Genomic DNA, 133,855 nt, shown 5'->3' on the forward strand with positions numbered 1-133,855 from the left:
GTAGGGTGGAAGAGGGGGGGACTCACCTGGGCTCGTCGTTGCCCATGTCTGTTCACTTTTGTGGACAGTTGTCTCTGTTTGTCAACGGGGGTGGTCGTCGTCCATGAGCACTCGTCGTCCTTTGGTCATTGTTGTAACTGGGCGGCCGGCTTTGTTGTTCGTGGGCGCGTTGTTTTGGGGGCACTCGTCTTCCTGGGCGGTTGTTCATGTCTGTAGGCAGTCGTTTTCATGGGCGCTGGTCCCCGTTCAGTGGCTATCGTCGTCGGCGGTCGTTTTCATGGGCACTGGTCTTCATGCGTGGGCGGTCGTTTTCGTTGTTTGTGTGTGGTGTGCTCGTTTTGGCGTCTGTGGGGGCTGGTTCACCATTTGTGGGGGCCGGGTGGTGGCTGGTGGGGTTTCTTCTTGTCTTCGTGGGCCATGGGTCTTGTCGCTGGTTGCTGGGCGTCGTTTGTGGGCACTGGGTTGTTGTTCATGGATGCCGGGTCATTGGCGTGTCATGTGGTGTGTAACAGAAAAGACGACGACAAACGTCGAACGCTCAACGTTCGTTGTGTGGTTGCCACGTCGCAATCAGCGACGTAGCACCTGGTTGGTCAAAACTTAGAAGGGGAGCTGGGAGGGGTTGCTGTACTCACCTGGGCACAGCAACGTGCATCGTCAGCGTCTTTGTTGTCAATGTCGTGGGTGGTCATGGTTTGAGACGGCGGTGGATGGTGATCATCATGGTGTAAGAAACGACGTGGCAACGTTCGACATCCACTTCCTCCCAACATCACGTGCAGTTACTTTGTTGTGACATCCTCATCTAAATCAGGAACTATGTACACCTCGAGAAAATAAGAGAAATGAGAATTAGATATTGCTCACCCACAAATCACAAAATCGAAGACCCTAGAATCATTTAAAATTGGATTAAGCATTTATATACAAAAGTAAAAGTTTTAAGAGTAAGAACTAGGTCTAATCCCCCAGAAATATGAAATTATGTACAGTAACATGCCAGGAATTGATGAAATGGAAAGGCAAACAGTCCAGTAGATGCTCTGGATAGAGCAAATTTAATAGATATTTGCTTTCTCCATGTCATCCATAAGTGTTTGTGGGAGAACACAGTGTCCTCGATATTTGTGCGCTGCCCCAGCAGCTTGATGGCTGTTGAGGCCCTTTTCATAGGCATCCATAAAGCGGTCAGCTTGCATGGCAAACCTCCAACAATATCACATTAATGCAAACAAATTTAGGTAGAACTTACTGATGCATTGAAAGGAGAGGGACAGGATTCCACAAGATGCGCTGCAGAATACCGCTGCATTGGCAGTATTTCTGGGCGATCACACTAAATATTCAATTTTCTCCTGATTTCTTTATTTCTACAACATCACAACTACTTTTGGAGCAATTCTATGGAAACCGATTGTCCTGAAAAGCTTTTGTTATTATTTGAGGAATTTATTGTAGAAATATAGACACTTTTGGAATTGTCACACTCATCATGTGACGTTGGAAGGAAGTGGATGTCCTCTACCTTATAGATACACCTTCTACCGTCATGTGACCCCTAATGGGTCTTCAGCACTAACGGGTCAACAAGCTATAGCACCACAACAATCCATGCTATGCATTTGAAAATTTGAACAGAGTTTGACAATATACATGTGGCTGTGTGTGGAGATTTATTGGATAGAACATTGAGCATGAGCTGATATATAAGGGAGATAAGATGGTCACATTGTTGTTTTGCCAAGGTTGCCCATCAAAGCAAGTCAATCTAATTGACAACCATTTCTCTCCACAGTGCTAGCCTCAATTGACAAAAATATTTTTGAGAGTTTACAGTGGAGGTATTGGTAACTCACTCAACATTCCACCGTCTTGCTTAGGCTCACGAATCTCTAGGGCCAGGGCCGCCAGGCCGTCTGGTCAGAGTTCTTCAATGCTCAAATCTTGTGTGTTTTATTAGCTTAGATCTTAAAAATCGTGTTAACTTCTTATCTGCGCCTGAAGGTTTCGAGATTGACACAACACCAACATCGCCTTTCACCCCAATTTCATCCTTGTTTACATCGTTGTATGTTGCGTTTAGAACCCTTCTCTTTGCGCGTACTTCGTTATTATGATGAGAGGTCAAACTCCAAGACCTTTTCACCTGCGAGTAGTAAAGGGCGCCAATTTTTACGGTCCAGACAACCTGAGCGCCCCCACTTCAGATTCAACTCCCCTCGCAATGCTCACCTAAGCCATCTTTCAAAAAAATTGCAATTAAGTCCAAGTCTGATCGTCACCCATCTGCGCCTCAATGAATCTGCGGCATGATAGATTCTGTAGATCATCCTGGCTGGACGTGATACAAGAAGATTGCTTTATTGAGTATCGGGTACATCATCCTAATCAACCAAAATATGTATAATCTAGCACTAGCGGCTTAGATTAAAACGCGGGTAGTTTGGGAGGACTCACCCTGATGAATAACTGCGAGAAACACAAAGAAGCTTATTAGGAATTTATTCTTTGACATAAAAAAAAAACCTGCAGGCTTTCTTCCCAGAAGAATTTACTGCTACGTAGCATGCACATTCTGCATCACATAGTGGTCAGCGGGAGGGCTTCGCGACAAACTGGAAGGAAAGTACCGGTAATGCTGCCATTATCGTATGGCTTCGTTAATGAAATCCCATCTGTGTGAAATATTTCACCAGTTGTCGTCGTGTGCCATCTACTATCATAGTCCGCCCAAGCTAGAAAGGGATCAATCATGGAAAAAAGGGTATGTCTGAGACTGACTGCCGTATGATTTCGCTATAAGTTTTTTCGTAAAGTTCGGTTGTTCTGATGAGTCGGTAGCGTCCTTCTGCAGTCCGTAAACAACAGCTAAAGGTTCTTCCTTTGAAACGCCTGGATAACTATCAGAGAGAAGAGCAACAGTATCACCATCTTTCATTGTACTCTCGCCGCCCTCATCCTCGAATAGATTACAAGCCCGGTCTGGGGATACCCCTTCTGCTCCCATGATGCAACACTTCAAGGAAAGAGCCGTGTGTGGGGGTGAAATACAGACGGTATCAAGCCGGCCGAGAGACGAATCAGTGTCATCGAAGGAGGTCTTGGAGGAAATTTCACCGCCCTCGTCGTATACACGGTAGTAGACTGAAAAGAACGTGTTAACAACGTGTTAAAATGAAAGAGTAATCCTCGGTGGCCAAAGACGCACCATACAGACGCGTCGTCGACCATTCAACGAGATCTTTCACTCCCACCGAAGACACTTTTGATCGCTTCTCGGCGTCCAAAACGTCGACGACCAAAATGACCGGGTCTATCTCAGATACGCCTGGCCCAGACGTCCCTCTGAGCGCGAGACGGGCGGAGTCCTCTACAGGTGCTTGGTCCGAGAGTGATGAATACAAGGTACACTTGGTAGATAACTCAAATCCTTCAATCCTGCAGATATGCTTTTTCAAGGATGCAGCGGTATGCGGAGGTGCTACGGATCTTGATACGATGCGGCTGATGAAGCGATCGTTGGAATAGATGGGGTTGTTTGATTCGAGTGCGCCTTGCTTGGTGTAAATCCGGTAGTATACTGGGAAATGGGCCGTGGCCGGCATTGAGGGAATTATCATTGCCGAGAGAAGGAGACGTACTGTGGCGAGGCCCAGCTCTGGGTTCGGATACCTGCGTGATTGAAGTTGGAACGAGAGGGATGAAAAGGCGTTCGCAAACTTACCGGTTCGATGCCCCCTGAGCCATCCAACGAAGATGATCCAGCTTTAGTGCTGCTCATTTGGCCGTGGTGATAGTAAGATTAGTGTGAGAAGAGGGTCGGGCGTCTCTGGGGTGCGCCTGCCATGACAAGCGCTGGTTCCACTTCCAGCCAATTGGAACACACGCTCTGTTGACCACCTCGCACACTCCCGTGATTCAACAGTCTTGGGATTTTCGGTTTTTCTACCCGTCCGGAATACGAGCAATTTTTTTCAGCTGGCGACGTACGTGGTTGGATAGTATTAGTCGTGAAGGTGGGCAATGTCAGCTCAAAATTGCGAGCGCAGCGAGCAATGAAAGGCCTGGACAAACAAGTACAAGTTGGTGCACGAAAATGTGTTGTATCTCAGCAAGCATTTAATCCCTAACCTCAAAATCTTTGATTTAGGTGGGGACTGATAGCCTTTACAATAATATGAGGAACGTTGCGTCGACGAATATGGGCGTAAATGCTTCTTTTATTGTGCAGTACGTGGGTCGATCTCTGTAAAACTCATCCCATTTCTTGGAAAATCTCGGTCATAAGCCATTGAATTCAGTGAAAATTGAGAGAGTTGTCTCATTGGCACTGCCGTGCAGGATGCTCTGGGTGATTACATCAAAAGAAAGCTTACTTGCAATTAAGTCCGAGCCTGATCTTCAGCCATCTACGCCTCATTGAGTCTGTGGCATGATTGGAAGTTTGGGCTTGATGTATAGATTCTGTAACGTGATACCTTTGCTGAGTATCGGGTATATCATCCCAATAGTAAGGTCTAGCACTAGCGGCTTAGATTACAACGTGGGAAGTTTGGGAACAACTGCAAGAAACATGTTGAAGAGGCCTATTAGGAGTTTATTCTTTGACATGAACAAAAGACTTGCAGGGTTTCTTCAAAAAAGCATTCAACCCTATCTGGTACGCATCGATATTTTCCCAAGCTAAAAAGAGATCAGTCACGGAATGAAAGGGTATGTCTGAAACTGACTGCCGTATTCCGCAAATTCCAGTTGTTCTGATGGGTTGGTAGCATCCTTCTGCACTCCGTAAACAATAGCTAGAGGTTCTTCCTTTGAAACGCCTGGATAACTATCAGAGAGAAGAGCAACAGTATCACCATCTTTCAATGTACTGTCGCCGCCCTCATCCTCGAATAGATCACAAACCCGGTCTGGAGATACCCCTTCTGCTTTCGTGATGCAATACTTCAAGGAAAGAGCTGTGTATGGGGGTGAAATACATAGGGTATCAAGCCGGCCGAGAGACGAATCGGTGTCATCGAAGGAGGTCTTGGAGGAAATTTCACCGCCCTCGTCGTATACACGGTAATACACTAATAAGAAGGTGGGAGAGTGAAACCCTTGGGGACTAAAGACGCACCATAGAGACGCGTCGACGGCCATGCAACGAGATCTTTCACCTCCACCGAAGACACTTTTGATCGCTTCTCGGCGTCCGAAACGTCAACGACCAAACCGACCGGGTCTATCTCGGATACACCTGGCCCAGATGTCCCTCTGAGCGCGAGACGGGCGGAGTCCTCTACAGGTGCTTGGTCACCCGAGAGTGACGAATACAAGGTACACTTTATAAATAAATCGAATCCTTCAATCCTGCAGATATGCTTTTTCAAGGATGCAGCGGTATGCGGAGGCGCTACGGATCTCGATACGATGCGGCTGATGAAGCGATCGTTGGAATAGATGGGGTTGTTCGATTCGAGTGCGCCTTGTCTGGTGTAAATCCGGTAGTATACTGGGAAATGGGCCGTGGCCGACGTTGAGGGAATTGTCATTGCCAAGAGAAGGACAGACGTACTATGGCGAGGCCCAGCTTTGGGTTCAGGTGTCTTCGCGATCGTTAGAACGAGAGAGCTGGAAAGCCGTTCGCAAACTTACCGGTTCGATGCCTCCTGAGCCATTCAACGAAGATGATCCAGGTTTACTCCTGCTCATTTGGCCGTGGTGAGAAGAGTTAATGTGAGAAGAGGGTTGGGCGTCTCGACTCTCTGGGCAGTCTGCGGTGGCCACACCTACTAGCAAAGACAATCATCCCATTTCTCAGTTATGAGCCATCGAATTTAGTGAACATTAGAGTTGTCTCATTGAGAGTGCTGTCCAGGATGCTCTAGCAGTAATTGAGTTGGTTATAATCAGCAGGGTCATCCACACGATCATTGGTCCCTGTTGACGGCGCAAATTTCGCGTCCAGCACAACAAAAAGCTTTCACCTTGCAATTCATGCTTGCAGGGCGACATGCTGCCAGACAGCTACTGCGCGCCCACGGGATTGGGTTGGTGGGACGGGATCTGATATCGATAAGAGTCAGGAGACCAAATTTCGTCGAGTCACACACAAACGCCTCTTTCCGCCTCTTCTCATCCTCCATGGCTTTCCAGGACAGGATTGCGAGTGCATTCTCGGCCCTCAACATAACTCTAGATTCTACAGTATCGCATGCCGAAACCACATCCCCAGCAGCGTGGCGCGAGGCCCTTGTTGCCCATGAATCTTCTCCGAAATCATTTGAGCTCATCAAAACCCTTGTCTACAAACCCAAGACTGCGAAATCAGCTACCCCGGTTCCGGTCGTCGTAATTGCTCGCGATGAGACGGAGACCAACTCGAATGCCATTGCCAAGCAGCTGAATTTGAAGGAGCTGCGGTTGGCGTCGGAGGATCTGCTCAAAGAGTTTTTTTCGGTTGATAAGAACGCCCGTACGTCTCCTGTTTGTTCATTTCAAAATCATTATCTAACATTTTTATTTCAGTATCCCCTCTTGCAATCGACAGCGAGATATTTTCAAAGGTCGTCACGGTCTTGGATCCCTCGATCGCTGAATCCTCCTCACTCTTCGCCGTCCACGGCCTTTCCTCCAGCAACACCGTTTTTCTTTCAGGACAAGACATCGTCGCTCATCTTAAGAGTTTAGAAACGACTGAAATCAAGGTGGTGGACTTGGACACCACTGCGCCCTCCCCAGCTGCCGTAGCTCAGACATCAAAACCTCCAGTGAAGGAGAAAGAAGATGCAAAGATCGAGGGTGCGGTTCAGATTGCCATTGGAGTAAAGAAGGAAGTTGATTTCCCCGGATGGTATACCAACGTACGTTTGCCTTGGACATATTCGATACAGGCTGATCGTGTGTGGTAGGTTCTGCTCAAAGCGGACATGCTAGACTATTACAGCGTCAGTGGGTGTTATATCCTTAAACCGTGGTCATATAGCATCTGGGAGGAGATCCAAAGTGAGTCATTGTCATGTGGCACTTTGCCTATCTGATTCGTTTTCTGGTGCAGCTTGGTTTAACACCCAGATAAAGGAACTCGGCGTTCAAAACTCGTACTTCCCTATGTTCGTATCTCAGTCTGTATTAGAGCGAGAAAAGGACCATATAGAGGGATTCTCTCCAGAGGTGGCCTGGGTGACGAGGGCGTGAGCTCCCTTACATCTACGCAAAGAAACACTATTCACATATTTGCAGTGGAAACTCCGACCTTGAAGAACCTATTGCAATCCGTCCAACATCCGAGACTGCCATGTACCCTTGTACGTGTTGTCGACATCTCCTTCCGACATGTCTAACGTCTGTCCAGACTACGCCAAATGGATCAGAAGTCATCGCGACCTCCCACTCAAACTCAACCAATGGAACAGCGTCGTTCGTTGGGAATTCAAAAACCCACAACCATTCCTCCGCACGCGCGAGTTCCTCTGGCAAGAAGGCCACACCGCCTTCCTCACCAAAGCCGAAGCCGACGCCGAGGTGCGACAGATCCTCGACCTCTATCGTCAAGTCTACGAAGATCTCCTCGCCGTCCCCGTTATCCCAGGTATCAAGTCTGAGAAGGAGAAATTCGCTGGAGGACTGTACACCACTACCCTCGAAGGATTCATCCCAACCTCTGGCCGCGGAATACAAGCGGCCACATCGCATTGTCTAGGTCAAAACTTCTCCAGGCCGGAGATGTTCAATATCTTCGTGGAGGACCCGGTTGATAAGTCCAAGTCGTACGTATGGCAGAACTCGTGGGGGTTGTCGACGCGCACGATTGGTGTGATGGTCATGGTGCATGGTGATAATCAAGGGCTGGTGCTTCCGCCGAGGGTGGCGAGTATTCAGGTTATTGTCGTTCCTTGCGGTATCACGGCGAAGTCGACGGACGAGCAGAGGGCTGAGATCAATGATGCTTGCGAGGAGCTGGCCAAGACGTTGAAGAAGGCTGGTGTCCGGGCTAAGGCTGACCTTCGTGAGGGGTACACTCCTGGCTACAAGTTCAATGATTGGGAACAGAAGGTATAGCTGTTTCTCCGTTGTGACTTATGCAATGGCTGATCACGTATATGTCAGGGTGTCCCCCTTCGTCTAGAGATAGGACCCAACGACCTCAAGAAACAACAAACCCTCTCTGTCCGACGCGATAACGGCGACAAGAAGCCGCTTCCCCTCGCTAACATTGGCAAGAACGTCGCCGATTTCCTTGAGGTCATCCAAGACAACATGTTCAATCGCGCCAAGGAACAATACTGGTCTCGCGTCAAGGAGGTGACGGACTGGAAGGACGTCATCCCCACGCTCGACAACAAGTGCATCGTCGTGATGCCGTGGTGTGAAGTCGAGGCTTGTGAGGATGATATCAAGGAACGGAGTGGCAAATCGTGAGTTATCTTTTCCTCGTTGTTTTGGTACCCTGACGCTGACCTGCTGTCTATTTTTCAGTGCTGAACCCCAGGACGAGCGTGCGCCATCAGCTGGTGCCAAGTCACTTGCCATTCCGTTTGACCAATCCCCTTGGACCCCGATTGAACATGGTAAGACGAAATGCCCGGCGTGCGGTAGTGATGCGAAGCGCTGGACCATGTTTGGGCGATCTTATTAGTTTGGCTCGCTGGATGTGTGGGGAGACTATTATCTGTAAATCATTTGAAGCAAATCGAAGCCGTTTCCTTTTCTCTGCAGAGAACTTGAGATAGAGGGGTAAATCCTGAGGAATCTCTCATTGTGACTGTGATGTATTCCGACTTTCATGTGGGTGCGCCGGTGCGGATGGCTACCCATCAATTATGTGCTACAAAGACTACCGTGATCTTCCCTTTTACGTGGGAGCGCTTTGCAGTGATTTATCACTCGAGTCTTGAACTCAGAGTTATTTTTAGCGGACCACGTCTCGATCAAAAGTTGCCATCTCTCGAGCTCTCAAAATATTTGTTGATCAAGTACTTTTCATCTCTTAAGCCTCCGTGTGCATCTGCCAGTGCACGAAGGCCTTTTATCTCCACCTCGGACTTGGGCATGAATACAGGCAATATGTTTACCCACGACAAGGAGCAAGACATTCCTCTCGCGTCAAGGAGCTGACAGAACGGAAACGGAAAGATACTTACCCGAGTGGTTTCTCGACAGCAAGCAGTGCGTTGCTGTGACGGTGTAGCGCACATTGTGATTCGTGAGCTATCCTTTCTCTACGAAAATACTCCGCGCGCCCGGCGCCGCCCTCTTATCCCCCTGCCTTCTTAGATTTAATCTGCGGCAATCACCTCCCCAGCGCCCCGCAACTCTGACTGCGTAGTAGCATGTGCTGGATCATGTTTGAGCGACCACTGCTTGATGTCGACGAAAGGGCTAACGGGAATTGATTGACGGTTTCTGTTGGGTTTCTGGTAAATCGAGACAGTTTCCTACCTCCCGCTTGGCCCAGGCCCCGAGCCTTAGCTCATTAATATTTGGCAACAGGTTTCAGCGAATATCTCCCCATACTTAAACGGTCGACTAAGCAACAGCGTCGTCGCCATAGTAATAACAGGTTATCGCCCTGAGACCCTGAGTCTCTGTCAACCAGTGCACAGCATCATTGGCTGCATATGTGCTCAAGTAACGAGTCCAACCATCTTTCCGACAACTCCTCACCAGACCCTCTCGACTCCCGGCAATTTGGAAGATTCTCGGGAGATTATTCACAAAATACCCCGCTACGGACCTGGGAGCAATTAGAGGGGTCATTTATCCAACAAAGTCACAAGTTGACAGCCCGCAAGGCCGCTCCTACGCAGTTCCGAGTCCCCAGCATTTCTATCATGGCCGTATCCTCCAAACTACATTCTCCATCCCAATCCCTCGTCGTGACTACGCCAAGATCCATTCTTAAAACCCACAAACAAAGCCCTCCCAGACATTCGATTACCCTCCCCTTGTCCGAGACGATATCAGATCACTTCCCATGTGAACTTGTCCAAATCATCATCGATTACCTCCACGACGATAGAGCGGCGCTCGCAGCATGCAGTAGAGTCTGTCGAACTTGGCTCTCCCTATGCAGAGTTCACTTCTATGCGAAGATGACCATTGAACCAGGCAATACAGCAGGGTTCCTGGACCTTGTGACGTCCCCGCATACCACGATCGGAACTTACATCCGGCATCTCACCATCCAGAAGCAAACTGGGCACATAGACCACTTCTTCATACTGAACAATGCATCGTGTCGACGAGTCCCTGACTTCCATTTCGACAACGTCCTCCGCCATGTCAAGACATTCACGTCGATCACGAAGCTCTCGTTGTTCAAAGGATATGGCGAGAACCCAAAGCTCATCTCGCACCTCCAGGACTTTCTCAGCCTGGAAGGTTTAGAGCTGCGAAGCTGGTCTTTCCCCGGATTTTCAGATTTTGTCGGGGTCGTTTGTGCACCTCGAAACTTGGTTCGGCTTTCTTTGACCGACATTGCATGGGGAACTAGACGATCCCTGGCACCCAACCTACGCTTGCCTCCCCGCCTTCGGCACATGGCAATATTCATGGAGAAACAGGGGCAATTCTTTGATTGGATGTTAAGATGCGCGACCCAACCAATAGAGTCACTAGAGGTGGGGGGAGTTTTTGGCCCAGACGACGCGCTCGCTTGTGCAAACTTCTTGCGCGTACTTGGACCTACGCTCAAACATCTCAGTTTGTACACACCCAGCCGCATCAGGAAAGGTATGTCGCCTTGAATGCTCTGCCCTCATGATGCCACTATATTGACGTTGACTATCTAGTCAATCTGGTGTACAACACAGGTCTTCAGACGCTTTATATCAGCCATCTGCAGGTCAGCCAATGGGAAGGAAGCGGACCCCCACCACGGGACAAAATTTCCGAAATCCTCGCACAGTTGTGTTCACCAAATATTGCCACAATTAGTCTTCAGCTCCTCATGCACGAACCCGAAGCACTTAAGACGATCGCCTGGAGGCAAATCGAGCACACCCTCGCCTTGCCTCGTTTTGCAAGTCTCGAAACAGTTGAATTTCGCGTGCCAAAGTGTAGGAAATGGGCGCTATCTTTGCTAGAAAAAAACCTGCCCAACGTGGCTGCTCGGGGCATCTTGTCTGTGGCGAATGGTTGACGGAATCACCATAATTTGCGTTGATTTTCAATGAGTAGATACATGGGTCTGAGTGTCCATGTCCGCTTTGTCCGCGTCTACGGAGCGTGGTTTGTCAATGCCCTTTTCTTTCACGTGCTTTGACCCTTTTCGTTTTCTTGTTGAAAGAGTCGACTGCGTCTTGAACGTCCGAATCCTCGCCAGAGTTACTCCTCAAGATCGCTTCCCTTCTCCCTTCGTCTGAATCCGAAGCTCTGCGCCGCTTAGGCACTCTCGACACTGATCTCGCGAGACTCTTTACCAAACGACTTCGCATGAAGAAGGTGGTCACTTGGAAGACGCATGACCTTTGGAGATTGTTACATTGACATATGATTGTAGCCGCCCCGTTCTCTCATGTAACAAAGCGCACCAAACGTATCAGTAGATGAATTGGGGTTTCCGAGTGGAGAGTTTTCATTGACGAAGTACTTTCTTACACCGCTTACAGAGGTTCTGTTCCTCTTGTCGGGTATATGTCCAGCAACGAGGGCATTTCTGAAGGATAGGTGACCGCACATGGAGATGCAGGCGCGCATCCTCATCAAGACCTAGAGCAAGGGCTTTCGGATCGCTAATCGAAAGGAAGGGGCGTGGAGAGGCTTACCTGGTATCGCTATGCTGGTTATGTATAGCCAAGAGGGAGCATATTTGGGATCGTCATATGAGCCGATGTATTCCTCCTCAACAATCAATGCATCGGAAACAATGAATAGGGTTTTGAGGAATTTTTCTGGAGTGTGAACTTAGCTGGACAGTCACATGAAAAATGCCGTTTGGACCAAACCTTCTCTTCGAATTACATCTAAAAGTGCATTTTCACCCTGGGAGACGTTTTCAGGAAAGATGATGTCGATTTCAGCTTCAAGAGAACTCTTCATATTCCTAGCCTTTTCGTTAGATATCAAGAGGGCTGATGAACAAACGGACAGACTTTTTTCCGCGAGCGTGCTCGAGCAGGGCGAGTACAGCGTCGCGGACAACAAAGAGGGAAGTCATGTCCTGCGAAGCATGTAGATCTTTCCATTGGGGATCCTACGATGGGGTGAGAGCCAAAAATCGGAGTTTATTGCCTCACGCGTACCAATGGGATCCATGGCGTCGTGAAAACTGACTTGCCGTCAGCTTTCCAATGGGCGTGGATTTCCTCAGCGAGGTGAGGTAGGATGGGCGCCATAACTTTGGTCATCGTTGTTAGAATCTGCAGAAGGTTTATTACCAATAGATATGATGAATGATGATGACACAAACATGTTCAAGGACTGTCATAACAGCTCTACGTTGTTGGCCTCCGGGGGTATCAGCATACAGGCAATCTTTGGTGATGTCGAAATAGAGAGAAGATAGTGTGATGTTGGCAAAGTGCGAGAGGGCGTTGACCACTATACAAGATGGCGTCAGCCAACGTCGCAAGAATGAGGGAGACACAAGACCTTTCAGGAAATTATAGGATGCATACGCTTCCAATGCAGTCTGCTCTAACTGGTACAGTTCATGCATAACGTATCTCTCAGCCTGCGTGAAAGTGAGCATCGCTGCGAAATGAGAGGAAAGAAGAAAGAAAACCCACTAAACCCATCTTTTCACGTGGCACTCTCTTGAACGTCTGCTTGTCTCCGATGTTCCCTAGACAGAATCTTGCAGAATTACGGATCTTCCGCATGGATTCAGCCACTTGTGCGAGAACCGTTGGGCCGATGGACACGTCACGCCAGTAATCGATAGTGGCAACCCAGAGTCTCAAGACGTCTGCACCATACACTGGCTCCAACTTCTTATCCTAGAATGAAGAGCAGTAAGCGGAAGGCACCACGATACAGGTGGAGCAGCTCCAACCTTTCCACCGTTGATGACTGTGAGGGGACTGATAATGTTACCAAGCGATTTGCTCATCTTCTTCCCCTTTTCGTCTAATACCATACCGTGAGTGATCAATGCACCATAAGGGCTGGCTGGGTCGCTATCCGCGGGTGCTGCGCCAATGGAGGTCAACATTTGGCTCTGGAACCATCCTCGGTGCTGGTCAGATCCCTCCAAACACACATCAGCGTCGAACTTGCGGCCGGTAGTGTCATCTTTTCCAACACCCATCTCAGGCAGCATTGACCAGGATGTGCCGCTGTCAAACCAGACGTCCATGGTGTCAGTTCCCTTGCGCCATGACGATGCGGGCGCCTGCTGTAAAAGGGAGGGGGTGAGGAAATCCTCAACGGGTCCATCCCACCAGTGGGCCACGCCTTTCTCTTCTAAGACGCTGAGGATATGTTCCAGTGTCGTGGAATCGAGAATTGCTGTGTCCTTTTCAATATGATGCAGAGAAGGAATGGGAACCCCCCATACTCGTTGACGAGAGATGCACCATTCAGAGCGCGAGCGGACGAAGGACTCGAGTCGATTCTGAGCTGTTAAGCGTGGCCATCAAGGGGGGCCAAAAAAGGTAAACAAAATGAGACACACAAACAGGCGGGAAGAAGGACACATTTTCGAGCGCAGCCAACGCCTTATCCTTGATATCATCGAGATTTGCGAACCACTGGGAAGTTGCACTGTTGAAGGGTAGGTTCAGACTGTGCAGTGGTCAATGTTGTAGGAAAACAACCGACGTAACAATGATAGGCTCGTTGGTCTTCCAATCGTAAGGATACCGGTGCTTGACCCGCTGGATCTTGACAAGACTTCCCATCTCTCGGAGCAGCTCTACCACAGCCCTTGAACCATCTGTGAGAACTGCACGGCCAACAAGTTTACCAGCTGCATCGTCACCAACGACATCAGCCACATTCCGGTTGAATTGGCCTTCCTTGTCAACATGACATATGATGTTATGTGAGGTAGAGATAAGGCCAAGTGACAAGAAGGCGTGATAATCCTCTGCACCGTGCGCTGGGGCGCAGTGTACGAGACCCGTACCAGATTCCGCAGTTACGTGTGAGGCAGAGATGATCTTGAGGGGTTCAGAGGCCGGCACCAACTTTGAGAAGATTGCAGTATACCGAAGGTCAATCAGCTCCGAACCTATCCGACGATTGAGTACTGCCCAACGTTGTGGAGGTGAATCTGACCTTTGAAGGTTACGAGAAGGTCGGTCTGGCCAATCGCAGGTGTCAAATGTTCTAGCCTGTCATAGGACACAATGATGACATCGCCTTGGGGTTCCTTCTCTATAGTTTTTACAGCAGCGTAGGTGAGCTCAGGATTGATGGCGATGCCCTATAACCGTAGAGTTAGTTCGACGTCAATAATGCTGGGCATGGCCAGACCAGCCTACCATATTCGCTGTAAGCGTCCACGGTGTTGTTGTCCAGACAAGCAAGTTGACCGAAGTTTCCGTCGCTAAGAGTTGCTTCAACGTATCATTTTGAATTGGAGAATCCCTGTCAACCTGAAACTTCACGAACACAGAGTGCGAAACATGATCGTCCTTGTATACCAGTTCCGCTTCTGCCAGAGCTGAACGTGAGGAAGGGGAATAGTGTACGGGCCGGTAATGTCGATAAATCATGCCTAGGGGAAAGTATGACGTGAGGAAACAAGGTCTTTTTTACGGGAACAAATCGAACCTTTCTCCACCATCTTTTGAAAGATTCGTAGTTGACGCATCTCATAACTATGGTCTGAACCACGAAATCAGTCCTAATGTTGACCCCCTACTAAGGAAAGCCATACCCAGTGTCCGGTACGTTCCCTCCTCCGAATCCCAATCTGCCATGATACCGAGGGCTTGGAACTGGGACTGTTGAGATGAAATCTCGCGAAGAGCAGTGTCCCTCGCCGCGCTTCTAATATCTCCAGACGACAATGCGGAAAATGAGCGCTGAGAAAGTACGCAGTTGGTTATTCAAGAGATACGGGCCAAGAGGGATTTGAAGCGTACGTTTAGGTCCTGTAAAGCCTTATTTTCGATGGGAAGACCATGACAGTCCCACCCTGGGACATAACTGATAGCATATATTTTATACGCAGAATATCGGCAACGCATTTTGCAACGTACTGGACTCTGTGTCCGAGAGAAACGTGATAGCGGTTGATGATGTCTTTGAGGATCTTGTTCAACGCGTGGCCTAGATAGAAGCGTCACAAAAATCTCTTAAAAGACTTAAAAGGGGAGAAACGCACCCATATGCAAATCTCCATTCGCGTAAGGAGGTCCGTCATGCAAAACGAAGAGAGGGCCCTTCGCGTAGTTCCACTTCAACGAAGGCCGATCAACATGACAACAGAACAGACGACCAAAAACCCTCTCGCACCTGCCACCGGTACAACGTATCGCAAGTAATCGACCTATATTGACCTTCCACTTCCGCCGGGTTGCTCCATAGCGGAAAAGATGTCTTTGGAAGGAAAAGTGTCTTCGAGTACGCCTTGCTGTCTAATGGCGCTTCACTTGTTGATGGTGCTTCGTCTGAAAGTCGAACAGCGCTTGAAGATAGGTTGCGCCTTGAAATGTATGTCCTAGGTGTGCATTTTGAGAGTAAGATACGAGGACAGATTGTCACCCGACTGGTCATGGACAGAGCGCAGGAAAACCCGGTGTGACGTAACGCGAGCGTGACATAGAATATTCGAATTCTCATTGGCCTTGCGGGCGATGATACTAAGTATTGAGGCTCAGACCTACAAATGTATAGACTACGGCAGGGGCCCCTAGTACTTCTCTGCTGTCAGCACATCCAAACGAAGGGATGTCACATTATTTGCCTCGCGTAAAAAGTAAAGTTTCAATATTTACGTCTAGGACCACCAGACTGGTGAGCAGCGACATGGAGGCCAAAATATCGAGTGAGTTGCACGCTCGACGAGTGACGAGATGGCAGCGCCACGCATGAGGTAAATTCTGGAAGGTTTTGAAACGTTAGAACTTTGCGTCCCGTCTGAACCTCGGTGATGATCAAACCCCATCCCATTGGGCCATGCCGGCTAACATCATATAGATTTGCAAAGTAAACTTCCTTCATGGGGCCTGCAATGCTGATTCTGTACCGAATGAAATCTACGAGGGATTGAGTGGTACGGTCGGTGCCCGCATCCGATGGTATCCTTAGATCGATGAAATCGATTGTGCGTAGACAGGGAAATATAAGGTCCCCCTTAGTTTGAGTGCTGATTGGGCGCTTGACTCCTTCCAGCCGTAAAAATACATTTGCTGTCTGTTTATTCAAACGGACAAGCGAGGTCATATTCTTTGCTTGTCGTAGAACATTGGCGATGGCTGAATGTGTTGTGGATGTGAGTTGGGGACTGAGGAATAACTCGAGAGAAGTAACTTGTGAAAGTAGGCCAGCAAAAGCCGAAGACACGTGCGGCAAGGTGGACAGCAGGCCGCTCTCGACGGAGGACCAAAATACATGGAAGGAGACATACGGACGGGTCTCTGGTGCCGATGGAGCCCCAGTGGGGGAGGTAACACGGTTGCTGACAAAAAAGTAGCCCCTGCTGAAATGCAGGTAGAGAGGGGGATCGGATTCAGTGGCCTTGGAGAAGTAATGTTGAAACTTTTGCACAATAATCCCTGCAGTGACGTCGAAGTCTGTTCCTGGGCGAGATTTCTGGATGCCCACCCTCATACTACAGGTCGGTTTTAGGATGAGGGATGAGAGGAACGCGCTGGCTTCGCTTAGCGACGCCGCTAGTGTGATATCTTCGAGGTTTGGTAGACAAACGCCTGCACGAGATTCGGTTCCTATGTTTGAGTCTATGACCTGCAGATGGGTGAGAAGATAAAGTGTCACTTTTTGGGCGGAGGGTTTCGCAATGACACCTGCGATACGGATAGGAGGGTAAGCTGTGCAAGATATGGTAGGTCGCCATGTAAGCTGCAGAGTTGAAGCCAGAGCTGACGCAAACGGGGTGCATTCCCACTGAAAATCGTGGCAGGAAGTTTGCATTGGTCACTGCCACTCCCCTGAAGCCAAAGGCCTTCGAGGTAGGGAGCGGGCTGCTGAAATTCATCGACAACCAGTGACCAGGTTTTCGCCGTGAATTTGCCTTGGTATCGACCAAACCGTGGAACATGTTCCAACTCTCTCGCCAAAATATCTGACGATAGCGAGCGGTAGCGAGAAGTCAAAGTAAGAGGGTAGTCCGAAGCCCTTCTTAAAAGTTCCTCTGTCCATTGGTGAGATCCACGAGTGAAATCGATAGCTCGGCTCCAGATGATTGGATTCTCCAGCACCAAAGAGCGCCATTGGCGGCAGACCTGGGAGGTGTGTCTGCTTATGTCTTGAAGATTTTTAACACGGTCGTCGATTTGATAGAATGAATCCGCAGGTGTGTTAAGAAGGAAGATTGAGGATAAGATTTCGGGAGGGAGATCTGATATAATAGTGGGTGGTGCGAGTTGGCTCATGCTACTACTTGACGGCGCCGTCGGTACAGGACAGAGCTAGATCGTTCTGTGTGAATTCGAGGTGAGCGATGGGAGGGTGCGCAATGTAACGCACCTTGCCGAACACGCGACGTTACGCGTTAACTTTGGTCAGGAACTGTGAACTATGAAGGCAAGATCATGGATTGGATTTAAATTCGATTTTATCCACTGACACGTGACAAGCAAGTGAGGAGGAAAGGAGAAAATGAAATTGCAAATACAAGCTACACTTCTATCTATGTATATAATGTATAGTTCTATGCCTCCTCGATGCGAGGCTCTCCTGAAATTATCTGATATAGTAAATATCCCGCCAGCTCGGACCTACGCAAACCAAGCATTCAGTCCATCATACACGAGAAATATGATACCACTGCTCGGGACAGCTCTCGCAACCGTCATCCCACAGCCAGCATACAACCCCCGCAGCCCATACACGCTATACATCCGCCTCAAAGTTCCCATGAACGTGCTGGGCAGTCTTCTCGAGGAATGACTAGCAGCAGAACCAGGTTTCACAACAACACGAGGCCGAAGCTCTTCCTCCGTCTGAATCGCGCTCTTCACCGTATCCGCAGGATATAAAATGAGGGCCCCAACCGCACCCGCTACTGCTCCCGAAAAAGCGGATTCCCAAGGGAGGAGTGTGGGGCTGTGATGAGCGCGGGTGTCCTTTGGTATTCTGTTGGCGACCAAGAGTCTCGCGATCCACTCTTTAACGATGAACCAAGCTGCGCAGCCTCCAGTCTCGCGGAGAAGTGTGCCGGTATGGCCTAACCACAGGCCACGTACGCCGTGGGTGTCAACGATTGAGCGGATGAGGGAAAGGGGTCCAGGTGGGTTTATTGTTTGAGTAGGGAGGGTAGCAGATTTATAGGCGACGTCGTGTATGAGGCGGTGGGAGGGATTGGACCGGGAAGTGGTTGGGGTGGAGTGTATCCGTCCGTCTGATGTTATTATTGGCACAGGCCGATGTGGGATGCGGCCAGGTGCGGATGGTGTGCTAGGGTGCGCATGTACGGGATTCATCATTTGGACTTGCATCTTGCATTTGACCAGCTCAATCGGAGTTCTGTAATCGCAGGGGTAAGAAGAGTGGATAACAATGGCATTTTACAATAGACGCACAGAATAAAGCTTGTCACGAAACCAGCACCTGCAGCCGCAAGTCCTAGCTGGGCGATCGACAGTGGTGCGGAACGATCTAGGTGGGTATTAGAGGATAAGGAAACGTTCCGTATGAGGTTCTGGAACGCAGAATATGAGAGGAAAAGAGCAGCCGTCTCCGCCATAGACCCCACTATTGGCGCAGGTAGTCCCTAATCGGAAGTCACTACTTGAATCATGGAAAAAGCACAGAAACACACCCTGTAAAGCCCACGTACTCCTTCATCCCTCCAAGTTTGCATCAAGCAGTCTAACGGTCCGTCGAATCGCAGCGCATTGTTCGTTGGCCCAGGGGCAATGAGTTGCGCTTGTAGCCGTACTTTCGCAAGGTCAAATGGGTATTCCAGTATCTCTGACACCATCCCGGCAAGCTGAAGAGAAATGAGATGATTTTAAAGCAGCAGAAGGACAGCACTCACACTGCCAAAGGCAATCTCCTTTGCAGCTACGCGTGCGGGCATAATAGCGTCGTCCTCAGCCTGTTCCAGCATAGTGGCCTGCACGACTTGCACACACTCATCGGTGTGCATAATCCGTAAATAAGTTTCTGATATAACTCTGGAGAGCAGTAGCTGACAAAGGGTACACCTGCTTGCGCCGCTTAGCTTTTGTGCATGTTCGTGATCAGGAGTGTCGGCAAGCTTCGTGGATGATCGAAATTTTGGCAGGTCAAGTCACACGACCATTCACGTGATCAAGTCGCGTCCAACGCGTCTGGCGAAATCTACCTCTGCATGATAGCTAGATGCATAAAAAGTATATTGAGATATATATATGCAGTTCTATGGTTTTATAACAATTTTCAACGCCTTCCTACTGTTCATTTTGTCCAGGGCTGCTTGATAATCGTCAAGTTTGAACACATCAGTCACCATACCCTTGACGTTGATCTTTCCGCCGTCAAGGTATGCAACAGCGCGAGGGAAACAGTACGTTTGAGAGAATGAACCAATAATCTATAAATCAAACATAGAAAACCAAATTTTGTCGGAGAACCACATAACGTACCTTGATTTCGTCTCCAAAAATCTGCGAGCGGGAAAGGAAAAATATCAGAAGGTGAATATAAAGCAATAACAGCTGCATGTACCTTGGAGGGCGGCCAATGAACAAGCGCCTTATTCTCATAAACCCCATAAATCATCAACGTCCCACCCCTCCGCACATAATTAATACTCTCATCCGCCAATTTCTCAACCCCAGTCGCCTCCACAACAACATCGAACCCATGCGGATTGTCATCCTTCAACTTCTTCCACTGCGCCTCCGGATGCTGACGATCCAACTCGACATACTCATCCGCAGCGTTAATCCGCTTCGCAATATCCATCTTGACGCCCTTGTTCGCAGCAATCACCACGCGGGAAGCACCGTTCAATTTGAGCAGTTGCGCGAGGACGAGCCCGGTTGGCCCGGCACCGAGGAGGAGAACCTCGATCCCGACGGGGGGGTTGAGCTTGTCCAGCCCGTGGATTGCGCATGCGGCGGGTTCGAGGAGCGTAGATTCTTCATCTGTTAAATTATGGATCTTGTAGAGCTTCTTCTGCTGGCTGAAGAAACCGTCAACTCTGCTATCTCTACAAAGACGGAAGTAAACACAGCGTACTAGACGATATACTCAGCAAACCCGCCATCCTGAGTGACACCCCGCGCGTTAAAGTCCTCGCATAGCAGTGATTGCCCACGGCGACAGTAGAAACAATTATCGCACTACCATGACGATCAAGATCGAAAGTGAGGCACAAGATTCGCTTTTAGCAACTTCCGACCGTGTGGCTGTACGCGACTTACTGTGATCCCGACGTCCGCGACGCATCGATCTCCAATGGAAAATCCCTTCACGTTCTTCCCCATCTCCACGATAGAACCAATGGCTTCATGGCCTGGGATCAGCTGTGAGAGAAGATGATTCACTTCATGCACGCGATTTAGTCGACAAGGATGATTACCGGGAACTTGGAAATAAATTCCCCCTACGATGACGCATAGAAGATAAACAAACTAGAATAAACGGGCAAACCAAGCACCCTCACCTGGTCTATATGACCATCCGTTCCGCATATTCCTAGAGGGGATGTGAGTCGCCTTTGTCTTCAGATGATGACAGCGTCAAAGTTTACCACAGGCCGAGACTAAGAAAGAATTCAGGTTTCCAACGCGAGCAATGAGAAGGGCGACCCACCTTTAAGTAAAACGTCGTCGTCGCCAACTTTCGGAATGGGAACCTGTTTTATTTCGAAATCTCGAGGCTGTAGACTCAACGCGCGGTCAATGTGCTGATCTTCCATTATGTGGTGAGGCTACGCACCGCGTTATACCAGAGCGCTTTCATAGTTCCTTCAGGCATATTTGAGGTGGCAGTTATTAACGAGAGATCAGCGTTCAACGTTGAGGCGGTAGATTTGAATTGAGTGTGGTTTTACATTTTACCTCCCACTGCCTCGGGACACGGTTTGTCAGATAAATCATATGACGTCGACGTTGCTTTAGGTTAATCATATCTCCGGCCAGCTTGAAGTTGGAGTTGCGTCGCTTCAAGTGTTCCTATTGATTTGTTCTCGTCTTCATGAAAAAGATACGCCGTCTGAATGTTATATCGAAGCTGTCTAGGAGCAAGAACCCCACGTTCCCGTATAAAAAGATATTCAACTCATGAATTCAGAATTAGTGAGGTCATAGTAGAAGTTTGACAAAGGACGATCCGTTTGCAAGAGGAACAAAACAGTTACAGTAAAATATATGCATTGACCGGGAGTCGAACCCGGAGCTAGGCCATATCCAATGTCTGAGGGGAACGGGAAGTTGATGGGAAGACCCAATGTTACCGCTACACCATCAATGCACTTCAGTTTTCTAAAAGGCTGTCTCTGTTTATCGTTGTGGCTTGTTTATGCTTAGTAATCCATCCAATCTTACCCACCTCCTTCACGCCCATTCTACCATCTTATCATTTGCCATATGCCAGCGATTGCTGCTTAGAAGACCCACTTCTAGGCCAACCCCTAAACTCATTCTGTCACTGATATCAAGCCCCTCGTGCTTGCCTTAGAAAAAATGATTAAAGTTAGAAAACCCAGTCATGAAGTGCTTTACATTTCAAGCTGCACGAAAGGCCAAGGCTTGCACAAAAAAAGCTGAGTCTTTGAAGGGTGCCGCTCTTCGTGCAAAATTTCAAGAACTTGAAAATGAGCTGGAAGAGTTGTCACTGTTGCCTCGCAAGTCACAACCTAAATTTATTCTTTTCACGGCGGTAGGGGCATCCTGCGGAAAGTATTGAATTAGGCTATTATTATCCGAATAGAAAGAAGAAATATATTTCTCCTGGCAACAGTTCACTTGTGATATTCGACGAGGCGTTCTTGACTATATCTACACCATCAAAGCAAATATTGGAATCAACAAGCCAAAGAATGTCATCAAAGAATTCTCCCTCGGCGTGATGGCAGCACTACAGGCCGTTGGGCTCGAATCAGTAGCAGCAAATTGGGAGTTACATGGGATTATTTGCTGCCCGTAGGACAAGACCTCCTGAGGTTGGTTCGATATGATAGGAAACACTGGTTGACTGTGGCAATATCAGCTTTTCAAAGTTGTCGATTCTCCGGTGGACACGCACTTGGACCCGATTTCCATGTTCCCGCTTGTCCGATTATATAGCACGTTTGCAATCAGTGCGCCCTAAAAGGACCACCAATTCAGATATCGCAATGAGAAAATGCAAGAATGTAGTAAACCATTTGCCCAGGTAAGATTTGTATCGTGATGGTCTGCGAGTACGTTATCGTCTTTGAATATGAGTACGAGCCTTCGACATGCAAACTCAGAACCCCGAAGCCCACCCCCAATGACGAGTTGACGCTCCAGGTGTTTGTGATCTGGACTGATCCTCCTATAGCACTCGAGATGGTCGCATTGCTATTTGGGTCGCAGTTCTCAACCGGAGTCCCTACAATGATGGGGTAAGTTAAGGGGTCAACATGCGACTGGGAAAGGTCAGGTCGTCAAGTTCCCTTTTCTAAGACAAAAATGCGCTTACGAGGTTACTGAAAACGCACTGACTCTTGCCACACCCGGGGGCGCACTCCTGCAACATCTCGGCGTTAAGGCTCTGACCTGAGGTTGCCACGGGCGGGGCTGCTGTAACGGTTTTTGCTGGCGCTGTCGCGGCACTGACAGTGTCAGAGGCTGCCATGGCAGTGTAGCAACCATCGGAAATGTAAGACTGAGGTACTCACTTCGTAGACTTGTAGTAGTACCACTACCACCATTGCTGCTAGTGGATGGGGGTTCCACGCCGGTACTTGGTCCACCATTAAAATTTGTCGCAGTCACAGTCGCAAAGTCGTTGTAGCAACCGTAGGCAGGATCGGTTGGCATCCAGTAGAGGTACTGCCCGGGTAAGGTATCCGCATCCTCCACCCATTGGCTCTGCGCATCCCAGTCCGCTAGGACGCTATCGAGGTGCGTCTGTAGGTAATAACAGTTGGGAATCGTGTTCACCAAAAAGCTGCCACCATTCTGAGCATAGAAATTCCTGGTTCCTTTATTGGCGACTACCACGCAACAGCAACACTGATCACACGATGACCCAGGGTTGGGAGCCCATCCTGGAACTCGGGGAATGTTGCACAGGAGTAAAAGTATAGCAATGATGTGAAGCATTACGAATGACGTTCTGGTGAGTCTGGTGAGTCAGATTTTGTCGTCGGACGCTGCTTTGAAATTCGTCGGCGGGCGGGGGTACAGTGTGCAAGTCAAATTTATCATGTCGAGACAATTAGCCTTTCGATCGCTCAGGTCATGGAGGAATAGACGCCTTGCCCTGGTCTAACGCTACCGCAATAGCGAAGAAAAGGCAAGACTTGATAGGCGTGTGAGGGGATTCGATAGCGCCTACCCCCTGGGCCCTTTCTAGCGCTGTTGTCGACGGTGCCAGGGCATTTCTTCTGGACACAACTGGACACGCTGACATGAATTACTCCGGATCCATTGAATGACTATCCGCATGCCCCGCGACAAGACAGCTGAAGCCAAGGTCGTTGAGCTGTTGCGAGAAGCCTCTGCAGAATTATGACACTGTCCAAGACGATAGATTAGGATAAGCAGGTGGCGGACTATGTAGTACCTGAAAAGAGATATATATAAGGCGCTTCAAGCATAACCAATGGCATTAAGGGAGCATCACACCTATTTTGATATCGATAGACCTGTTTGGAAACTCTAACGCTCAACGCTCTTGTTTAGTTGTGGATTGTGGACAAGGTGTGGTAAAGTTGTGGAATCTGGTTGGACTCTGGAGGTTGGACAAACGCGTCAAGACAACCCGCAAACAGCACAAGCCTCTTCACCGGCACCCTCAATGGCAAAGGCAAAGCCACCAACCGCATCAGAACTCTACATACAGAGAAGACAAAGCGAGGAAGAGGAAAAGTACCCCCTATCATGGGAATACGAGCTTGGTGAACTCTGTGCTCCAAGGTGTGCGTTTCGTGCCAGTGCTTTCAGGTGTCTTATTTATCACTCTGGTACTATTCTAGTTGATCGCTACACACCTCCTGAACGACCCCGCCTTTGGTCCAACGATTCTCCTCGATCCCTTTAGCCTCCCGACGATCCCCGTAGCTCACAAATGGGCATCATTTGAGCGAAGAGTGGGATAGTCACAGCCCTATGTCCGATCAGAGAGATGTTTTTGAGTTCGATGTACAAGTCATGGGAAGCACAGGCGCGCAGACAGAGGAAGGTTCTCAGCCCAAAGTATGTCTTCCCCGCGTTTATTCTCTTACCCGGGCGTTCTGATTTCGCTTTGTGCGTTTCATTCGGTAGGTCGATGCTCGGGATTCTTGGCGAAATAGATGCACACGAGTTTTAGAGGATATTACTCGACGCGATGCGGATGGAACAACTTCATCATCAAAACCGTCAACCACCTCCCAAGGAACGACGCTAACTCCCGCCGACCCACGTGCGCCCCCGCCGTCGCCCATAAATAAACGAAGAAGACACCCTCATCTCATTCGTCCACATAGTTTTCGGGGGGTCAACTGATGCTGCCAGAAATGTAAACACATTTCACAGATCTCCGAAGACTTCAACGACTTCAGTCTAAGCATCAAACCGGAGGACTACGCGCATCGGAAGTACGAGAGAGGCTAAAGAACTTTGCCAAGAACCTTACGAGCTTTCCTTCGTCAAGTAGTTCCACCAGGAAGCCCTTCTCCACGATCCAGCGCGAGCCGTCTGTTGCCTCAACTTCGGAAGAGTTGATCGATGGAGCGGATGGGGAGGTTGAAGGATGATGTGGTCACTAGCAAGACGAGGAGCGGCTGTCCTCTCTTCCTTGATCTCTAAGACTGGGCCTTCACCACCTGAAATACAGATCTCATAGCCCTCTGCGAAACCCCCAGCGTCGGTCGATGGGGGGGCAGCATCAACATCACCCCAGACTTTCTCACCCGCTCCTCATTGCCTTTCTCTGCCTATTCTGCCGGGACGTTAGCCACTAGCAACGGCTGGCTGAGCAGCCTCCCCATGTTCAATGCTGTAGTCCTCGCCCTATTGCAGAGGCATCGTAATATGGGCGAGGTCACGTTCAACAATGCGTGGAGTGGAGATGAGGGTGAGGGCTTTGTGTCGGGCGACTCGTTCACCTCATCTAGCCTGTCAACAGCTCACTGCCTCGACTAGTTCGAATATGTCGCCTTCCCCGCCTACCACAACCCAGCCCCCACTTACTGACCCGCCCCCAACAACGAAGAAAGTCCCTCATGCGCCGATGATAATGCGACCAGCGTACAAACGTTACCTCATCGCTTTGCCTCCACCCGCGCTCGTCGTCCACTTGGAGCGGTTTCAGCACATTGCAAAGACGCATTTGATTCTCCGAGTCGTTCCTTCAACAAGTTGGACGATTACGTGACCTCGATTTGACGCCTTTCTTGGCGCACAGGAAGGACGATTATGGGTTGGGGAAGAGGAGGAAGGATATGGTTGATGGGGAGTACGAGGGGGAAGGGGGAGGCGAGGTGTATGTATCGAATCGGTTGTATGCATAGCATATGCACACAGCTTCAAACCCGTCCCACCATCCTTCTCCTCATTAAGCGGTTCGTTCGACCTTCAATTCATCATAGTTCTTCGTCGTTTCATATCCTATAGCGTTGTACGCTTTTTTATGATCGAAGGTATGCTATCTCACAACCCGCGTTATTGCCTCTTCCCTGAGAAAAAGAAATAAGGGAACTAACGAGAAAATTGTGGGTTAGCTTCAAGTTCTGTTTGGTTGACGATGGTACTGACTATTGAATATTGAACGTTGATTGAACGTGAACGTCCTAGTCTAGGACTATTAGCGTGGTCATTGCTGCACCTGCCTGCATCAAGTTCTTAGTGTATCACTCAGCGTAGATCTGTTGGAAAAAATGTTATCTATGGAATGCTTTGCCCACATGCATTGACCAGGAGTCCGAGTCGAACCTGGAGCTAAGTCATACCTCACTGTAACCTCAGAGCGATTATCGCTACACCATCAACGCACTTCATTGAACCGTTCTCAATTAGTGTCGTCAGTCATCGGCTTACTATTTCTGTCCAAGCACTTCAGCTACACAAAATACTCACTTCTCATCCCTGGGTATATCAATCTTCTCACATTATAACCACCCTCCTCCACTGTTTCGATGCCTGTAAGTTGAGATATCCCACTCGTCCACCCCAAATCTAACCCACAATCAAGGCGACTCTACATAAACATTTTCCCCACCCACATCACCAACCTCCATCCCTTCCAAAACCTCCCAATCACTCCTCTCAACAACGCCCCTCAACATCTCCTCAACCCGCTCCCCACTACCACTCTTAACCTTCTCCGCCAAATATGTCTTGACATACAGCATCAGCTCTTCTCCCCTCCTGCCTCTATACGCCCCAAACTGTATCGTCAACCCGTTCCGTGTGAGCCAATGGACCATATAATCAATGTCCCCCTCGTCGGACCGGTGTTTGAGCACGGTTTTGGGGCGCGTAGATGAGAGGGTTGTGTACCATCTCTTGAACTTCGTGAGGATTAGGACGGAGGGATGGAGGAGGGGTATGTCTGTCGGCAGGATGAAGCAAGGAAGGGAGGAAGGAAAGACGGACCGACTCCGGAAGGTGAACGGGCCATATATAGTGGTTCCGCTGCCTCAGGGAGCCCTAGTGCTCCGGTGGGTAACGTCTCAATGCAGACGTTATGACTGCTTGCATTGCTGTTTTTCACGTCGGACGATCCTTCTGCTTTCTGAGGTAATCCGTCACGTCGCGCGTAATTCGACAGGGGGAATTCGTACGTGTATGAAATACAACTTCAACCCAACTAACACGATCTGCTCGTTCACCTCTGTAAGCCTCTGCCTCACAGCTTGCATATCCATTTCTTGGCCGGGGTCAATTAATACGTCTATATCGTGCAGACGCGAAACCCATCCATGCGTTATGCAGTCTACACAAGTTGGAGGGAAAATTCATCTCGGTGGATCGATTACTCCCCAACACCGACCATGCGAACCCGCCTATGAAGGCGTGTGCGCAGTTGAGTGCATATAGGCTTTGGGATAGGGAAGCAGCTGCGATGAGGTGTGTTGATAGGGATGTGGTGACTCTAATTTGCGGGGGGCATTGGGGATGGAGATATTGGTGTTAGAGTGAATGTCTTGGAGAACCTGCTTCGCGGCGTGGCTGCAACTTGGTCACGATGACTCACGCGTCGAGAGCGTGTCTTTGGGCGCGACAGATCCACGCAATCACGTGCAACTGCCAGACTCATTCCATCCATCTAACGCACCGTCGGACGTCAGCCATCCCACAGCGATAGGCCCGTGGACGACATCGACGATAGGCTGGACGGGTTCGAGCGGCTGGCGGTAAAGTACTTTGGGAACGCTAAGCGCTATGCCGTGGGTCATGGAGAAGGCGGACGAGGTCTGTTTCCCTTCTTTTTCCTCCCTTCGTTTTGTTGCGTCATTACTGTCATGTAGGAAGGGCGTCGCATCGGACTCGCACTCGAAAGCGAGAGCGACAGATATCTAGCTCATCACAACACCTCTCTGTCTACTGCTCCCCTTCGTCTCACGCGACTTTAGAAACCTTCGTTCCGTCTGCATCTTTAGCTTTAGATTAGAGCCCGGGAAGATGATAAAAGGCAAGGAGAAGACTCACGACCTACCGCGATCCCGCCTGTTTTGGCGGATAGGAATAAACCGTCGTCGCCCCCAGGCCGTCCCATCTCGGTTGTTTGTTCTGTTCGTTGCCATGTGTCCGTGGAGGATGCGGAGGTTACAGTGATTAGCCAGGGTGTCAATACACTTTGTTGCGCTTTCGGAGGAGGATTTGTACGGAGGGGGAGTCACTTTGTCCGCTTGCTGAGAGATGGACCTCCCACTCATCAACATGTCGACAAGCAGGCCAAGAAAGACACTCTACCGGTTATGTGCGCGTCTTCGAACTATTGTAGGTCGATGACGCTCCCTTCACAAGCTATTATACACCTCACGCGGGGACTTTCTCTCGGGTTTGTCTTCGCCTTCTCTTGGTTCTTCTAAGGCTGGAGAAGTTTCTCCAGCCTTAGACCCAGATCCATCAAGACAGTCGATATAAATTCAATTCGGATTACTTGCCTGCCGCGCTTGAATCTTTCTCTAAGAGTCTAAGACCACTCATTTCGCATTTACACCACCAGTTCTTACAGCAAGTACCCTAGAAAAGTTGGGTCAAGGGTAACTGAAGTGAGGAGGGCGCAGCCCGTGTCAAAAAGAAGCTATATTATATATATACACTTCGCGACTACGATCTGGAGGATCGTAAACACGCGATATTTAGCCTAAAAACAATCAGATTAGATGACTAGTATTTATCAACCTTGTCCTGAATCGAACAGGAACCTCTGTATAGGCACTTGATGCTTTCCGAGCTCTCCAAATGTGAGCACCATTACACCAGTAGGTCATATAGTACATACCCTGGGCAGGGGTTAGGTAAACCAATCGGCATATAGTGACCTTTTAATGAGCGTACGATTGATATCCATTGAAGAGGTTCCACAACAAACTGCGAGAGCCTAATTCCCGCCACGAACGCCCTGTGCGAGCCTTTACACCACTGGTATAACACCATCAGGAATTTGAGCAAGTAGCTCGAGATGGAGTGTGTAGAAGTCGATGAGAATTTTTTTGGACTTGTCTGAGCAACAACCTGCGACGACGTTTGGCCTGAAGAGATTTAAGTTTTCGGCCAGTCCTGACGCGGAGAGGCACCCTCAACAGCATAAAGACTGCTAGCTTTGGGCTGGAAAATGTTGGACAAAATTCTATCCGCTGCGATGACCCGATCCTGGATTGAACAGGAAGCTTCTGGCTGATGTTTCGCATCGGCACCCAGTTCGAGCTGCTCTCGAGACGTGCGAGCCGTTCTACCATCAGGTCGTATACTACCCTAGCAAGGGTTTCATAAAGGAGAGGTCAGGCTTTAGCTTGTCATCTGAAAAGTCTTGATTTCTAATGCATTGATATCAATGAAGGAGGAAGTAGTCATTGGCTCGGAGTCGGAAACTGTGGTGCATTGAAGATGCTTGATTTTCCTCGAGAATGGCCCCGGTGACTCCCAATCGTGAAGTACTACTCATCCGATCTCTCGCAAAATCGGTGGGAACCTCTGGTGCATAGACCAACATCAGGGAAGCAACGAACCCAAACGCAACCTGGCAGACACGCACTGACAGATGTGCGAACCGTCCACCACTAGGTCCTTTTCGGTACCTGGCAAGGGTGGGGCAAAAGTCGAGACAAGATAAAGTACAAGCGTCGAAAGAATCGATGACCTAGTCCCGAATCGAACGGGAACTCTCTAGCTGAAACTGTCCGGTGTGCCCTAGATTCTGTAGACGTGCAAGTCATTACACCACTAGGTCCTTATCGGTAGGCAGCGAAGGCTGGTTGAAGTAGAAACCGGGTGAATTAGAGCCAAACAGTCGAATGAAAAATGACAAGCATGTGAATAGGCTATGACCTAGTCCTGAATCGAACAGGCTGTCTGGACCACAGTCCACAGTTCTGGAAATTGTCCAGGTGTGCAAGCCATTACACCACTAGGCCGTTATCCATAGCTGGCGAAGGTCGGGTAATGTCGTGGTCGGGTATAGCCTTCACCCGACTCAAAGGATTTTGCGCCGTCTCATGACCTAGTCCTGAATCGAACAGGCTCTCTCTAGCTGAATATAACACCCTCGATTCGCAGATTCTCCAGATGTGAGAGCTGTTACACCGCTAGGCCGTTGTCTATATCTGAGGAAGGTAAGGTAAAGTCGAGATCAGGTATAGGAACTGGCTTCAAAAGGTTTTGAAAAAGCAATGCTCCATTTTATGACCTAGTCCTGAATCGAACAGGATCTCTCTGGCTGAAGGGATGGCCCTTTAATATTCTCCAGATGTGCGCGCCATTACACCAGTAGGTCGTATGATACCCCTTAATGGAGGCTGGGTAACTCATGTGTCGTGGAGAATTATTGAAGGCGTCCGAGCGACGTTAGGCGAAGAAGATACGCCGTCTTCAAGAAGATCGGAGTCGGCGAGTAATCCATGGGTAGCAAAGGCAGTATCACGACAAGTCAATGCGGTAGCCGTCCCAGAGCACAGCGGTTGCAGGGAATACTTGGCAGACACAGCTAGGATATCGGTGTGAATTACTTATGGTGGGTGCGAGAACAGACGCGAGCGTCAACAGAACCGGCACTATAACACATGTCTTCTTCGTCCTCAATGGCAAAGCTAAAGACACCAACCGCAGACAGAGAAGACAACGGGAGGAAGAGGAAAAGTACACATATCTACGCTTCATGACTCTGTGCTCAGAGGCGTGCGTTCCTTCACCTTACCCTTGCTTTTGGGTGTCTTACTTAACGCTCTGGCATACTAGTGATCGCCACACACCTCCTGAACGACATGGCACACTTTACGCCATCCCACCGTCGGTCTCCTCGATCCCCTTAGCCTCACGGCAGCTCACAAATGGGCACCATCTGAGCGAAGAGTGGGTGAAGCCCTGGGTCGAGATTATGCCGATCAGAGATATGTTTCGAGTTTGGGGTACGAGTTGGGAGGCGCGGGCATGCAGACAGAGGGATCAAAGTATGTCCTCCTCATGTTTCCCCTCTTACCCAAGAGATTTGACCTCACATTTTTTCTGTTTCGTTTGATAGGCCAGCGCTTGGGACCCTTGGGCAGAAATACGATCAATACATAGACTTCGCACAGCTTCCACAGGACGCACACGAGTTTTTCAGGATCGCGATGGGGATGGAAGAACAAGACATCTTCAAAATCCCAAGAAACAACGATACTGACTCCCGCCGACTCTCGGGTGCCACTCTCCCCTGTACCCCCGGCTTCAGGTGTGTACCTTACAGAACATGGGTCATGGAGAAGGCGGAGGACGCGGACGAGGTGTGTTTCTCTCCCTTTTCCTCTCTTCATTTCGTTGGGTTATAACTAATACCGGATGGTATTTAGGAAGGGCGACACGTCGGACTCCTTCCCCTCTCCCCCACCACCCCAATACTACCAATTCCACTTCCTCACACCAGGCTCAAAAGACCAACCAACACAGACGCACAAACTCAAGAAAGTCCACAGGATAACAGTCATCAGCATTATCGAAGTACTCATCAAAGTCGGCTGGATGACCGCCTTCCTGTCTACACCAACCCATACACACAGATGGACTTCCCCTTCGTCTCACGCGATTCAAATGCCTTCGTTTCGTCCCCACCTTTGGCTTCAGCTTTGGAACCCGGGAAGACGTTCAAAGGCCGGGAGAAGACTCACGACGATTGCATCGCCCCGGCCTATTTCGGTTGTTGGATCTGTTCATAGCCGTGTGTCTGTGGAAGATGTGGTGGGCCAGGGTGTCAGTCCTCCTCCTTTGGCACTTGTTGCGATCCCGAAGGAGGATTTGTAGGGAGGGGGAGTTGGTTTGTCCGCTTGCGAAGCTCCCACTCATCAACATGCCAACAAGCAGGCTCAGAAATACATTCTACCCGTTACGCGCGCGTCTCCGAATCATCATAGGTCGATGACGCTCCCTTTACAAGCTATGCCACACCTCACGCCGGGTCTTTATCTCAGGTTTTTATCTTCCCCTTCTCTTGGTTCCACAAAGGCCGAAGAAGTTTCTGCCAGCTTCAGATACATCAAGACCGAAGAAGGCACCTCCTCTCTCCCAGTTTTATTTCGTTTCTAAATGCCTCGATCCCGCACATCTGAATTCGCCCAACACCCACCGGACGACATCGGCAGCGTCACGCCCCACTTTACCGAGACTATTCATGTTCGTAGGTGTGGGTGGGGATGCTGGGTTTAGGCTGAATGCGGGGTGTGTGGTTAGGCGGCTGGTGGGGCTGGGGGAAATGGGGCAGATGCTGGACAGAGGGAAATCCGGTACTTGCACCAGACATGCTAATGTCACTTACACCACCGGGGAAGGGTTATATAGAGAGTTGTCGGCGGGGGTTACCGATTTTTGGCCTGAAAAAACTATTGCACAACCTTGGCTATGGTATGACCTAGTCGTGAACGATACAACGCACTGGCAAAGGTTGAGTGAAAAGTCGAAGTAAAGATTTTGGCCTGCCTGGTACAACGCGACACAACCCACCCAGGCCCTAGGTTGAATGTTAACAGAGGTATATACAAGGTGTATATGCTTCGCAACCACGATTCTCTAGATCGTAGACGTGCGATATCGGGCCGTTACACCACTGTTGTCTTTACCAGTAATAAAATATGAAGACTTGCTGCATTATGGATCGATAACCTCATCCCGAATCGAACAGGAACCCTCTGTAATGTCTTCTGGGCTTTCCAGATGTGCGAGCCATTACACCACTAGGTCATATAATACATACCCTGGGCGGGGTTAGGTAACGCAATTGGGATGGAATAATGATGTCACCTTTTTACATGTAAAAGACGATGAGAGATTTTTTGAACTTGTTCGAGCACCCGCCAACAACCTATGACAATGTTCTGCCCAAAAAGATCCAAGTCTCGAGAACAGGAGTTTTCTGTGCCGGGAGTCACGATACCGGCAAAAAGAGAAAACTTGCGTCTCACAAAATTCTCAATTCAATAGGAGCATCCAATGCATAGGGATGTCAATGTTTACACCACCTGGGTTTAAAATTGAAGTTGACGGGGTATTTATATGATCAACTTGCGAGTAGGAAGTACCTTCCTTCAAGGCTCTGGTCTGAAAAGTATTTCTCGAAAAATCACATGATACGATCCTGAGTCGAACAGGAATTTTCTGGATGTAATATCCTGATGCATACAAAATTCCACCGAATGTGCGAGCCATTACACCATCAGGTCATACAATTGCCTAGCGAAAGCTGGATCAATTCAAGGTAAAGCTTGAGGCTAAGAAGACTGAAACAGAATCCAGATAAGTCGATGACAATTTTCAATTTTCCGAAGAGAGAAAGACACACTGCTCCGTTTTAGAGTATCCAACTAGGACTCCTCTTCAAACACTCCAAAAAAAGGTGAAGAACAATATATATTTAGTGCCCTGCTCCCGATTTGAACAGGAACCTCCAGGGCATTGACAGAGACATGACAACGTCAACTGCAGCTTTAGCCTACACCACCACGGCACGTTGAAATTCAAGTGAGCAGGGTAACCAATGAAGCCGAGGCCACGTAGCTTTGGTTTGAAAAATGACACATACCCCGACCCAAACAATGACCCAGTCCTGAATCGAACAGGAACTCTCCGATGGCAGAAGCTGATCGTCGAGGCACAATCCCCCAGAACATTCAGATGTGCACACCATTACACCACTAGGTCGATATCAATAGGGTGACGAAGGTCAGCTAAAGTCAAAGTACAGATAAGTTGGGCCTGGAATTTGAGATATCAGAGAAATCTTATCAATATGACGTGACTCGGTCTCGAGTCGAGTTGAACAGGAACCCTCAGGCTGGAGATATTCGCTCGTCTAAAATTGAGACCTGCGCAAGCTTTGAAACCACTAGGTTGTTATCAGGAGCAACAAGATATACTTCGCAGTGGATGCAATAAAAAGTAACAGATATGTGGGACAGTGTCACGGATTTATGACCTAGTCCCGAGTCGAACAGGAACTCCCTGGTCATAGGATGAGAATATCCACTCCAGGTTCTCTACCATCACACCACTAGGTCGTTATCGGTATCTGGCGAGGGTTGGGTAAAGTAGAGGCAAGATAAAGTAGAGGATTGACCAACGGCTCCGTACTAGTCCAAGTCGAACAGGAATCCAGAGGCAAACATCGGCCTCAGACGTCTCCAGATGTGCGAACCGTCACATCACTAGGTCCTTATGAATACCTGGCAAATGGCAGGTAAAGTAGAGGTAAGATAACGTAGAGGCAATAAAAATGAATGCAGGGCGCTGACCACTGCTGAGGGACTCCTGACCTAGTCCCGAATCGAACGGGAACTCTCTAGTTGAAACTGTTTGGCGTGCCCTATTCTGAAGATGTGCGAGCTTATACACCATTAGGTCGTTACGAGTAGCTGGCGAAAGCCGCATAAAGTAGAGACAAGATAAAAAGCGGTTGAATGAAAAGGCGACGACACACCACTGGCCTAGTCCTGAATCGAACAGGCTTGCTGTCTGAACCACGGTCCACAGTTCTGGGTGTGCGAACTGTTATGCCGCTAGGCCGTTGTCTATAGCTGAGGAAGGTCAGGTGAAGTCAAGATCAGGCAGAGGAAAATTGTCTGTACAGTAAGTAAAAGGTTTTCCGTCGCGGCATTCTTTGAATAATGACCTGGTCCTGAATCGAACAGGATCTCTCTGGCTGAGGTATTACCCTTGCATATGCTCCAGATGTGCGCGCCATTACACTACTAGGTCGTATAATACCCCTCAATGGGGCCGGCTAAGTCTTGTAGCGTGGAGCGCTAGTGAATGTGTCTGAGCGACGTTTGGGTCAATGCAATCGAAAGACAATAAGCCGTCTTGAAGAAGGTTGATTCAGAGAGTAATCTTCGGGCAGTAGAGGCAAAAGTTACGTGCGGCAGTTGTCCTCTTGAAGCACAGCGGCTGCAGAGAATATTTGGCAGACCCAGATGCGAGTCGTGGTGGTCTTTGCAAACGGGCGTCAACAGACACTTTCTTCAGTCTCACCCTCAATGACAAAGTCAAAGTCACCAACTGTACAGACATAGAAGACAACGCGAGGAAGAGGGGGAGCATGCATATCTACCTGGGCTGATCAATCATGGGAATACGTGCTTCATGACTCATACTTATGTGATATAAAGTGTGCGTTGCTATAAGGTGTCCGTTTCTCGTCTGAACGTTGCTTTTGGGCATCTTACTTGTCGCTCTTATATACTAGTAGGTTGGTGCTCAGAACCCTTTACATAGCAAGACGCACGGGAGTTCCTGAGGATAATACTGGATGTGATGTGGATGGAAGAACAAGACGTCATCAAAGACCTCAACCGCCCCACAAGAAACGCCGCCGAACGACACTAACTCCCGCTGACCCACGCGTGCATCTCTCCCTCCACCCCCGCCTTCACCCATAATAAACGAAGAAGACACGCTGATCTCGTTCGTCGACATGATTTGGGGGTTATCCTCGTCTGCCGACAATTCACGACCTACGAAGCCTTCAACGACGTCAGTTTAAGCATCAAACGGGAGGACTACGTGCATCGATAAAGTTCTGCAATCCATCACGAAGCCCCTTTCCACCGTTCAGCGCCCGTCCTCTGTCCCCCCCGCCTTCGACTTCTCGCGAACGGAGGGACGTGTGTCGAGCGTAGAGATGCACAATCATGCTACGCGGAGACGCAGTCTGGGTCTACCGACGGAGCGAGGAGAAGATGCAGATACAGTGACGTCGAAAGAGGAGGAGGGGGATACCGATAACTCGCATGTCCTGGTGAACACTACGGTTCCGTTTGTAGATGTGCAGCGAGGGAAGAAGGACGGGGAGAAGAAGGAGGAGAGGTGGAAAGGGAGAAGGAGAAGAAGGGCGAAGATGGGTGGGCGAAGTAGGGGAGGAGGACCAACCTTACGATTGGATTGGGGAAACCCCGGGATAGGAAGAGTCGATCGATGGAGCGTATGGGGACGTTGGAGGATGAGGTGGTCGCTAGCACGACGAAGAGCTCGACAGGACAGCGGCCCTGTCTTCCTTGACGTCCGAGACTGAGCCTTTACCCCCTGAAACTCAGGTCTCATTGCCCTCCGCTACACCCCGCTGCAAAACCCTCGCGGCTCGACTGGACCGTGGACTCACCTCCAGACGTTCTCACCCACTCCTCATCCGCATTCTCTGCGTAATCTACCGGGACATCAGCCACCAGCAACGGCCCGCTGAGCAACCACCCCGTTTCCATGGCGTAGCCGTCGCTCCTAGCCTACGCATTGGCTCGATATATGAGACTCCGGCTTTTGTCAGCTCGGGGTCGTTACATGTCCCACCAATGCACAGGCATCATAATAGCCGCCGGGACACGGTTAATAACGCAACAGAGTGAGGGTTTGTCGGGCGTTCTTCTCACCTAGCTCGACGCCACCCGATGAGATGGGGTCACGTCAACAGCTGACCGCGAATATATCGCCTTCCTCGCCTGCCACAATATCCATGCTGACCCACCAACCAACAACGAAGAAACTTCCTCGTCCTCCTGAACTGGTGATTACGCGACCAGTGGACAAACGTCATCGCCCCGCCTCCACCCTTGCTTGGCGTCCTCTTGAAGCGCTTACAGCAGATCACAAAGACGCACTTGATCGTGGGTTCAAGAAGTTGAACGATCATGTGGCATTTCACGAGTACCTCGTTTTGACGCCTTTTTTGGTGCCCAGGAAGGAAGACTGTGAGTTGAAGGAAGGATAGGGTTGATGGGGAGAAAGAGGAAGAGGGGAAGTAGCGTTGACGCTCCGTCATTGCTCCTGGTCGTGCAATTCTTAATTTCTTCTTCAAATAATGTTCGCCTTTTGTCGGCTGGACGACCTGGTGCACAGCGATTGCTCAGTCAATGTTTTTGAACGAGTATGCTCAAGCCATCATGTGGCGACATTCGCGCCGTCCAGCCCTTCCCATGTGCTACACAACCCTCCCTATAGCCATCTTCATCCCCCTCAACATCCCCCTCCTTTCCCCTTGTACACTATAATCCAAAAATAAGATACGCTCATAATAATCACCCCGGTCCTAAATTTACCCCAAATATGAAATGTGCTAGCCCCAGTTCGACAGGTATCTTCCTTGCGAGATGACCAAGCTTTAAACCGAAAAATATAGCGATACCCTGAATCGAACAGGAGTCTTCTGGCTGATGTTTTTTTCATCTGCACCTGGCACGAGATGCTCTCGAATACCGTCAGGCCGCACAATACCCTAGCAAGGGGTGGGTCAAGTCCCCGATCTTCGCGAAGGAGGAAGACGAGTAAGGCAACGACCTCCAATTGTGAAGTGCCCAACATCTCAAACAGGTCATATTCTTGATTCAAAAGGAGTATCCAGTGCGTAGACGGAAATATGGGATGCAATTGGCCAGGCGTGCCAATGTCCACACCACCTAGGTTTAAAATTGTAAGTTGGAGGGGTACTTAGTTTACGATCAGGGCTCGGGCTTGCAAGTTGAGGTACCTTTCTTCAAAGCTCTGGTCTGGAAAATATTGGTCAAAAGGTTGAAACCAACTAGTATGACCCGGTCCTGAATCGAATAGGAATTCTCTGGATCCAATCTGGATCACACAAATCATCTTTCCAAATGTGCAAGTCGTTACACCATCAGGTCATACAATTCCCTGCGAAAGATGGATCACTAAGAGCTTGGTAAAGCTTAAGACTGAAAGGAATGAAAGAAACAACTCCATGAGAATTTTCCGAATCAGGAAGATTGACGCAAGGTGGAGTAGAGGTGAAGAAAAAAATATCATGTTGAGGTGTAATGGAGATGACCTACCCTCGATTCGAACAGGAACCCACTAAGTCAGGATAAATTCAGAACCTCCAGAAGCCCAGACCATTACACACCGCTCTATCAGTACCCGGTACCAACACGTTGGCTAAGTTGGCTAACGTCGACTCCGAGGTATGGCTCCAACTAATAGACATTGAGCTCAGCAACCAAATCTACATGACCCAGTCCTGAGTCGAACAGGAACCCTCTAGATTGAGATCTTACTTTTGGCCGATACTGTTTCCAGATGTGCATGCCATTACACCACTAGGTCGTTATTGGTAGTAGCTGGCAAGGTTGGGTATAATAGGGCAAGGTAAAGTGGAGGGAATGAAAATAAAAGCACATTCATAAATTGTCGGTGACTTTGATGACCTAGTCCTGAATTGAACAGGAGCTGTCTGATCGAAAGCATTAGGTGTTGCCCTAGATTCTAAGATGTACGAGCCATTACACCACTAGGTCGATACCGATATGGTGATGAAGGTCGGCTAGAGTGAGATATAAGGGAAAATCAATATGACGTGACCTAGTGACTCGTCCTGAGTTATGTGGGAGCCTTCTCGCTGCAATATATCCAGAACTGAGATCCTCAAGAGATGCGAGCCGTTACACCACACTAGGTCATTATCAGGAGCTGGCAAAGGTCGGGTAAACCAGACACAAGATGAAGCAGTGGCGAGAAAAAGGGATGAGTTCATTATCACGGGTCATGACCTAGTCCCGAGTCGAACAGGAACTCTCTGGCCCAAGGATAAGAATATCGCTTCGGGCTCTCCACCATCACACCACTAGGTCGTTGTTAGTACCTGGAGAGAGTTGGGTAAAGTGGAGGCAAGATAAAGTAGAGGCATTGAAACACTCCTTCAGCGCGAGTGACCTAGTCCCGAGTCGAACAGGAATCCTCTGGCTAAAGATCATATTGAAAAGGTCAAAGTTCTCCAGATGTGTGAACCGTCACACCACTAGGTCGTTATCAGTACCTGCCAAAGGTTGGGTAAGGTAGAGGCAAGATGAGATAGAAGCATTGAAAATTAATGGTGCCCATATCGTGACCCGATGATCTAGTCCTCAAAACTCTCTGGTGGAAACTGTCCGGTTTGCCCTAGTGCGCGAGCCGTTACACCACTAGGTTTCCAGTAGCTGGCGAATGTAGGATAGAGTAGAGACCGAGTGAGGTAGAGGCAAGCGGTTGAATGAGAAATGAGGAAAAAATTTCGGAATATGATTGGGTATGACCCAGTCCTGCGTCGAACAGGCTCTCTGTCTGAACCACAGTCCACAGTTCTGGAAAGTGTCCAGATGTGCGAGCCGTGACACCACTAGGCCGTTATGCATAGCTGACAGAGGTCGGGTAAAGTCATAGTCGGGGTATAGCCTTCGCCCGGAAAAGAATCACTGCAAGATCATGACCTAGTCCTGGATCGGACAGGATGTCTCTGGCTGAAGAAATGACATCTCTTCCAGATATTCTCCAGATGTGCGCGCAATTACACCACTGGATCGTATAATACCCCTCAACGGAAGCTGGTAAGTCAAGTGGCGTGGAGAGTCATCGATCAGGCCAAGCCGGAGATCGATATCAAAGGCGACTAAGTATGATGCCGTCTTCAAGATGTTCGGATTCGGAGAGAAATGCTCTAGTACATGGTCAAGGTAGCATCGCGACAAGTTGGATGGTTGTCCTGAAGCACAGCGGCCGTAGAGAATACTGGCGGACAAGGGCGGACATGTGGTCGCGAGAACACGTGAACGCGGTCAGAGCACGACGTTCTTCCACAACACAACTGTCTTTTTCTTTTTCACCCTCATTGGCAAAGTCAAAGCCACCAACCTCACAAGAACTTTGCAGACGGAGAAGCCAGCGCAAGGGAGAGGAAAATACGCACATCTACCCTCTGGGCTGATCAATCATGGGAATACGACGCTGTGCTCCAAGGCCTGCGTTTCTCGTCTTAACGTCTCTTTCGGGTATTTTATTGGTATACTAGTCGATTGCCACACACCTTCTGAACGACCTGGTACACTTTTACCCCCATCCCACCTTCGGTACAACGATTCTCCGCGACCCCCTCAACCTCACGACGATCCCCTCGGCTCAAATAGGCATCATCTGAACGGGGAGTGGGATAAGCCCTGGGTGAACAGCATGCCGACCGGAGATATGTTCTTGAACTGGATGTTCAAGCACTGGCGCGCAGACAGACAGCCCAAAGTATGTCTTCCTCACATCTGTTACCCAGGCCATTTGACCTTACTTTTTGTGTTTCATTCGGTAGGTCGATGCTCGTGACCCTTGTGCAGAAACTACCTAACTTTGCACAGCAAGACGCCCACGAGGTTCTGGCAATATTCCTAGACGGGCTGCGGACGGAGAACAAGAAATTATCAACAAGCCTCTTAAACCGCCTCCCAGAAAACGACGTCGGACGACACTTACTCCCGCCGACCCTCGTGTGCCACTGTTCCCTGCACCCCCGCCTTCAGCCATAATTAACGAACAACCTCTCTTCCTTGACTTCCAAACCGAACCTTCACCACCTGCAATCCAGGCCTCACTCCCTACTGCTAAACCCCCGTCTCAACAACACTCGATACTCACACCTGGCCCCCTCTTCCCTAACGTCCAGCGAAGCAATTCGCCCAAACCACCTAAATCAACCGCAGGTACCTCCACAAAATCCTCGCGGACGTTGGGTCAGCACCCATACAATGCCCTGTTTAAACCTATTCCGCACCCTCATCTCCACCACCACCACCACCACGCAGAGCCAAGTAATGGTACAGGTGTCAATGGCGGCCGATCTTCATCCATCTGAGAAGGAAGATCGATATCGACAGGTGAACCGGGCGCTTTGCAAAGGTGTATGGTTGGGGATGAGCCCGTTGAATGGGATAGAGGATTGTTTGAGAATGTACACGGACGTGGAGGTGTTGGATGGTGAGAGTATCGGAGGTGTTGGAAGATCGAGAATTGTTTGAGGATGTTTGCGGCGGTGGAGGTGTTGGATGGGCAGAATATGGCTGGGTGTTGGAGGTGTTGGAAGATTGCGAATGGGATGGATGTGAAAGAATGGGTTGAGGGATGGAGAGAAGGAAGAGTCAGGTGATGACGCGGCAGGTTGGGAAGGAAGTGGTAGGCGGAGAAGGTGGGCGAAACGAAGGTGGAGGTGCTATGGAGTGCCTGTTCCTTCGACTCTTTCAACGACAATCCGCCTCACAAGGTGTGTCCTGTCCTATTTGCTTTTGTCCCCTTTCATATACATCGTAACTTAGATTTTTACAACCCAACTTAGACGTGTGAGAGTTCCATAGCGAATCATTCGTGAGTCCCATTGGTGGAACGGGTTTAATCGAAATCACTTATCCAACCTCTTAGGTTTCATGTTGCTCTGACGAGTCGTGAGCCGTTTTACGTGTTCACAGTTTTGCGTTTCACCGTCCTGATAAGCCTTACAGCCGTTTTCATAACGATAGGCCTAATCTCGACCAAATACACGTACAGGCGGAGTCTAAAATTGTACGTGTAAGTTGTTGGATGATGACTCTATTTAGTATAACTGTAGATCTATCGTGCTCGTCATCCCTGAAATATATGCTGATTTTCGTGGACATAGTTAGAATTTGAAGTCCGACTGTATCTGTAATTTTGAACTTTTGGCCTATCGTTATGAAAACGGCTGTAAGCGTGTCTTGAACTTACTCTAGGAACTGAATGTTCTCGGAGCCTCAAACTCCTGAAGATCTCGATGTCGGCTGACCCTGACTGTGACTTACGGGCTTTGACGTAGCCTAAACCCCGTAATGGGGCGATGATAGAGTCTATACTTATTCAAGATCGAAGTTCGTCTTCAGCCCCGACGAGGGAATGCAAACAGACGTGAGCATCGCGTTTCACAGGCGAATGGCGGTTCTTGGCTGGTGAGATGGAGGGGCACAGATAGAATTTTACCGCTATTCGTACAAATGGGATACATCAAGGTAGGTACCAGTACAGATTCAAAAATTTTAACGAGTTGAGACAAGTCACGAAGGGTCATCTGAAAGGAGCAGACGTTTGTACATGAGCCGCGGTAATGATATGTAATCGGTGCGCAGAAAAAGGACACTCACAGCCTACATTCAATATAACAGCTAGCAGTGGAAAAATGATAGCAGGGCAGAAAGGATAGGAAGATTGCCCGCCACGTCGTGAAGACCCTGGCAAAATTCCGTTCTGCCGTCCGCCGCAAGGTTATTGAGACCCTCCAAAATGACGCTAAGAACCCATTCAAGCCCGCAGCCCACAATGTCGACACAATTGAAGAAAACGATGGCCAAGGCCACGACTCCTGATATTTTTGGTATACTGCTGGCTATATCTAGAGCGGCGTTGAAACAGCCTTGATTGAAGACATTGATCCCGCCGCTGCAGGCACTCATACACTTGTGAGCTTGAGCGTCCATGCAGGATTGGTAGACTTCGCCAACGCAATCGGCTGTGAGCCACCCGATAGTGCATTCTATATGGCATTGAGTCGTGGTCCCATCGAGAACACATGTAACCACATCTGCCACATCTGACGCAGCCGCAGCCAAAGGGTTGGATGTTAAAATGCTCAAAGCGCACTGCGCGGCGTCATTGCTCTGTGCGGATGAGCTGCATAAACCCTGAACCAAGGGAAAGAATAGCAGAAGGATGACAATCAATATTTTAGACATCGCAACTGCCTTTCGGTGCATATTGATTAGTATCTACTTATAGATGGGATCAACGAACTAACTGGAGTGATGCAGACGATGTTAGGGACTATTGATCGACCAATAGGGCGGACCCGCACGCAGAGCAGTAGAGGGAGGTGAGTGAGCGAGTTAGGGGCCTCGAGCAGCGAAGGTCAAATCAAATACTTGCTGGCTCAGAATGCCTCATGCACATGGTACAACTGAATTCAAACATATATATTCTCCGTAGCACACTGAATTTGTATTTAGACGCTACAGTTGTGTGTTGGGAACTGGTTGTTTCTCATTTGGACTGCTTCATGACCTCTCTGGAATCGTCTATCTGTCTATCCATCTATCTATCCATCTATCTATCTATATAGTAGCAGGCACTGGTTTCAACAAATAGTGCTCTTATCATTAACGCTCTGCTGCGAGGATTCCCATGTCATAACAATCAATAAACATAGGATGGGAAAATTGACTCCGCAAGGTGGCTGAGTAGAGGTGAAGAGAAAAAATCATGTACATCACGGTGTATGACCCGACATTCTGGCAGTATATGCCTGTTAAAGTCGAGGTATAGTAGACATCGAGGTTCGCAACTTTCCATGACCCAGTTCTGAGTCGAACAGGAACCGTTGTGTTGTGTTTCTTTTTGTCGCCCATTTTCCGCATGTGCAGGCCATTAGGTCGTTATCGGTCGGCACCTGGCAAGGTTGGGTAAATAAGAGGCCTTGTGACCTAGTCCTGAATTGTCTGATCGAAAGAGGTGTTGCCGTAGATCCTACAGATGTGCAAGCCATTACACCACTAGGTCGATACCGATAGGGTGACGAAGGTCGGCTAAAGCAAGGCATGGTTAACTTCAGCCTTGAATTCGAAATATGGAGAAAATCAATATGACGTGACCTAGTCCTGAGTCGAGCAGGAACCTTCTCACTACAGTATACACAGAATTGAGATCCTCGAGAGATGCGAGCCGTTACAGCACTAGGTCATTATCAGGGTTCGGCAAAGGTTGGATAAAGTAGAGGGAAGATGAAGCAGTGGCGATAAAAAGAGATGAGTAGAAGCTTTTGAGAAGTTATGACCTAGTCCCGAGTCGAACAGGAACCCTCTGGCCCGAGGATGAGAACATTGCTTCAGGTTCTCCACCATCACGCCACTAGGTCGTTATCAGTACTTGGAGAGAGTTGGGTAAAGTAGAGGCAAGATCAAGTAGAGGCATTGAAGAAGCCCTTCACGCATGACCTCGTCCCGAGTCGAACAGGAATCCTCTGGCCAAAGACCACGTTCTCTAGATGTGCGAACTGTCACACCAACTAGGTCGTTATCAGTACCTGCCAAAGGTTGGGTAAAGTAGAGACAAGGCAGGGTAGAAACATTGAAAATTAATGGTGCCCACATCGCGACCCGATAACCTAGTCCTGGAAACTCTTTGGCGGAAACTGTCTGGTGTGCCCTAGATTCTGTAGATGCGCGAGCCGTTACACTACTAGGTCGTTTCCAGTAGCTGGCGAAGGTAGGATAGAGTAGAGACCGAGTGAGGTAGTGGCAAGCGGCTGAATGAGAAATGAGGAAAAATGTCCAGAGTTTGCATTGGTATGACCCAGTCCTGCATCGAACAGGCTCTCTGTCTGAACCACGGTCAAACCACGGTCCACAGTTCTGGAACTTGTCCAGGTGTGCGAGCCGTTACACCGCTGGGCCGTTATGCATAGCTGGCAAAGGTCGGGTAAAGTCGTGGTCAGAGCCCTTGCCTGAAAAGATTTCCTACTATTCTCCCCACATGACCTAGTCCTGAATCGAACAGGATGTCTCTGGCTGAAGAAACGACATATCTTTGAGATATTCTCCAGATGTGTGCGCCATCACACCACTAGGTCCAAAGGTCGGATAATATCCCCCTAACGGAGGCCGGTAAATCAAGCGGCATGGAGATATGGAAAGCGTCTGAGCGACCTTCAGGCCAAGTAGATCAAAGTAAGTATGCTGTAAGTTTCAAGATGTTAGGATTCGGAGAGTAATTCTCAGTAAAGGCAGGATCATGATAAGTTACCGGGGAAGTTGTCCTGAAGCACAGCGGCCGAGAGAATACTTGGCAGACACAGCTAGGATGTGAGTTCAGAGTTGTGAGAGGACACGTGAGCGCGGTCAGAGCAACGACTTTCTTCCATAACACAAGTCTCTTTTCTTTTCTTCACCCTCAATTAGGCTCGTGACCAGCCTGTATATGATAACTTCGATATACAGGTACTTCTCATATACAGAACGGTCACCGGTCCAACCCTCAATGGCAAAGTCAAAGCCACCAACCGCACAAGAACTCTGCAGACAGAAGGAATCGCAAGGAAGAGGAACAGCACGCATAAAGATCTACCACCTAGGCTGAACAAGCATGGCAATACGTGCTTCATTAAACTCTGTACTCCAAGGCCTTGCTTTCGGGTATCTCATTGGCATACTAGTCGATTGCCACACACCTCGTGAACAATCTGGTACACTTTACCCCCATACCACCTTCGGTCCAACGGTTCTCCTCGACCCCCTTGGCCTCCCAATGACCCCCGCAGCTCAAATAGGCACCATATGAGGGGAGTGGGATACGGCCTAAGTGAACAGTATACCGAACGGAGATATGTTTTTGAGCCTGATGTTCAAGTTATGGGAGGCGCCGGCATGCAGACAGACAGCCCAAAGTATGCCTTCTTCACATCTGTTACCCAGACGATCTGACCTTACTTTTGGTGTTTCATTCTGTAGGTCGATGTTCGGGACCCTTGCGCAGAAATATGATCAACACCTAGACTTGGGACATCGAAACGCACACGAGCCTCTGACGACAATACTGACGGGATGCAGATGGAAGAACAAAAAATCGTTATCTGCCTCCCAAGAAACGACGTCGAACGAGACTAACTCCCACTGACCCACGTGTTCCACTCTTCCCCGCACCGCCGCCTTCACCCCCAATAAATGAAGAAGTTAAGCTCATCTCATTCGTCGACATGCTTTTTGAGGGTCAACTGGCCAGCATCCTCTTCTTCCAGAAATGTAACCACATGCCACAGATCCGACGAAGACCACCATCAGCTATCAGCAGCTGCCCTCTATTCCCTGACTTTCAAGACCGAGGCTTCACCACCTGAGTCCGGTCTCCCTGCGCTTTGCTACACCCTCGTCCTTAATGACGACACCCAATTCCAACCCCACGAACCACGACGACTGTTCCCCGCTTCCGCAACGTCCAAGCAGTTCACCCACGCTGCCTTGATCAACCACAGCAGAGACAGAATATCTCTGCTAAGACGTTGGGTCAGGACCACCAAAACCATTCCATTCCCTCGTCAACCCTATTCCGCACCCTCATCTGCACCGCCATCATCACGCAGTGCCATGCATGGTACATGGTGGACGATCATCGTCTATCGGAGTAGGAAGATCGGTATCGACAGTTGGACCTGGCAGTTTTGCATAGGTGTATGGTTGGGGATGAGCCTGTTTAGTGGGATAGCGGATTGTTTGGAAATGTTCACGGCTCTGGAGGTGCTGGGTGAGAGCATTGGAGGTGTTGGAAGATCGAGAATGGGTTGGATGTGAAAGGGAATGGGTCGAGGGATGGGGAGGAGGAGTTACGTGATGGAAGCGGGGGAGAAGATCATGAAACAAAGGCGAGGGTGCCAGAAGATCAGACAACGGCGACGCTCGACCACCAGAAATGTGCTCTCACACACGCTCTTCCCCCGCTGTCCCCTCCAGGGCCTCCACCTGTACACATACCAACGTCCATGTCCACGCCCACGGTGATTTTCTACAAGCGTCTACACGAATGCGCTGGATAGTCAACGTTCCCCCTTCCTAACACGACGGATGACGTGGCGTCTTCGACGACCTCAACGGACGATACCCCAGACGTCACCTCTTCCGCTGCTACGAGCGTTGAGTATTTTGAGATGAAAAGCGAGGCGTCACTTGGACCGGGTGGGATGCCTATTTCTGCAATTCAGACGACTGCGCCGCTCGATGGGACGACAACATCACCTTCAGACGCACTCACCCGCTCCTCATCGGCGTCTGCTGCCTATCCTACCAGGCCATTGGCTACCAGCAATGGCCCGCTGAGCAACCACCCTTGTCCAATGGTGTCGGATCAGCTCGACAGACCAAAACCTGGCTACTGCCAGCTCGGGGTCGTTATCTATCCCACTGCTGCAAAGGCATCACAATAGGTGCAAGGACACGTTCAACAATGCGATTGACGAGGATGAGAGTTATGGGAGTGGGGATGGGAGCAAGGGTTCTGTGTCGGGTGACTCTCTGATCTCACCTAGCTCGACGCCACCTGAGGAGACGGTATCACGCCAACAGCTGACTGCGTCGACCACTTCGAATATGTCACCTTGCCCGTGTACCACAACATGAAAAGCGAGGCGTCACTTGGACTGGGTGGGATGCCTATTTCTGCAATTCAGACGACCGCTCCGCTCGATGGGACGACAGTGTCGATATCACTTCCAGACGCACTCACCCACTCTTCATCAGCGTCTGCTGCCTATTTTACCGGGAAATTGGCCACCAGCAACGGCCCGCTGAGCAACTTTGTAGTTGTCGCTCCTAGCCCACGGATCGGCTCAATATACCTGAATCAGGCTACTGCCAGCTCGAAGTTGCATAATAGGCGCAAGGACACGTTCAACAATGCGACTGATGACGATGAGAGTTCTGGGAGCGAAAATGAGAGGGATCTGTGTCGGGCGACTCGTTCATCTAACGCCACCTACGGAGACCGGGTGACGTCAACAGCTGACTGCGTCGACCATTTCGAATATGTAGCCTTCCCCGTCTACCACAACCCGCACCCGCAACAAAGAAGAAACTCTTTGGTGCGCCTAAAGGGGTGATAATGCGACCAGCGTACAAACATTACCTCATCGCTACGCCTCTGCCCGTGCTCATCGTCCACCTGAAGGGGTTCCAGCAAATCGCAAAGACGGACTCAATGGTTCTCTCATGAGCTCAAAAAATTGGAAGATTACCTGAGTACCTCGACTTGACGCCGTTTTTGGCACCCAGGAAGGAGAATAATGGGCAGTTCGTCGCAATTCCATATTCGCTTCGCACCTTTTATCGGGAGTCCGAATTCGAGCCTATGCTACACGGAAGAACTAAAATTATCAATAAATATGTGCACTGCTGAGGCCACTCGAACCCGAATCACAAAATGCACCACAATGAAAGAGTCCATCCGTCCATAAGTAAGTATCGCCCACTGGCACATATATGAGAAGAGGAGCCAAAACTATTCCAAAGAACCCCTCATAGCGGCCCGTCAATCAGGTGAGATCGATGAACGCAAAAGATTTTTGTCTCTTTGAATGCAATTTTCCTTTGGTAGGACTTTCGTTGAGGCCCTTGATAGGACCTTCACAAGAGCCCGAGCCCTCGCTGGAACTTTTGTGTGAGCCCTTGCTTGGACTTGCTTTGGAGCCCAACATCGTCGCTTTCGCGCCTTTGGCTTGCGAGGTGGACGATTTCGTCTTTTGGGGGGTAAATGGAGATGCCTAAGATACAAGGGTTTATTGAGTTACGATCGCGATCCTGAAATGAAGGGGGGTATTTACCAGAAGTTTAACACCATTCTTCTTGTCCGCCTTGCTAAAATTCATTGCTAAATCATGACAGCTTAGGATGAAAAAAATGAATATGCACGCAGCCTTCAAACCCGTTGGCCCACCATACTTCTCCCAAGCGGTTCGTTCAACCTTCAATTTATCATAGTTCTTCGTGGTTTTATACCCCATGGAGTTGTATGCTTTTTTATAATAAAGCGGAAGAAGTTCTTTGTCAGTAAGCTACTTCACAACCCGCGTTACCTCTTTCCCGAGAAAAAAAAAGAAATAAGGGAACTAACGAGGAATTGTGATTTAGCCCCTGTTTTGTTCACGATGCTCTTGGGAACCAACATTCAGATCGAAGGCTTGGTATAAATATTGAGACAGCTACTCACCCCCACCTTAAACTTTGACTTCCCCCACTTCGCCGTATCCCATTCAGATTCAGGGCTTTCTACCCTTTTGATAGGAGGAGCGCCTTCGGGGGGTTGGGGATCTCTCTGCCAGTTAGCATCATCGGGATTAACGAAATCGACGTCGTCGCCGTAGTTGTCCTCCCAATATCCCATTTTGTGAAGATGGTTGTAGGAGATGAAGGTATGGAGGTGAGACCGTTACGACATGGTTTTAGAAGCAGATTTGGTAAACAATCCAAAACATTGCGCTTGAAGGTTTTCTTCGAACGGCGGGAGTTCTGATTTTTGTTCAAGCTGATCAGACATAGTTTCACTGTTATTATGTAAATGTTGATAAAGGGTGAGGGAATTTGTAGTGTGGATCCGTTTGTAAAAGAGTCTTAATAATAGCATTGCATTGACTCTTTCCCTACCTGGTCCTGAATCGAACAGGGGCTCTCTGGATGATCAAATGCAATGCCCAGTGTCACTAGAGATCCTCCAGATCTGCGTTTGATCTGCGTACCATTATGCAACCAGGTCATACAATACTTATACTGAGTTGTAAATCATTTGAGGAGGGGCGGTATCATGGGATTTGGTTGGTCAACAGGACAGATGCCTTAGGCTTTAAACCAACGGGGCATAGAGTGACAAATTAGCAGGGTATTGATATCAAGAATTTCGAGTTGGGCCGGATGAAAATTTTTTCGATGAATAGCAATTGCCCATTGACCTGGTCCTGAATCGAACAGGAACCGTCTGGCTGAGATCCTATTGCCATCGAACGCTATATTCTCCAGATGTGCTTGTAGTCATTACACCACCAGGTCATTACCAATACTCATCCAAAGGAAGGTTTTGTGAAGTCGGGGTAAAGCTTTGACCGAAAGCAATAACACAAATCATGGACAATGACAATATAAGGCATGAGTCTGCTTGAAAAGGGCGACGGATTGAAATTCGGCAATGATAATATTCGGACGTGGGGACTCGGAGGGCGCACCATACCAATACCCAGAACTGAAGTATCTGACTTTTTGAACATGCCAGAAAGAGTGTGTGTAAGACTGATTTCACGTCGGTCCTAATTCGACGGGAACCTTTCACGAGGCATCAAGTTAACGGCGTACCAGACCTGGAGAGTCGTCGGCCGAGGTCAGGTTCAAGGTTGAAAAAAGCTATCACCGAGTTTGACGATGACCCAGTTCTGAATGGACAGGACCCCTCTGTTGTTTGCGCCACTGTGGCAAAGGTTGAATAAACTCGTGAGGCAGGACGTGTAGTCTGGAAAGGATTTGTGACTGTAGTTAACCTAGTTCCGGATTGAGCGGGAACCTCTCGCTGGTGCCTCCGACAGCGGCCAAAATTTACCAGATGTACGAGCCGTAGTATGCCGTTATTTATCACTATATATGTCGAACCGATAGTAGTCGACGAATATTCAAGTTATCGACGCAGTCCCGAAAAAACCTTCTGTTTGGGGGGCATCCAGGCCATTATGGTCAAGATGTGCCGTTACGTCGTCACCAAAAACCCTGGCGAAGGATGGGTAAGGTTAATGTAGAGCTTCAGACTACTAAAAATAGGGCATGCTGAATGGGGAATGACCCAGTCCTGAGTCGAACAGGAATCCTCTGGCTACAGGGTACTGTTGCAGTGGGATATCCACCAGATGTGCGAGCCGTTACACCACTAGGTCGGTGCCAAGAGCTGACGAAGTGTGGCCAAGGTCGAGCTATGGCTCTAGCCCAAAAATTAGTAATCTTATATGACTCCAGCAGGACCCACTGGTCCTGAATTAGACAGGAACCCTCTGGCTAATAGAGATGTCGCTGTACAAAGCCTCAGCCGCGTAGGCCAGTCAACATCAAGGTAAGGAATCTTCAAGTCCAAAAACGTAATCAACTCAGTGAGGCGGGGTGAAGACCTAGTCCTGGATTGAACAGAAACCCTTTGGCGAAATGTAACGCCTGGCGTCACTAGATATTCTCCAGATGAGCGTACCATTATGCCACTAGGTCATACAACATGCTGAGTACAGGTTGTGTAAAGCATATGAGGAAGGGCGGTATTATGATGATGGGAAATTTTGGTGGAGTCGTCCGTTGGTCAGCCAAGTCCTAAGGTCGGTGAAGGGGATCTTGCAAGGAGAGTACTGCGCCGTTCCCCAGGACCTTCAGCTATGATTTGGAGTGTAAGCCTTTGCTCGCAGTAAGGTGCCAGACTACAGAAGTCCAGATTCAACGGCGCTACATGGCCAATACATGGCAGCATACCGCAGCAATCAACGGCCGTACTTGTCACGGGCCAGAGCGGCCGCAGAGAATACTATAGCTGACAGAGCCTGAGAGCCTCTGAGAGAGCAAGCGAAGGACTCGGAAGGAGGGGAGATGGGAAGAAAGCAAATGACTGGAGGAGTCGGAAACAAGCCGCACCGTCGGCACCAAGATGGCATGTGATCGCCACTTCTCTTTCCTCATTCGCCCCAATGCTAAGATAGAATTCCACACGATGAAGAGTAGAAATACGCTCTTGAAATCTGTGCTATGGTGCGTACTATGTCTCTTTGTAACTTTCCTCTTCGTCGGCTATTGCCAATTGGTCGGGCTCCTCAGCCTGAAAGCAGGACAACATTTAAGTACTTCTAACGCTGAGAGTAACCTTCGTACAATCTACCTACTAGCAAAGCGTTCAAGTGTTCTCTAATAATAATATTAACACATCGTCCAGATTCCAGAGACCTCAAGTCTCCTCACGTCAACACCGTGCCCGTACACTCACTCAAACCCGCTCATACATGCAGATATACGCCTTGGCATGCAACACCTCCTCCAACGTCGTCAACCTCACCGTCGTATCACTAATATACGCCCACTGCCTTTCCCGTTCGTGGCCCGGCTTGCTTTGTGCAGATTTCGAAGTCGCACTGTTCTCCATAGTATTAGACTCGGTCCGTCTTGGTGAATCCGCTCCCGGCGATTGAGAAGGGAGCGCAGTGTACGAAACGTAATGGCCTCCAAGCTATAACAAACCACTCCATTAGCCCATGTTGATACCAAGAAAACAAAGAAAAGACAGACCATATTCCCAATGTGCACCACGACAGCATACAACCGATACATACATCTCTCCTCCCCCTTCCCCCTCTTCCCATCAATTCTATCCTTCCTCCTCTTCCCCAACCCATAATCCTCCTTCCTCGGCGCCAAAAAAGGCGCCAAGTCAAGGTACTCAGGGAACGTCACGTAATCGTCCAACTTCTTAAACCCATGTGAAAACGAGATCAAATGCGTCTTTGCGATTTGCTGGAACCGCTTCAGGTGGACGACGAGCACGGGTGGAGGCGTTGCGATGAGGTAGCGTTTGTATGCTGGTCGCATTATCACTGGTTTAGGCGGCCGAGGGAGTTTCTTGGTTGTCGTTGTTGTGGGTGCGGGTTGGGTTGTGGTAGGCGGGGAAGGCGATATATTCGAACTGGTGGACGAAGTCAGCTGTTGGCGTGATCCCATTGCTTCAGGTGGCGTCGAGCCAGGTGAGATGAACGAGTCGCCGGACACGGAACCCTCACTCTCATCTCCACTCCCTGAACTATCATCTTCGTCAGTGGCATTGTTGAACGTGTCCTTGCGCCTATTGTTATGCCTCTGCATTGGTGGGATAGGTAACGACCCTGAGCTGGCAATAGTCTGATTCTGATATATTGAACCGATCCGTGGGCTAGGAGCGACGACGATACCATTGACGTTGCTCAGCGGGCCGTTGCTGGTGGGCAATGTTCCGGTAGAATAGGCAGAGGACGCCGATGAGGAGCGGGTGAGTGCGTCTGGAGGCGATATTAATCCTGTCGTCCCATCGAGCGGCGCAGTCGTCTGAATTAAAGGAATCGGCATCCCACCCGGTCCAAGTGACTCCTCGCTCTTCAACTCGAGATACTCTACGCTCGTAGCAGCCGAAGAACCGACGTCTGTGGTATCAGGCGTCGAAGTCATGGCATCATCTGTCGAAGACGCAACGTCATCCGTCGTGATAGGAAGGGATGATATAGAACGCTGGCTTTCTACCGCACTCGTGTTCAGATGTTTGTAGAACATCATCGTGGGCGTGGACATGGATGTTGGTATGTGTACAGGTGGAGGGGACAGCGGGGGAAGAGCGTGTTTGAAAGTACGTTTCTGCTGCACCGTCGTCGGATCTTCCGGCACCTCCACCTTCTTTTCCTCCACCTGCTGCTGCTGCACCACCTCCTTCTCAACCTGCCCACTCCCACCCCCCTCATCACCCGACTCCTCCTCCTCCTCCCCATCCCTCAACCCATTCCCCTTCACATCCACCCCATTCGCAATTTTCCAACACCTCCGACACCCAACCATATTCTCCCCATCCATCACCTCCACAGCCGTGAACATCCTCAAACAATCCTCGATCCCACTAAACTGGCTCATCCCCAGCCATACACCCTGTGCAGAACCACCTGGTGCGCCTGTCGATATTGATCTTCCTCCTCCTCCTCCGATGGATGCTGATCGGCCACCACCAGCGCCCGTACCAATACTTGGCCCTGCGTGATGGTGGTGGTGGTGATGGTGCAGATGAGGGTGCGGGATAGGTTTGAATAGGGCGTTGAATGGGTTTGGTGGGTTTGCCCCAACGTCCGCGAGAATTTTGCGGAGATACTCTGTCTCTGCTGCGGTTGGTTTAGGTGGTTTGGGCGACTTGCTTCGTTGGACGTTGGGAAAGCGGGGGGCAGTTGTTGTGGGGTTTGTATTGGATGTTGTTGTCGAGGACGAGGGTTTAGCAGAGGGCGGTGAGACCTGAATTTCAGGTGGCGAAGGCTCAGTCTTGGAAGTGGAAGTCAAGGAAGTGAGGGCAGACGTTGATGGCCAGCTGGGGGTGCTCTTCGTCGGGTTAGTAACCGCCTCATCCTCCAATGTCCCCATCCGTTCCATCGATCGACTCTTCCTATCCCGAGGTTTCCCCAGACCAACCGTGAGGCTGATCCTCCTCCCCAACTTCGCCCACCCATCGTCCCCCTTCTTCTCCTTCTCCTTCTTTTCCTCCTTTTTCTCCTCCTTCTTTTCCTCCTTTTTCTCCTCCTTCTTTTCCTTCTCCTTGTCCTTCTTCCCCCGCCCCACATCCACAAACTCAACATGTTTATCCTCCGGACCAGTAGCGTTCACCAGGACGTGCGAGTTATCACTATCAACCTCCTCCTCTTTCGACGTCACAGGAGACGGCGTCTCCGCATCTTCTCCTTTCTCCGTTGGTAAATCCAGACTGCGTCTCCGCGTAGCATCATCGTGCGTCTCTACGCTCAGCACCTCCGTCTGTACGCGGAAAGTTGAAGTTGGGGGGACAGAAGAGGGGCGCTGGACCGTGGAAAGGGGTTTCGCGGTGGAACCACTTGACGAAGGAAATGTCGTAAGGCGCTTTGCAAAGTTCTTTAACCTATCTCGTTTTCGATGGGCGTAATCCTCCGGTTTGATGCTCAAACTGATGTCGTTGAAATCTTCGTAGGTCTGTGAAATATGTTTACATTTCTGGCAGACGAGTATACTCGTCAGTTGACCCCCGAAAATCATGTCGACGAATGAGATGAGTTTGTCTTCTTCGTTTAGTATGGGTGAAGGCGGGGGTGGCGGAGAGAGTGGCGCATTTGAGTCGGCGGGGGTTAGCGTTGTTCGACGTCGTTTTTTGGGAGGCGGTTGACGCTTTTTGATGATGTCTTGTTCTTCCATTCGCATCGCGTCTAGTATTATCCTGAGAAACTCGTGCGCGTCTTGTTGTGCAAAGTCTAGGTATTGATCGTATTTCTGCCCAAGAGTTCCGAGCACCGATCTATCGAACAGAAGCTGATGTCAGATCTTGCGGGTGAGAAACGTGAGGAAGACATACCTTGGGCTGAGAACCTCCCTCTGTCTGCGCGCCTGTGCTTCCCATGACTTGTACATCAGACTCAAAAACATATCTCCGATCGGCATGCTGTTCACCCAGGGCTTATCCCATTCCTCGCTCAGATGATGCCCATTCGTGAGCTGCGGGGATCGTCGTGAGGCTAGAGGGGTCGAAGAGAATCGTTGAACCGATGGTGGGATGGGCGTAAAGTGAACCAGATCGTTCAGGAGGTGTGTAGCAATCAACTAGTATATGAAACTGATAAGCAGGCCATCCGAAAGCAAGATTAAGGCGAGAAACGCACGCCTTGAAGCACAGAGTTCATAAAGCACGTATTCCCATGATTGATCAACCCAGGGGGTAGATATGCGAGCTTTTCTTCTTCTTCGCGTTGTCTTCTCTGTCTGTATAGTTCTTGTGCGGTTAGTGGCTTTGACTTTGCCATTGAGGGTGAGGAAGAGAATGAGAAATGAGTTGTGGAAGAAAGTGGTTGCCGGTTGTGTTGACGCCCGTTTGCGGGGACTGCGTTTATTAGACACGTGTTCTCGCAGCCTGAGCCACCACAGCACACATCCTGCCAAGTATTCTCTGCGGCCGCTGTGCTTCGGGACAACTACCGCAGTAACTTGTCGGGATGATGCCTCTTACCACCCGAGGATTACTCTCCGAGTCAGAACTTCTTGAAGCCGGCGGATTCTTTTTCGATCTCTTTAACCTGACTCGGAACACGTCGCGGCAATAACTCTCCACGCTACATGACTTACCCAGCCTCGATTAAGGGGTATCATCCGACCTAGTAGTGTAACGGTGCGCACATCTGGAGAATATTAGAAGTACATATGCTGACTTCAGCCAGAGAGATCCTGTTCGATTCCGGACTAGGTCGTAAATGTGTCACCAGTGTGTCAATCCTTTTACGGACAAATCCTACACCTAATCTCGACTTTACCCGATCTTCGTCAGCCATAGACAACGGCCTAGCGGTGTAACGGCTCACACATCTGGAGAATATGCAATTTGGGAGTGTAATCCTCAGCCAGAGACACTCTGTTCGATTCAGGACTAGGTCATGTATAATGTGATTTCTTGAGCCACATCTTTTTGGGCGAAGGCTATACCCAACCACGCGGGCCGCCTTCACCCTACCTTCGCCAGCTATGGCTAACGGCCTAGCGGTGTAACGGCTCGCACACCCAGAAAGTCTGGGGTTTGGAAAGTACGGCGGTTTGTACATCGGGTAATTCCGCCGCACAGCGGAGTGTAAATTCTTACGCTCTTTTCCGCACACCCAACGCGATCACGGGTCTGTCGCCAGTGTGCATTGATCGTCGATTCGTCCTCCAGCACCGTCACCACGTCGTCTGTCCCGGCTCACCGCTCATCGCCATGTTGGGGACATACCACCACCCTGAAGAGCGCACACCGCCACGCTCGTAGATCAGAAGATTGCACGATGAATGTCGGAGGTTGGACCAGGGGGTAATGGAGTGGTGGGGCCGACGGGGGAAAAGGCGATGTGCTGGGAGGAGGTGGAGATGTCTGGGTGGAAACCCAGTGCGCAGGGTGTTCTGCGACGCTCTTTTATCCCTCTCGTCGCCATTGCCTGCAGGAACAGAACAATTTAGAGGAGCTGCATTCCTCTCTTCTTCGCATCATCCCCGCTCAATCCCTGCTTGCTCCTTTCCCCTTCCCGCCGCCGCTCTCCTCGCCTCTATTTTTATACTCTCAACAGTTTCCTTAGTACAGGTGGCTACCCAAGCACCCCGCTTAGCCTCTTTCCATGTAGTTCATGTAATTCATCTTGTACCTACTGACTCATGCAAATAATTTGGTTCCCTGCAAATACTTCTAACCAGAAATTTTATTTGCAAAGGCCTTGGAGCTTGGCGCACGCGGTGAGCACCGAGCGCGATGTTGGCGCAACGTGCACAGAACTGAATTGAATCACATGTTTACAATTGCCCTCTAACTCCGCTATAGTGTGCCAGGGTCAGCCGCCGTACACCCCGTACAAATCCCCGTACTTTTTCCCCCCGTACTTTCCAATTCACGGACGGCCTCCGCACACCTGGACAATTTCCGAAATTGTGGACCGTGGTTCAGACAGAGAGCCTGTTCGATTCAGGACTAGGTCATTTTGAGGTCTTTGGTGACTCCATTGTTTTTTCCTCATTCAACGGCTTGCCTCTACCTCACCTGATCTCTACTTTAACCGGCCCTCTCCAGCAACTGATAACAACCTAGTGGTGTAACGGCTCGCACATCTACGCAATCTAAAACGCCCCAACCGGCTTCAGGTAGAGGGTTCCGTTCGACTCGGGCCTAGGTCAATGAAGGTGTCAGGCTTGGACACAATTGCTTTTTAATGCTTGACTTTTTTATCTTGTCTCTACTTTATCCGACGTTTGGCACGTTCATCTCACCTAGCTCGACTGCACCTGAGAAGACGGGGTCGCGTCAACAACTGACTGCGTCCACCAGATCCAGACTCACCCACCTCGTCCGCGCAAATCGGTGAAAATGCGACCAGCGTACAAACGTCACCTCATCGCTACGCCTCCACGTCCACCTGAAGCGGCTCCAGCAAATCACAAAGAAGCATCTTATCTCGTTCTCATGGGTTCAAAAAGTTGGATGCTTACGGGACGTTCCCCAAGTACCTCGATTTGGCGCCCGGGAAGGAGGATTATGAATTGGAGATGTGGAGGAAAGACAGGGTCGATGGAGAGAAAGATGGGGAGGAGGAGAAGGAGGTGTGTGCATCAGTTGTATGCCGAGTTGGTGTGTTCCTTTGCGTCTGAATTTCTTCCTTTTCTTGGGGCTAATGGTGCATTATAGCTTGGATGCCATTACGTTGCGTTCCCTACGCTCCCTTCTCAACCGCCTGGTAGGGCTTCAACGGATTCATAAAGATGGACTGAGACTATGACTGCAGTGAATCGCTGCGACAGTCGATGTGTCTGCCAAGTATTCCCTCTGGCCGCTGTGCTCCAGATTAACTACCGCAGTAACTTGTCGTGATCCTGCCTCTACCACCTGATGATTGCTCTCCCAGTTGGATCTTCTTGCAAACGCGTGTTCCTCATTGATCTCCTTGGTCTGAACATGTCGCTCGAATGCCTTCGATAACTCTCCACGCCATATGCCAACTTATCCAGCCTCGATTAAGGGGTCTTATACAGCCTAGTGGTGTAATGGCACGCACATCTGGAGAACATGAAGAATATCATTGACTCACACAGAGAGATCCTGTTCGATTCGGGACTAGGTCACTGCGCGAGACGCACATGTAAGCAGAACCTTTTTATGGACAAATCCTGCACCTGATCTCGACTTGATCTGACCTTCATCAGCCATGGACAACGGCCTAGCGGTGTAACGGCTCACACATACACATCTGGAGAGTGGGCAATCTGTGGGTGCAATCTTCAGCCAGAGACATCCTGTTCGATTCAGGACTAGGTCATAATAAAATACCACCAATCAAATGCTTTTTTTCGGGTGACTCAAGGCTATACCCAACCATGCCTTGACCCTACCTTCGCCAGCCATAGATAACGGCCTAACGGTGCAACGGCTCGCACACCTGGACAAGTTCCAGAACTGTGGACCGTGGTTCAGACAGAGAGCCTGTTCGATTCAGGACTAGGTCATCGCGTGACGTGAATTGTGTTTTCCTCGTTCAACAGCTTGCCTCTACTTCACCTGGTCTCTACTTTAACCTGCCTTCTTCAGCTACTGATAACGACCTAGTGGTGTAACGGCTCGCACATCTACGCAATCTCAAATGATCCTACCAGCTTCAGATAGAGAGTTCCCGTTCGACTCGGGACTAGGTCATCAACTCGGTTGTCAAGACCATCAATTTTCAATGCCTCGACTTTTTTATTATCTTGTCTCTACTTTATGCCTTTGGCACATTCATCTCGCCTAGCTCGACACCACCCGAGGAGATGGGGTCGCGTCAAATGTTGACTGCGTCGACCAGTTCGAATGTATCGCCGGACTGCCGGACCGCTGGACCAGGAGGGTGATATTTATATCTATGCGCGATGAAGGTGTGCCATCTGAATCTTTTTTGATCTCTGACTCATGATGCACCTGGCGGCAGGACTTCTGACTTGGCGGATGGCTCGGACTTTTATTCCATGAAAGATCTAGATAGCACTGCCTGTAAAGGACCTAGTGGCATAATAGCGTGCGCGAATGGCCTTGAATGATGGCCAGGACTTGAGCTACTGTTCGATTCAGGGCTAGGTCACTAACAATATCAATGCAGATCGTTTTCCAGGCCGAAGCTTTCTCAACCTCGACTTTACGCAATCTTGACTAGGGAATTGGTATCGACCTAGTGGTGTAACAGCTTGCCACACATCTGGAGACTTTGAATACTATGGGGTATGTTAATGACGCCTCGCAGGTCAGCCAGAGCATTCCTGTTCTATTCAGGGCTGGGGTATCGAAAAGGAGGATTGTTGTTTCAAAGCCGAATTTGAGTAACGGACTGAAACTATTGATATTAATATGCCGAAAAATTGTACGCCCAGGTGGTGTAAATGTTAGCACGGCTCTCCGGTTGAAAAGTATTGTCAACAAATTCTAATGTTCTGTTCCTGACAAAGTCATTGACTTTTAACCCTTCATCGATTCATTGCGCATGATCAAAAACATTAATTGCCAGGCCAAAGCTCAGCGCTCAGACAAAGCTTTACTGGCACTTTGTTCAAACTTTGTCAGGTATACTATGGTAGCGACCCCAGGGTGTAATTTCGGCCAGAAGGTATCTAACCCAGGATCATGACCTGGTTCGATATACATCTTTCATGCCGAAGGTTGGCTATTAACTCGCAGGTGGTCATGTTATGTAAATATAGTAAAGAGGATCAAGGGTGGGCCGAAAACCATCGTCAGTCCCTGGTCACAGTGCGACACTGATGCCCTAGTACAAAAGAACAAGGACCAGGACAAGGGGGTATCACCAGCCTGACTGTAACACTTCCCACTCTGCACGGGAGACTACAACAACAAGGTATCCTGGATACATGGGGACTTTATCTGCAACCATTGACGATAGTATACAAGGTATCTAGGCCCGAGGACGACGAACTCGAATTCATCCTGCCTAACTGTATAAAATAACCCGCGCTTCGCTACTGCATAATTACAACCACCCAGTGCGCCAACCTAACGCGCATCAAGTCGAGACCTCACACCCGACCCCCACCCACTGCACTATATAATTCCCAACGAGTTCCACCATGCCCTTCGGATTCCTCATGAACGAGTCCTGGATGCTGAAGAAAGCCCTCGAACTCGGCTACTGCAACTACAAATACAATCCCAAAACCTATACATACCGCGAGCACGGCGACAAAGCTTTCAACGAAATGATCGAGATCATCGACGCGTCAGGCATCATTCCCGGGCTTACGCACACCTGCGTATGGGTCGGGGAGAACATGACGATGGGATTCTGGGTTATTCCAGATGAAATCGTAATGAACCCATACAAGCACGAGAACATTCACAATTTGCAGGCGTTTCGGTGTCTTGCTAATATTCCGTCTTGGGAGGTTTTGAGGTTTTGGCCGTCTTCGGAGACTGATCCACTCCCACTGATGCTGGAGGGTGTGCATAAATTGCCAGCGCCGTATGCTGCTATGGCGTTGGAAAGCTCGCCTTTCTATTCAGAGGATTAACGGCGAGGGACTATGTTCACATACCATTTATGTGCGGTTATATTCCTTATGATTTTTCGTCCACTAATCAAGCATCTTTCTCTTCCTAGCTGTCTAGATCACCACCTTATTTATATGCTTCTAGTGTCTTCTATAATTGCTACTACTCAGAAAATACAAAATTGTCCGAGAGTCCATCACAAAAAAAAAATCAGAGCCGCTACAACGCACACAAAACGGTTCCAGCCGGGAAGAGTGCACTAAAAGAAGCGTTCAGGGAATGGCGGTTGGAAATGAGAACAAGAAAAGGGGACAGAACTTGATATCCGAATTTGTGAGAATTGTCAGACGGCCGGGGACAGTTCGACAGATATAAAGTGTCGTGTTGCAGAAGACACGTTCAAGAAATGGCGGTTGAAAAGAAGAGAGAGAAACAAGAAAGGGGACAGCATTTGATATGCGTATTTATGACAATGGTCAAACGGGCCGGGAATAGTACATCGATATACGATTCGGCAAATATAAAGCGCTGTGTTGGAACCTGAAGAAGTTAACAGTCAGAATAGAACCATATGATGGCAAAAAATAATCTCAAACCCTTCAACGAGTGCATGTTGAGGCAATGGGCGAGGAAGGCCATCCGGGTTGACCTCTTACAAGAATAACGAGCTGTAATTGACTGAAAATGGTTGTGAATAGGGGAGCACGCTTACAGAGTTAAAGCGTCTGCAAGCAGAGTACCCAGGCCACAAGCAGAACAACCAACCACCGCTTCATCTGCTCGACAATGTCGCGATACCACGCCCGATGAGATGACGTCAGAGACCTTCAAGAAGGCCCCCAACGATCATCCAGTGCAATTACGCATCTGCCTGCCCACGCCCCGATGAAGGGGCAACTTTCCACACCCGGATACACCAGTACCCAGGATGCTTCAGGGTGTATGTGACGCGGCGATTGGTTGTTCTGCAACTGGGAGGTTACTCGCCGATGGGGAGCTAACTGAGCAAATGCTCGGAGGTGTTGAATGCGAAATCGAAACAACGTGATGAAGAGGAGGCTGACAGCGGTACAAAATGAGGATTATCGAGTCTAAAAATGACTGTAAGAACGCACTGGCCCGATTTGTTGATCAAAAGACAATGCTTGCCAGTGGTAGAGGAGACCGTCGATATTTCCGCCAAAGGTATCGATGCCACTGAAGATAAATGATGAGACAGCGCGATGTAAGATACGCTAACGACTAACAACCCAGGCAAGAGATGCGGCGGCTTATAGCGCTTAGCCCCATGGGCTCCACGGCGCATTAGGAGATGTGACCGCGGCAGTGGCTGACTCAGAGACGGGAGTGGGTTGCTCGCGGAGGCTGACAGGTGTGAGGATGCGAGCGATGATGGTGCTTGACGTTAGTGTGCTGCTAGGCGATGTTGGTAAAACGGTGAGGATGCGTCTCTCAGTTGGGCGATGGTGGCTTACATGAGTGAAATAAGTCGTCAGTGTACCTGGCGGTGTCGTCCAGATTGCTTAGAGAGTTAGATGGCGTCTTTTGTAGATTCAATTTGTATACAGAAAGAGAAAGGTATGACAGACTGGAAGGGTCGGGATATGTGCATGAGGTTTATTGCGTCAAGAGATAGGGTCAGCCACCAACCAGCTATGGGACAGTTTGCTGAAGCTGACCGCGCCTAGGCTGGCGGCTTTCAGTAGCGTTGAATGTGAAGGGCGTAGGCTTGATGGCGACGACAGTAAGTCGAGTTGAAGGATGTCCTTGTGGACGTCAAAGACAATCTTGTAAGCAGGAAGCAGTAGAATTGATCAAGCCAAATGTTGGTGTGGGCGGTTGTGGACAATGAGTACGTCTGAATACGCCCACGTGATCGCATTATGGATTTCAATTTGAATTTCGCTTCCTTGAGGCTTGGTCGACGTGCAGCGACGTCGTCGAACGTTGGACTCAATCTGATGCTAAAGCGACCCCGCGGTGCCGACTCCTCTCCAGTCGAGCAACGCTCAAAGCGCCGTCATCTCTCTTTCCCCCAGACACCGGCTTCAGCGTCATATTCAACACCCCCATTCAAAGGCACATGCGTGGCAGGAGGTTGCGGACACTGACTCGGAGAGGGGTATCATTTACGTTTGTTATCCCCAACCCTGCTTCTTTCCCTGTCTCTGACATTGGTGTGCTGTGTCTAGCATCACTCTTGGACCACGCAAGTCCACAAATATTCTCCAAAAAAAAAGATTTTAGAGTTTCATACATGCCACTCGTTTTTACCACTCGAGGAAGAGTCCACCTTTCGCCAACCCCTCTCAATGCAGCAGGCTAGAACGAAGCCCCAGAAAGGTCCGGTCAAATCCATCTCCCGACACGTCTCATCCTCAAAATCGTCGAGAGACCACGAATAACCACACTTCGTCATGTCAAATGACGATACGAGATATCCAGCGAGAATGAAGAGAAGATAACAGAAGACAATGATGCTGCGCTTAACCCTGACAACTGGAAGACGCCTTCGAACAATAATTGACGTGGTTCATGGGCTCTCGATAAAGAGAACTCATGCACGAGCATGACATCCATTCCCGGACTAACCCTCTCTTCCTCCCCAAGCACCCCATCCTCCTTGAACCCCATCCGCTCTTCGTCCCGCTTTCGCGGCCCTCTTCCGCCTTCGACCTATACTCCCCTCCTCCTTGCCGCTATCCGACCACTACCCCAACACGATGTACAGATCCCCCTGCACCGCCTAAAGCCAAGGTGACCAGGATGCGGATTGAGCGCATGCAGAAAAGGAGGAAGAAGCCGAAGAAAAGGATGTTTTACAAAAGTTTGAACGCGGATGGATAGTCAGCGTTCTATATCATCCCTTCCTCATGCGATGGATGACGTGGCGTCTTCAACAGATGATGCCATACTTCGACGAACGATACCACAGACATCATTTCCTCGGCTGCTACGAGTGTAGAGTATGAGCGATGAGCTTGGACCAGATGGGATGCCTACTTCTTCAATTCAGACAACTGCGCTGATCGATAGGACGACTCAATTAATATCACTCCAGACACACTCAGCTGTAATATCACTCCAGACACACTCAGCTGCTCTTCATCGGCGTCCTCTGCCCATTCTACCGGGACATTGGCGACCAGCTACGGCTCAATGAGCAACTGAAGATGAGAGTTCTGGGAGTGGAGACGAGAATGAGGGTTCTGTGCCGGGCGACTTGTTATATGATAGTAAACAACAGAAGAATGTCATGTCATTGGGTATGTTTAATGAGGGTAGAGGATAGAGGATAAAGTTGATCTAAGTTATGAGTTCTGGCATGCGAATTCAAAATAAAGCGGAATAAAGCTTGGAGCTTGAAGTGCAGAAGCGAACTTCAGAAATGTTCGGGAGCTCTGCAGGTCTTGAGATGCCTTCGCAAAATGCCCTGAGTAGAAAAATCTCGGCGGCAGCGCATGCAAGGGTGGTCCTTTATGCCAAGATGAATTTTGACATGGTCTGGAATAGAACTGGTGAGCAGATGGGCAACGAAGTGAGTGAGAAGGAATTACCCTTTAGGTTGTGATTAGTAGTAAACGTTTGGTAGCACATAACGCAATTGAACCTCGCTTCTTTCGTTCTCCTCCTTGCTTGTATGCCTGCCTGCGGTGAAAATTCTATCATAGGTCCCTCATCAAACGTCGTCGCCGATGCTTACTGGATTGCTAGGATATTGAACAAGCTGGCCACAAATTGTGCAAATCTCGCTTTGATTGGGGTGTTGGTAAGCAACAACAACGCTTCTTGACGCGTCTGCTGTGAGTGTTATCTCCTCGCGAAGATACTCGGGACAACGATGGGAAACCCATCTGTGAGGCGACGCCGTGATACGACGTAGGGGAGAGTCTGCTGAGGATGCCCAAACACAGTCCAGGTAGTCCTCGAAACGACGCACTATAGACTCGAGGCTTCGATTGTTTGCATTCTTGTCAAGTTTCCACCGCACCTCGCGCCGAGAAGTTTTATGAGACGCGTGCGCTTCCGTCGAGCCTGAAACGTCCCCGGCGACATTTGAATGGCGCCTAGAGTAATTTTCGAATAAGTCGTCGGTGTCGAGTTCCCTTTCTGGACAATCATCTGTTATTGAATTTCAGCGACTGTAGAAAATTTGGAAATAAATGTGGTACCATAGAGGATGGAATTGACCTCCGAAAACAGCTGGAATGAAAAAAGATGGTTTGTCTCAGCGATGGATAGGTCTGTCTACATTAGGAGAGAGTACGGACTTTCTGACAGAGCTCGCTCAATATTTCAATCCCATCGCGGCGGTCTTCTGGACGGTAAGATGGATCCGGATGTGCTCCATGAGCAGTGGTGTCCGGTATGTGAATTGAAAGAACTGGCTCATCGCTGCCGCCAGCAAATATGTCGAAGTCCTGAACCTCGAAAGTAAGAGTCTCAGTGCGAAAGGCCAACCTTATAAACTCACCTCCCATTTCAGGTTGCTGACTACGCCTATCGATAGAGGGTTTTGAGATTCTATGTAACTCAGTCCCGCCTGGTATACAGGAAAACGTATTTTAGACAAGCCATGGTCGAAACAGAACTATACATACCGCGAGACCTTTGACCTGGTGTCATTTGCGTGTATAAGCAGCATCACTATCGCCGACAAGGTAACTGACCGTTTTCATCGATAGCTGAACACTCTTATTTAGATCGTTACGCAATGCTTTAGCTAACAATGAATTCATTTTTCTGCCAGATACTGATATCTCCATGAGTATACATAGGGTGTTGAAGAGAATACTGGAGACTCACTTCCACAAAAAACGATAAATGGACTTCCTGATATGTTTTTGCCAGAAACCCCGACAATTTTTGGAACATTGGAATGGCTGGGTTTTGTGTGAGTCATTAGAAAATTTGAAAAATCATTCAAGTGATGATAGTCACAAAAAGTTTTGAGCCGAAGTAAGATTGAGCTCCCAACTCTGCAAGAGTTACGATTAATGAATCCCCTGGGTGGAATGATAATTTTATTTACCTGCTTAGCGCGAGGGCCATCGAAAACCTTGACCGCAACAACGCGCCCTCCGTAGAACGCCGAGTGTATGCGATAATTGGAACCACTTGTTAGTTGTCTATGCAAGTCTATGTCCTTTGAGGGTATAATCTATGAAACGGAAAAGGAATTTGTGAAGGGAATGATTCATGAAAAGAAACGAACCATCAGGCCGTCCGAAGTTTCCTCGCAAACTTCTCTAAATCTCTTTCTGGGTCCATCTGCTTCCGCATCGCCGTTGTCGAGATCGCGCTCTTTCCCTTTTCCCAGTAATTGTTTTGCGATGCGCTCTGGACACTTCGTTCAATGAGATCATTGAACATTGAAATTCCGAACCAACCTGTAGATTCCGCGGGCATCGCGAAATGGATGTTGAAATAGTCCCCACCAATTTCGGACATATGACTGTCTTTGACGGTAAAACCTGAGGCATGGGCGAAGAAGGGCATGCGGTTTATCGCTGTAGGTGCAAGATGTGATGGGCTGGTAAGGAAGATACAACTGCTAATTCATGTCTAGAGGCTGTGTTGAGGCTGTGCTCGAAGTCGCCGTCATGCCAAAGGTTTGACCGTGCATGCGTTTTCAACGTCGCTCAGGCCAAGCTCAAGCAGCCATTGTACTGCCCAACTACTTACCATATCATTTCAAGTCTTTTTCCGTCTCACTTACCATATTTCAAGTCTTTTGCTGTCTCCCCAATGTGGCGACGTTTTTCAAACGGATATTCTATCACTGCTCCTCGTCTCTCCCGGAAAAAACAAGCATCGCCATTGTCTGGCCCTTTTCCGGGGCATGGTTGATCAGGCTGTTAAAGAATTTGTAGAATTCTATTCGCTGGTCGTCGCTCAAGGCTCTTACTCGAAATTGAGAATCTCAAATGTTTGAAGGTGCAAGGTTGAGGCTTGCCAAAATCAACAATGAAGAACAACTGTAACACTCACGGACGAAGGAAGGTGTGGAAACTGAGAGAGGAATCATACACGTTCGTTATCTCTGACGCTTCTTTCCTTGTCTGACATTGGTGTCTAGCCTTACTCCTGGACTACGCAAGTCCACATAGCCATCAATACGACCACTATTCCTCGGAGGGAAGGAGTCTCAAACATGCCATTCGTTTTCACCGCTCGAGGAAGAGTTCACCTTTCGTCAATCCCCTCTCCCTCCACCTAACTTTCCTCCACTGCTAAAGTCAAAACAAGCAAAACAACGAAGGCGAAGAAAGCTTCGATCAAATCTGTCTCCCGACGCGTCATCATCCTTGAAATTGTCGAAAGAGTCACGAAGAACACTCGCCGATACAGAAGCAGATGGGGATTCATTCAGACTCAGAGTTTGAGTTTATTAGCCACCCATTCGATGCGAACTACCCCTTCTTCACGTCAAATTACGATGACGAAGTGACTAGCGAGAGCGAGGAAGATGACAGTGATGGCGAAGAAGACGTTGATGCTGCGCTTAACGCTGACAAGTGGATCTCGAGTTGCAGAGCGATGAGTCACTTGGACCGAATGGGATGCTTGTTATTTTAAACGACTGCGCTGCTCGATGGGACGACGGCATCAATATCACCTCCAGACCCATTCACCCGTTCCTCATCGGCATGCTGAGCCTAGCCTACATCAGCAATTGGTAGTTTTGGTTTCCAGAGGTTTTATAACCCAGAAAACCTCTGAAAAACACAAAAAAAACTGGAAACCATGGTATCTGGAAACCCAAGTCCTTTTCCTTGGAAATCGCGCTCAATAATGATGTACGGAAACCTAGAAAATTTGTAAAAACCATTGAAACCTCAAAACATGTTTTCGACGGCTACATTTACTTAGTTTGGGATACAATATTATTACATATGACCAGCAAACGCTGGTGGGGGGAATTGAAAACATTTGGTGGACTTTATATAAGTAATGACTTCAGGGTCAGCGAGAATCAAGCGAGAATATTCGGGACAATCGGAACAACTCGGAACCATTGATAGAATGTTCTGGAGGAGTCTGGAGGCTTCTAGCGAGCTAACCCTGAGGCCACGACTAAGTATAAAGGTCACCGCCGTGCACACTTAATGCCCCACTTAAGGTTGCCATAATTAGTACTTAGTATGTAGATAAAATATTTTAGCTGTATGTATTGGCCTATGCCGGTTTCGAGGTTTTGAGGTTTCCGGGTTTTCTGAAAGCCAGAAAACCCAGAAAACCATGAAAAACCTGAAAACTTTTTTGACAAATTACTGATGTACTGGGATGTTGACCACCAGCAACAGCCCACGGAGCAACTAGCCCACGTTCAAAGGTGTAGTCGTTGCTCCTAGCCCACGGATCGCCTCAATATACTGGGAATCAGGTTACTGTCAGCTCGGGGCCGTTACTTATTCCACCGGTGCTGAGGCATCACAATAAGCGCAAGGATGTGTTCAACGCGACTGACGAAGACGAGAGATCTGGGAGTGTAGATGAGAATCGTTGATCTAGCCTAGTTCGACGCCGCCTCAGGAGATGGGGTCGCATCAACAGCTGACTGCATCGACCACTTCGCCTTCCAAGCCCGCCACGATTCAACAACCCGCACCTCCAACAACGAAGAAACTCCCTTGTGTGCCTAAACCGGTGATCATGCGACCAGCGTACAATCGTTGCCTCATCGCTACGCCTTCGCCCGTGCCCGGGCCGTCGTCCACTTGGAGCAGTTCCAGCAAATCCCAAAGACGCATGGATTCAAGAAGTTGGATGATTATGTGACGTTCCCCGAGTACCTCGCTTTGACGCCTTGTTGGCGCCCGGGAAGAGGGATTATGGCTTGAGGGAGAGGAGGATGGATGGGGTTGATGGGGAGAAAGCGGGGAAGGGGTAGGAGAGGTGTATGTGTCGGTCGTATGCTGTTGTGGTGTACATTGGGAACATGGTGTGTCTCTTTCCGTCTTTTCTTCCTTTTCTTGGGGCTAATGATGTATTATAGCTTGAAAGCCATTATGTTGCGTATACTGCGCTCCCTTCTCAGTCGCCCGGAGCGGATTCACAAAGACATACAGAGTCTACCACTATGGAGAATGGTGCGACTTTCAAACCGGCACAAAGCAAGCCGGACCACAAATGGGAAAGGCAGTGGGCGAATATTAGCGATATGACCGTGCGGCTGGGACATTAAAGAAGGTGTTGCATGCCAAGGCGTATATACGCATGTATGAGCGGGTTTGAGTGGGTGTCAGGGTGTCGATGTGTACTTGAGCTTGAGGTCTCTGGACGATGGCTATGCGATGTTGATGCGATGTTTAGAGAACACCTGAACGTTAACTTTGCTAGGTAGTCATCGCTTGCGAGTTGCAACTATGTACCTATTCCAGTAGGGCGTGTAGATCCGCTATCTGGGAAAGAGTGGTAAGAGAAATGTTACAGAGAAAAGCTACATCAGTATTTCTACACTCCGCTTGTCACGACTTGTTTGGGCTTTTTTCGACTCGTACGAGCCCAAACGAGTCGAAACGAGCCACAAGTCACAAGTTGACAAGTAGATCCAAAAATCTCGCAAGTTGAGTTGCGAGATTGCTTGACGAGCTCTAACAAGCTGACAAGCCCAGAAAAGTGGTCATCTTATTTTTGGTATTTCGTAGCAAAAAATTAGGTATAACTGATCATTGTATGGTACTAGCACAATACAGTGAGAATACGACAGTACACTATTAAAGAATCCTTTGCCATCCACACCAGCGACGCCAGGAGGGACGCATCCCTCCCCCATTGGGTCCCTTCCACAAGCTCTGTATACCCCCTTCTCAAAGTTCCTTCCTGCCCCTGCAAGTGCATACTGGTACATATGGCGTCGAAACGGCGTGCACGGCGGAGTGACGTGGCGATGGTTGGTGTGTGGTGTGGGCAACGGCGACTGGCTGGGGACTTGTCAATCGAAGGGGGGGGATATCGGGGGTTGCTGACCTTTTGGCAGCACTCGCTCCTCCACGATCATTTGTCGTCGTCGTCGTTGCTGCTGTGGACTTCGTGGCACGTCAGGAAGGTTCGGCTTGGAAAGTTCTTGGGCACATAGCAGCGGGCTAAAAAGAACGAAATGGTGAATGCGATGGCTTCTGTATGACTTTGTTATCTAATTTAACAAAACCAGGCTCCAGCCTAAAAAGAGTGAATTGGAGAGATGGGTGGACGAGAAATCTAGGAGAGACCGAAGAGCCAAAGATGTAACGTACCGTTGACAAGCCACGTCGTCACCGCGACGTGGCATTGAGTCGGCTGGTGCTTGCCTGGTTGCTGTCGCTGCTGGCGTGGCGTGGCGGCATTGGGCTGACTGGTGCTCGTGGTTGAGGCTGGTGACGTGGCGTCACCACGTCGTTTTGTCGGGGCTGGTGTCGTCGGTGTGAGCTATCGTGGTTGTGGGAGGTCAAACGATGGTTCCGGGAGGTAATGGTTGGTGGTGGCGGTGGTGACGCAGCAGAGGTGGGTGGTCACTGTGGATGATGGTGTGGTTAAGATGAGAGGGAAATTACAGAACGGACGTGGTTACCAACTGTTACATAAGCAAGTTCGCGAACCACTTTTTTCGCTAAGTCCCCTCATGGTCAGGCACCTCGTCAGCTTGTGAGCTTGTGTCGACTTGTTGACTTGGCGACAAGCTGTCAGTCACAAAAAGTCGTGAAAAGCTGACAAGTAAAGTGTAGGTTTGCTGATGTAGTAGTGCCTACCGAAGCACAGCAATCAAACATTTTATACTCTTCATCGTGTGGAATTTTATTCTGGCATTGGGGCTGGTGCGAGTCTTAGAAAATCTTGTGGTGAAGAACGCGTTCAACGAGGAAAGAGGAGGATCACAGTAGGATCACGTCTGCCACATGTGACGCATGTGACGTGCCAAGTTGATGCCTGCCATGTGGCATATCTCGCCGTTTCAAGTTTTCCAGAGTCCTGTCAGCTATTGTTCTCTCTTCGGCCGCTCTTGCCTGCGGCAAGGACGGACGACAACTGCTGCAGCTACTGCGTGGTGGGCTTCAACCTGATTTTCAATCTGGCACCTTACTCTCCAAATCATAGCTGGGGGCGACTCGGTACTTACTCTCCTCGCAAGATCCTCTTCACCGACCTTCGGACTCAAAGGGCTAAAATACTGCCCCTACTCGTACAATTTACACAACCTCTACTCGGCATATCCTATGACCTAGTGGCGTAATGGTGCGAACATCTGGAGGATTTCTAGCGATACCGGGCATTACATCCAGAGGGTTCCTGTTCGATTCAGGATTAGGTCTCTGGAAGACTTGGTATTTTGGAGTTGATACGCTTGAAAGCTTCCAAGTTCTTTGCTTTAACGTTGACCAACCTACACTGAGGATTTGGATGCGAATTGTGCGGCATACCCGTTAGAGGATTCCAAGCGTTAGCCAGAGGTTTACAACTGGGTCATGCTGGGTCATGCTGAAGTCATTTAAGACCACTAATTTTGGGCCAAAGCCATCGCTCGACCGTCAAAGCCACCCTTCGTAAGCTCTTGGTACCGACCTAGTGGTGTAACGGCTCGCACATCTGGCCAAACTTTCAAAACTGTCAAATTCACCGGTGGCGTCCAATCAGGGGGTTCCTGTTCGACTCAGGACTGGGTCATTACGCACGATCCTTCCTTTTTTTAGTCCGAAGCTTTACATCAACCTTACCCAACCAAGTTCAGCAGGGTCTTGTTAACAACGGGGGATAATATTGGCTAGGAAGCTCTTTCAATTGGAAGGTTCCTGTGCATGATTCTCCCTTGATAACTTGAATCTTCGCCTATCGGTTTGATATACAGTCATCCACCGGCTAATGAGACACCGAAATTGAAAAATTAGCTTCAACAAATTTAAGCACAACCTTTCACTCCAAAAACTACATGAAACTCTGAGATAAATACCCTTTTATAACTGTGCCAAGTTTCAGAATGTTTGAACAACTTTTCATGAAGAAAAACCAATATTATGAGTGTCTCAATGAGTGGTGTGACTGTATTTCGGCTACTTCCGAAAAACAGTCCATTTTGAAAACTCCACAACACCGTCAATATTGCCTTGACTGCATCCAAACTTTGTAGAGTGGTAGATATGAGCTTTTACTACATGTTACAATTTATTTTGTAAATATTGGTGTCGTATTGAGTGAGATATTAGGTAGGCAAAAGTGTCTCAAATGATGGTGGCATCTCATTGGCTGGTGGATGACTGTACCATAACGGCTTGCACATTTGGAGAATTTTACAGAACTGGGCCATCTTGTAAAACGATAGCTTTTTGCAAGCTCAAGCCGAATCACCTCGGCTCACGACTCTCCACATCTGGTATATTAATGTTGCATGTCTCGTCACTGTGCATGGTCTCGATCAGTGCAGCGTTATTGATGTTCAGGTCAGAGCTTTACCCCGACTTCACAAAACCTTTGGTAGGAGCAACATCGACCTGGCGGTGTAATGACTACAAGCACATCTGGAGACTATTGCTTATGCTGACGTCGTAGAGCTCTGTCAGATGGTTCCTGTTCGATTCAGGATCAGGTCATTTCATTTCAAACCTTTTGATCAGGCTCAGCTCGAAAGTCCCGATATCAATAGCCTTCTAACTTGTCACTCTATGCCCTGTTGGTTCAAAGGCTAAAGCTTCGGGGTTGAGTCCTTGAACTAAACTTTCCTGTCGAATCAGGAACAGGGCAATGTTAAAAACGCTACAGATTTTATGCTCTTTTTGACGTGTTAGAAGGTTTTATGCACACATCCAAAATTTTCCAGTGAGTTCCACCACCCACCTAACGTTTCAAAATGCACTTCGGATTCCTCATTAGCGAATGCTGAATGCTGAAGAAAGAAAGCAATTCAACTCGGCTAAATCACCACCATTCCAGATCAAATCAGGTAGAACCTGAGAAGCCACCTAAGGCATGACACTGATTAGTGACAGGACCCCTTCTAAGGTCCATTCTTTGGCAATGAGTAATTGGCCTCCCAAGGCCTAGTGCCCACGCACTCCTTGGCGTCCTCGCTACTATAAATAGATGACATCCATCTCAGATCCTTTGGCACTGCGAGGGCTCCCTTTTGCCCGTCACTGAAAAGCGTCAGCGCGCTGGCTGCCACTCCTATTACTAACAACCGAGATATTTCTCTAAGTTCTTAGCGCCCACTTGGCGCACATGCTAACAACCGACATAAGTCCAACTTAGCGCCCACTTGGCGCCCTGTGCTATATTCCCACACCGATGGTTTCCGCTACATCATCATCCTACCATCCCAACGCCTTGGGCTCCATGAGGAATCTCTGACAATCATCGAAGCTGATGAAAAGGCCAAGTTAGGGACGGAAGGAAGAGCGGAGGGAGGGGGGCAAAAAGGAGGGGGGGACGAAGAACGAATGCGGACGAGACAGTGAGACTCAGACTGTGCGCAGGCCCGTCGAAGAGGTTTCAAAGGGCTGCGAGGGTGAATAATTCGGTCAAAGCCCTGGAAACGTTGAAGGAGTGCGTTTTTTTTCGTGTTTCTTTCCTAGGTGCTTACCACTACATACCAGCTGTATGTACATCACACCCCTGCGCACCGCGAACCCCCTAATCATTCCCCCACCACGTCTCGACCAATTCATCAAAAACACATTTGGGAATTATGAGCAAGTTCTCGGCTACCACTCCAGCATCCTCTCTCGGCTCTCTGAAGCCCGGAAGAAGGAACAGCCCCTCCTCAATATCTCCTCCATCTCCGCTCCTTATCTCTAACTCTTCGGGGAGTTTAGGGAAGCATGCATGGGGTACATCCCCACTTACACCCATGCGAAATATGCGAAATGGAAGATCGAGCATGAATGTCGGATGTGACCCCCAGGTTTAGGGCGTTCATCGAGGTTGGTTCCCTAATCGCCTCTCTTCATTGAACTCACCAGATGATGCAGTATGACTGAACGAGACTTCTTGAGGCTTTGTATGTTTCTTGAGCTGGCCAACTGAGCAGCTTATCAAGGTGGGGAATGCGTTTAGACGGTTGGAGCAGGAAACACATGGATTGGAGAGAGAGACAAAGGCGGTGCGAGATTCTGATTCAGATGACTGTCCAGGTCTGTGGCAGACCTTCAGAAGGTCGTTGAGATTATACGGTCCGCTGGCGAGGCAGTTGAGCCTCTCGTTCAGGCTGCACAGAAGAAGGTGGAGTTGGAGAGGTACGTGGGGTTGGTGTTCAGTAGGGAGGGGAGCATCGTGAGTTTGTTCTTGGTGTTCAACGTAAACGGACTGACATTATGTGCTTGGTTGGATAGGATCTTGACGCCCTATGTACCAGGAGAAGCCTTTTCGTGCGCTTACGGAGTGGAGTAGGTGGCATGATGTATCATGTGGTTCTCTCCATTACCGTATGCCTTACTGTCAGTATTGGTTGACTCGGCTGATGATCTTTTAGTGGTGATGCCAAGACCGAAAGTCAAAGACTGGGTGACAAGGTACCATGTTCAATACCGAGTCCGTTTGTCTCCTCTTCTTTTGTGTTGGGTCGTGTGGGTCTGGGAATGTAGCCGATCCCACTGGACGCGCTCTCCGCCATAAATTTCAATCATGCCCCCTTGGTCTTGACGTTAGCGTTGCACCAGGCATGGATGCACAGACGTTGAGACAGGTTTTGAAAGTCCATGTTTTGTAATGTAGATTTGATGTAGATACCAATCTACGGCACTCGTTTCTCCACCTAAACACTTGAAGATTTAGTAAATTAGTCAGAAGAATCAAATTATTCGTTGCATAAATTGAGATCGGTACTTTGCAGGGTAGTCAGACGATAACTTGTCAATGGTATCCTTAGTTTATAAACGAAATCGTCTTCACCCCTTGGGTACAGTCAGACTTTTATTTTTTTCCTCCATTTTAAAGAACTACCTATCTCAAAATGTTTCAGAAAGGTCACTGTACATTTTTGTTGAAAGATGGAATATTCTACCCAGAATTGAGTGCGCTACACAATTTATATGTTTTTTATTCCCCCAAGCGGACCAGCCCGGACACTCCCTCATGCGATTTTATGGACATGTGACCCAATGTTGAACAAGTCAACGTTCAACGTTGTCCCTCTTCATGCTCAACGAAGCTCACATACTGCAGGTACCACTCCACCCCTTGCCAACCTCACGATAGCACGGTTGTGCTTTGCCTAGCCGCCGGGCCCCTTGGCAATATTGCAAGGTCCAGGGGTCACCAAGTCCATGCTGCATCAGCCACCCCAAGCTTCGTCTCATATCATACAGAGCCATCCACCCCCGCAATGTTCTACCCAGTGCCTTCAAATTCTGCCTGATGCCTCATTAGCCCTTCCACGCATCTGACAACGTCATCCCATGCCTCATTCTTCAGAGGATGACAATGCTGAGAACCTACGGGGGCGCTGATACGTTTGTGTGGGGGTACGACGCTGCGAGGGACTTTGTTGAGCTTACAAAGGTACTGTTGCGATATTCATTTGTTTTTATTTTTACTTATCTCTTCGTAGCATTCATCACAATCCTCGCCCTGACAAATGTACAAGTTAACAGCCTCAAGCATCCGAGATTGTGTCACCCACATCACCAGCCCGTCTTACGCAAGGATGCAGCAAGTGTACCCACCCTTCCCCGACCCCAGCTCTGGCGCCAACGCCGCGCGCTGTCCATGTTGAGAAACGAAGGGTATCGTGAAGAGGCTAGCAACTGGTGGCGTGCAAGCCAGCGCAACCAGCACTGGGAATTGGACTGAGTCGCACAGCTCTACGCCCTCTGCCAGCACGACACACAAACGGAAGGAAACAATTCAATCGCATCGCCCCCGCCTCCTGCCTTACCCACCCCTTGCTTACACCTCTGGCTTGCGTTCTCCATCTGTACTTACTGGGTTTCGTTTCTACTCTGTCATCGTTCCCATCAACAGGCACGAATTCACCATTCATTTTTACGCATTTTGGCTCACCATTTGCTTCCACTGGACCACGGGCACAGGTTCTCTGTTCGCTCAAGCCCCAATTGATACAGCAACCTCCATGCGCCCCTTTATATTCCGTCCCAACGTGATTTTCAGGTTTTGTACCCCATTCGGTGACATTCCGATCCCATCAGGCATATGTGGTCCAGGCCAACAACACGCACGTCCCCTTCCTCTCCCGCCACATGATGGACATCTTATCGCAGACCCCCCTCATCCTGGTCTCGCCTAACCTGGAAACTCCAACATCTGCAAGCAAGATCAGTGCACTACGATTAACAAAGGTGCTCACTTCGGGTTGCTGCAGTGCACAGACAGCTCGGACAACAATCCTCTTCTTGCAATCAGTGTCAATGACGTGCTCCCACCCCGGCGCATGGGGATCAATATTGATTTCAACCAAACGGCAGCTCCCCTTATGGTCCAGCCTCCCGCCGCACCACCACCACACCCACAACAACCAAAATCCACACGTGGTGCCACTCGACACATCCCTCTAGTCCCTCACTTGGATTCACGTTGTTCCCTCCAGTTTGACGCTATCCGTCATCAAAGGAGCAGCCCCAGGACGTTTTTGAACCCTGCCCGACTGAGCCCTACGAATACGGAGTCGAGGCCTTTTCAGATCAAGTGGGATATTTTGCCACTCCTACATACATTGAATAGAATTGGTACATTTGACATATGGACAGTAAGAAACATCTAAAATATGGGATAAAACATATCGTAACATTCAGGTGCGCGGAAATAGTGCGAGTGATCACTGGCATAAGCTATCATAAGTGCAAGTGCTAGGCACTTGCACTGACAGGCACTTCCACTGGCAGACACTTCCACTGGTATTAGCACTAAGATCTGCCACCCGATGCCCTTCTCATTTAGGATTTAGCAGGGAGTGCCAGGAGTGCTTATGACCTCGGAGGCCAATTCTCAATTGACAAAGAATGGACCTTAGAGGTTTCACGTGACGTCCAATCGTCATGCCAAGGGTGTGAGAAGCTAGAGAAACAAAAACAGTATCACATTCCTAGCTACAAATGTTTCTTCAAAACTGAGCATATACACAGCACGATTCAGGGGATACGACAATTGCGAGATTTACAGCGTAAGCAAACCGACCATTCATCACTTCACTGATCTAATTCTGATTTATGCCTGTTCAGCCTCCTCGGGTTCCTCGGGCGATGCCAGAGAAAAGGCTGCAAAGCCGTGGTCGGGTTCGAATGGTCGCCAGTAGGTGGCCGGCTGCGTAACGCCGACAGTACCAACATCTCTCAACGGGTCGACGGCTGATAATATCAAGCATTTGAAGCAAATAATATGGTTCAATATATGCAAACTTACGGAGGAACTAAGGGAGACGGTTTACTCATGGTCAGTATCGGGGCTATTAGAATAGAGGGTGGACCGACCAGAGCAAACTCCTTGGGCCTTTCCGTAGGAACTTTTTGCTTGAGACTGAACACAATCCTATCGGGAGCGTAATCGGCCAACAGCTGCCTATCATCACCCTCCGGGGCGAGAGGCCTGTCTGTGAGCTTCGTAATATCGCGGAAAATGAGGATACCCGACGACTCTACCGAATGGAGTCCAATTATCAGAATGATCAGAAGTAGCAGCGAGTTTGATACTCACTGAGACTTGATCTTTTGTTGGTCTCGAAGTATACCTCTCTCCCGATAGGCGGGAGTTGGAGGTAGAGACGCGTAGCATCGTGTTGCCTGATGGCGTCTACTTGGGCTGTCGCGGCCTTGAATCGGGTCCATCTTCCTACCCCCCCAGCACTAGCATTGAGGGGAATGGAATATTTCTGAAGTTGGGTCAACGATAAATCATAAAAACGATCGACTACAAAATCATACGCTGGTGTCTACTCTTGAAATGAACTAGCGACAGAATATTAGTTAGTTAACTTTACATGCATACGCAGAGGTGACGTACAGTGGCGAAGGCCCTGGTGGACCCTTTGTCTTTGAAGTCGATCTTGATGGCTACGAGGCTTCCAGGGCCAGAGTACTTCTGGTAGGTGAAGTCGACCTGGCTGACCTCAAAGTCAAAAACGTGCTTGTAAAACAAGATACCCTTGGGATCTAGAGAAAATCAGCATATGAACGTTGCAGTCAAAGTACGGTACCTCACCCTGCCCGAACGTAACATCACCCACGAATTGTTGCATAATTTCAACAGCTTGCAAACGCGCTTTGAATACGCCTTTCTCGATCCTAATTTGTGCAAAGGCCGTGGTTTCGTTGGTGAAGGTCTCGGCAGCCGACTTGATGAGACTGGGGAATTGGTCTGTCATGATGTGTTGCGAGTTGGTAGAGCAGTATAAAGCGTCGAATGAGGGGCTTTGGTTTGGTTGGCTGAGATTAGTGGCCTTTTATCGAACCCCGGGCACCCAATTTTGGAACATAAAGATGGAGCGAAAGTGGGTGGAAAGAACATGAGAGATACGTGTAAACAGGTGCAAACTGCAACTCTATTTGAATTTTGGGCGCTCTACAGAAGTTACGACATCTGGTGACCAGTCATTTGACAAAGCATAAGAACCTACAAACCTCCAGAAAAGTTTGAAGGTTAATTCGTCGCGGACAGAGCGGGATGAAGGTAAGTGCCAAAGATAAGAGTGAAGTAGTAAAGTTGACATGCAAGTGCCAGTGATTGGGGAGATACTACGCAGCTGGCACGCTTTGGGCACGCTCAACTTTTTGCCAACTTTTTGCCTATTCTTTTGCACGATTGCAATATCGCAAAATCAAATCTTCCTCTCACTCGATAAGTTCTATGCAAATCAAGAACTCTGCCTCGCGACGGATTTTTCCGTCAAGTTTATTCAGCCGTGGTTCTAAGAGAGCCTGGCTCAGCAAAGCCCTAATCACTGATCCCACAAAAATGAGTGGAGAACTGCGGCCGATCTCAAGATTAAATATGGGACAAACGTTAGTTTCGGGGTCGCAAGTGTTCCTTATCACTAGTTTTGACTTCTGAAACTGAACTCAGGTTTGGCCACTGGGTAATGAGTGACGCGGACAGGCTTCACTTAAGGTGCGTCATAAGATAAAGGTAGCGGTTTGAGAAGTTCTATGCAGATCAAGAACTCTGCCTCACGACGGATTTTTCTGTCAAGTTTACTCAGCCGTGGTTCCAGAAGATGGGATAGTGAGGACGGGCTTCACTTAAGGTGCGTCATAAGACAAAGGTAGAGTTCAAAACGTTCAAAGTTGGAAAACATTCGAAGATCTGTGACAATTGCAAAGAAGCACGCCATTATTGCGTGGCTCATATCCACACATGTTTCTGATATGCTTGGAAACCAACGTTTGGGTGAGGGCTGTTTGGAAGAAAGAAAGAAAAAAAGAGAGAAAAAAACACGTTCATGGCGCAGCAAAAGCCTGCGAAACTCCACTCTCTTCGGAATATGCTTGGGAAACTGATACTAACCTCAACAGACAGAATATAGGAAATGTGGAATTTCTTTTTAAAAAAATTCAATGTCTGTGATTTACTGTTCTCCATTCCCTCTACAATGTATCAACATTAACAAAATGCCTTATATTCATCTTAGACTAAGGTTAAGCCATACATGGAAATTTAATACAGATCCGTACTTTGCACGTTTTTCAGATTCGCTTCCTGAGACCCAATAATTGGTTCATCATTCATGTGATGAGTCGCCGCGTGAGAACACGAAGCCAGATAACAAGACGCCTAAGTTTAAAGTCACTGACTCACAGGTGTGCGTTACCAGTTGCCCTCCAAGCCTCAACAGAAACTCGCAACCGTACGATGGACACGAGCGACTCGGAGGATCACTTACTTCCGCGACGGGACCCTTTCCCCCAGCAATTGTCAGAGGCAGCCAAGGCGTTGCCCCACTTTACCACGGCCTACGCCCAATTCCGCGAGGCCGCAAACTCTGTTGATCTACACGTCGAAGCCCCAGAAATTATGAAGCGGTTCGTGGGAGACTTTCAATTTGGGGAGGGTAGGTGCAACCGAATCGCCTTCTCCCTCGCATTTATTTCAATATTTTAGACCCCAAAGGCGTCCTCTTCTACGATTCGTTTGCAAACATCGGTGTAGTTCAATACACAGTTGTATACTACCAGGGAGCAGCGTCCTCGAAAACTGTACGGGTTGATTTTCATGTGACACAGGGGCCTTTGCGCCGTAAGCTGGTTGCGAGAGTAAGGATCCTCGTTGGCGATTGTTATGGAAAGCTGACATTTTTTTGTTACCCTGTCAGTTTATTGCAAGGGTTGACACCAAGGTAGGAATCTTCTTTCCCTTGGATCGCCTTTTTATGCTTCTACAGAAATACAAACTTCCTCCCATCCGTCTCGGACGAGGCCAAGGTGAATGGGCGAACTTCAGCGCTGCAACATCCCCGGCGGACGTCCTCCGACAGGACGAGTCGGACCGACTCTATATACAATTCCCGTGTATCGCGAAGGAAGTATATTTTGCCACCAACAAGAAGTCGAGGATCAGTGAGTGTTAGATCTACCGCTCTCAATTCCTTTATGATTGAAGACACGCCATGTAATTCAGAAGGCTCTGGGATATTAATTTTCCGCAATATTACCGAGCTTAAGACGGATACCTCTCCGTCGGACGACGATACAATATTAGCTTACTACTCGCCCGACAAAATTGTGTTCTTCCTCAAAACCACCGGAGAGGATGAGGGGAGTACAGCGTTGAAGGAAGTTGGTCTAGTCAGTTCGTCCGTCTCCTGTTGATCTTGACTAACTTATCCCTCCATAGTTCCTCCGTAAGTCGCGTATTGAAAGGAGCCTGTCATTTGAGCTTACATCTAATACCCGTTAGCTGATCTTCCTTTGAAAGATATTGGTCAACCAAATGTTGCTCAATTGCCCGAGACGACGTGGTTGGAGTATAAAGAGCCTGAGCCTAGTGACACCTAGTTACATCTGGAGGATTTCCGTGGTAGCTTCTTCTTCTGAGATCTGGGTCAACAGTCCACAAAATGTACGAGATACATATGTGCGGGTCGAAGGTAATAAACGGGGGTATAAACGAAGGTGGGTCGACAAAATGAATCGCGATAGCGCCATAAAATTGTCCAACTCTTGCGCGTGAAAGCAACCAGAGAGCAGCACTACATATTTTGGCGTCTAATGGAAATAAAGTGTTGAGATGTAAAAGACGCGTAAATCGTGAGCGTGCTTACTCGACTAGAAGCGTCCGAATGTAGAGCACACAATCCAAAAGCAGAAACAACCAATAACCGCTTCACCTGCGCGACAATGTCGGCGGTGCCACGCCCGGTGAGACGACGCCTGAGGCCTTCAAGAAGGCCCCCCACAATCATCCAGGTGTGCAATCACACATCTGCCTGCCCAAGCTCCAGTGAAGGAGCGACTTTCCACACCCAGATACACCAGTACCCAGGATGCTTTAAGGAATATGTCGCGCAGCGATTGGCTGTTCGGCAATTGAAAGGGCGCCCACCAATGGTAGTGTGTTGGGGCCATGCACGAATAATCAAAGGGTGGCTGACAAAAAGACGGGTGAGGATTGGGAAAGGCGATGTCAATAAAACGCACAAATTAGATGGTTTCTGGCGAAAACGAATGCGTAAAAACTTGACGTCGGATGGTGGAATAAGAAGATCTTACGATGAAAAAATGCGCTCCAACTGTAAAAACCACGCTCGGAAAAAAAGGGCATTGCCTCGATAAATCCGAGCCAATGTAACTGGGAGTAAAAAATTAACAAGATAACAAGCGAGAGATAAAAGATTAGCAACGTACCTAGTTATGAACACACCATGCTTCAGCGAGTCCAAACCCGCCGCGAGACAAGCCAAAGCCGCTTATGCACCATGTTGGAACGAAGCCAACCTTCATCCACTTGACAGTCCTGGCAGATGGTGTGTCACTCCGGCCCCACAGGACTTAATCCAGTGTGGTTCCACGCCAGCATCTCAATACCTGGGTCGATTACACACCCAGGCAAGAGATGCGGCGACTTTCAACGCTTAGCCTCATGGGCTCCACGCATTAGGAGATGTGACTGCGGCAATAGCTGACTCGGAGACGGGAATGGATTGCTCGCCTAGGCTGAAACGCGCGAGGGCGTGAGCGATGGTGATGCTTGACATTGGTATGCTGCTGGCTAGGCGATACTGGTTAACTGGCGAGGAGGCGTCGGAGTTCGGAGTGAGTAGTGTTGGAAGAATGTGGCTGACATTGAGCGGTAGGAGGCGAGGAGGCTGGCGGGATAGCGTGACATTGATAGGCCGAGCAGTGGCAAGAGGTACCTAAGAGATAGAAAAGAAAAGGAAGTGTGTTGGGCGGTGATTCGAAGACGGCGGGCACAGTAACAATTGGGAGTGTTGTGGTGGTTTGAGTGAGGGCCATGGGTTAAATCAAATAAGGAGCTAAACAGTAATTTATACCGTGCGTATTTGGTTGGGCGCGAACCAGCCAAACACACACAACGGGTCGTGTTTGTCATCTTGGGCGGTTATCGTCTTTTGCCCGCCCCCCTCACCAGTGCCTAATTATCCTTCTTTCACAGCTTATGCTTTCCGAGTCTCGGCCGAACAGGAGGATGACGGTGAGGATGGCAAGGGCGTGTCGTCTTCTTGTTACTCTTCCTCCTTCTGAGCCTCCCAGGTGGAGAAATGCAAGAGAAATTGAAAGATCGAGCTTCGGAGAATACGCAGTCCTTCATGTCAGAATGGGACAGGGGTCAATTGCCGGAACGAAAGATCAACTTGCTTTTTCACTCTACTCCCGGACGTGAAGAAGATTTCCATAATCCAAAAGTAAAATCTCATGGTCTACATGAGGGTATAGATACACTAAATGGTTTCAGGTTAGATCCAGTATTCAAGAAGCAGCGGTCCCAATCCAGCAAAACACACATCTACGCATCCTGTACCGACTTCAATTCATTCCAGGTCGACATCCCAAAGAAACTAGGCAACTTATTCCACACCTTCTGCCTACCAACCGAATGCCGCAACTGGCAATACGCCACACACTCCCGACAGACATGAAGCTCATGCCAGCTTGTATACTGCCCAAGCGGGTCCAGAGGGTCTTCAGCTTCCAACACATGCCACTCCGCATAAGGGCCTCTTGCATACGCGCACAGCGGAGACCGACACTGCGGGGAACGACGAAAATTGAATAGGAATGAATGGGACATCTTCATCACTGCCAATCGGAGGCAATCCCTGCCAACGAGGCACTTAGACTTCGTTTCCCAGTCTATATCGCCTTCTTTGCGCGTGAGTATCCTACGGCCGCCCATACGCGCGACGCAGTAGTACGCGTAGGGTAAAATTTGGAGGACGTGGTTTTCATAAGCGAGGTGGATGACACGCATGATGGCGTCGGATTTGATTGGTTCGTAAGTCCTGAGAGCGGCTTTCATTTTGTAAGCCGCGAATGAGGTGGGCAATTTGGATGAGAGGAGGGAGATGCAGCGGCGCCGGAGGGACTGGAAGACGTATTTGGTGCTGAGACGGAGGATGCCTGATATAAAGTCCAGGAGGGAGTCTAGCTCTGCTTCTGGTGGGAGGTTGTCAAAGTGGCTTGGGGAGGGTCAGCGGAGAGTTGATAGGAAGAGGTAGGAGCCTACGATGGGTCGTATACTGCCTTCAACAGATCTATGACATCATCGACCTTGTCGTAGAGCGGTACGACGTGACACCCATCGATGACGGCCTCTCCCGATGGCTGAGGGACCGTAAAAAGTCCAGCAAAGAATTCCGAGTGGTTAGATAGGACTGTCTGGTGGACACGGAACAAGGTGTTTTGGACAGAGAAAATAATGGATCCGTCGTGGAACCAGAAATCTGGGTGTTTTGTCGGCGGCGCTGTCGTTCCAGTAGTGTCTGAATCCATGTTTCGGAAAAAGGCGTCGGTCGTGGAGAAGCAAAGGCAAGGAAGAGTGAAAGTTCTTGGATAAAGACATTGGAGGCCAGGCGTGCTATAAGTATTTTGTCGATGTGCCAAATGGGACCCATTGGACCATGTCGAGCTCAAAAAGGAAAGGGTATCAAGCTCAAAAAGGAAGGGGTGGATGAAACACAGGGCACCTCGGCTACCTTATGTAATCTTTGGATCGTATCCTCTGGCTTGGAGAAAATGCAACGTATTCCAGTCCTCATCGATCATCCCCGAGAGCGGGACGAGACCTCGAAGAAATGCATAGGAAGGAAATTGCCGTTATTGAGCGGAAAATCGAGCGGCTCGAGTGGTCCAACAACGACACCGTGAGCTGCTGGCTGGGCGGAATGAGGGCGAGAGCTTGTAAGAGAAGCTTCTCCTTGCAGAGGAGGAGAAGCGTCAAATCCAAGTCCAGCTGGAAAAGATGATTGCGGAGAAACAGTATGTGATCATCTCTTTTTTTATTGAAAGACCGCTGACTATACTATGTGGTGTATCAGATCCAAACCATCGTATGCGAACATCAAGGCAGAGCACGCTGGGTTTCAAGTGAGATATAACGAGTTGAAAGACCTGAAAGAACGTGCTGCGGAACGATATAAAGTCGACTACAAGAAATGGCGCGACTTCAGTGAATGGTCGTTTACAAACGACGACAATCACCGTAAACATCGAAATGAATAGGGCATCTCAGCAGCGGAAAAGAAGAAACGCGACCACGAAAGTATAATGAGGAAGAAACAGAAGATGATGTATTTCGGACCTGATCTGGCGCAGTTCGCGGGTGAAGATGATGAAAATCTTAAAGATCCTGAGGCCGCGACGACACCGTGTCGTCGACCAACCCGTCCTCCACCTCCCATCGGTCGCATTGACGTCGAGGGAGATAAGGAGAATCAGGAAGCAAAATCAATCTACCCCGGTTCCTTCGCTCAGATTACATCGCATATCATCAGCCCCACCAGTCATCAAGTCGACATCTCTTACTTCAGTTACTAAACAGAATTCCTTTTGCTCCTTTACGCTTGCCCACCATTTTTCTTGATCTCCCGTCCCATCGACACATACTACACGCACTCGTTCTGCGTCAAGTACGCGAGTCCCCCTGTTTTTTTCAAGCCAATACCCAACACGGAACCGCGCAATACCATTATTATTAAGAAAGAATCAAAGTCGAGTCCCACAAGTTTAGCTGATACTCTCAAACGCCCACATTCTCCAAATCCGTCTCCCCCAGTTCCGAATTCGTCTGACACTGAGGAATATTTACAAGGTCTGGCTCTTGTCGGTTTATACTCCACACTTTACTGACGTTCACACCATCCATGTTATACCCCCTCCCCAATACGGAAAAACCTGTAGTTTCCAAGATACCAGCACCGCCTGTTGTTCCCAAGGCTTTGAGATTGAATCAGGCTGGAGGATCTTTTGACACAGAGGACGATTCGCAAGGTACTGAGTCTTTTTTTCCTCAATTGGTTCTTATTCTCACTCCGTTGCAACTTACCTCTCGACCCAACCCCAGTTCCACTCCGTCCACGAGAGAGATTTCCGACCTGCCCACCTGCTGCTGTCGCTGAGCCTTCTACTGCCCGGCAAGATGGCTATGGGTCTATACAACCACGACGACCTCATCAACTCGGCGGGGATAGCAGACCCAACAAGGTGAGGAGAGTGAGTGGAAACGAATTCGCAGGGGTTCTAGTTCGAGTCGACCGCAGCCTGACATGAAGGGATCTGCTTACCCCGTGCATCCCAGATGCGAAGGGAAAGGGTAAAGAGAGGCAGGAAGATTCCCTGACTCCTTTGACCAGCAGAACGGCTGGATTGTTCGGCATTTAAAGGCAGGGAAAGGTATGCTAGAGGTAGTGATGCAAGGCCTTGAAGGTACGATGTAATTAATCGCTCTTGTTTGTCATCTCATTTCGTCCCTCGAATTTAGCGCTGGCAAAACCATGTTTAGTCCCTGTGACCAGAACGTGGGAGGCAAAAGCCTCAAGGCAACCTTGACGAGTTATCAAAAAAATTACTCACGGACATCTGATACTTGACAGATGATCTGCCCGGGATCAGGGCAGAAGGGTTCAAGAAAAATACCCTATGACTGTCAAGCACGCCCAATCCACTCTCGTGTTCCATCATGGCGAGCTGGGCGTTAGGATGTGATTCTTAGATATCAATGATGGCTTCACCTTGCATGGTCGAGCTTGGAATAGGACGTTCTCAGCTTTCTTGGAAATCATAGCATACCGTTGGGCGCTTCTTATGTTTGGGCGCTAACAAACAAACGCCACAGCATCGCCCACCATCTTACAAAAACCGTCTTTGATCTCCACGAACACGTTCTCCAAACCAAGCCTACGCCACTCATGCCCAACGTATGTAGTACGACTTTCAAGCACGCCCAACCCACCCTCTTGTTCCATCATGGCAAGTTGGGCGTATGGTCGAGCTTCCAGGTCCTCAAGGCTCCCCCATGCCTGATCTTCCAGGCTCATGAGGCTCCAACGTGGGCAATCTACTGCGCCATCGTGGCCTATTAAATACTCGACAAGGGAAGAGAGAGCATTATCATCGCACGAATGGCACCAGGCTCTAGAGTCGTTACTCTCCAAGATTACAGGGAAGAGCAGAGGGAAAGGCATAACCGTACTTCCCTTGCTGCTCTTGGTATGATGATTGCTTCTCCCTGTCTGGCGCTGCCTCTCATCCTCAAATTGTCTCTGATTTTGGTGTAGACCCAGCGAAATCGGATGCGACTGTTGCATCACTTCCGAACGCTTCACCTCCCGTCGCCGCTTCTACAAAAGGTCGCGTCGTCAAAGCGTCAATGATGTCAGGCGCCCAGGGACTTACCTTCACTGGTGGTCATTTCAGCAACGTTGGGGGCAACATCAACCGAGGCGGACGTAACAGGGCGGCGTCGCCGGGACATCAGGCTCCTCAATTGGTATCCTCTGAAGTGGTTGCTGAGGAAATCACGGAAGCAGCCTTTCTCGAAAATGCAAGTTATATTACTGCCAAGGGCCCCGGAGTCCGACTCGATAATGCTGGAGGAACGCGGCAGTCTGGTAAATCGGGGAGCGTCCACGCACACATGTTTACAAACCTCAAAATTTCTGAGTTTCATTCTGGGACATTTACGAATGCTGGAGGCACTATAGACGGCGAGGAATCCGAGGACGACGATCAGGATATTCCTGTTGCAGTGCCTGACGTCGTTGAGGAAGGCGCGTTACTTTTAGGGTTGGTGTATCCACTTGATTGATGCTGATATGTTTTCTAGACACTGCGAACGGCCCAAGTGAATTTGAAATGGAGGAAAAACACGGGGGGAAGACAGCCGAAGTGAAATCGAAGGCGCCCAACCTCGTTCAGCGTTTATTTAGCCGCCTGTTTTGATACAGGTAGTAGATGGCAGTGTAATAGCGAAGATCGGTGACCATTCCAAAGTATTTAACTCACCTCAATATTATTGATGGATGTATTGTTGGATGCACATAAAACTTGAACAAAGCCTCACGTCGGATAATATGATGTTGCTAAGTTGTAACATCCACTGGGCCAACTTTCAGCAATCATACCAAAGCCATCATGCAGTCTAATGTGGCAGCTTTTTCTGAGCCAGCCGTTTCTCAGCAAAACTTCGCACTCTTGAATCGAGGCCCCCTGCTTGCGTACATATTTGGGTCAGGCGATAGTAAGGAATCGGCGACCAGTTGTGTGCAAGGTTCCTCGTAGTGTGCATATGATCACTGCCAAAGTTCATAGTAGTAGTACTTCATACCGATGTTACGGCCCACGGGAGTCAACCAGTATATTATTCATCGCATTTGGCGGGGAGAAAGACTTTTTTTCACGTCGGTTTACAGGGGCCTTCGCGATCGAGAACCACCATATCAAACAATGCTTCATTCAAAGATGGGGGTTGGAGCTCCGTTGGAGGCAAGACGGGGAATATTACATAATACATCAGGAAAAAAGTTACTTGCGATATTGTGGTATGTTGACGTGATAGCGCTGGTAGCACCATCGAGAGCCCCCCCATATATTGTTCTCCATAGCTGACCGTTTAAAATCCATAGCACACAATAGTTCTATAGATTAAGCCATAGCCATGTAACCAGGTAGTTTCATAGTACATTGTAGCAAATATATACAGGATAGAGGAGGTAGAGGAGATATTAGTCCTCCTGAATTGGTCAAGAATGCGGCAAATGATTTATATTCAAATTCTAGCTGCGATACATGTGTGTACTACCTCATTCGTTGTCCACCACATCCTCCTCCCCAGCCACTTTGACCTTGACCTGCTCCTTTGAATGCATGCCTCGCAGTTCCAGATCCCACGTTTGGATGGCGGGCGACGCGTGTTTGGTGGTGGCTAGTAACAAATGGCTAGAAACAATAGTGAGGGCGGGCAACGCATGTTTGGCGGCTGATGACGGAAGGTGTGGGTGAGAGAAAAACAATAGCAATGGCGGGCGACGCGACTGATGATAGAAGGCGTCGATGAAATAGCTGAGGACGACGTCTGATTAGGTAACCTATTTGGAAGATAAGCAACTTGTCGCATCGAGAAAAGGTTGACATACTAATGCAGAGGTATGCCAGAGGACGGTGGAATCAATCGTCATTTTAGAGAATGGAATGTGAGCGGGGACATACCTCCTAACCAACATGTTACTCGAGCAGTTCGTAGAGGGCAAGTCAGGCAAAGAGCGATGAAGGGATAAGGCAGGGGAGGCGCAGTGTTAAGGAGAGAACAAAGGTGGTCGTCGGAAGAAAAAGGAGACACTAGATTATTGCCAAAACAAGTATTTCAACCAACATGTGACATCGGGTCACCATCCGATTCGGAGTTTAGCTCCGACGGCACTTCACTGCATGATTTCATCAAAGTCCACTTGCGTGTTGTACGCGTGGGTAGATATTCTGCATGTTGAACATGAAAATTGGTGCTTTCAGTTATTGAATGAGGAGAGGGACAGTCATGTGTTTGCAAGCATGAGTGAGAGTGTAGGGGTGAGATAAGATGCAAGTACCAGCATTATTTCACATCCCACTCGATGCTGACTTGATAGTCATGGTAGCACTCATAGTGTTCTGACAATTCTTCATAGGATGCACCGAGCTTGAGAGCTGATCCGCAAATCTATCTATCACCATGTACCTCGCCCCTTTCACGATGGACTCGATCACGCGCTCTAGATCTACCCGCCAAGGATACGGAACACAACACCGGCGATGGGAACTATATTTGGCTATGATTTTGATGCGGTAACTATGGGAGAAATCACCTTTTCCTGATGTAGGGGGAGTCAGAGTGGCCGGTTCAGCGACGATTCAGCAAACGGTTCAGAATCGATTCAAAGATGTTGAATTCTTGTCTGAACCGTGGGAACACACTGAATCGTCACTGAACCTGAACCGACGGCGAAGCGCCTCGGGAGGCGCTTCACCGTCGGTTCAAGTTTCGGTTCTACGTTGGTTCTGCCTCCTTCGCACATAACTCCCCTTATCAATTAGACTTTTATTTATTTCTCCTTGAAAATACGTTTCAGATACTCTTGAAATATTTCCCTGTAAATTTCCTGCCTCGGTATCATTGTACTGACCACCTACTTAGGCTACTTTTACATTTGTCCTCACAAAAATGCTGTCTTAACTTTCTGATAGCTGTTGATGCACAAAACCTCATGTAATGGAGTCCGTTGTCAAGCTTTTAAAGAAGGAATAATATATATGTATCTAAAACTTCATGGAACATAAATTTGGTGGTCAGAACCGGCGTGAAATAGAGTTTTGAGCCTCAGCTGAACCGGGGGGGACAGAGTTAGACCCGGTTCAGCGACGATTCAGGCAAAAAAAAAAATTGAATCGTCTTTAAACCTGATCTTGAATCGTTGCTGAACCGCCGTTGAACCGGCCACTCTGACTCCCCCTATTACTCACGGTGACGTGACTTGTCCGAGACTGCACCGTAACTACTGTTGCAGGTGTCTTTCGTCGAGACGGCTCTGGTCAAACGTTGGTATTCTGGCGATTCGGAATGGGCTTCTGTCAACCACGTTGTGATTCCCTCGGACCGGCTTGAAGTAGTTGTGCTTTGGGTGGTCCAAATCATTGTGTTTGTCGTCTGTGGCCTCACCTGAGCCCCGTTCCTTTACGCCCATCAACCCAGCCAAGTTCCCATCACTACGCCTTATTCAAGCTTCCACGGTTTCCCTCGCCCCCCTCTCGAAAAGCAAAGCCCCACAGATCATTGGTCTAACTTCTTGATACATTCTCTGCTGAGTTCGCCTGATTGCTTCCATTTCGCCAGGCGTCTCGATTTGTCGATTCATGTCATGCTATGAAACTCCGTCTAGAGAAGAACTATGCAATTCAAGATCGCCATGCTGTTTCTGTGGCGAAACGGTGATCTACTCTAGAGGAAGACTGTCAGATTTGGTACCACGACCGATTACTTGGAAATATATCACCGGCATTGATGGCTGTGGTGCGATTCTGGTTCGGTGCATTGCCCTGCTTTGCGTGGTTCGTGGCTGGCCATTCAGAATTCGCTGGCTTGTCCGGTTTTACTGGTGACTCGTTCCGATGTTAGGAATCGGGGACCAAGTGAATGTTTTGAAGTGATGTACAACTTATAAGGCCTGAGACGTGATGCTCGTTGTGTGTCATCGAAGATCTCAGCAGATTCTACGGTGGCTCGGGGACACGGCCGTCATTCTCGTGCGCCATTCAAACTTCCTTTTGTTCCTCTTCATTTCACTGAGCATCTCTATCTAGAATTTCTCTGTGGAAGTAACTACCTGCGCTGTGAAACTAGCATCAATCCCATATCGCTTGGAAATTCCTTGTGGAATTAACTTCAAGCCCCAGTGAACCTCTTTGAGTGCAACGGTGCGCGAGACGTTATTTGATATTCAACGTCCAATGTTAGCCTCTCCAGGTGTATCTTGGTATTTGTTACGCCAATGTCACAATGTTGGATGTCACGTTTAAGGTACCCCAGCCATGAGACACGGCACGATGCAGACCTTCGGACGAACCTCACGCCCAACAGCTGGGTTCTGTTTCCTTTTTGGTGCGGGCAGCCTTCATTTTTTTTACTTCTCATCTCCATTTTCCAAATTTTTATCGCCTTGCTTCCCCAATCATCATATTAAGCTTGCACATGAAAGGATTTCGGGATTGGACGTGCAAACAAGGTGAATTTCAGTTGAATCGCCCTCATTCATTTCCATCTTATCGATAACTAGGTACATCTATATACAGGTCAACTGGAGTCCATACAATAGTCCCGAACCGGGAACGCTCTATCCTCATGGCTGTCCTGCGTTGCGTATCCAGACTAGTTATGTGCCCCAAACCTCCCAAGCCATGCGTACACAGCAAGTAAAGCTCCTGTAAGTATGTACATGGAATCATTCCCGTAACAATCCTTCGAGTTCCCATCCCCCTAGTAAGTTTTCTTTGAAATTAGCACCAAGCCCCCGGACCTGGGTCGTGCTCAAAATTTCAGGTGATCTGATCTCTTTCCGCGATCGACTAAACGCTAATTCACTCCAGGCCGTAATGCTAGTGCATGCCCCACGTTGTGAGCTTATGAATAGGAGGGGAAGCCTGCGGAGGTGCGATTCCCGCTTCCCCCGTCTTTCATCCACCACTAGCGCTACAACAACGTTCCCAACCTCGCGTTTCATAGTTCACTCTTCGCGCTCTGTCCATGGGTACCCCTTCGTGCCCAACATGCCAGGCTGATTCGTGTGCGGAAGATCATAACCAAGTGTGCTGGCATTTCAAGTTTACCGTCTTTGCTTCGGTACCCACCTGTACTTAATTCGTACCACCCCACAAAATAATATGTAGGCAAGCTTGTCTCGATTCTGTGACCCCCTTGTTCAAGACCATGCAGGTATCTGGCTATGGGTATGTTATGGACTCCAATTTGAACTTCGGAGGAGAACTGGCAGAGCGTAAGCATGCAAACCTACTTGATAATGCCGTCCAGTCTGAAGGATAGAGAAAACTTGTTATTATAGAGACCTGTGCCCACAGCATCCAGTTTTTTGCGAAGCTTTTCGCACTGCGCTCCAAAATACCGCATATCCAGGCCATTTTAATTGTGGTTACCCTCTGGAGCGCACTCACTTCTTCACTCCGAAAGGCTGTCAAAAATTTCTAAGACCGGTTCGAGGTTAATCGACCTCATGTTTGACGTAAGTGCTAGATTTTTCAGTGATATGCTGACCCAAAGCGTACTCTTCACCCTCGGTACCAATTCATTTGAGTAGGCGAACACAAGGACACACATAAATTTGAGCCCTCCAGCAAACTTTTTTGCCCATTCCCTTCCCCCCTCTTTCATTTCCCTCCCTCCCAAGTAGCGCGCACCACGTTCAGATTCCTCAACGTTCAACATGTGCACCAGCCAACGTCGAGAAAGTAAGCATCATATTGATCATATTGTTACGTCTAATCAGAAAACAAGTCATTAGGATCGAATTTCTATCGTACTTCAAAACGATGCGATTGAGAGCGGAAAGCAAGATAAAAAAAAGAGAAGAAAAAGTATCCAAGAAAAAAAAAGAGTCAAGACTAGAATAAATTACCGCCAGCGGCCGGCTTGCCTCGCTTGATGTTCTCTATTGCCACATTCGCATAACGCCCGGAGGCATCTCCACCAACACCCACTGCGACGTTTCCGCCACCAGCAGCACCTGCAGTGCCAGTCATAACCTTCATCCAATCTCGACCCATACCCCCCTTCTTGTCATCAGCCGCAGCCGCAGCCTGGGCTTTGGCCCGCTGCTGACCCATCTCCCAAATCGTCATGCCGCTCCCATTGACGTCAATCTGCTGCTGGTTTTGCCCTCCCATTCTGCTAGCGTTGACAGTTCTGCGAGTGAAGGAACTGGGAATAGACATGCCCCCAATCGCAGGCCCAGCCTCAAAGGTATCTGACGGGTTGTCCTCACCAAAGAGGTTGGGTCTGGCTTGAGGGTTCCACCTCACATGCCTCGCTTTGGCCTCAGCAGCAGCGGCCAGCTTCTCCTGCTGCAGCCGCTTCGTAGCCGCCGCAACCCATCCTTCGCTGATGGGAGCGAAATCGTCAGGGGATGTAGCAGCCGTGGAAGGCGTGGGTGCAAACGAGCTCGAAGTCATCTCGTCCTCACGCTCGTCGTCCTCCACCCCATACTCGAAGATGTTGTTGAACATCCCCGAAGGAACGCTGGGCTTGGGCTCCAGTATGAGCCTGGAATTCACCGGCAGCTTTTCGATCGGCCCTCCGTCACCCTCCTCGTCAGATACCTCCTCAATCGTAACTCGCTTCGCGTTTGCCTTCTTCTTCGCCTTACTCATCTTCGGGGTATTGGTGGAGGTGGTATTTATTTTGTTGGTGATATCAGGGAGCTCGAATCCCCGAGGGCTTGGGGACACAGGGTCAGAGCTGCGGCGAAGACGTTGGGAAGAGGCAAGGCGATTAAAGGGCATCGAAGTGGTCTTTTCGATTGGGGGGGAACGCGAGTTGGACGGAGGATTCCAGACCTGTTGACTTGCAGCAGCGTTCGTCGACATCGGCTGAGCAGCAGATGGAGCATTGGGAGCCCAGTACTCCCGGTCATCAAACCCAAACTGAGAAGGACCACCTGCCTTAGGAAGTTCCGTCGTCAGTTTCGATGGGGTTCCCATCTGCCTCGCATCAGCCATCTGCATTTGACGCCTCAACAAGCTGGGCTTGGGGAGCGCCTCGCCCTTCTCCTGCTGACGTTTAAAACCGAACATGGACCCAGGACGAGGAGTCGACGCCAGATCCTCTCCAAAGATAGACGAGGCCTCCATACGCGATTTAACGGGAAGCCCTCTGATAGTGGATTGAGAGGATACCCATGCAGGTTGAGCGGCTTCAGGAATGATAGGCGTTTCATGTTCCTCTTCCTCCTGCGCGTCCGCTTCAACAGGAGGTTCGGGTTCAGGTTCAGTGGTAGGAGGTGGTGGGGTTGGAGCTTTGGGAGGAGCAGAAGCACCGCCTTTCTTCTGCTGCTGGCGCTGTTTTTTGTTCGTCTTTTTCCCAGCTGGGGCAGGGGCAGGTGGTGGATGTGCCGGCGCAGGTTTCTCAACTTTGGCCGGAGCAGCAGCAGGTTTGGCAGGTGGTGGAGAGGGCTTAGAAGACGATGAGGCCGCTTGGGCTGGCGATGGGTTGGCAGGAGCGGTAGGAGACGCTTTCTTGCCTTTTGCAGCAGTAGCTGAAGGTTGAGGACCACGAGCTTTAGGCGTGATGGGGGTGATGGGCTCGTCGACTTTGGGAGGCGACTGTGATGAGGGATTAACAAGTTCCTCGGGTAGCTGCGGCAGCTGAGGCGCCTTCTTGGTCCAGCCACTGGACAGAGGGGTCCCAGCAGCCATTTTCGTCGCCCATCCACTTGGTGTAGGTGCAGCAGCAGGAGCAGGCGTCGACGACGCCTTACTGTTGCCTAGACCATTGACAACAGCCTTAGCAGCGTTCTTTACACCCCAGCCACTTGGGGTCGCAGCAGCTTTGGGAGCAGGAGCAGTTGTAGCAGGAGGTGGAGGGCTGACGTTCAGAGACCCCGGCATTGGCATGTTCAACGAAGCCTGAAGGTCAGCAGCAGCCTGGGCCTGTTGTTTCAAGAACGCCTGCCTCAACGCCTCCGGTATTTCAGGCTCGTCCTCGTCCTCTTCCACCTCTTCGTCCTCCTCCTCCCTGTTTTCATCCCCATCGTCTCCTGGATCGAACCAACCAAACGCTCCAGGGGGGTGAGACTGCCTGCCGAATTGCTGTTGCTCGAACTGGGAGGAGGCATAAATTGAGGCAGGAACACCTTTCTGCGTCGAGGTCTGAGGTAGTGGTTTGGGTGGGTAGGGCATGGATGACGAAGAGGCTTGTTGTTGCTGCTGCAGAAGGAGCTGCTGCTGTTGTTGCCACAGTTGTTGTTGTTGGAGAAGGTGATGCTGATGAGAGGCGAGGGTGTCGTTGGCATACGACAGTGGATCCGGTTCAGTGAATTGCTGCTGCTGTTGAATACCAGCATTCGCCAAGATTTGCGCAAAATCGACGTTGGACCCGAACTCGACATTTTGCTCGTTGTAGGAATCCAACCAAGATAACTTCGAAGTCGAAGGAGCAACACCATTCCTCGCAGCACGCCCGTTACCCTTCTTCCTCAACTCCTCCCTCATCCGCTCTCTTTCAGTTTTGACAATACGCTTTCGCTCCTCCTCCTTCTCCTCTTGGAGTCTCATCATCCACTTTTGATGATCCGCAACTCGTTGCGCATCCTCGGTTTTGTCCCCGTTCCTCAACTTCCTGGCCTTGTAGATCTCCACCGCCAAAGCTATGTCAGCCTGCGCGGCCGCCTCGTGAAACTCGAGAATTTTGGTTACCCGCATCCCCATTTTGAAGCGCTCAAACTCCTCCTCAGCATCAGAGGACGGCAAGGAGTCGGAGTCGGAGGGGTCGGAGAGGTGTGGGCCGACGTACATGGGACCAGGAAGCCGTGCTTTGGTTTGTGTGGGATAGGTGTTCTTGGGAATAGTGGAAGAGGCAGAGGTGACGCCATTGGGATATTGAGGATGGAGAAAGCTGCTGGTGCTGCTACTGGCGGAGATAGCTCCGCCCCCAAGGTCCGGCGGACGTTTGGGCGGTGCCAAACGAGACTGTTGGGACGATGAGCTCGACGCATGGCTGATGGGGTTGAAGTCGAAGCCGTTCGAGGTTGGTGGTAGTTCTGGAGAACTGCCTTGGGAGGCCTGCCTCCATGCCGTTTTAGCTGGCTCTTGGGGCTTGCTCCAGCCACCATTAATGCCGCGAATGGGAACAGGGATGGGTGCGTCCTCGTCTTCGGATGTTAGGTCATGCGAAGTGGCCTGGGTTGGGAGGAAGAAAGGAAGTTGTCAGCACGTGTTACGGTGAGGACGGGTGGGTCATACCATGGTATACAACGAGAAGCCGCGTTCTTCCGGCTGTTCATCATCTGAACAAAAGTCACTGGGATTTACAAAGGCGTAGCTGGAGGTAGTGCTCGAGGAGGCGGAGATGGATGGGGCGGAAAGCTGTGGAGGTGGTGGTGCCAAGGACTGCTGTGGAGGCGGAACAGCCACATTTTTGTTCAGTTCCACGTTAGCGTCGTCCTCTTCGCCGCCTAGGGCAATGATGACCCGTTGTGTTTCCGCATCCGTCATGTCGTTCCAGTCCTCGTCTTGGAGCTTGGCATTCGCCAACAGTTTTTGCCATTCCTCTCTTGCGTCGACGAAGTACTTTTCTCGAATCTGTTTCTGGGCTTTAGTTACCTGCAGATTGTGCTCCTTCTCGGATGGTCGCGCTTTCTGCAGTGTTTGTCGCCATTTCTTGTTTGCTTCAGAAGCGACATCTGAGCAGCGTTGGTTCATGGTCGTCCTGGGAGCAGCGAGTTGGGCTTCGAACGTCTGCCATAGCTGCCTGACCCTATGGGCGCGTTGGGAAGCCGAAATTGGGTTATGAGTGGCCATGGAGGGTAAACGAAGGATGAACTCTGTCGAGGATGGCGGTAAAGAAAAAATCTGGAACGAAGTCAGGTTAGGTAGGGATGGGGATGAGAATAAAAAAGGATGCCTCGTGTTCCTAAGCGGCGTGCCGAACAAGCTTGATCGTAATCCGTAGGAATCTAAATGAGATTGCCACTTTTTCCGTGTCTTCACCGTAATGGGGCCGCGACTAAGTAGGTATCGTTGAGTATTTAACAAATCTGGCTGTATAGCTGAGGGTTCTAATTTGACTCACACAGCCAGCGCGGGCAGGGGCCGTAGAGAGGTGCAGGGTAGCGGGCATGCTGCAAATCGCCTGCTTCCTTATCAGCATGTCACTTGATCAATGAAAACACGAGGCTTGACAAAAAAAAATTCACAAAAGCATACATAGGCGACTGCGCACCCTTTGCCCAACGTCCTTTTGTAGTCGCGCTCGCGGGCCTTTGGGGCGAGTTTTCCGTATCGTAGATACCTTTGGTTGAGAAGGGGACAATGGGGTAGAATCCATACATAAAGCGCTAATAAATGTTCAACAAAGTCGTATCACTCCTGTCTTTTTTCTCAACCACGACCTCAGGCAAGCCTCAGGCTCACTACGCGTGATCATCCATGAGCGGTAAACGTTCATGAATCATTCGCTCTTAGGCTCTATTCGGAAACCGAGTTATCCCAGCCAAATCGTGGGGAACCATTCAACACAACAATCGTAGAAAGTAAGGAGGTATGGTATCATTTCATTTCAATTACTCATCAGTCGCACATCCACGCGTACTCGCACTCAAAGACTCCGGGTAACGCTCAACGGATCGGTGCTAGGTAAGCCCCTAGTCTTTGCCCGAAACTCCGTTGTATTGATAAGATGCGGTCAAGTCATACCGTTTTTTCTGTGTAGCCACTGTACGTGTGTAAACGAGCTCTCTTTCTTGAATCTTACGGCGCTGCGCACACAAGTCCAGTACTCTCGATACCAATTATCTTCTGGCTGGGCTCAGTCGAGGTGCAATTCGATCCCCAAACACGACCTTTATTATGTTTTCGGCGTTCCCTCAAATCAACCGATAGAATCCATTGACGGCTTTTAATTTGGTGCTGGGTTTACCTCCAGGCCTCCTGGTATCGAACTCTCCCTCCTCTCCAGAAGGAAGGCCGCCTTCTGAATACAATAGCACGACTGATCACCTTGGCAGGCTTTATCCTCAATGTTGGAACCCAATTGGAACCCGCTCTGGTCTTGCGAGCCACGTGCTTTTGTAAGTCCCTGCCGATCTTTGTTTTGTGTCTTTGTTCTAATCTATAAATCAACGCAAGATGCCTTGAAGGTGCAGGCTACATTACCACTCTTCGAGACCGACCGCAACGAAACATCAAGCCTCCCGTTTCACCTTCACAGTGCGATCCAAACCCTCGATATCGCCTTCCTTGGTTCGTAATATTAAACCACAGGTACAATATGGTGAGTCAACCCGACACAGTGTATTGCCTCCTCTCAATCAAGCCTTCCAGTCGGTGTTCACCTACCAAAGACGCCATCGCTTCTATGAAGGAGCAGCGACGGGGTTGGTGGACAAACGTAGCTCGAAGAGTGACAGAGCTTTGCGTCCGAGTTGATTGTTCATGATCATGAGACCTGCTGACGACGGCGAAGCTTTGTGCATGGAAATCCGTCAGTAGCCGCTTCGCGAACGCTGCTGACAACGAACCTAATAACGGCGACACTTGCTTCTTCAATTCAGTTGCTAAACATAAACTCTCCCGAAAACCGACCTGTCGCTATGTTGTTCAAGGTTATTGAGCGTCATTTCGAAAGTGGCTTATCGAGCAGCATCATCTGGTCTGCATCATCCTCACCCAGGCCATGTACGCGGATGTTCGGTTATGCATCCTCGGTCCGATATTGATCCCTTACACACTATCCGAACTCTCTCGAAGCCGCCTTTTTCCGTGTTGTATCATGACGCAATGAGTGCGTCTCCAAACTTTTAAACTTGGATCCATGTTGCGTCTTTTCATAGCAATCTATTCTGCGGGAGCTTTCAAGGGCGTCTTTTCTATCATCGAGGACTGGGGGGAATGCATTCCGTAAATTACCGGCTGTTCACGATGGGCTCTGGAGAAACCGATAACTGCAACGCTTTGCCCTTGCAAGTCAGTTGGCGATCACCCTGACCTAATGTCGTTGCCTTAGGTACGAAATTTTGTTTCTAGGCGATCATAACCCACTGAAACCATATTCGTAGAACGATGGCCCTCCCATAGTACCAATCCTGCCCAGTTTGAAAGAGGCACTACCTCCAAGCACTGGCCAGTCTTCAACAACTTCACCTTCAAAGCTGCGGGATGCATTGACATGCCGTATACCAAGCGTTTGGACGTACCTATCCAATCCGACCTTGCTTTGGAACGAGATTCAATCAACACCTTGAACGAGGCACCGCTTTCAAGCGCTGGCTAGTCTTCAACAACTTCAGCTTCAAGGCTGCGGAATGCATTGCCATGCCGTATACCAGGCGTTTGGACGTACCTATTCAATTTGACCTTGCTTTGGAATGACATTCACCTCATCCACACCTTGGAACCCGGACTCACATCGGTCACTTCACACTGTACTCAGCCGGAATTCATTCTACTGTGCTTTCGAGCCCTAGGATCTTTGGCCGCATGGGGGCCCCCTCTTGAGTCATTGGCCGTTCACAATGGACTATCGGTCACTTTTCAATATACTCCGCAGGAATTCATTCTACTGTGCTTTCAAGCCCTAGCATCTTTGGCCGCATTGGGGCCCCTCCCGAGTGAACCACCGGCCGGTCACAGTGGACGCTGACAAAATGCCTCCGGACACCTACCTCACCTTCCTCAAAGCTATCACCCTCCCCAGATCCCTGACTTGACAACACAAACCTAGGTGTGTGCGAGCGTTGGCCTTTAGGCAACCATAACCGACTAACAAAGCCCCAGAGGTAGTTTCGACTGTGGTACATCGACCACCACCCTCAAGCAAAGGCTAGTCCTTAACCTGATTCAACCGGCGTTCGGATCTTTATACTCGATCGAAAGCTTGTCCCTTACACGCCCTCAAACCGTTGAATGGTTGTCATACAACCCTTGAAACATGGAGAGGATTTCATGACGCCCAATGCCGAACAGGGCTATAGCCAGTTACAGTTAATCCACGTGTACTTCTCGACCGCCGGTTGACCAACTCATCTACTTGTTTTCATATCTTTTCCGCAGTTTTCAGTGAAGCGCAGGATTCAAAGGCGCTTACAAGAGGCAAGTTTTGAAGCAAAAGCGCCGCTGTTCTAGTCCTATCCACGAGGCGACCGTTTGACGGCATACCGGCTATAAGGTTGCTGGTACGTTTGGTGGGCATCCGGTCAATAGTTTTCCTTCCTCGAACTCAGGCTTTCTGTGTTACCACAGGCCGATTTTTACTTGCACCCTCACTACCTTCGAAAGTACCTCTCTAAAGGGACAGGCTCTGAGCTGCTCACCAACTTCTTTCTTTTACAAACACCAGAATCCAACTTTTTCCATCGATAACCCTGTGGCTTTGAGTATCCCTGGATGGCACAACTTCGGCCGACGTCTTTCTGCTCTCAAAAAATGAGCAAAATCGACCAAGAAATATATGTAGGTGGCGCCACAAGTACTTCACATTTTGATTTCCCTAGATAGCCGAGGCCTTACTGCGTGATGGAATTCCTCAATGCTTCTTCGAAAAATCCTCATCGTCCCTCAAAGCAAAGAAACGTAACATCTAAACGATCTCCACTCCATAATCCAAACTTACACGGCCGGACAAAATCGGTGTCGGTGGCACTCTCGTCGATAATAACGTGGCTCTCCTCCAAAGTCAAAGCGCAAAACGGCGATGAGCTAAATTTTAATTTCAGTGCTCGTCCGACAAAACCTCTGCACGCACATATCAAGATGATGATCTGATTGCTTCTCTTGGTCATGTGGTGTGGCAGCTGCCTGCAAGTTGCCCAAAAGCTGGTTAGACGTCCTCACGACAAGCGTCATGAATCGTTGGAGAGAAGCTGGAATATCATACGAGATTTGACACCCTCTAGAGAGCATGTAGACAGCCTGAAATGTGTATTGCAGGTGCACGACTACATTTTATGTATTTGGATTGCCTGACAGGCACGCTCCAGACCAAATAAAGGGACCGGCTTGAAAGATCCGAGATATCAGAATCTGGGGCGGCCTCGTTCAACAACGCACAACACCCGATACGCGTTGCTTGCGACCGTCAGGCCCATCTTGAACAGCGTCGACGACCCCGACGTCGACAGCAGGCAAATAATCTGGCCAGCCCGAACTTCGTGAGTTTCCATATTTTTTTTACTTGAGAGATGTAAAACGCGTGTACTGAACATGAGGCGGTTTTTCAGGGCTTTCCCGGTGCGTGCACAGACCGAATTCTGATTACGGAGAAGAGAGGGGCTTGCATGCGACCTCACTACTACGTTCTCCAAAGCCTCAATCTCTGTCTGCTGACCTAACTTCTCTTCATCTCCCCATTGACATTCCGAGGGAAAACATACCATTGTCCCAACCGCACACTACCACTGCCCTCAATCAGCACTCCATCGCTTAAGAACTTCGATGCCGCCTTCTTCTGCTCAGGTCCCATCTACTCCAGTGACTCCCGCAATGCCTGATGACGCCGATGTTGAACCAGATGAGGAATGGAAGAGCAGGCTGAGGAACAAAATCGAGGAAAACCTGGCGTCCATGGTCAAGGAGGCCAAGGATAGCCGCGACAACCAGCTCCGTGAGGCTCCCGTCAGCGCAGAAGACCGCGAGCGTTTGACCGCGGAATACAAAACCGCCATGAACAACATTCGGCAACTTGCTGCAGAGCAATTCCAGATTGAACTTGACCGCGAACGCCAGGAGCGGCGCTGGGCATCGGGTATTCCGATGAACCCGCATTGGACAGAAGCGTTGAAGCAGGAGCAACAGACGATCATGGACGGGATTAAACGGGGTGGAAGTACGCAGCCTGGATCGGGTATGATAGCTGAGAGCCCGGTTGAGGAGTTACCACGTCCGCGGCTTCCTGGTGCGAGGACCATGTCAAACCATGATCCTCCACCATCATTACCTCAGCCGCCGGCGCAACAGGAGAAAGCAGCTAAAGCAGAGCGGGATAGGGAAAGAGTAGCACGGCCTATTGTCCCTGTGCCCCCTCAGCCTGTTGCTGCCCGCCGTGGCTCTGACGCACACAGTGCTCCCTCTCGTGATCGTGAGGACCACTTTCACAGTCTTCGAAAAGCGGCAGGTCATGGAGCTCTCCACGAAAGACCATCTTTACCAGATACTTGGGCGACTCCAGAAGCCACTGAGGAATCCGAGGACCTACTCAAAAGACCTCGAAGACCCACTTTGGAGAGACCCAACACCGTTGATAAATGGGATCCATCATCGCCCTTGTCAGCAACCAGGACGCCAGATCGCGAACGTTCGCAACGTTCTGTATCTGAGCGCCATACCGCTCATTCACCTCCAAATTCCATTCCTGCGATATGGAAACCCTCTATCTCTCCAGAGGAGGATGCTGCGGCATCTAAACCTTACAATCTGGGTCGTCGAGGTAGCACGGCCAGCATGCGATCTATTGGCTCAGCTACTGGAATCAGGCCTCCAGCCACCGAGCCAATTCCAGAAAAACCTGACGATGACGCAATCCACGAGGGCGGTAACGACAGAGGGAAGGGACCAATGAAAGAATCAGATAAGCCTTGGATTTCGCCGCCGGAAAGGAAGGAATCTGGCCTCCATCGCAGTGATAGTCGCTCGTATCCTGTTCCTGGTGAACGTGACGACCGTGCAGGTATGGCCACCAGGAGAACTTCGCCAATTCCGTATCCTGCTCCATCATCCACGGCTAGACCCATCGTCTCTAAGGCATCCTTCAATGATGATCACCGTTATGAGCGACCCAAAGCACAATACCTTGCCGACCGTGATCAACCCTCTCCACTATCAGCTGGTCCACTATCAGCTGGTCCACGATCAGCAAAATACGATAGGGACTTGCCCCATCCCTCTGCTGGAGCACGGCCAATTGCACATACCTTTCCACATGGAGAAGACAGGGACTACTCGCCCTCTCCTCCATACCGTGATCATAATCCTCATCAACATCGTTCTTCTCCTCCAGATTCCGCTGGCTTTGAGGAGAGAGGCATCGCGCCCAAGCATTCGTTCTCTAATGAGGACTATCAGGATGCACGCAGGGACAGAGAACGTGAGCGACAATACTCTTCTTTATCGTCGTCACGCCCTTCATATCCTACCCCGCCATCGTCAGCCACCAGAACGGGATCAAGAGAATATTTGCACAACGATTCTTTCGATGACCGCGAGAGATTGGACCGGCATCGGACTCCGGATGAATCAGATCACCGTTCGATGCGTGCTCGCCAGGGCTCGTATTCTTCGAGGCCGCCGTGGGATGAAACTGAAAGAGATAGACGCTATGACGGTTCGTAAATTTAAACAAAAAACATCCTACCTCAAGTCTGACCTTTGCCTTTGTAGATTACTCTGCTCGCAGTCATCATGGTGGTCCCTCAACCACCAAGCCCATAACCGTTCCTCGGCATCACGCGCCACCTCCCCTTAGTGAAGAGGTTTCCAGCTGGAAAGATTGGGCAGGCATACCCGAAGGTCGACGTGGTTACGACCCAAACTTCCGCCCACCTCAGCTACCTCCAATACCCGGCCCAGTTATCGCACCACACTCTGCCGATCCCATCCTCCCTCGACGCCGAGACTCTTATCGTTCAACTCCTCATTCAGCTCGATACCACGACGAACCTGCCTCACATAGCCGCCGCCATCGCCCTTATGATGATGATGAGCTGGAGGAGGACTATGGAGATGAGCCAGGGCCTCCTAAAGACAATTTTCTTAGTCATGCTCCTATGAGAGTGCCCTCTGCCTCTCGACGGAAAGACCGGAAAACACAAGAGGAGGAAGAAGAGGAGATGCTGAGACGGCTGGAAGCGGAAAAACAGAGGGTGCTAGAAGAGAGGGAAAGAAGAAAGCAGCTGGAACTGGAGGCGGGAAAACTGAAACGCGAGACGACCGATGAGGAAGACGAGACGGATGAGACAGACGATGACGAGGAGGAGAAGCAGAGGCAGGAAGAGGAAGAGACAAGGAAGAGAGCAGAGGAGCAGAAACGGGTGGAAGAAGAGAAACAGAAACTTGAAGAAGAAAGAAAACAAGTGGAGGAGGAGAAGAGGAAGGTCGAGGAAGAGAAGAAGAAGATGGAGGACGAGAAGAAGAAGATCGATGACGAGAAGAGGAAGGCGGAGCAGGAGGAGGCCAAACGACTCAAGGATAAGAAGAAAGAGGAGAAGAAGCAAACGGAAGAGAAGAGGAAGGCGGAGGCGGCGTTGAAGCTGTTAGAGGCCGAGAGCAGAAAGAGGCAGGAGGAGGCGGAGCGACTGGAGGAACAAATTCGCGATAAGATGGCGGAGGCTGAGAGGCTGGAGAAAGAAGCGCTGGAGAAGGAGGCTATAGCCAAGAGGTTGCAAGAGGAGGCTCAGGCGAAAGCGGCCAAGGTCAATCAGATGAACACATTGGCGAAAAAGAGGGAAGCGGAAATGAGGCAGCGAGAGCACGCACTTCGGCAACGCGAGAATGAACTTTCTCGACGCGAAGAAGAGTACAGTCGTCGCGAGGAGGAGATGCGTGCACAGGAGGAGCGGGAGAACGAAGAAAAAGAGCGTATCCGGCTTGAGGAGGAGGAGAAGGAACGCGTCCGGTTGGAGAACGAGGAGAAGGAGCGAGTTCAAGCTGAAGAGGCTGCGAAGGCACGTGAAGCAGAGCGGAAAGAACGACTCCGCCAGTTGGAAGACGAGCGACAAGCAAAATTCCAACGGGAACAAGCCCAAGCTCAGCTGGAGGACGCTCGGAGGAGAGAAGCTCAGAGACGGGAAGAAGCCAATCGGATAGTCAGGGAACGTCAGGCGGAAGAGGATCGAGTCAGAAATGAGCAGCAAGAGGAATTCCGTAGACGCGAGGAAGAAATCAAACGCCGTTCTGAAGAGCGCAAGAGACAGGACAGTATTGGTGCAGAAGGTATCTGGCCTGCTCCTTCTCCCTCTCCATCAACCTCGCGATCTCCACCTCAGCGAAACGGTTCAGTGAATACACCTGCTGGAGATCGGACTAGCAATGGTAGTTCTTCGGCTTGGAGCGCCTCGTCCTCAAACTGGTCCTCGTCCACCAAGGCGACGACTGCCTCGAATACATCTGCCTCGAGTAACACTGTCCCGAACCGTGCAACACCTGTTCCTAGCAATAACAAACCAAGAGCCGGTTCTGTTGGTTCTGGAGGCACGTTTTCCTTTGGCACCCCGCCCCAGCCCACACCTACGCCCATGTCCGAGGCAGACTGGCAACGTCGACAAGCGGAACAAGCGCGGAAGCAACAGGAGCAATTCCGGAAGGAACAGGAGAGGTTGGAGGCGGAGAGACAAGCAAAGGCGGGCGGAAGACAGTTGACCAGAGATGAAGTTATTTGGCTGTTTGAAAACCATGAGAAGCTCTGGGCCAGTTTGCCTTCAAGTGACGCTGTATGGAACGATTTCCCGTGGCCCATGATCAAGAAACCCTCCGAGCCTGAAGAGATAACGCTCCCCGCGATCAGAGCATACATCGAGTCCCCTTATTACCCCGAGAAAGACAAATCGAAGACAGTCAAAGATCGTGTCAAGGATCACATCAAGAGGTGGCATCCGGACCGATTCAATACGAAACTTCTGACAAAGGTCAGGGAGGAGGATAAGGAGAAAGTGAAGGAAGGAGCTGGTAATGTGGTCAGGTGTCTCAACGAACTTTTGGCGAAGACCAACGGCCCTCTGTTTGACTGAATATTGTAACTGGAGGATGGAGCGGATTGTAAGACTTTGATGTGCGATGAATATGGATCTACTCACCTGAATTTTATCTATGTAGCCCTCTCGATATGTATATATACCCCACTCACTTGTACGACTATATCTAACCACGGGAATTGGAATACATCTTGTGTCGAACTTTTCTGCTGTTTCGTTGATTGCAACCTGAACTCCGGATCCTGTGTTGGTGACAGTCAGCTTGTACCATATAGTTAGTGCCATTCCGCCGGCTCGTCAGGAAACACGAGCTTCAGAAGTGGTTATCACGTCTCCAGAACCCGAATATATGCGTTTGATTAGTAGACACAAAAAGTGAGAATTACATACGTGGGGCGAGGGTCATCGGAATGCCCTTCACAGTACTGCGAGACCGTTGGCGGTGAAAGGCGGACCAAGCGGACAACAAGAAGGAAACACGGTCTTAGTTGATAACAAAAGATGAAGACATTCGAACGGGTTTCTGACCCCTCGCCATGAAATCTACATGACGGTGAGCCGGAAAAGATGATTTGGCAGAAAATGGAAACTACGTCAGATCTATACCTCGGAGACCCGGACCTTGTAGCTTCGCGGTAACTCAATTCAGTTTTCAAGTGTTTCTTGTAAAACTCGCCCTCCTCTACACTTGAAAATCACAAACTAGTCACCAATTTTTATCCATGGAACGAACTTCAGAGTTTTACTTCCCCGTCACGAAAAGGAATTACTAGGATATTGTCCCAGTACGGCCGACTCGGGTACAAAAGGCCGACTGACAACTGTTGATGTCAGAGGGCAAAGGGTTTGAGGCTGAGGGCGAAGGGCATGACTCTACTTAGATAACGGAGGGCAGACGCACCATACATAAGCGCAATCTAATGGCAATCGCCACAACAGTCTGAGGCTTGCACATCGATGGTTGAAGAACCTTGAGAAGATGAATAAGCATATTATTTACGGCCTTCCGTCGTACGTGGAGAAATGCAACGGTAAGTAACCCTAGAAGACGTGCGTGCCAGGCGATTGAATCATCACGTCGACGTCCTTCAAACGTCCTTCATTTCTGCAGTTGAGAATCAATCTGAGAACAGCACCAAATTTTGACAAGCGCTTACCTCCAACCCCCTTCAAAGTTACACCCCCACCGTTTGCGTCTCGTGTGAACGTTGAAATATCCCTTGAAGGCTCAGCCTGCGCTGCTCACTGGAACCTGTAAGATAGTGTAAGATGCGAACTTGCAAGTCCGACCAACACGGTTGTTTGCTCTTATTGAAAGTTAAAGCTGACGCGAGTTCGCCTAATGACGACCCTGACGATTTTACCCAATTGCACCATCTATCAAGCCTGGAACTCGTTCTGGGAAACATTGTAAGTGAATCTCGCTTTCGAATAACTCTCCCTGCAGCTGAATCTAAAAGGCATTAGTGGTTCTCATCTCGAATGAGAAGTTTAGAACCAAAGGCTCAAGTCTTCTTGCTGCTGACGACACTCTCGCTCCCAGTTGAGCTAGTCCTGAACATGGGAAATACGGCCCATTAAGTTCACTCTTTTGTTCTACGGGCGAACGGACCTGACCCAATTAAAGCGTTCAACGCAATGCCGATGTTTAACAAGTCCAAAACAATCCCCCTGCCGTGTGATGTCATGAACGAAGGCCTAAACGTGTTCCAAGCTTCCCTCAACTTTCCTCTGGAGTTTCGATCTTGATCGGTGACTCATGTGTTTCTTTCCGACATCACAATTCCCTTTCCACCTTCTCCAAAGTCAATCGTCCAGACCGCGCAAGCTAAGCGCTGCGCGCCGTGTGTGCATCTGCCATGTTCAGGTACCTATCTGATATGACTATCGACTCTGACGTTCATGTAGATTATCGCTGCCAATAAACACACAGCGCACGGAGGCCGAGTGCTCCGAAGCACACTTGTCCCTGAACATGTAAAACCATTCACCCATCGACAACTAACAACGGGCGGAACGCGGGGAACGGCACAGCTTAAAGAACGGCCTCGCACGGTCTATTGGAGGCATAATCTTCACAGAGCGGTATCGCTTTCTTTGTTTGCAGACAGTTAATTAGAGCTGAATGCACTTACGTCGGACCGTTCATCATGGTGTTTGGGAAACATGACGAAGATATGCAAATCTTATTGCTAGAAGATCTACCTCAGATCGTCCGAAGCTCAAGTTGAAGGTCATTGAGCTGAAAATTCTCAAGATTCATACTCCAAACAAAATGAATTGTCAAGATAAATTTACATATGTAATGAACTTGAGTACCTTCTAGCCTATCTTAAATCGAACTTGGGTTGACTCGGAATTTCCTTTCCAGCGAATTTTTTCTCAAGTCTCTTCGCGTCGTAGCACGCATTATCTCAGTCTCCAACATTAACTTGCGCCTTTATTACTAGCCGCTCCTCCGAATTAGGGTGGCCGGTGTCTTTGCGAAGCTATGGCTTCCCAACAAGTTAGCCTTCAACATTCCACTCTCTCGCAAGGTTCGTAATGATTCCTCTAAATAGCCCGAAATCTTACTGACCTGTCATCTTCTCATGACCTCAGGGCACACCTTACACAACGCCAAGTTGAATGCCCCGCAGTCTCGATTATTTTGTAGTAAGTAAGTCCTCCGACGGAGGCGCATCCCGGACACTCTGCATTGAAGATCTTTCTTTCGATTACCGTCATGAATTGAAGTTGCCTTTCACACTCTAGCAGATTTTTTAACAAATGGACGTGACCGACAAATTATTTTTAAATTTAGCCATCTCATAAACGATCATGAATGGAACGAGAAGCACCGAAAAAAAAAATCAACGGAATTTCACTCCATCCGCGATGATTTCCTATTTCCTACCCACCATGCCCAGCCCTCTCAATAGCATCCTGTTCATCTGATGCCTTGGAGGTAAAGAGGATCAAAAGAACTTTTCTCAACGAGCAAACCCACTCGCGGATACTCGGTCTCATAGTACAATCAAACGCCATATACGCTACTAGTAGCGCATCTTTCAATCACTGCTGCGTATTTGACAATGAGGATTGATGCAAGGACTTGATTTCGCAATTGAGGGCGATTGAACCCAACGCTTCTCGGGACACTCGGTCTCAAAGCGCTAGATAGTAAACACCGTAAGGTTCATACACGCCGGCGCATCGATGGCGCATCAACCGTTCCATCACTGCGTGAGGCTCGCACTCCCCAACTTATACCGTGACGCCCGCAATGTTGATCGTTTCCGTTGCCACTTGGCAAATATAGTATACCAAGGTAGGAACACTCGATCTCAAAGCGCTAGATAGTAAACACCATAAGTATATGCCGGCGCCGGTCAATGGCGCATCAATTGCCCATCATTTGCGTGAGGCTCGCACTCCCAACTTATACCGTGACGCCCGCGACGTTGACGTTGATCGTTTCCATTGCCACTTGGCAGATATACTAACATAAGGTGACATTTTGCCATACCGAGTTATCTGTCCTCTCATAACCCGTTTTACCATAACCGAGCTTCCGTCTTGCCGGAATGGTGGTTCGGTTGCGTCGGACACGTCCATGCGTAGTAGGCGATTAGTTGTCGTCCAAGTTGAGCGCATTTCCAGTCAACTTCTGAATTACCTTCCTTACACTTCTTGTGGCACCGGAAGCGTCCACGCGTAGGCGACTACCTAGCTATCGACCTTCCGTGCTCGGAATCCATTCAACTTCTCAAATCCTAGTATGTATTTATTCTTATTACAACAAACGCGTCCAAGCGTAGGTGATTAGGATTTTTTTTAAATGCTCGAGTCGTCGGGACTCATGCTCCGAATCCGAACTCGACCGCGTTCCATACAGCAAGTTCTCAAGTCCCAGTATGTACTCATAATACTGCGCAAGGGCGTGCCGCGTGCACACGCACGCGATTAGAACATCAACTCGGGGGTGACTTTCTCCTCCCTGACTCAACCCTGACTTCATCCGAAATTCCATGACTCTAGATCTCTAAATTTCCTTCAACATATTTATACTCAAAGAAGGTAATCGCCACGCATTCATAGTGCAATGAACCAGTCGACCGGAGTCACCAGACACTGCGACTTTGACGGTACAGTACAGTCGACTCCTACATAGCAGTGATCACTTGGAGATTTGTCATATGTAAATCATCCGATCATTTTATCTATCTATATACGATTAGTAGGCTGGTACCAGGTATAGATCCACAGAAACGATATGTCATGAACCATATCTAAGGAACTCAGATGAGATTAGATCCTGGTAAATCAAATTGTCCCATCGATCGCGTAGTCTCGGTCGAGATTTCATCGACGAGCTCGTAGCATAGTGCAAGGATTATACGAAATGTTTTTATTTTGTTTCTTCTTCAGCTACAAATCTAAGGTAGCTAGCTAGTCCCACGATAAATATTTTTGGGGTGTCCTATCCTACATCATGAACAATGATGTGGTTGGTAGAGATGAAGAGGAGAGAGAGAATCCAGGTGATATGCGATGAGGAAACACTGATTGATTGACGCTGTAGAGATTGCCGAGCGGTGGAGACGAATAGGGGAATGGTACACGGAATATAGATACACCAGGAGAGTACACGCATGAGGTGGTGGTACAGGGCACGCAAACAAACCAACCAAGGGGGAAAAACAGAGATGAGACCGCGAGGGAGTGTGGTGGGCCAGTGTGAAGGGCCGTATGACAAAAGGAAAAATAAAGGATGGTGGGTGCGCTTGTCGCTACGCGTGAAAGGAGTCCAAAGAGCGTCAGGGGTGAGATAGTTCCGGTATGCATGCAATAAGGAGCGTGGGTTGTGTCCAAAGAGAGTGTATTTACATGACAGACTTGTGTAGTTGGTGTTGGGTGTTGCGGAGCGCTGGGTGGCAATACGAGCGTGAGTGAATGTTTCCGGAGAGAGCGGATGCAGGACAAGGACAGGATCGAGCCAAGGAGGGAGTGGAAGGAGAAAAGTCTAAGAATGTATGCGAGGTAGAATGGGAGAGGAAAATGAAAAGCGAGAAGAGTTCGTGAGGACAGCGAGGTGGCACGGATATGCACAAGTCAAGAATAAGATAACAAGTGGTTGATGATGCTGATGATAATATATGGCAATGCAATGTTGATGAGGTTGGTATTGACAGTTTTAAATGAATTTTGAGGTTGCGAGAGAGACCGGAGCCTAGTGCATCCCCTTCTTGGTGTACCAAGAAAGAGAAACACTTCCTGCGCCTTTGATATTCACCTGAGCCTGCAGGCGACACACCTAGACGCACCAGAATAAGCACTTCATCCAGAAAGCATTGTAGGCGTGGGTGGTTAGAAGAGAGGGACTCACCGTCTCTGCCACACTTGCTTTTCTAAAATCTACATGAAGGCAACCATTCGCCTTGCGCTTCATGTGTCGCACTTCACCAAAGCCCTAATTTTTTTTTTAGTATCGCGTTTGATGAGGATGACCTGTCATTACCCACCTCACACCAGGACCTAACCGCCTCATAGCCTGCCGCATCCGTCTCGTTCAGACCGCTGATCACCAGTTTCCTCTTCTTGTTTGTTTTACCCCAACCAGCCCCACCAGCTTCGAGCGGTGAAGGCATCGGGGGCGCCAATCCCATGCGAGCGGCGAGCCCTTTAAACCCTGATCTCTGACTCTTCGCAACGGCTGCCAATGATCCCAAACTAGACATACTCTTGAGACGGTGACGACCATTGACAGTGTCCCTCGCAGATATGGGTGAAACCTGCGGAGAGGAAGGATGGGAAAAGCTAATTCTGCGGAGCCTACCATCAGAGTTGAAGTCACGGTCGAGAAGGGTTGTATTGATGCTCAAACGCTCCTTCCTTGATCGGGCGTCACTCGCCCAGATCATGGGACCGTCATCGTTATCATCGTCTGTGGGTGTTGGAGGTACGCCATCGTCAAAATGAAAACCGTTAGTCGGCGTAATCGACGTGTATTCCTTCGAAGGTGTGGGAGGCATCGGCTCCCACGTGCCAGTTATAGAGCCCGAAGGAGGAACGCCTGAAAGCCTGGAGATAAATGACGCAAGACGTCCCCTCTTGCCCTTCGCTCCGAGGATGCTCTTTCTGTTGCTCCCCGCGCCCTCTGGACTAGAAAGGTCGAGAGTCGAAGAGGTCAACGACCACCTGGACGATGTAGGAGGCGCAAGATCATGCTCTTGCATACCGAGCTCATCGTAATATGCGCCTTCGTATCCATAGGGACGGTAATCCTTGTCAAGAGATGACATGGCTGGAGAAGTGCCTGGCGTTGAGATGTCACCGTGGGCCGCGCACTCATCAGAAGAAGAGTCGACGATCAGCGGCGGAGCCGCCGAAGGTCGAATCGGAGCCGCATCAGCTAGAGGCGATGTTTCCAACGATTGGCTACTGGACGACGTTCCTAGATAGATCTGAGATGATGAGGCATACGGCGTTCGGTAATACGCTGTCGTAGGCGTGTTGGGAGGCACACCGTTCGAGCGCGCAAGAGTGGACGAATGTGTGTTCATCCGCCCAATCTCGATTTCTTGTGCGTCATCATCAGTGTGCCCAAGTGTGGGAGCGGATGTGGCGGTGGCGAGCAGTGAATCCAAACGATACCTGACCTCTTGAGAGTCGAAATACACAGCATTGCGAATACTGGACTCTGAGGGGTGGGCAGAGGAGAATGACATGGTGGAAGAGATGGAAGTAAACCTAGATTGGGATGACTGTCTGCGTGTTGGAGCGGCTGATGCGGGCAGGGGAGACGATTGCGTGAACTGAATGGCAGATGGGCCGTGTTGAGAAGATAGGGACGCAGCTGAATGCGAACGCGACCGCGAAACGATAGAGTTTGGAAAGGGGAGTGTCGAAAGGACAGCTGTCTCTCCAAGTAGAGGAAGGGAGGGTTGGTGTGCGAGAGAAGGACGGCGTGCCACATGCTGTGTCGCCAATCTGGTGGACGAGATAGAGGATTGAGACATATTTGAAGGGGTGCGCGTGTGTGCCTGTGGCAGATGGACCTGAGAATGACGTGAATGAATCGACGAGGATTGCGAAGAACTGGGAGAATGTCCCAATGGTTTGGGCTGGTAGGGCAATCGCGTAAAAGACGGAGGCAGGCCGACGCGTGATGGAGGTGCAGGCAAAGGCTGTCATGAGAAAGGTCAGTATATGCGCGTCTTTGTGCGGCAAACTCATACCTTGTCTAGAGAAAGCGTCTTTACGACGTTTTCGATCCGCCTTTCGTCAGTTTCGTGTGGAGAATGTTGGACCACTTCGACTACTGGCTCTAATTGTGGAAGATCACGCGCGTATGTGGGAGACGGAAAGTGCAGAGGATCATGTGAGGCATCGCATTCGGACGCGGAAGGAAAGCCCAACAAAGGAGAGTCGGCACGTATGGCGGGAATAGTTGACTCTATGCTTGACAGCGAGTCTGACTGGTGGTGTTGGGTGTGGGACAACGACGGCGAGTGCTCTGTTACTGTAAAGCGACACTGTTCTGAAATCCAGTTCTGTAAACGGTGGTCGCGTGGAACGTCGTCGAGGATGTCGTCAAGGGTGATAATGCTGTTGCGGTCGACATTGTCGGGGACGTTCATGACGAGGAGGATGTCGCGGCAAAGAGGGTGGGAGGAAGAAGTAGAGGCGATGGGAGGTTCAAAGGGATGTCGGATATATTCATTTTGAGAAATCGCCCACCGGACACACAACCAAACAAAGTTTAAGTTTAACAACTGTTTGCTTCTCCGAAATTCCTCTCTCGTGCCTTTCCCGCCCTGCGCATATACTTCATCCGACGCGCTCTTTAATTGCGTAGTCGCTCTACCCAAACCCCATCCTCTACAGTGCTCTTCTCCAGGTATTCTCGCTCTGTCTTCAGCTCTCCCACTGAAAATACTTTCAACCACCCTGGCAAAAAAAAAAAAAAAAAGCAGCCAAGCCCGTCTAGCCGCATTTAGCCGCCGACATTCCAGAACCCTGACCCCGCCTTCTGGAAGCAACGGGTTGTTTGGCTCTGATTGCATCATTACCTAACCCAACGGAACTCTGCGCGTCCCTTTTTTTGGGGCAGACGTCATCGCAGTTCAAGATCTTACCCCGTCCATCTATTCCTGTGAGTGAGGAGTCGCTCCGAGGGGGGACGCGACCAGGCAGCTGTCATCATCTTCCGGCTGTCACTTTAAAACTACTTCTCCTGGCCGATTTAGCCTGTGCGAGAGTCTCCGTATTACTTGGCTTTGTCAAAAATTTCCTTCCAAATTTACAGCTCGATCGCGGTATAACGGCATCGTCAGCAGCCCTAGACACGTTAGCTCAGGTAAGCTTCAACTCAGAAATAAACATGCTCCTAGGAAAGCGGGCCCCTCTACATATCTTGCCGGTATGCACGTCGCGATGTTGCTCGTGGCAGTCACTCCTAGGAGCCTACCCCACAATTGATTGGAAATAAACCCACAAAAACCGTTCTCCCACAATTCAGTACATCTCGGCTCACCGCATGCTCTCATAAACTGTACGTGCTAGACGCTTGGACGTCAATCTACCTTAATCTGACGAAGTGGTACGGCAGATTGTAAGAGATTCTAGCTCAGAACCCTCGGCCTCGACGATGCCCCTCAACGTACATTTGTACATTCCGAATGACGAACACCGCACTAAACGCTTTCTCGATATCTCTCCTAAGGAGCAATTCTGCAATGTTTGCTCATGCATACGTATGCACTACAAGATGAACGCGATTCGATCGACTGATATACACCATTTCCAATACCACCACCAGCATAATCTACAGTGATCTATCCGGGCCTCCGAGACTCTATTGAGCGACTCTCTTGGCACTGTGCAGCATTGGACCCAAAATAACAGATTAAGGAGTTCTCTGAAGTCTTTCTTCAGAATCTCAAATGTCAGACGGCTATCAGGCACGTATGTAGGGATCGATCATATCGTCGACGACATCATCTCTCCTCGTTGCCCCTCTCCTTCGAATCAGTGTTGCAACACCACGCAGGTACCAAGTTACAATCAGTCTATCTATGTATCTATCCGAGGCGCTCAGGAGCCAAGAACATCCCGACGACGGATCCAACGTCGTACATGCTCAAAAATTCTTAACAAAACCCACTGGTCCGCGATTAGAACATTCAATAATAGCACCAGCGCTGACCTGTGCACACGAACCTTTCGGCGAACACCATTCATTCATTCATTCAATTATGGCTTGCCCCATCTATGCATTCCATTTATGACTTCCCTGCACGCGTTGAAGTAAGTAAGTACAAGGAAAGGTTGTCATTGATTTGATGCACGTATATGATATGAATGGCCTTCAACACCGCCCGCACCATACATACCTATTACAAGTTTACTTCCATTCAGAATCAGGTATAAGTAAAAGTATACGCCTCGTGTTTTTAACTTCTGGCGATCGCATATCCAGGCACGTACGTCCACATCGACTTACCTCCACTGCGCTAGTACTTACGCACCACATGCATATTCAAGTTTTTCCATGAGCTCAGACGATCTGAGCATCGCTTTGATTCGCATTCAAGAACAAACACAGCAAACAAAATTGGTGTTGAACGTTGGTCAACGACGATCCTCAGTCAGATGTTTATGTTGAACGCCTCGAGGACGATTACAAACAACGGAGCAATCATGATCAAAACAACCCTTGAAGCGGATCTCTCCAACATTTATTATCTTTTTTTTTTCTTTCTCGAAAGTCAGCCTTCAGCTTTCCAAATCACGCTCAGCCCGAGAAAAACGAGGCAGCTAGTACTTACGGGTTACTGGTTTTAGTTGGGGAGCCTGACGGAGGCCGATGTCTTTCTCGAAATTCAGGCGCGCGTTGGTACTTATATAGCTTGCTCAGCCCGAGAAAAACGAGGCAGACGGTGAATATCTACAAGTACTTACGGGTTACCACTTATAGTTGGGGAGACGGACGCAGCGTCGCCCTGTTCAGGTCTGCCGTGCTCGTGGACGTCGGGCCGCGAGATACTTACCTTGAGAATCGACACGTCAAGACGCGTATGCACCGTGTTACGATACTGTAGAAATGTACATAGGTTGATCTGTGCACACATAAACACACGCTCTCTCAGTTTCACTGTTCCCAGCAGTGATAGATATTCAACCACTGAACTTGGGTAATCCAATTTTCCACCACGCTGCGCTTTCCGCTGGGTCGGCGGTTCTACATCGGTAAAGAGGGTCGGTAGAAGAAGGGTCAACCGGGCGGAGGCTTTGCGTGCAAGGGCCGGGACAAGTCACAACTTGCATCAAATTGAGTGTGTTCAAAACGACCTGGGTCCTGATGTAGTTTTCTAGCTGGCGCGTGAAATAAATGTCGCGTGCATTGAATGTTCAGCGACGAACAGAATAAGGGTTAGCTAGCACGCGTTGTCCTCATGTTGCAAGGGAACTAAAAACATAGAGTAATCTCCGGGAAGTAGATATGAAAAGAACAGAAGCCACACACCTTATACAACGCCTAATTCACGGGTTGTAAAGGTGTAAACAACAACTTCAACTTACAATAATGACCGAGTCGACGTCGAGTCTCCGCTTCGTCTCCGCCCCGGTAGCCCTCCCGCAATAACCATCATCAATGAGTCAATCGAGTTTGCTCACCCTCAACAACATAAATGGAAAATGGTGTTCAAAGACTCTGTAAAGCAGCCGCGATGGCAACAAATCTCAACCCCACCGGTACCAATATCTAAAACACTCAATCTTCTCCCCACACCTACGGCTGAAGTACTCCCGGAATCAGGTGAGTTGACGTTCATCAGAGATCATTCTCTTCTATGAAAATAGAAAGTTCGAGGGAGCATCCGGGCCCGAGGAGTATCACTTCCTGTAAAACGATCCTCGTCGACTCCTCCGACGGTCGCTTGGGTCGAACTGCTATACTTGCATCATCCTGAATTCTGGGTAGAATTTCTACGCATAAACTCGCAACTACGTGCCTGACTTCCTGCTCTGCGCTTGCGCAGACCATAAGAACTCAGAGGAAGTCGAAGATGCGTTCGCGTCCGACAATGCAACCTTCGAACACCGACTATGGCAATCAGGGAACACAATGCTCCCGTACGGGGCTTTTGAATCCTTGATGAAAGCGCCCAGGCTGAGTCGAGTCGACGCTCCGACTCCACACTATCTTCTCTATGACCTCTCCACCTAAACGAATCTTTGGGGTTTCGGGGCTGGAGCGACCGACGCGAAGAACTCGAAGGCAAACTGACGCATTGGGCTGCCTGGCTGGGGGGCTGGCAAGTCTGCGCGCTCCTGGGCCATGACGGAGGCATTTCGCAAGGCACGATAAACGAGGAAGTGCGGAAATAAGGTCACTAGAAGGAGCGACGATCTGTTGGCTGGCTTCTTTCCATGATGGTGGGCTGGAACGACTTCATTGTCAATCTGGAAATGCGACTTTGATGAGGAAGAGCGAAATCTCGAGAGAAAGGTCATCGAAGCCGTGCAACTTTGTGCGTTCCTGACTACTTATCACCCGTTACTTGCGACGACGAGGGGTGAGCGGCACTCTGGGCATACCATTCTTGGCTGCGAAATGCTCAGTCTGAGCCTTGAATCGGCAACAGTGGTTTCTGCGCGAAGTTCCCACGATCCTGTCCTGCAGTTTGATGTAATAACCGGACCTCCTGGACACCCCAACCACTAGCCCGACAACGGGATTCGAATGTCAAGCGCCCTTAGGACCTTCGTTCTGTATTAGCTCGAGCACTCTAGACCTCGTTCCTATAGCTCGTGTTTTTGTCGCCTGCTCCCTGGACAAGGTCCTCGGGATCCGATATAATGAATACTCGCACATCTGGAGGCCCTACAATTTTTCAAATGCACGTTCTCTCAAACTAATTTGCTGTTGATCTCGCGACCAATAATCACAGCAGTCGACTTTTATCATTCTCAACATGCCTCACGTCTCACACGACTCTCTCATCTATTACTTTTTATAGTTTCCCATACCCCGTTATCGCATCAATCACTGGAGCGCGTGGTGAACAATGCATCTAGCGAGGGTAAGTATAGGTCTTGAAAGCAGAGATACCCAACCTTTCAAGCCCCATTTACTATCAACATGGTGCGTTGCGTGTCAGTCGATTAATTCCCGTCCATTGACAACGGCAATTCCTAGGCCAAACAGAAAGGCGTACTCACTTCGCCAGTTTACACACTGTATACCTCATAACACTATTCAAACGCGCCGATCCTTCCACCTGCTCGCGAGTGAGGAATCCAATACCCGATCAAATTTCGTACTTGTGCTAATTTCCTCCGAGAGCTTCTGAATCACTTTATACGCGCACAACCTGAACTCACAGCGTTTACTCAACCTCCATTACCTGTTTACCGCTTGAATAGATATCTATCGGCCCTCGGACATCACGGCATCTTACCTTGCTTTCGTCAATCGAATTGAAATTCTCCACCATGTCAACGGAAAAACGGTCCAACAGTTAGGAATGGCTCCTTGATGTTTGAATCTTCAAGTGGGTCCTCAATTGCGGACGTCGATAATGACACCTATCAGCCGGCTACAGGATACGCCAGCTTGAACACAATCTGTCAGTCTTTCGTTCTTGGTGCGCCACTCTCAGAACGGAAATTCTTATACTTTCCGATCCTTTAGGCATTCACGCCACCAGAATGCGAATTGACTAACATTTTAGGTACGACTCCGCGAGCGCGATTTCACGCCACCCGCCTGGATCTTTGGGACGTCATTGGGAGTCCAGTAAATTCAAGAACGAGGCCACAAGCTATGGCACTAATTTCAGAGCAGTAGCGCATACTGTCCCGGTCAATTCAAATTTCTATGACGTATTTCCTACTCATACCGCCAGTTACAATTATTTACATGGTTCAAGAAGGCATCCTTCTGCAGCATTTTAATAAACGACGAATGCAGCTTTCTAAAGACACAGTGCAATGTAAGTACAATTGTGAGTCTTAGCTACATGGTTCGTCTATGAGCTAAAATGGAGGCTACTAATTATTATTGTGCACCTTCATCGCCCAAAGTACTCCCTATAAAGAGTCGAGACGCGCTCAAATGAGGAAAGGGTGATTCTCATAATGTTTTATTCAAATTTTGGTAATCATTATGGGTTCCACACCGATAGCTCAACGGGGGGCGCTACGGAGAGAGGTCTGTGTATACTAATTATGGTGGTGACGGAAAATAAAATAAAATACGAAAATGAAAATGAAGTGGGTGCGAAAGGAATAGAAATGACATGAAAGAAAACAAGCCTGAGAATAAGTACTACGCAACTAAAGGTTTGAATTTAGTGTATGACAATGATTGGCCCGATGAATACGCACATAGCTGTTCCAAAATAGTGAAACGTGGATATACGCTGGGTGGTTTAGAGCCTGAGAAAGATCCCGTCAGAATGAATCATGGTAGCACCATAGAATTGTCAAACTCTTGCGTGAACTGAAGATGGTCAACGGGCTATGGGTCTGATAAAAATAAAGTGCTGAGGTTTAGAAAATGCGTAGATCGGGGGCGTGCTTACTAGAATAGAAGCGTCGCATGCTGAGCACCCAATCCAAAAGCAGAAACAACCAGTCACCGCTTCACCTGCGCGACAATGTCGGCGGTGCCACGCCCGGTGAGACGATGCCCGAGACCTTCAAGAAGGCCCCCAACGATCATCCAGGTGTGCAATCACGCATCTGCCTGCCCACGCCCCCGTCAGGGGGCGACTTTCCACACCCGGATACACCAGTACCCAGGATGCTTTAAGGCATATGTGGCGCAGCGAGTGGTTGTTCTACAATGGAAAGGGCACCCGCCAATGGTAGTGTGTTGGGGCCGTGATCGAACAATCAAAGTGTGGCTGACAAAAAGGGAGTGAGGATCGTGAAAGGCGATGTCAAAAAAAAAACGCACAAATTAGATTGTTGCTGGCAGAAACGAAAGAAAAGAATGGCAGATGGTTGAACGCGCCACGCTGGGAACAAAAGGGTGCCAGTATCGCCTCGATAAATGAATGTAACTGGGGGGAAATAATAGGATAAAGAGCGAGAAACAAAAGATTGGCAACGTACCGATTTATGAACACGCCGTACTTCAGCGAGTCCAAAGCCGCCGCGAGACAAGCCAAAGCCGCTTATGCACCATGTTGGAACGAAGCCAACCTTCATCCAGTTGCAGTCCTGGCAGATGGTGTGTCACTCCGGCCCCACAGGACTTAATCCAGTGTGGTTCCACGCCAGCAACTCAATACCTGGGTCGATTACACACCCAGGCAAGAGATGCGGCGACTTTCAACGCTTAGCCTCATGGGCTCCACGCATTAGGAGATGTGACCGGGGAAATGGCTGACTCGGAGACGGGAGTGGATTGCTCGCTTAGGCTGAAACGCGCGAGGGCGTGAGCGATGGTGATGCTTGAAGGTGGTATGCTGTTGAAGGCGATGTTGGTAAAACGGCGGGAGGCGTCTCGGAGTTGGGCGATGGTGGCTTACATGGGTGGAATAAATCTCTGTTGTGCTTGGCGGTGTCGTCTGGATTGCTTGGGCTGGCGACTTTCCAGAGCGTTGAGCGTGAGTGGCGTAAGCTTCATGCCGATGAAAGTAACTCGAGCTGAAGAACGTTCTTGTGGAGATCAAAGACAATTTTGCAAGAAGCAATAGACATAATCAAGCCAGATGTTGGTGGCGAACAAAGTGTGGGCGATGCTGTGGACAATTGAAGAGATGAGTAGCCCCTTTATACAAACACGACTCGTTGTGTGTGTTTGGCGCCCAAACATGGTACGCGCTCAACCAAATACGCACCAAATACGCACGGGTATAAATTGCTGTTCAGCTCCTTGCTTGATGTAACCCATGGCTCTTACTCAAACCACCACAACACTCTCAATTATTACTGTGCCCGCCGTGCTTGAATCACCGCATAGACACTTCCTCTTCTTCTTTTCTACCTCTTAGGTCTTGCCATCATGCCTCGCCTCCCTCCACACACTGCGCTCGGCCTACCAACGCTACGCTATGTCGCCAGCCTCCTCGCCTCCTATCGTTCAATGTCAGCCACACATACTCAACGCTACGGAAAGCCGCCAGCCTCTAAGCGATCTCGACCATATTGCCAAGTACCTTGACGACTTATTTCATCCAGTCAGCCACCATCGCCCAACTCCGAGTTGCCTCCTCACCATTTTACCAACATCGCCTAGCAGCATATAGTGTCAAGCATTACCATCGCTCACGCCCTCGCGCGTTTCAGCCTAGGCGAGCAATCCGTTTCCGTCTCCGAGTCAACTATTGCCGCGGTCACATCTCCTAATGCGTGGAGCCCATGAGGCTAAGCGTTGAAAGTCGCCGCATCTCTTGCCTGGGTGTGTAATCGACCCAGGTATTGAGGTGCTGGCATGGAACCACACTGGATTAAGTCCTGTGGGGCCGGAGTGACACACCATCTGCCAGGACTGCAACTGGATGAAGGTTGGCTTCGTTCCAACATGGTGCATAAGCGGCTTTGGCTTGTCTCGCGGCGGCTTTGGACTCGCTGAAGTACGGCGTGTTCATAAATCGGTACGTTGCCAATCTTTTGTTTCTCGCTCTTTATCCTATTATAAGTTCCCCCCAGTTACATTCATTTATCGAGGCGATACTGGCACCCTTTTGTTCCCAGCGTGGCGCGTTCAACCATCTGCCGTTCCTTCTTACGGTTTCTTTTGTTCTGCTGGCAGCAACCATCCAATTTGTGCGTTTTTTTTCATTGACACCGCCTTTCACAATTCTCACCTCGCATTTGTTATTATTATTATGGTCTTGTCAGCCACCCTTTGAGTATTCCAGCACGGCCCCAGCACACTACCATTGGCGGGCACCCTTTCAATTGCAGAACAACCAATCGCTGCGCCACATATGCCTTAAAGTATCCTGGGTACTGGTGTATCCGGGTGTGGAAAGTCGCTCCTTCACGGGGGCGTGGGCAGGCAGATGCGTGATTGCACACCTGGATGATCGTTGGGGGCCTTCTTGAAGGTCTCGGGCATCGTCTCACCGGGCGTGGCACCGCCGACATTGTCGCGCAGGTGAAGCGGCAATTGGTTGCTTCTGTTGCTTTTGGATTGTGTGCTCAGCATACGACGGTTCTAGTCAAGTAAGCACCCCCCTGATTCGCGCATCGTCTAAACCTCAGCACTTTATTTTCGCTAGTCCTTAAATTGCATGGTCCTGCTCGCTGTCTGCTTCGCGGGGTTTACCCAAGAGTTTGAAAATTCCATGTTGTTATTGTGATTTATTCTGACACTTTGGCAGGCCCCACACACTGTCAACTCGCCTCTGCGTATCTCTTCCTTTTACTATGTTGGAGCATTGCATTTTTCGCATTCAATCACCAGTGTTACAGCACATCAAATCTTAAACTTTTTATCGCGTACCAATTGTTGGAACAGTTTCTTTGCATTCCCTTTGTTGAATTCCGAACATATGTTCTTCACCTATTTCTTTCCCATGTTGTATTCGTTGTTTGAATAAATCTGTGAAGCGATAACTGAAAATTAGGCCACCTAACACAACCTCGTGTCAACGAGGATTAATTTTTTTTTTTGAAAGCCTGTCGTCGTCATCGTCAATGTGTTGTACAATATTTCATTTTCGGAATTTCTCTCTTTGTTCCTTTGACAGGTCGTGATTCGGGTTATCTAAGTTTCTCCACTCCATCGCGTTTCCTGCCATGGGGGCTCTATCCTGGGACATTACGAATGAAGAAAACAGGCGAGGTAAGCATACGCGATTAGGTATGACGTTGCATGAGGCGACCAGCTTCGCTTCGTCATGGGTTGTCATCTGTGAGGTCAATCACAGGCCCCAAAACAACCGGTTGTTGACCAGTCATCTGCTCAGCACCCCTCGACCGAGGCGCCGCCTGAGGGTGAGGAGGATTCCGCACAGGAGCAACTTGTGCGAGTTTGAAAGGTTCAGTTCCCTGTATGGCCTTCCTCACGTCATCCCACCGCGTCCCCATCACCTTCTGTAACACATCATCCTCCCCAACCTTCTTCAAAAACGAACGCGCATTCGTCTGCCGCGCTGACCACCTCCCCGCCTCGACAGTCTCAGCCGTCTTCGTTATGTGAAGCCTATAAGGGCTTCCATGAATGACTTGGTATGTAAGGAGGTCGGAGGCGGTGTTAAGCCTGCTTTCCACATGAAGCCTTCGTGCTTTCACTAGACGAAGGGTCAACTCTGCCGACTGGGTTGAGAACAGAAACGTATCAACGTTTTCACAATCAGCACAGCCACACCCGATTTTACGTAGTTTTGTCCTTGCGATCAGGCGTGGTTTTGCACCCAATACGTCTTGGAGGTACGACCCAATCAGGAGATGGAAGAGGTCGTGGAAGGGGCCAGAGCTGACGTCCACGCCTTCCTTGTTCAGGAGTTCACGGAGTGGTTTGATCATTGGGATGAAGAGGGTTTGGAACTTGTGCTTGATCTCACCCTCGCTTTTGAGGACTCGATGAAAGAGGATTCTACAGGACTGCATACGGCCGGTGGCGATGCACACTTTCACAAAGTCGATGATGAGGGGAATGCCTGTGTGCGATGGAAAGGTGTTGGTTCTTGTATGAGAGTTGTAGACCGGTTTGGTGGGTGTAGTGCCCCCCCACTGCTCGGCTGCGGCCTCCAAGCAACTATCCAAACAGGCATTGATATCTTCAAGGGATGATAGTTGTCCGAAGATGGACTGCTTGTTACTGTCGATTGCGGTAACTAGAGCAAGCGAGAACTTGAAGAACCCTGAACCCTTCGTTACTTTGGATAGGACGCTGAAGGACGTATCAGTCATAGCTCTACGGTCTAGAAGTTAAGGCACATACACATCCTTCAGATATCCTATCCCCCTTGTCTGGCTTATAGAGAGAAGAGTGGGGATGTCCTCGACGTCGGCCAAGCGATACGTGGTCATTGCGTGATCCGTTTCTTTCTGGCACCACTGCAATACGGCCTCTCTTTCATGAACAGCAGCGTATGCAGGAAGTGCTTGAGTGAAGTCAAGGCGGGTGCCGAGTCTAGTAGTTCGCATCAACAGGTGTCGGTATCTATATATTCAACTCGTAAGTAAAAGTCCGTACATGCGCAGGACACATACCCATTCTGCACAACATTAATGAAACCAAACGTCTTCCAAGCCTTGACCAACTGCTTCTGGACAAACGTAGACTGTAAGGCGTTCGCCCCAGAGCGATAGATAACAGAAAACCATAATTCTAAATTCTTCCACCTCAATGCGAGATTGAACATGGAAGTCAAAGTCCCTTTGTCCCTGCTGGAAACGTACTTGACCACAAGGGCCGCTAGGCGTTTGTTATTTTCAGTTGGTGGAGTGGGCTCGGCTTCTGATCCACGGAGTGCTTCTAGTGCGTAGTGTATCCCGCCTGTGTTAAACAGTGCATGGCCTGCATCGCTTTCGTGGACGAGGATCAAAACCGTTCTGCGGTACCCTAAAGGCCAAAGATTGGTTGTGAGAAACTGGTAGGGGGATAAGAGAGGAACAAGGCGCACAATAGTCGAGGGTTCCAGCAGCCTTGGAGTTAAAAATGCATTGAGTCCCAGTGATTCACGCCATCAACACGAAAATAGCGAACATTACCGGTGTATCCCTCATAAGCCTTATCATCAGGTTCCGCATCCTCAAAAGGTTCCCGTGGAACAAGTGAATCATCATTGATATGGCTCTCATGTGACCCCCATAACGAGTTGCCTTGAAGGTCGAAAAGGTTCTTGAGCGTCATACTCGACTCGAGAACTTCTTCCATGCATGGTTCAAATTCATCCTCGTCCTCATCCTCATTACTGTCAAACCTCTGGCGTTTCCACATTTGCCTGTCGTAGTCAGCATCTGCCACTCCGGACACCATGTACTCCAGATTGGCTAAGCACACTAAAAATCCTTGCTCCTCTGCGATGGGTTTAAGATGTGCGACTTTATGTGTATCACTGCCTTTCAGAGCAGACATCCCAGAGGCGAGGTTTTTGGAGCTGTAATGATGCGCCAGGAGGTAGGCAGCCATGTTATCGTCCGGAGTGTTCTCGTAAAAGTCTTCGCGCCACTTCCTCAAAATACGACACAGATCGGTGACAAACTTGTGTGTATCGGGGAGAGTGGGACGAGGGATGCCTATGTCAGTGTGAATGATGTTGTAGGAGAGGGCTAGACGGTAGCCGGAGGTGACGGGTTTTACTTCGTGTTTGACATCCGTGTACCATGCCAAGACGGCTGTGGAGGAAAGGGATGTGGATGAGAAATCGAAGGTTTGTTTTTGATTGGAATGTGAGACGTGCACTTGGCCTCCTGTGTATGCAGATGGTAGGATGATAATCATCGTCGCGAACATGCCGTTTGACTTTTCAGTACTGAGGCAGACACGCGTTAGCAGGCGTGGTATTCCAAGAGAAAAACGTACTCTGTGTGGGGGAGAAAACTAACGAAACCATATATCAGCTTCTAATGGGATGGCAGGCAACGACGTACTGTGACCCGACTTCATATAGAAGCAGCTTGTACAATTCACAACGGGGTGCCTTTTGGGATACACCAAGAGCCTTGCACACCACATCAACAGACAGATCCCGAACGTATTGTGTCCATGCTGGATTGTCAAATTTGATCTTCGCGGGTTCGATCTCCCAGGTATCCCGGACATCCGCATTGACGACTGTCCTCTCTCCGTGACCATAAGGTGCTCGCGAAGAGCACGCAATAATGTTACGGGCGTCGCGTTCTTTCAGCGGTAGTCCGACTAAACCCATGCCGGCGATAGTGAGGCAAGGGTTGGGGGCCTGTGGCAATGTCTGACCACACGCGTAGCTCCCTGCAAATTCGAAATCACCGTCTAACACGCCCTCCAAGTCGCCCTGCCAATATCATGGTTATTTGAGAAAAAAGATCGGACAAAATGGAACGTACTATGAGGTCGTCGCCCGCCGAAAGGCTCGAGGACGCGTCTTCGTCCATTTCGTCGTCATCCTCTCCAGTTCCTTCCATATCTTCGTCGGTGTCCCCATCTTCACCTTCATCGTTTTTCGCGGATGTGCTTTCCGAGGCGTCTGTGAGCTCAAGCACTTCCTGAGCACGTCGCTCATCACTAGAAGTTGGGTTTTCCATTCGCGCGACGTAGAAGAGTGGGTGGTTGCCAGACGAAAGCGTTGGAAATGTCGTAACAAAATAAGGGTTCATTCATTTCAAGTTTACATGTTCGGATGAATTTTTTTCTGATTTTCACGGTCCCCAAAGCGCAATGGCGCTTGACAATCTGCGCAACAGTCGAAGGCGCTCTCGATTGTTTAATTGCTGGGACACTGCGGAGAGCTGTGGGCTGCGCGTCGAGGAAGTATATAATAGACGACAATCGGAGACTTCCGACACAGCAAACCAAGTCCGAAACAATATCCTTGACCCACAACCACAACCATGGAGGCACTCAAACTACAGAAAAAGTACCCAGAGGTTTCCAAAGATGAGATGTTTGATCTCGTCAATCGCTTCAAGTGAGTGCAGTCAGTCGTTTTGGGAATATATCTAACTAGATAATCGCAGTGCATTGAGCACCGATACACCGGGGAGAGTAGACAAATCGTCTGTACTCCAGGCTCTGCAATCGAGTGGGCAGTCGTACGATCTCGCCCGAGAAACACTCAAGCATGTCAGCGTTGACGCCAGTGGCAAAGTCGAACTCGACGACTGGGTTGAGGTGCGCAGCTTCTAATGATGTCACCAGCGTCGACCCTAACGTTCCGATTCTTAGCTCAACGTCAAGCTACGGACGAAGAAGGACGCTCTGACCACCAAGCAAGGCAAGGTCACTGTCCAGGGCTCCAACTCCAACGTGAGCCATACGATCAACGAGGATGAGCGGGCAGAGTTCACAAATCACATAAATCTCGTATGCTCTCTCCTTTTCTTTTTCCCAGAATCCCGCTAAATGCTCTGTAGGTAATCGAAAATGACCCAGACATTGGAAATCGCCATCCGATCCCAACAGACACGATGCAGCTCTTTGACGAATGCAAAGACGGCCTGATCCTCTGTAAACTCATCAACGACTCCGTCCCAGATACCATCGACACTCGTGTTCTCAACAAACCTACCGCCCGTAAACCCCTCAACGCCTTCCAAATCACAGAGAACAACAACATTGTCATAACGTCAGCCAAGGGTATCGGTTGTTCCGTTGTCAACATCGGTTCATCCGATCTCGCGGAAGGCCGCGAACATCTCATCCTCGGGTTGATCTGGCAAGTAATCCGCAGGGGCTTGCTTTCACAGGTCGATATCAAGCTACACCCAGAGCTGTATAGGCTATGCGAGGAGGGAGAGACGATTGATGACCTGCTGAGGCTTACCCCAGACCAGATCCTGTTACGATGGTTCAACTACCACTTGAAAGCTGCGGGTTGGAAACGAAGGTGAGACAAGTCATCTCTTCATTGATCTAAACTAAGACCCCTTTCCCCACAGAGTGAACAACTTCAGCCGAGACGTAATGGACGGCGAGAACTACACTGTCCTCCTGCACCAACTTAAACCAGATGAGTGTTCCATCGCACCCTTACAAACACGCGACCTCCGCACCCGCGCCGAACAAGTCCTCCAAAACGCAGCAAACATCGGCTGCCGTAAATACCTCACCCCCTCTTCCCTCATTGCCGGCAATCCACGTCTGAACCTCGCCTTTGTCGCCAACCTCTTCAACACTCACCCCGGACTCGAGCCCCTTGATGAGCAGGAAGCCAAAGACTACGGCGCCGTGGAAGACTTTGACGCAGAAGGCGAGCGGGAGGCACGGGTGTTCACCCTTTGGCTCAATTCCCTCGGCGTCGAACCTGGCGTTTTCAATCTGTTTGAGAACCTTAAAGACGGGTTGATCATTCTTCAGGCGTTTGACAAGATCTTGCCGGGTAGTGTCATCTGGCGGAAGGTATCAAAGCCCAAGCAAGGTGCTGGTGTGGGGTCGTATGCAAGTGGTGGTGGCGATGAGGCTGATGAGGGTGCAGATATCGGTGTCACGCCTAATCAGAGCACACTTTCGAGGTTCAAGGCCGTAGAGAACACGAATTACGTGGTGGATCTGGGGAAACAGAACGGGATGCATCTGGTTGGGATTCAAGGTGCCGATATTGTAGATGGACGAAAGACACTTGTTCTTGGGCTTGTTTGGCAGCTTATGCGGTGCGTTCTGCTCATTCCTTGCCAAGCTATGACTTCTGACTTGTAAACAATCGTTGCAGGATGAACATCGCCAAGACCCTATCAGCACTCTCGAAATCCGGCAAAACAATGACTGATACGGAGATGCTCAAGTGGGCCAATACCACCGCTCAAACCGGAAAGACTGGCGTGCGCCCCATTCGCTCGTTCAAAGACCCATCCATCACAACCGGGCTGTTCTTCCTCGACCTCCTTGACGCCATCCGTCCTGGCATTGTTGACCCCAACTTGGTCATCAACGTCGCGGAGACGGGGGAATACGAGGATAGGCGACAGAATGGTGGGTTCTTTTTCTGTTCTTTGGATGTGACCTTGACATTGCCCTTTCCAGCTAAATTGGCGATCTCGATCGCTAGGAAGATGAACGCCCTCATTTTCTTGGTGCCGGAAGATATCGTGGATGTTCGTCCGAGACTTGTACGCCCTGTCTTTTTTTATCTTTGATTTTGGGCTCACCCTTTGTGAATGTAGATCCTCACGTTCGTCGGAAGCTTGATGAGCATTGCTTAATGAGTACTGATAGGTTTGATAGTGAAACAGTAGGCAGGAAATTGGATATTGTAATTTTTTATGAGAGAAGTACACCAATTATGTATTCGAAAGACCCTGCTGACGATGGATATGCTGAGAGTCGTTCCATTATTTTACTACAAGCGCATCCGTGCTTTTCGGTCTTTGGTAAATTTTGTCAGTAGGGATTTGTGGGGTCGTTCAGATACTCACGATTCCATCGATGTCATAACAATCGATTCCGGTTCTTTTCCTGGGTCATCATCATGAATACAGCCGAGTTGCAAGCCGGAATTTCCTTCATCGCATGAAATCTCGAATACTCGGCCTCCGTGTTGGCTCGCGTGCCTTAGGGAGAGTGTCAGCCTTGTGATCATGATTGACGTGAGTCTAAAATTGCGTCAACGCGATGTCAGAGAATACGGTGATGAACATACATCATGCTCGGCCTGGCAAAATTAGAATTATGACTTTTAGATTTTTCGGCAAGTCTGAAAAGCGCCCATGAACGTACTGGGAATTCATGAATTTCAAGCCGGGCTAAATTTTTCTTTTAGCTGTGAGGGAATTAAAATGTGGGAGGGGGAGAGCTCACCCTGGCAAACAGCGCCAAGAACAACCAGACGATATTCCCGGCTAAAATGACGCAAAAGTAGATTGTCCCATCCCATCGGATGGTCCGTAAAAGAGCAGAATTTTGGGAGATGAACGCGTCGATCGCTGTCCTATGGAGAGTTACAGAAAATACGATGATGTCGAAAATAATTGTCAGGGAGAGGTATGCTGTGTCCCTGAAAGTGGGATATGATCAGCTCGATGAATGGCGAGTAACATTTCCACTGACATGCGGGGATCTGAAAATAGAATGCAAACTGGATACTCTGGTTAACGTACTAAGATTCGACTATTCAAGGCTGGCACGGACCGTGAAATGGATCCACATTGTAAATAGGGATTTGAAGAGCTGGAGCAAAGTTAGTGCGGAAAGTAAAATTAAAATAAAGAAAGCATACCGCCGTTGGTTCCAGGCCGCGACATCGCGTAGACAACAGCGACACACTGCGAGGTCATAATTGCGATTAAAAAACCGATGATAAACTTGTTCCGGTTGCTCAAGGCATATGACCTGCCGAAGAGGCATTTTTTTAAAAAGTTGACAGTTATGACAGCTGCTGTCAAAGTCGAAAGATACTAACCGATAGACTAGTATAGTTTCGGCGGGTATAACGACAAGTAAGGTCTGAATCCATTCCACTATCGCGAAGCGGTTGCAGCTGACCCGATCGAGTTGATTGACATGAGAATCATAGAAATGGTTTGGGCGGGATGAGATGTCGTGCTTACATCTGTGGAACAAAAAGTCAGCGAATGGAATGAGAAAGTGCTGATGTTTTGGCTACTTCAAATGTCCATAGTGAGGAGAAATAAGCTGCGTGGATAATATTGAGTTATGATCATGACCATCTGAGTAAGCTGCGTGGTGTACCGAAAAGAGTGACGACGCAGAAGGCCATTGGGCAATATCGGTTCTGGACGATCGTTCATGGGGGTGTAGAATATCTGAAATCGGAGAAACTCACACTTAGATAAAGATAGAAAACTTGTCGCGGTTGATTAAGTATTGGTGAGAGGTAAGATAGTCATGGGTGCCAGACACACTTGGTGTTTTCCTTCCCCACCAAATCTCATCAACCTCCCGGTCGAAAGTCAAACAATAATCGTAGGCGAGGAGAACGCACGACCCTGTAAAATACCACTGATCATTTGTGATTAGAGAGTTCTTTCTTTCTACCGGATTGAGCTCTAACTTTCATTGCCAGGCTAAGGAAGATAATGGTAAACTTGAAGCTTGCAGTCTCGAAAAAAAGACCTTAACTCACAGGTCGCGTCCAAGAGTAATGATGTCTTGAAGCGTTCCATGGGGGGCTGACATCTGAGAGGAGCTGAAACCGTCCCTACGGTGGGATGGGAGTTCATTATAAACCTTGATACGACACGTAGCTAGGCTGATTTGAGAGACAAGTATCTCCCGAGTCAAGCGGAGATCTCATCTTCAAGCAATCTTCAAAAGTTCGGAGTTTTTGTTAGCGATTGGGGATAGCGGATCAGCAAATAGACGCTGTTCTGAAAACAATCCCGTTAATTTTAGCCTTCCAATCGAGATATGTGCGGGAACTTGTGGGGGCTGCAATCACCACTGACTTGAAGTAAGCGTGTTAAGAGTATTCTCTTGTTTCCGAGTCGGCCAATATACCTTGATAAACCTAGATTAACACGAAAGTAGGTTCCAAGCATGTTACTCGCCACATTCAACATAAGCTTGGACGTAGGTTGTAGACGCCTGTAAAGCAACTGTATTGAGGTGTATCGCAGTCAAAGACTCAAACAGCAGTGGATGAGCGGTTCGAGATCGTCGCGCCAGTAGATGGCCAATAAATATTGAATCTGCTGGAAACACCTTGGGGTACATACTTATGCACAGCATTTTTGCGAAACAGGTTTGGAGATCTACTTGGATCTGCCGTTTGATATCGACATGTCGATCTGTTATAAGGTGATGCCGTTATTAGGAAAGGATGACCGTGCCAAACACTTTCAGGAGAACTTGTGATGAAACTTAATTCGTTGAAAATTGCCCTACGGGCGGACCTGGATACCGCTGTCTCATACAGACGTCCGATTCCAGGTAACACTTCAAAGAATTTTTACGGGGACAAATACAGTACATATTGTCACGCGATCATCAGCAAGGATGCTTATTCAATTGCAATGATTTACTTGCATGTACTACAACTTGACTGGTTACAGAGTCCCATGCAGGTGACGCCCTGGAGTATACCACTTCAACGGTGACCAATTTTGTCGATGTTCTGAACAAGGGTGGTGAAGTTAACAGATCCCAAAAAAAATGTAGCAGGCGTGGTCGATGTGACAATTTCCAAATGGTCCATCCAGACACATTGATAAGGCTGGTAAATCAGTGTTGGAAGGTCATGACTAAAAACAGGAAGTCACGGTCATGACTTTGATGACTAGTCATGACTAGTCATTGACATCGATTTTTGATTGACTTGCACGTGATGAATGACTTCAAGGGAAGGTGAGTCACCGTGATGGTAAGGGTCTGATGGGAAGGGTCTGCCCTACTTTGAGAGTGGGGATTATCAATAACATAACGAGCAATTTGCATGCGCGTTGGCATATGCACTCTGTACTACATGTGTGAAGTATATATGATCAATCCAACATTTATCCGGAGTGTCAGGAGTGATCAGAGGAGGGCCAGAGTAACAGGCCCGGGTAGTCTGAGCAAGGAAAGAAATAAAAGGACAGGAGTTGTGAATAGATGCTTACATCCTCAAACTAAACAACCAACTCTGTACACTGTTCTGCAATTTTTCAGCAAATTGTGAGGCTCTGAATTTATGATTGTGACAATCTACTAATTTTTTGAAGAAGAAATTATGACAACTTCTGATGTTGTATACCAACGTCGGGAGATCCTGCATTATCTTGACGACGTCACCAAGCAGGATCTCATGGAAGCTTGGTCATTAAGTTTTGATGCTGCATTTGCAAGCAACATGGCACAGTTGGCGCGTGAATGGGAGTGTATTCCCCCGAGTTCTGAACGGGTGAAAGGGATTCTCAATGAGGTTTCTTTGCTCATACAAGTATGGTTGATAATTCTATATAATTTGGACATTCTAACTGTCACTATCTAGAAATGTCTTACCCAAGGAAATAATACAGAGCGCCGTATACCGGTCACACGCCGTTTGTCAGCTGCGCTTGGATTTCGGAGAAGAAAGACGCCCCCCGAGGATAGCGACAACTCTGATCTTGAGGACCTTCCTTCCCTTGTAGATTAAATATTTCAAATACAAATTCCAGTCTTTTGTGCGCGTTGCAGTGACCGTGCTGTACAAAAGTTCGTTGCTTATCTAACTTTGATCTAACTATCTTACCTTATTTAGTAAATGGTGACCAAGTCACGGTCAATTTGACTTGACTTTTGACTTCTTTTGACTTGTCATGACTACCATTGACTAGTCAATGACCGGCACATCACTGTGGTAAATACAAGTCAGTGCATGTAGAATCAAAAGATACGTATCCCTCACATACATCGGCATATGTAAGGAAGCAATTTCCAAACGGTCCATCCAGACACAACTGACTTGTTGTCGCATGGGATGCATCAGGAAACCTACAAGCTCCTGGGCGTGCTGGATTACCTGAATGTGCCTGATCGCCTGGCGGCTTTTGATTCCCAGACATTTTCCAGGCAATCCAAATCAGCAACGACTTGGCAACCGTGGTTCGTGAAATTTCGACAAGTCCATTCAAACCCCGCTTCTAGAAGAGGCAACAGCGTGATCAATCTCAACATCCACCAAACATCTCTCAACAACCCTTCCTTCCCAACCGACACTTGACCAACACCTTTGCCCCATTGCTTAGCGCTGAGCGCCGTCATTCGCGTATAGAGCATAACGAGCGCAAACAACTTGAAGCTATGTCAGTTTAGGTGCAGATCAAGGCAGGTGCATCAATGAATCTCGACATCATATCAGTATGCTGGAAAGCCTGAACTCAAACACAGGACTCCAACATTCAATACTTCGACCCCAGTGAAAATCGACCCTGTGCAGATCGGGTTCCTCTGGATCAAATCGATATATTTGCCAATTTCCGGCCATTTCCCCTGTTCAGATCGGGCTCCACCGATCCATTTGGCCATTTTTTAGGGTTGATTTTCACTGGGCTTCGACACTTGGGGGCCTCGATACACTCAAACACTGAACCCTTCCAAATCCCAAACACCCAGACTGTTCGTCAATCTCCTTATTCTCCCCCCAAGTGGTACTTTCTCAACATTATATTCCTCTTCTCTAGTTGACCCAATCGAATATACAATGCAGAAGCAACCTCATGCACTTTAAAACCCATCTAGCGTGTGAACACGGTGCCTTGCTTAACATCTCGGCTGCGCCTTCTCTTCGCCTCAGTGAGTGTTCTGACTGTGACTCGTGAGATGACATGGTGCACATCTTCAAGCGCGTTCCAGGCTAACTTTCTATTCGTTCTTCAGTTGTCCTCTGCTTAATCCTGATACATACCCTGAAGACGCCCCAAATCTTCTAGTCACGCCACCACCATCGCATGGGGGTCTTTTGGAGGGCTGGTTTGTAAATGAGAGCATTGGAGCACTGACCCCTGAAGCAGCAGCCATGCTTTTGTACAATGTCTGGTTTGTGCGACCGTCTTCACCTCTGCCACGTCCATATTAATGTCTCTTTTGTACTGCAGGGATTGTCAATGGCAGTTCATTTTCCACAGGGGGTGATCAGCCAACTAGCCTGCTGGCGTCGATCGATGGTGGGGAGGGGGCACAAGTTTTGGGTCGTGGGTAGGAGGCGTTCATCAAGAAGGGGAAAAGGAGCAGCGTTTTGTGAGTCCTTTTCTGATTAGGCATTGTGTTGACCTCGCCAATAGCTCTAGTCTGCGGAAATGGTCAATGCATCTGACGAAGAGCCTTACACACTCCCTTGGGGGATTCCTTCTCAACAAGCTCACCGAGATATGAGAGCTGTCTCGAGACTTCGCCTTCCTCCGCCTGCCAACGAGCGGAGCACCAAGCATCGTTGCATTGTCACGGCAAGTCCTCACTTACTCGCTTTTTGGTATCATTGACCTCAATCTTTTGTGTAGAACGATGTCCCACGTCATGGTGACGATCTCTGAGGGTGCCGATCTTGAAATGGAGGAGAGTCTTCGTCGCTGATGCAGTATAACTGGACTGGGAAGTTTACGATACCATAGGGATTTAGTTAGTATACAATATCGGACACTTTTGTAACATTTGGGAGAGCAATATATGAATTTCTAATGTGATTACAACCATACTACAATGACTGGAAAACAATCTGGAAGTGCACGCACCCTGCTAAAACCTACCTGGGTTCACCTGGAAAGGTGACTGGCAAGTCTGCATTTGACCTTGAGCCAGAAACGACACCTCATGGCTCCAGGTAACATTTCTGGCTTCCTTATTGACCTGAATTACCTGATTTGGTCTGTTTCCAGGTAACCCAGGCACGTGAACATTTCCTGATGACTGGAAGTTATGTTGTGATAGTAGTTGTCCGAGTCAGACGGCATGATCATCCTTTGAGGCATGGCGGTACAAATATGCATATATGGGAATACCGTCCGATGGACCATCCGATGGCTGACTATCTCACACTGACTGGCAGGAAACCCACTCATTGTAAATGATGTCATCTGCGCAGGGCTGTCGTGCCTCCCAACTTAAACATGCGCAAGAACCCTGTATCCCAGGGATTGACAGAGGCAGATCGAGTTGCCTGAAATAGTGGCACCATGGCGGCCCATAGCCCAAATCCTGGTCATCAGCAGGGTGTGTCAGCACAAGAGGACATGGTCAAAGGATGGTCACAAATAACAGTAAATTATATCTGAAGGAAGTATTCCATTTCCGAGGTAGTAATGAAAAGTATTGATTGATATATGGCTGGCACACAGACTGATAAACACCAAAAAAGGAAGCATCTGCAGCTGCCATATCAACTACAGTCTACTTCCACTAATTCTCCACACGAACCAGACATGGTGTCCTGTCGGTTAATATGACATTCTGAAACTGTGTCAGTCTGGCAACAACAGTACTATGTAGAATTTTGCTGCTGTGCCAACAGGAAACCAGCCCATCATTTCCAATATGATGTCACAGTACTCGATGCCACCAATCCCGACTGCTGCA

The 133,855-nt window shown here is 49.2% G+C and overlaps 40 protein-coding genes across 40 annotated transcripts; 18 read left to right on the forward strand and 22 right to left on the reverse strand.

The window, feature by feature from the left end:
* Positions 1-2,259: 2,259 nt before the first annotated feature.
* On the reverse strand, positions 2,260-3,781 carry LACBIDRAFT_325952 (uncharacterized protein; the record flags this gene model as incomplete). The annotated part of the gene is made up of 7 exons (XM_001879843.1): positions 2,260-2,302; positions 2,458-2,469; positions 2,585-2,735; positions 2,782-3,144; positions 3,209-3,580; positions 3,642-3,672; positions 3,725-3,781. 7 exons carry the CDS (start codon positions 3,779-3,781, stop codon positions 2,260-2,262), a joined length of 1,029 nt encoding a protein of 342 aa, XP_001879878.1.
* A 774-nt stretch (positions 3,782-4,555) lies between these two features.
* On the reverse strand, positions 4,556-5,794 carry LACBIDRAFT_293807 (uncharacterized protein; the record flags this gene model as incomplete). Its single annotated transcript, XM_001879844.1, is given in 6 exon segments — positions 4,556-4,683; positions 4,731-5,075; positions 5,123-5,327; positions 5,561-5,575; positions 5,641-5,759; positions 5,779-5,794. 6 exon segments carry the CDS (start codon positions 5,792-5,794, stop codon positions 4,598-4,600), a joined length of 786 nt encoding a protein of 261 aa, XP_001879879.1. The 3' UTR covers positions 4,556-4,597.
* A 335-nt stretch (positions 5,795-6,129) lies between these two features.
* On the forward strand, positions 6,130-8,694 carry LACBIDRAFT_184460 (uncharacterized protein; the record flags this gene model as incomplete). The annotated part of the gene is made up of 8 exons (XM_001879591.1): positions 6,130-6,460; positions 6,514-6,848; positions 6,897-6,990; positions 7,043-7,178; positions 7,228-7,292; positions 7,340-8,040; positions 8,095-8,402; positions 8,464-8,694. The coding sequence occupies 8 exons, from the start codon at positions 6,130-6,132 to the stop codon at positions 8,621-8,623; spliced, it is 2,130 nt and encodes a 709-aa protein (XP_001879626.1). The 3' UTR covers positions 8,624-8,694.
* Positions 8,695-9,605: 911 nt separating this feature from the next.
* LACBIDRAFT_325955 (uncharacterized protein) lies at positions 9,606-11,128 on the forward strand (the record flags this gene model as incomplete). Its single annotated transcript, XM_001879592.1, has 2 exons — positions 9,606-10,719; positions 10,779-11,128. The coding sequence occupies 2 exons, from the start codon at positions 9,606-9,608 to the stop codon at positions 11,126-11,128; spliced, it is 1,464 nt and encodes a 487-aa protein (XP_001879627.1).
* Positions 11,129-11,563: 435 nt separating this feature from the next.
* On the reverse strand, positions 11,564-15,654 carry LACBIDRAFT_318681 (uncharacterized protein; the record flags this gene model as incomplete). The annotated part of the gene is made up of 19 exons (XM_001879845.1): positions 11,564-11,697; positions 11,754-11,879; positions 11,934-12,031; positions 12,081-12,181; positions 12,231-12,347; positions 12,398-12,528; positions 12,580-12,661; positions 12,717-12,926; positions 12,983-13,548; positions 13,604-13,692; positions 13,750-14,161; positions 14,209-14,356; positions 14,415-14,650; positions 14,707-14,760; positions 14,813-14,960; positions 15,021-15,084; positions 15,138-15,207; positions 15,263-15,335; positions 15,394-15,654. 19 exons carry the CDS (start codon positions 15,652-15,654, stop codon positions 11,564-11,566), a joined length of 3,120 nt encoding a protein of 1,039 aa, XP_001879880.1.
* A 3,808-nt stretch (positions 15,655-19,462) lies between these two features.
* Positions 19,463-21,027, reverse strand: LACBIDRAFT_248925 (uncharacterized protein; the record flags this gene model as incomplete). Its single annotated transcript, XM_001879846.1, has 9 exons — positions 19,463-19,636; positions 19,689-19,709; positions 19,771-20,230; positions 20,287-20,390; positions 20,472-20,573; positions 20,630-20,653; positions 20,714-20,765; positions 20,838-20,929; positions 20,989-21,027. 9 exons carry the CDS (start codon positions 21,025-21,027, stop codon positions 19,463-19,465), a joined length of 1,068 nt encoding a protein of 355 aa, XP_001879881.1.
* Positions 21,028-21,980: 953 nt separating this feature from the next.
* LACBIDRAFT_293809 (uncharacterized protein) lies at positions 21,981-23,342 on the reverse strand (the record flags this gene model as incomplete). The annotated part of the gene is made up of 6 exons (XM_001879847.1): positions 21,981-22,130; positions 22,181-22,237; positions 22,298-22,356; positions 22,413-22,651; positions 22,717-22,865; positions 22,916-23,342. Coding segments are annotated over 6 exons (1,080 nt in total), but the record flags the coding sequence as incomplete, so codon positions are not given.
* Positions 23,343-24,039: 697 nt separating this feature from the next.
* Positions 24,040-25,367, forward strand: LACBIDRAFT_325961 (uncharacterized protein; the record flags this gene model as incomplete). The annotated part of the gene is made up of 5 exons (XM_001879593.1): positions 24,040-24,158; positions 24,341-24,437; positions 24,507-24,645; positions 24,759-24,875; positions 25,060-25,367. 5 exons carry the CDS (start codon positions 24,040-24,042, stop codon positions 25,365-25,367), a joined length of 780 nt encoding a protein of 259 aa, XP_001879628.1.
* Positions 25,368-25,374: 7 nt separating this feature from the next.
* Positions 25,375-25,599, forward strand: LACBIDRAFT_318686 (uncharacterized protein; the record flags this gene model as incomplete). The annotated part of the gene is made up of 1 exon (XM_001879594.1): positions 25,375-25,599. The coding sequence occupies one exon, from the start codon at positions 25,375-25,377 to the stop codon at positions 25,597-25,599; it is 225 nt and encodes a 74-aa protein (XP_001879629.1).
* Positions 25,600-26,312: 713 nt separating this feature from the next.
* On the reverse strand, positions 26,313-26,844 carry LACBIDRAFT_318687 (uncharacterized protein; the record flags this gene model as incomplete). The annotated part of the gene is made up of 2 exons (XM_001879848.1): positions 26,313-26,775; positions 26,820-26,844. 2 exons carry the CDS (start codon positions 26,842-26,844, stop codon positions 26,411-26,413), a joined length of 390 nt encoding a protein of 129 aa, XP_001879883.1. The 3' UTR covers positions 26,313-26,410.
* A 3,555-nt stretch (positions 26,845-30,399) lies between these two features.
* On the forward strand, positions 30,400-32,325 carry LACBIDRAFT_293811 (uncharacterized protein; the record flags this gene model as incomplete). The annotated part of the gene is made up of 5 exons (XM_001879595.1): positions 30,400-30,566; positions 30,701-30,838; positions 31,117-31,153; positions 31,224-31,584; positions 32,045-32,325. The coding sequence occupies 5 exons, from the start codon at positions 30,400-30,402 to the stop codon at positions 32,323-32,325; spliced, it is 984 nt and encodes a 327-aa protein (XP_001879630.1).
* Positions 32,326-36,357: 4,032 nt separating this feature from the next.
* Positions 36,358-36,892, forward strand: LACBIDRAFT_325964 (uncharacterized protein; the record flags this gene model as incomplete). The annotated part of the gene is made up of 2 exons (XM_001879596.1): positions 36,358-36,592; positions 36,741-36,892. 2 exons carry the CDS (start codon positions 36,358-36,360, stop codon positions 36,890-36,892), a joined length of 387 nt encoding a protein of 128 aa, XP_001879631.1.
* A 1,995-nt stretch (positions 36,893-38,887) lies between these two features.
* LACBIDRAFT_325965 (uncharacterized protein) lies at positions 38,888-42,794 on the forward strand (the record flags this gene model as incomplete). The annotated part of the gene is made up of 18 exons (XM_001879597.1): positions 38,888-38,988; positions 39,163-39,214; positions 39,390-39,899; positions 39,964-39,982; positions 40,010-40,459; positions 40,526-40,547; positions 40,631-40,721; positions 40,825-40,908; positions 40,981-41,009; positions 41,064-41,086; positions 41,144-41,210; positions 41,522-41,564; positions 41,585-41,665; positions 41,843-41,917; positions 42,050-42,164; positions 42,492-42,522; positions 42,656-42,666; positions 42,769-42,794. 18 exons carry the CDS (start codon positions 38,888-38,890, stop codon positions 42,792-42,794), a joined length of 1,830 nt encoding a protein of 609 aa, XP_001879632.1.
* A 2,570-nt stretch (positions 42,795-45,364) lies between these two features.
* Positions 45,365-47,402, forward strand: LACBIDRAFT_325966 (uncharacterized protein; the record flags this gene model as incomplete). Its single annotated transcript, XM_001879598.1, has 6 exons — positions 45,365-45,866; positions 45,947-46,191; positions 46,231-46,369; positions 46,396-46,617; positions 46,757-47,271; positions 47,358-47,402. 6 exons carry the CDS (start codon positions 45,365-45,367, stop codon positions 47,400-47,402), a joined length of 1,668 nt encoding a protein of 555 aa, XP_001879633.1.
* Positions 47,403-51,179: 3,777 nt separating this feature from the next.
* Positions 51,180-54,735, reverse strand: LACBIDRAFT_318695 (uncharacterized protein; the record flags this gene model as incomplete). Its single annotated transcript, XM_001879849.1, has 4 exons — positions 51,180-51,419; positions 51,479-54,233; positions 54,291-54,535; positions 54,595-54,735. 4 exons carry the CDS (start codon positions 54,733-54,735, stop codon positions 51,180-51,182), a joined length of 3,381 nt encoding a protein of 1,126 aa, XP_001879884.1.
* A 348-nt stretch (positions 54,736-55,083) lies between these two features.
* On the reverse strand, positions 55,084-55,524 carry LACBIDRAFT_318696 (uncharacterized protein; the record flags this gene model as incomplete). The annotated part of the gene is made up of 1 exon (XM_001879850.1): positions 55,084-55,524. One exon carries the CDS (start codon positions 55,522-55,524, stop codon positions 55,084-55,086), a length of 441 nt encoding a protein of 146 aa, XP_001879885.1.
* A 4,024-nt stretch (positions 55,525-59,548) lies between these two features.
* Positions 59,549-59,989, forward strand: LACBIDRAFT_325968 (uncharacterized protein; the record flags this gene model as incomplete). The annotated part of the gene is made up of 1 exon (XM_001879599.1): positions 59,549-59,989. The coding sequence occupies one exon, from the start codon at positions 59,549-59,551 to the stop codon at positions 59,987-59,989; it is 441 nt and encodes a 146-aa protein (XP_001879634.1).
* Positions 59,990-63,351: 3,362 nt separating this feature from the next.
* LACBIDRAFT_318699 (uncharacterized protein) lies at positions 63,352-65,468 on the reverse strand (the record flags this gene model as incomplete). Its single annotated transcript, XM_001879851.1, has 13 exons — positions 63,352-63,473; positions 63,527-63,617; positions 63,673-64,091; positions 64,142-64,172; positions 64,241-64,390; positions 64,444-64,512; positions 64,571-64,585; positions 64,640-64,722; positions 64,776-64,852; positions 64,911-64,948; positions 65,002-65,130; positions 65,185-65,309; positions 65,360-65,468. The coding sequence occupies 13 exons, from the start codon at positions 65,466-65,468 to the stop codon at positions 63,352-63,354; spliced, it is 1,458 nt and encodes a 485-aa protein (XP_001879886.1).
* A 2,404-nt stretch (positions 65,469-67,872) lies between these two features.
* Positions 67,873-68,157, forward strand: LACBIDRAFT_318700 (uncharacterized protein; the record flags this gene model as incomplete). Its single annotated transcript, XM_001879600.1, has 2 exons — positions 67,873-67,914; positions 67,969-68,157. 2 exons carry the CDS (start codon positions 67,873-67,875, stop codon positions 68,155-68,157), a joined length of 231 nt encoding a protein of 76 aa, XP_001879635.1.
* A 461-nt stretch (positions 68,158-68,618) lies between these two features.
* LACBIDRAFT_318701 (uncharacterized protein) lies at positions 68,619-69,473 on the reverse strand. The gene is made up of 2 exons (XM_001879852.1): positions 69,263-69,473; positions 68,619-69,001 (listed from the first exon to the last, which is right to left on the reverse strand). The coding sequence occupies exons 1-2, from the start codon at positions 69,296-69,298 to the stop codon at positions 68,783-68,785; spliced, it is 255 nt and encodes an 84-aa protein (XP_001879887.1). The 5' UTR covers positions 69,299-69,473; the 3' UTR covers positions 68,619-68,782.
* Positions 69,474-72,539: 3,066 nt separating this feature from the next.
* Positions 72,540-72,737, forward strand: LACBIDRAFT_318702 (uncharacterized protein; the record flags this gene model as incomplete). The annotated part of the gene is made up of 1 exon (XM_001879601.1): positions 72,540-72,737. The coding sequence occupies one exon, from the start codon at positions 72,540-72,542 to the stop codon at positions 72,735-72,737; it is 198 nt and encodes a 65-aa protein (XP_001879636.1).
* Positions 72,738-76,100: 3,363 nt separating this feature from the next.
* On the reverse strand, positions 76,101-77,253 carry LACBIDRAFT_318703 (uncharacterized protein; the record flags this gene model as incomplete). The annotated part of the gene is made up of 6 exons (XM_001879853.1): positions 76,101-76,240; positions 76,296-76,302; positions 76,364-76,527; positions 76,587-76,821; positions 76,893-77,041; positions 77,091-77,253. The coding sequence occupies 6 exons, from the start codon at positions 77,251-77,253 to the stop codon at positions 76,101-76,103; spliced, it is 858 nt and encodes a 285-aa protein (XP_001879888.1).
* Positions 77,254-77,843: 590 nt separating this feature from the next.
* LACBIDRAFT_325972 (uncharacterized protein) lies at positions 77,844-79,879 on the forward strand (the record flags this gene model as incomplete). Its single annotated transcript, XM_001879602.1, has 11 exons — positions 77,844-77,890; positions 77,952-77,996; positions 78,088-78,132; positions 78,686-78,936; positions 78,987-79,081; positions 79,109-79,138; positions 79,198-79,221; positions 79,267-79,441; positions 79,503-79,669; positions 79,719-79,725; positions 79,782-79,879. 11 exons carry the CDS (start codon positions 77,844-77,846, stop codon positions 79,877-79,879), a joined length of 984 nt encoding a protein of 327 aa, XP_001879637.1.
* A 384-nt stretch (positions 79,880-80,263) lies between these two features.
* LACBIDRAFT_318705 (uncharacterized protein) lies at positions 80,264-80,449 on the reverse strand (the record flags this gene model as incomplete). Its single annotated transcript, XM_001879854.1, has 1 exon — positions 80,264-80,449. The coding sequence occupies one exon, from the start codon at positions 80,447-80,449 to the stop codon at positions 80,264-80,266; it is 186 nt and encodes a 61-aa protein (XP_001879889.1).
* Positions 80,450-80,961: 512 nt separating this feature from the next.
* Positions 80,962-82,834, reverse strand: LACBIDRAFT_325973 (uncharacterized protein; the record flags this gene model as incomplete). Its single annotated transcript, XM_001879855.1, has 5 exons — positions 80,962-81,237; positions 81,709-81,762; positions 81,864-81,927; positions 81,967-82,521; positions 82,569-82,834. The coding sequence occupies 5 exons, from the start codon at positions 82,832-82,834 to the stop codon at positions 80,962-80,964; spliced, it is 1,215 nt and encodes a 404-aa protein (XP_001879890.1).
* A 302-nt stretch (positions 82,835-83,136) lies between these two features.
* LACBIDRAFT_325974 (uncharacterized protein) lies at positions 83,137-83,878 on the forward strand (the record flags this gene model as incomplete). The annotated part of the gene is made up of 4 exons (XM_001879603.1): positions 83,137-83,205; positions 83,268-83,320; positions 83,380-83,543; positions 83,574-83,878. The coding sequence occupies 4 exons, from the start codon at positions 83,137-83,139 to the stop codon at positions 83,876-83,878; spliced, it is 591 nt and encodes a 196-aa protein (XP_001879638.1).
* Positions 83,879-84,979: 1,101 nt separating this feature from the next.
* On the forward strand, positions 84,980-86,187 carry LACBIDRAFT_325975 (uncharacterized protein; the record flags this gene model as incomplete). The annotated part of the gene is made up of 5 exons (XM_001879604.1): positions 84,980-85,041; positions 85,125-85,388; positions 85,503-85,549; positions 85,618-86,125; positions 86,166-86,187. 5 exons carry the CDS (start codon positions 84,980-84,982, stop codon positions 86,185-86,187), a joined length of 903 nt encoding a protein of 300 aa, XP_001879639.1.
* A 954-nt stretch (positions 86,188-87,141) lies between these two features.
* Positions 87,142-87,561, reverse strand: LACBIDRAFT_318709 (uncharacterized protein; the record flags this gene model as incomplete). The annotated part of the gene is made up of 2 exons (XM_001879856.1): positions 87,142-87,400; positions 87,548-87,561. The coding sequence occupies 2 exons, from the start codon at positions 87,559-87,561 to the stop codon at positions 87,142-87,144; spliced, it is 273 nt and encodes a 90-aa protein (XP_001879891.1).
* A 3,784-nt stretch (positions 87,562-91,345) lies between these two features.
* On the reverse strand, positions 91,346-95,714 carry LACBIDRAFT_293813 (uncharacterized protein; the record flags this gene model as incomplete). The annotated part of the gene is made up of 3 exons (XM_001879857.1): positions 91,346-94,774; positions 94,838-95,446; positions 95,667-95,714. 3 exons carry the CDS (start codon positions 95,712-95,714, stop codon positions 91,484-91,486), a joined length of 3,948 nt encoding a protein of 1,315 aa, XP_001879892.1. The 3' UTR covers positions 91,346-91,483.
* A 308-nt stretch (positions 95,715-96,022) lies between these two features.
* On the forward strand, positions 96,023-97,865 carry LACBIDRAFT_325977 (uncharacterized protein; the record flags this gene model as incomplete). The annotated part of the gene is made up of 9 exons (XM_001879605.1): positions 96,023-96,029; positions 96,124-96,229; positions 96,306-96,310; positions 96,601-96,663; positions 96,733-96,835; positions 96,857-96,866; positions 97,059-97,197; positions 97,266-97,376; positions 97,651-97,865. 9 exons carry the CDS (start codon positions 96,023-96,025, stop codon positions 97,863-97,865), a joined length of 759 nt encoding a protein of 252 aa, XP_001879640.1.
* A 610-nt stretch (positions 97,866-98,475) lies between these two features.
* Positions 98,476-99,678, reverse strand: LACBIDRAFT_325978 (uncharacterized protein; the record flags this gene model as incomplete). Its single annotated transcript, XM_001879858.1, has 5 exons — positions 98,476-98,559; positions 98,679-98,752; positions 99,204-99,289; positions 99,336-99,482; positions 99,641-99,678. The coding sequence occupies 5 exons, from the start codon at positions 99,676-99,678 to the stop codon at positions 98,476-98,478; spliced, it is 429 nt and encodes a 142-aa protein (XP_001879893.1).
* Positions 99,679-100,072: 394 nt separating this feature from the next.
* Positions 100,073-104,478, forward strand: LACBIDRAFT_293814 (uncharacterized protein; the record flags this gene model as incomplete). Its single annotated transcript, XM_001879606.1, has 4 exons — positions 100,073-101,672; positions 101,736-101,909; positions 101,966-104,338; positions 104,396-104,478. 3 exons carry the CDS (start codon positions 100,073-100,075, stop codon positions 104,308-104,310), a joined length of 4,119 nt encoding a protein of 1,372 aa, XP_001879641.1. The 3' UTR covers positions 104,311-104,338; positions 104,396-104,478.
* A 4,258-nt stretch (positions 104,479-108,736) lies between these two features.
* Positions 108,737-111,896, reverse strand: LACBIDRAFT_325980 (uncharacterized protein; the record flags this gene model as incomplete). Its single annotated transcript, XM_001879859.1, has 4 exons — positions 108,737-109,279; positions 109,643-109,726; positions 109,779-111,443; positions 111,495-111,896. 4 exons carry the CDS (start codon positions 111,894-111,896, stop codon positions 108,737-108,739), a joined length of 2,694 nt encoding a protein of 897 aa, XP_001879894.1.
* A 1,615-nt stretch (positions 111,897-113,511) lies between these two features.
* On the reverse strand, positions 113,512-114,908 carry LACBIDRAFT_325981 (uncharacterized protein; the record flags this gene model as incomplete). Its single annotated transcript, XM_001879860.1, has 8 exons — positions 113,512-113,551; positions 113,783-113,834; positions 114,087-114,157; positions 114,220-114,308; positions 114,368-114,377; positions 114,449-114,616; positions 114,785-114,796; positions 114,841-114,908. 8 exons carry the CDS (start codon positions 114,906-114,908, stop codon positions 113,512-113,514), a joined length of 510 nt encoding a protein of 169 aa, XP_001879895.1.
* Positions 114,909-117,924: 3,016 nt separating this feature from the next.
* Positions 117,925-120,360, forward strand: LACBIDRAFT_318716 (uncharacterized protein). Its single transcript, XM_001879607.1, has 5 exons — positions 117,925-118,108; positions 118,437-118,647; positions 119,607-119,870; positions 119,926-120,042; positions 120,118-120,360. Exons 3-5 carry the CDS (start codon positions 119,775-119,777, stop codon positions 120,322-120,324), a joined length of 420 nt encoding a protein of 139 aa, XP_001879642.1. The 5' UTR covers positions 117,925-118,108; positions 118,437-118,647; positions 119,607-119,774; the 3' UTR covers positions 120,325-120,360.
* Positions 120,361-121,119: 759 nt separating this feature from the next.
* Positions 121,120-124,527, reverse strand: LACBIDRAFT_325982 (uncharacterized protein; the record flags this gene model as incomplete). The annotated part of the gene is made up of 7 exons (XM_001879861.1): positions 121,120-122,116; positions 122,168-122,359; positions 122,440-122,791; positions 122,941-123,704; positions 123,755-123,772; positions 123,823-124,205; positions 124,258-124,527. 7 exons carry the CDS (start codon positions 124,525-124,527, stop codon positions 121,120-121,122), a joined length of 2,976 nt encoding a protein of 991 aa, XP_001879896.1.
* A 234-nt stretch (positions 124,528-124,761) lies between these two features.
* Positions 124,762-127,316, forward strand: LACBIDRAFT_291072 (Ca2+-binding actin-bundling protein; the record flags this gene model as incomplete). The annotated part of the gene is made up of 9 exons (XM_001879608.1): positions 124,762-124,838; positions 124,888-125,041; positions 125,096-125,233; positions 125,284-125,756; positions 125,809-126,303; positions 126,370-126,519; positions 126,579-126,838; positions 126,890-126,975; positions 127,030-127,316. 9 exons carry the CDS (start codon positions 124,762-124,764, stop codon positions 127,066-127,068), a joined length of 1,872 nt encoding a protein of 623 aa, XP_001879643.1. The 3' UTR covers positions 127,069-127,316.
* Positions 127,317-127,506: 190 nt separating this feature from the next.
* On the reverse strand, positions 127,507-129,001 carry LACBIDRAFT_318720 (uncharacterized protein; the record flags this gene model as incomplete). The annotated part of the gene is made up of 10 exons (XM_001879862.1): positions 127,507-127,608; positions 127,664-127,859; positions 127,913-127,940; positions 127,994-128,032; positions 128,082-128,194; positions 128,265-128,414; positions 128,555-128,597; positions 128,728-128,824; positions 128,877-128,889; positions 128,949-129,001. The coding sequence occupies 10 exons, from the start codon at positions 128,999-129,001 to the stop codon at positions 127,507-127,509; spliced, it is 834 nt and encodes a 277-aa protein (XP_001879897.1).
* Positions 129,002-131,117: 2,116 nt separating this feature from the next.
* Positions 131,118-131,812, reverse strand: LACBIDRAFT_325985 (uncharacterized protein; the record flags this gene model as incomplete). The annotated part of the gene is made up of 3 exons (XM_001879863.1): positions 131,118-131,139; positions 131,307-131,578; positions 131,693-131,812. 3 exons carry the CDS (start codon positions 131,810-131,812, stop codon positions 131,118-131,120), a joined length of 414 nt encoding a protein of 137 aa, XP_001879898.1.
* Positions 131,813-132,418: 606 nt separating this feature from the next.
* LACBIDRAFT_325986 (uncharacterized protein) lies at positions 132,419-133,251 on the reverse strand (the record flags this gene model as incomplete). The annotated part of the gene is made up of 4 exons (XM_001879864.1): positions 132,419-132,574; positions 132,617-132,688; positions 132,746-132,866; positions 133,139-133,251. The coding sequence occupies 4 exons, from the start codon at positions 133,249-133,251 to the stop codon at positions 132,419-132,421; spliced, it is 462 nt and encodes a 153-aa protein (XP_001879899.1).
* Positions 133,252-133,855: the final 604 nt, after the last annotated feature.

The sequence above is a fragment of the Laccaria bicolor genome, genomic scaffold, assembly GCF_000143565.1.
Source record: "Laccaria bicolor S238N-H82 LACBIscaffold_9 genomic scaffold, whole genome shotgun sequence".
NCBI classification, from domain to species: Eukaryota; Fungi; Basidiomycota; class Agaricomycetes; order Agaricales; family Hydnangiaceae; genus Laccaria; species Laccaria bicolor.

Excerpts from the sequence above, each read along its gene's own strand:
- LACBIDRAFT_318716 (XM_001879607.1), top strand. The coding sequence starts at position 119,775 with ATGAAGGTTGGCTTCGTTCCAACATGGTGCATAAGCGGCTTTGGCTTG. Across the intron at positions 119,871-119,925 it reads TACGGCGTGTTCATAAATCG|TTACATTCATTTATCGAGGC; the intron begins GTACGTTGCCAA and ends AGTTCCCCCCAG. Across the intron at positions 120,043-120,117 it reads TGGCAGCAACCATCCAATTT|CCACCCTTTGAGTATTCCAG; the intron begins GTGCGTTTTTTT and ends TGGTCTTGTCAG.
- LACBIDRAFT_318701 (XM_001879852.1), bottom strand. The coding sequence starts at position 69,298 with ATGCCGCCACGCCACGCCAGCAGCGACAGCAACCAG. Across the intron at positions 69,002-69,262 it reads CCAGCAGCGACAGCAACCAG|TCCACAGCAGCAACGACGAC; the intron begins GCAAGCACCAGC and ends CGTGCCACGAAG.